Below are 144,179 nucleotides of genomic sequence, written 5' to 3' on the forward strand. Positions count from 1 at the left end.
CGGTGGTAACCAGGTTAGGTCCGAGCTCCAGTTTTACTCCCTTAGAAGGCCTTTAAGGGAACTGGCCGGACTAGCTACGACCTGAAATTACCATAGGGAAACGATTTGCTGTCTCTTCTTTCCCTACCGCAAGCGGTTGCAGTTCCATAGCATACACTTCTGTGATCCCACTTGTTTAAAAGGTCCCTGAGGGGGCCTCCTGTCTGTAATTTACACACCTCTTTCAGGGGTTGGGACCTCAGGGGTCCCGACCTTCTGTCAAGGTCAACAACCAGTATTGTAGTTATCATTTTAAAAATTATTTAAACTAGTGAAAACAGCCGATCTACAAGCACACAACACCCCGCACTGCTGTTTTCACTACTGTTGTGTGACAGCCTTGTATGATGAAGCAGGGCTTTACATTACGAAGAAACTTACAAATCTGAAACTTGGAGATACAATATTTCTTCCTGGCAGTGACGATATTTACACCCCCGTATCATGTGCCCATGGATTCTTGGGACGTGAAAAGTGTGCCCATGCAGAAAAAAGGTTGAGAATCACTGCCGTAAAGGATCGACATGTAGTCCTGTTTTGTCTCTCATCTTGTGTTTATCTTATCAAGATGTATGTGAAGTCCTTTATGTACAGTACAGTATGTCATCAGAAACACAGTATGTGTGTGTGTGTGTGTGTGTGTGTGTGTGTTGTGTGTGCGTGCGTGCGTGCGTGCGTGCGTGCGTGCGTGCGTGCGTGCGTGCGTGCGTGCGTGCGTGCGTGCGTGCATGCATGCATATGTGCAGCTCTACTCACAGCAGTGGAGAGTCTAGAGGCCAGGGTCATCTCCAGGTTTCCCTTCAGCCCCAGTACTGCAGGCACCAGAATGAAGAGCTCTGTGACCTCCTGGAACGCCTCCCAATACTTCCACACACACACACACACATACACACACACACAGATTTTTATGATTCTAGCAGTGATTCCCAACCATTTTAGTTTCAAGAACACCCAGTTTGATATGCATTAGGCCATGTACCCCCATTTATTGGTATTTATATCCCTGAGACCCTCATTTATATTGTAAAATTAATGTTAATTTAACTCAAAGAGTGTACAAATGGAACCAAACGGACCCGTCAGGTTCCATCTGTACACTCTCTCTCTGAGTTACATACCCATAAGGGTCCATTATGGGTATGTAACTCATAGTTGACAGTTGACAAATGGCAAATGACCCGTTAGGTTCCATTTGTACACTCTCTGAGTTACATACCCATGAGGGTCAATTTGTTCCTGACTATCTATCATTTCGTTGGGGACACCCTGGAACTCCCTCAAGGACCCTGAGGGTCCCCGGACCCCACTTTGAGAACCAATGAATTACAGAATTGACTGGATCAACAAGAGCAGTGTTTCATTTCAAACACTGCAAGGAACTATGTTATTTAGCTGGGGACCCCCTGGAAGCCCCTCAAGGACCACTGGAGATTCTTGGAACAGATTTTGCGTCCTGCGCTTCATATCATCCTCGTTTTCTCTCGCCGTTACCTCGTTATTGTAATCGTTGTTCTTCAGTGTGTTTGTGAACATGAAACCTGTGAGGAATTATTTTTAGGCGCCGTACAAACATTTGCGACAGCTATCGTGTCCGTGTCGTGAGGGGGGAGGGTGGGTCCAATTCATTCTCAATGAAGGTCACATGTTTTTTTGTCTCTTGCAAATCTCTTGGCCAAAAGAGCAAGAGACACGGCAACGACATGAAACCACGTGACCTACATAGAAAATGAATTGGAACCCCCCTCCCCCTTCATTCTCAAACGATACGGAGAAGATGTGTCACGCGTAGGTGTGATTGCGGCCGTAAACTTCCCAGAAGAGATGAGTAACATTTGGGTCGTAAAGTTCAATGGAAAAGGTCACAACCAAGGTCAATGTCTAAATAGAGAATGGATGGGCAGATCTTTTTGACAATTAATTGTAATTATCAGTAGACTGCCCCGAATAGATGATTAACTTTTGCGTCAAAAAGGTCAAAATGACATACCTCTCCTTTATCGATTATTTTCTCGTGTCCCTCTACATTCTCCTTATTTCTTGACCCTTTCTTTTTTAATCCATTTAATTCTGTCCAAAAAGAAGGAATGTTGACATCATTCGATGTCCCTTGTTTGCAGAAAATAAATAACGATTCAAAAAGCACTCCTGCAAAGCAAAAGTGTTAAGTTTCCCAGTGTGTGTTATTACTGACTGTCCCATGTCTCTCACCTGAACCACATCAAGCAGCATCCCGGCAGACACTGTGCCCAGCCCGGCCAGCAGGAAGGGTACCAGAATCTGCAACACCATAGAGCAGACTGTCTCAGCGGGCATGTCCCCGGAACCGTCCTGGTCCTGGACACCCAGGACGTCTGCATTCTTCCCAGATGTACCTCTACTGGACTTTGACCCCTTGCTGTCTCCATTGCGGAGCAGGGCGTCTGCCTCAGTGTATGGACACAGTTCATAAGTGGTTGGTGATCTCTCTGGCGGAGGTTGTTGTTGATGAGATGTGACCGGAAGGTTCCATCTGTTGCCTTGTCCTAACGAGTCACTTAGGGCCACGTGCTCCTTCTGTGGCCCGGCAACGACCATAGTGTGAAGTGCCAGTGGGCAGCTTCTGCCGCGCCCGACAAACAGCGTCCCCGCCTGAGCGGATCACTGACACTGGAACAGCTTGAGTAGTGAAAGTACAAGGATGAGGATGACGCCACCAAATCGGAATGAATCCACAGGACGTGATACTGCAACAGAACGAATGTGATGAACATGACAGGAAGATGATCACTTTTTACCTTAACAACATGCCCAATGCCCACACATTATATCTCCAAAGTGATGATAGTCCTTATAGGCCAACTGTTGGCCCCTCACATCCCAAATTTACCCCACTATTAATAGTCTGAGCTGTCATTTTGTATTCAGTATTTAGCAGCATATCGTCGTTGTCGGGTGAAAACCTTGTATGTCCAAAACCATTCGTTTTTTATATCATTTAAAAAAAATGAACTAAACTAGTGAAAACAGCCGATCTACAAGCACACAACGCCTCGCAGTGCGAGGCGTTGTGTGCTTGTAGATCTGCTGTTTTCACTACTTTTGTGCGACGGCCTTGCCTGATGAAGCAGGCCTTTACTTTGCGAAAAAACTTACAAATTTGAAACTTGGAGATACGAGGTTTCTACCCGACAGTGACGATATACTGCATAGTAATAAAGCAATGAACAATTGGAACATGGACAATGAAACCAAATAACTCGTACTTACAGTGCTATGGAAATTAAGCAATATTAGTCACTAATATTCCATATCATTGCAAGATTTTACATTATAAAGCTACGCAGGAAACACAATAAGTGACTTAACATTTCAAAGACCAGTACTCACATGATCACCTGCCTGCCACCTAGGCATGCAACATTACATGGGCATGGCAAAAACCTGCTTGTGGCCTCATATACTTTTGTCACGGTCATCTAATGGTACACATTGCACGCATTATCATGCTGACTACCTACATTTCCCCCAAAGTAATTCTGAGGATGCTTTGTCTGACAGAGACAATATTCCACTTCATTTTCAATTTCTCTAAAATGAGCGATTACCAATTAGTTCCTGCATGGTTGGAAAGGTCTTTTTTCTTGTCGTGTCCACAAGACAGTCAGTTACAAGGCTTGGCTAGATGTGGTTCAGCCACAACTGAACACATTGCTGTCCCTTCTCATTAAACTCTGCCAAGTCCGATGCTAACCTTTCTGTTGGAAAGGTTAGAAACAGAGTTTCATTATAGAAAGGCATACATTTTCCCAGAACCTGTACTGCTGCTATATCTGCATATTTGAGAGAGACAATTGTTGGTAAGTTTAACATGAGTGACCAATGGATCTCTGTTATTATGAATAGACTTACTGTAGTGTATATGGTCATACTGTATAAGCTAACCCCCCATAGATATAAGATAGAGACTATTATATATACAGTTTTGTAAACTTGAATATTGTGTAAAAGTTCATACAGTAATTATTTTCCGTAAGTCCGTAAAAAGATTAAATGTTCATATATTCTAGATACATTGCGCATGCAGTGAAATATTCAAAACCTTTTTTTTGTTTTAATTTAGATTTTTATGGCATGAAGCTCATGGAAATCTAAAATCCATATCTCAAAATATTACACGAGACCACTCAAAACAAGGATTTATAATAGAAAGATGTTATGATTTGGGATGCATTTGGCATCTGCTTTCAATGCTTTTTTACAAAAAAATATTATTTTTTGAAACCTGTAGAACATTATCTAAGAAAAGTGGTGAAGTAGGCTAGTGGGATATCAGTGTTGCCCACTTCAAGTTCAAGCTCACATAAACACAAGATATTTGGTGTAGAGCAGAAAAAGCAGGGTGCCACTGCCTATATCAGGGGCCTTCAACGTTTTCAGGCCAAGGACCCCTTAGTTGAGAGAGAGATGAAGCAGGGACCCCAACAACCTTTTCATAGATTCCATATAGTTTCATCGTTTGACAGCAAAATCATCAGTGTATTTTGGATCCATGTCAATTTGTGTTTTCAGATATTTAACCACTTGAGCCGTCATTACCTAATGATAAATAATAAACTTGACCTTTTACTATGTATTTAGTCTGCTCTTTTTCCCCTATACACCAAACCTCTGTCGAAAATAGCCGATACAAGCTCACTTTGGCTACAGTTCTCAGAATATGGAAGTTATGGTTCAAGTTGTTATATGAAAAGGATTGTAAGATTTGGAGGACCCCCTGTAGTAACTCTGAGGACCACCTAGGGGTCCCGGAACCCCTGCTGAAGACCTCTGGCCTCTGGTGCTAAAACTGCAGTCGAAAAGGGGCTGGCATCCCCTTTTCGACTGCAGTTTTAGCACCACACCACACCACACCACACCACACCACACCACACCACACCACACCACACCACACCACATAAAAATATCTACATTTTCCATTACACAAAAGTACCCCTATCGGTAAGAAACAAATTGACCCTTTTAACTGTGATTTATTATAATACATTTGTATTACAACTATCCTAATTATAATGCACTATAATGGATTATAACTGTGATTATAATACATTATAAAGTATTAATGTATTACTATGATAATTATAATATACTATAATAGATTATAATAGTGGTTATAACACAATAGAATCTATTATCATGTATTACAACTATATCCAGTTGGTCTAAATGAAAACCCAGTGAGTGATCAGTCATTAATGATTTGTTTGGCCCTGTGTGGCCTAGCTCAGACCTACTCTAGAGTGGATACTTTTTAGTACCCTGTTTAGTACCACTTTCACACCACTCTACCCAGGACCTTGTAGTGGAAAACCTCACACAAGTGGGTGGTGTGGTGTGGAGTGGTGTGGTGTGGAGTTGGGCCAGTGGAAAAGGGGCCTGACCCCTGAGGTACTCCAGTACCGTACAGCAGTGTTTCTCAACCACTGTGCCTGGGGACCTTTGGTGTGCCCCTGAGAAGGGTCAAGTGTGCCCCTTGAAACTGCTTGAAAGCCAACTTGTATTTATCATTTTAAAAATGATTTAAACTAGTGAAAACAGACGATCTACAAGCACACAACGCCTCGCGGTGCGAGGCGTTGTGTGCTTGTAGATCTGCTGTTTTCACTACTGTTGTGCGACAGCCTTGTATGATGAAGCAGGGCTTTACTTTGCGAAGAAACGTACACATTTGAAACTTGGAGAATGAGATACAAGGTTTCTTCCTGACAGTGACGATATTTACACCCCCGTATTATGTTGGTGTGCCCATGCATGATTCTTGGGACATGAAAAGTGTGCCCATGCAGAAAAAAGGTTGAGAAACACTGCTGTAAGTGAGTAAAGTGACTTACCCTGGCCTGGCCTGAATACTTCACAGCAGCACTCCTCTTGTGTCCAGTCTGTCTTGTAGCCTCAGTGTGACTGCATGTCTCTCTGGATGGCTCACTGGGGCTCCTCATACTCATAGAATGACAACCTCCTCCTTCCCCTGCTCATCTCTCCCACTCCCTCCTTCCTTAGAATGTAACCTCACATGCTTGCAAAGCAATGCACAGAGCTGCATACATTCAAATGAAGAGAGAGAGAACAGCCAACTTCTCTCTCTGGGTCACGCACACGCACACACACACACACACACACACACACACACACACACACACACACACACACACACACACACACACACACACGATATCTTTTACAGTCTATGACACACACACACACACACACACACACACGCGCGCACACACACACACACACACACACACACACACACACACACACACACAAAAACAAACACACACCTCTTTGACAGTGAACAAACGAATACAAAGAGCCACCTGCTTTTGGATCTAAAACCTGATGAACAGTAGCCTACATCTCTTCTTCTTCTTTCTTCTTCTTCTCTCTCTCTCACACATGCACGCGCGCGCACACTTCACACGCACACGATTCTTTCTGACAACTGAGCTGCTGAGCGACTATTTATGTATGTATGTGTACGCAGCAGAACTACATTTCCCATGACCACTAGCGACTGTTGACACAGTCATGAGATAAATCATGGGACCGCTGGGCTTCACTTTATGGCAGCTACCGTGACAACAGCGTCGGGCTCTTCTTCCAGGTGACAGGATGGCAGTCGAGACGATCGCTCCTGATTGGGAATTTGATCGTTTTGACGATGGCTCTCAGAGTAAGTAGCCTGCGTTGCTGAAACAGTGTGAGTTTAACCTGCATGGCTGCCCTGTGTTGTGGTGGTACATGCAAAGTTGTATGCTAGCACCAAAAGCTCAACGGGGAAGAAGACGCATGGGCTCAGGCTATTTGCTGAGCAAATCTTGTTGATTGATCCCCGGTAGTTAGAAAAACAAAACACGCAAGCCGTTAATTGTGTAGTTTCGCGCATTATTATGTCAAACAAGAACGTTCTTTTATAGGACTCATTAGAACACAACGGCCATGTGATAGCATTCAGTGTAGAGTAGGTCTGTTGTGACACTGTCACAGTGCCAGACTGACTCCCAGCCACCAAAAACAGCTGATCAAGTTGACAGCTATTTCAGCATTGGTTCTCAAAGTGGGGTCCAGGGGTCCTTGAGGGAGTTCAAGGGGGTCCCTAGCTAAATGACAGTTAGGAGGAGCCAGATGGACCCTTATTGGGTATGTAACTCAGAGAGTGTACACATGGAACCAAATTGGTCCATTTGGTTCCATTTGTACATTCTCAGAGTTAAATTAACATTGATTTTACAATATGAATTGGGGTCTCAGAGATAGAAATGGCATTAAATGGGGGTTCCGAAGCCTAATGCATGTCAAACTGGGGCTGAGAATAGGCTAGCTGAGAATCACTATAGAGCCGTAAAAATCTTCTCTTATGGGGGTCCCTGGATTATCTTTCGAAATGGGGGTCCATGGGCTAATATGTGTCAATTTGGTGGTCCTTGACGTGAAAAAGTTTGAGAACCACTGGCTTACAGTGGATAACACTCAGGTCAACGGACCTTAGATTTGCTGTTTGGCCCCGCTAATATACTGTAGTACTACCGGTACTTCAGTATAGCCTCATCCAAGTTACATTGATTGATTGATTGAAGAATTCATTAGAAGTTTGCAATAAAAAAAAGTAGTTTCATGACAGTACAAATCACTGGTACAAGGTCAACTAAAAGGAGATCCTAGAAAGCCGAGGCTTATTTCCACAGGAACCACACTTTAAGTATCTCATATCATTATGACAAGGTTTCTAAAAGAGAGATGGATGCAGATGACGAGATGCAATCAGCCTAAAAACAGAACTCGGCAGCAGCACCTCAGACAACTTGCTGTACATCTAAATCTAAGCCTCTCTCTCCACTCCCATCAGAGATACACACAGAGGTTCAAATGAAGAACTATGGGAAGTTTTTGGAGGAATACACTTCCCAGCTGAAAGGGATTGAAGACGCTCTGGATGATTCCATCGGGGATGTGTGGGATTTCACGCTGGATCCCATTGCTCTGAAGGTAAACAACGATTTACCAATGGGAATAATAATCAATTTGGATTTCTTTATACTGTTGTACGTTGCCCTCAAAAACAGCTAGAATTTCACAGTTCAACCTCTCAAATGGTAAATGGTGCATTTATATAGCGCTTTTTAGAGATTGTGCATTACATTCACCCATTCACGCACACATTCATACACCGGTGGCGGAGGAAACCATGCAAGGCACCAACCTACTCACCGGGAGCAATTAGGGGTTCAGAGTCTTGCCCAAGGACCCTTCGACATTAACTCAGGGGGAGCCCGGATTCGAACTGGGAAGTGACCCTTCGGGAACCCTTCGTGCTCTAATAACGGTTTCTCTACCCCTGAGCTATGCCGCCCCTCTCACTGTTTCTTTCTCATTTCTTGCAGCTTCTCCCTTATGAGCAATCTAGTTTGCTTGAATTAATCAAAACTGACAACAAGGTAAGATGAGGTGATATAAAATGTTTTGGCATACTTGTAGTTGTATTTTGTGACAATTGTGTTACATATTAATTTATGAAACAATAACGACAAACATAACATTTACCTATATATTGTGCTTTGTGTAGGTGCTGAACAAAGTCATCACAGTATATGCTGCTCTCTGCAGTGAAGTAAAGAAACTAAAATATGAGGTAGGATGAGCAAAATGTGGTGAATGCATTGCTATCAATATTGTGATATGAGACTAGATGTCTGGGGTTTTGTATACCATAATATGGCTTATTGTGTTTTTGTTTTTTTCCCTGGTGTTGATCACTTAACCCCTAATTTATACTTTCAGATTTTATACTTAAAAAAAATATCTAAAATGGTGAAAATAGCTGATGTACAACTACAAGCTACTGTAGATCTGCTAATTGCACACATTTTGAACCTTAAAAACAAAAAAACGAATTGTCACAATATCTATATTGAGGTATTTTGTCAAAAGAATTACACAATGCATGTATTTGGTTTTGTCCATATCGCCCAGCCTTGGTTTCAATGTTTCTGCATAACATTTCAATGTTTCTGCATAACATTTGTGGATCATGTAGTTATCTTTCTGTTAAATTGTGTCATAACACCAGAACCTGGGAGATTTTTATTTACTGATAATGAATACAGTATATTCCCCTCTGTAGGCAGAAACCAAGTTCTATAACGGACTGTTGTACTATGGAGAAGGAGGTGAGATTACTGTAATCCTCTTATCAGACATTTTCATCTTTTTGAGGGTGAATCTCTTGTTAAACGAAGTGTGTGTGTGTGTGTGTGTGTGTGTGTGTGTGTGTGTGTGTGTGTGTGTGTGTGTGTGTGTGTGTGTGTGTGTGTGTGTGTGTGTGTGTGTGTGTGTGTGTGTGTGTGTGTGAGTGTGTGTCATTTCAGTGTCTGAAACCAGTGTTGTTGAAGGCGAGTCCCAGATTCAAATGGGTAGATTTATATCATTCCTTCAGGTGAGAAGTGGTTGATTAAAACCTTTCATTAACAGTCAGTTTATTGGAATTCATGTTAAAAGATTATATATTTGTTTTTTTTTTCTCTTATAGGAGCTGTCCTGTTTTGTTTCAAGATGTTTTGAGGTAGTGGTCAACATTGTTCATCAGTTGGCAGCCCTATATAACAGCAACAAGTAAGGCACAATCCAATCCTATAACTATTTTGGGCATGTCATAGGTGAATATTTTCAAAAATGTTAAACATCTTTACAGCTTGGCTCCTCAGAGGCGAGCTGAAAACATGCAGCTTACAGCCCCGAGTGGCTCCTTGAGGAGCGATTGAGCATTGTTTTTGGTGGCTGCTCAGCTCAAATGAATAGTTTTTATTTATTTTCTTTTTTTCCTCATAGGGGTGCAACCAAAGTAATTGAATCATCAGGAGTCCATTTCCAAGTAAGTTGTTGTGGTCTAATTATGAGCACTTACAGTATGTACTGATGTACATGATTCACACACACACACACACACACACACACACACACACACACACACACACACACACACACGCCTATGACATGTTAGTGAATATTGTCTGTTGCGATTATGCTCCCATCCTGCAGACAGAGGCCAGCCTTTGATTAGCACCACGGACAGCTGCCAACATTCCATATTTTTCAAAGCTAAACTAACAGCTGCTCTGGCCTCAAATCACAGCCTGATTTCTCAACATTTCCGAAATGACTTTACTCAACAGTATGCCTAACACTGTTTCTTCTTTGCAGACGGTTTATGAGCATCTTGGAGAGATGTTAGTGGTACTTCTCACATTGGATGAGATTATGGAAAATCATGGCACACTGAAAGACCACTGGAAGATGTACAAAAGGTAAAGACACAAATCACTGAGGTACAGGAGATTCCCCATGGCGTAGACATACAATAGGTATTGATAATGCATTGAGATGCTGTCTGCATGCGGGAAATAGCTTACACCAATTATCTTCTACAAATGAAATTCAGTTTTTAGTAGGTTAACCTTTTCTCCCTGTTCCAGGTTGCTGAAATCAGTGCATCATAACCCTGGTAAATTTTCCATTCCTGAAGAAAAGTTGAAACCGTTTGAGAAGCTACTGTTGAAGCTGGAGGGCCAGCTACTGGATGGGATGATTCTTCAGGTAACCACATCCATTTCATGGCTAATGTATTTTTCTGTTTGTTTTACTATTTTATTTTCCCTCCTTGGAAAAGTTCAGGGTGAGTTTGACACAGTGTTTCTCAACCACTGTGCCTGGGGACCTTTGGTGTGCCCCTGAGAAGGGTCAAGTGTGCCCCTTGAAACTGCTTGAAAGCCAGTATTGTATTTATCATTTTAAAAATGATTTTAAATGATCTACAAGCACACAACGCCTTGCGGTCCGAGTCGTCGTTTTCACTACTGTTGTGCGACAGCTTTGTATGATGAAGCAGGGCTTTACTTTGCGAAGAAACGTACACATTTGAAACTTGGAGATACAATGTTTCTGCCCGACAGTGACGATATTTACACCCCTGTATTATGTTGGTGTGTCATGAAAAGTGTGCCCATTCAGAAAAAAGGTTGAGAAACACTGGTTTAACACATTGAAGCATTTACTGTCCTTAAAGGACCATACCAGATGTCTGGCACGTTTAGGCCATTGATTACGACTCATTGTAAACTTGACATCACTGCATATTCCAAAGCATGCCTTGGTTTGTTAGATGTTTTAGGAAATAAGGAAATAGGAAGTTGTGTATATTTCAATATGGTATGCAAATCAAGCTTCAGAGACTGGGACGGGTAATACTACTCTTATGACTTCTGTCAAAGTTAGGTTATCATTTTAAATCATCGATTGATTTGGAAAATCCAGGCAAAAATAGTCCCTCAAGAAAAGATTGATTTACGAGCAAAGTTCACATGACCTTGGCCTATTAACTTGATAATGATGTTCAGTCAACATTGACTCAACATTGTGCACCACTCTGAATTATTTACTTAAATTTCATAACCTTTAATAACTTTGGACAAAACGTTAAAAGAAGAAAAAAAAGCTACAAATGGCCATTATCCAAGGTAAATGGGAGGTAGGGATATCACGTGACAACAGGGATGCGCCATGTCCGGCCATGGGTGCCAGAACTCCCACCGGAAGTGTGATGAAATACGTGACAGTGAATGGAGCCGGCTAGATCAGCTGAGATCACCTCATGAACAAACCTGAAAGAAACACTATTTATGAACGACTGAGACCTTTGTCATATAATCTGTTTAGGAATATAAAATAAAATATATCAAAGGTATTTTTTCAATCACTTGCTTTTCGATGTGCACAGTATCACGAGATTTGGTTCCCAGACAGGAAACGGTGGATAGTCTCGCGTTACTGGCACCCATGGTGAGCTTCATGGCTGGACATGGCGCTTCCCCGTTGTCACGTGATATCCCTACCTCCTATTTACCTTGCCATTATCAGGGAAATGGTTTGTGCAATATACTGTAGATGGCCGGAACCTGTGAATTGGTATTGACACCAGTATGGTTCTTTAAGTTTTAAAATATAACTGTATTTGTTATTTGTGTGACTTTGTGACAGGCATGCGTGGAGCAGAGGTTTGACGATCCTAAAGAAGGAATCTCTGTCGCCAAAAACAGCGCCTTCGCTGAGGAGTTTTACTACAACATACGCACAATATTCACTAATGTTGAGTCCAAGATCGGTCAGTGTCTCCTCTTTTATATTGATTGCAACCGTCAGGTCACAGTTACCATCAAAACCTCCACCGGCTGTCCGTCCGTCGGTCAGTCTGTCAGTCACGTCACACGTCACACTTTTCCCCTACTCATATCTCCGCCACCGTTGCCCCGATCCATGCCAAACTTTGCACACACACTCCTTGGCTGCCAAACCACAACCCCCACCCGTTGTTTCTCACAGGCCCTCTTCTAGCACCATTCTTGCAAGACACATTTTTGGACACTGCTCCTACAGATTTTGCCATAAAATCACGCAAACCGGTACACAGTATCTCTACAGTCATGTTATCAACATGGATCTGTCCCATTTCCCATATTCCCTCCTGATTGGCTACCATTGCCTTCCAAAGTTTGTGTATGCGACCTGACGGTCGCTTATCTCCCGATTTAGGGAATCTTCAGCTGGTTTCATGTGTGCGTGATGAGAATTGTCTTAAATTTACGTACGTATTTGCGCTTGTGTTAGGTGAACCCTCGGAGATAGACCAGAGAGACAAGTATGCCGGTGTTTGCAGCCTCTTCGTGCTTCACTTTCACATCTTCAGGACTGTCGACAAGAAACTCTACAAATCACTTTTAGATGTCTGTAAAAAGGTAAGAGACGTATGTATACTCGTGCTTAGTTCTTTCTTAGTTGTATGACAGGGGTCTTCAACGTTTTCAGGCCAAGGACCCCTTAGTTGAGAGAGAGATGAATCGGGGACCCCCACAACCTTTTCATAGATTCCATTTCATTGTTTGACAGCACAATCAGCAGTTTATTTTGGATTCATGTCCATTTGTATTTTCAGATATTTAACCATTTGAACCGTCAATAATTAATACACTTGACCTCTCACTCTTTACTTAGACTGCTCTTTTTTCCCCTCTACACCAAAGCTCTTTGCCGAAAATAGCTGATCTACAAGCTCACAACGCCTCGCGCTGTGAGGCGTTGTGAGCCTGTAGATCTGCTATTTTTGGCTATAGTTCTCAGAATATGGACGCTTGGGTTCAAGTGGTTCATATAAAAAAGGAGAAAAGAGGTTTCTATCACACAAAGATTTGGAGGACCCCCTGTAGTAACTCTGAGGACCCCTTAGGGGTCCTGGACCCCCTGTTGAAGACCACTGTTGTATGACATTCCTCCCATTAAATCCTGGTGGTTGTTGTTCCAGGTTCCAGCTGTGACTCTGACTGCTAACATCATCTGGTTCCCTGACACCTTCCTCATTGCTAAAGTCCCTGCTGCCGCCAAGTTGATGGACAAAAAGAGTCTGCAGGGCATCAGAGCACAGAGAGACGCCTACCTGCAACAGAGAGCACAGACGCTCACCAAGTGAGTTGTAGGGCATTCACCAAATATTCGAATATCAAAGTCACTATTTGACGTTGTTCACCGAAGTCGAATATTCGCTTATTTTATTTTATTGTTTTCTCTTTAAAAAAATATATAGTTTATAAAGCTTGACTAGATAGGAAGTCATAAGAAATGAGTTGTCAATGCCCCTGGTGGATGAATTTGTTAATGCTCTATACCAGGGGTTCTCAAACCTTTTTAGGCCGTGACCCCCAAAATAAACATATTTGAACTGGGGACCCCCACCCTGACAAGCACTTGGAATTGTAGGTATTACATTTAATGTTGACAGTTTGGCCAGTCCTGTCGAATATTCGACTATTCGAATACTTTGAGGTCGAATAATTCGAATACTAAAAATCACTATTCGTGAATGCCCAAGTGAGTTGATGAGCACATCACTAACAATGTCTTTGAACAAAGCACCTGGCATTTGTTTGTCGTTTAGCCCTACTGTATGTGCTTTCTTCTGATGTAAAATTCCGTTCATGCCATGATTTGGTCATGCAAAACCGAATTGGCTGCTTCAATCTGTATCGTGTCTTAAGGGATGTTCAGTCCTACTACGTGTTTGTTACTTCATGGATGATGAAGATGGAGGCCATATTGTCCAAGGAGCAGAAAACTGAGAGGTTGTCGGAGGACCTGAGCAGCAGGTGTAATGTCTTTGTACAGGTGAGAACTGACAGTTAACATGGGAAATGTCTGTTCAAATAGCTTGGACTAGTTTTCCAACCACTGAAAGCACAATGCAGTGACTCACATTCACCAAAAAAGAGATAAATAACTAGAAGCAGTGCTCTTCCGAGCACAGGTCTCCACCAGGCCACACAAATCGGCCTGTTATAGCGCCACCATGAGGCTGATTTAAAAAATGTGGGGCAGAGGTTCTGAATTAGCATCCAGGGAGTGTGTGTGCTCAGTTTGGCAGCGATCGGGCCAACGGCGCCAGAGATTAGCTGGTAACAACCAGGCCACACAAATCGGCCTGTTATAGTGCCACCATGAGGCTGATTTGAAAAATGTGGGGCAGAGGTTCTAGATTGGCATCCAGGGAGTGTGTGTGCTCAGTTTGGCAGCGATCGGGCCAACGGTGACTGAGATTAGCTGCTCACAAACTGCGAGGACGCACGGACGCACGCACGCACGGACGGACGGACGGACGGACGCACGCACGCACGGACGGACGGACGGACGGACGGACGGACGGACGGACGGACGGACGGACGGAGGGGAAAACATACTCTCCCTCAGCCTTCGGCTGGTGGAGACAATGATTGGCTACTCTAAATTTAGCAGAAAAAGGACACTTTTGACGTGCTGACTAAAGTTCAGATTTTTAGTGTTGCCACATACACACTACACATATTACTTGCAGACAAGGCAACCTATTAGTTGTCTCCACCAGCCGAAGGCATGGGGGAGAGTATGTTTTCCCCTCCGTCCGTCCGTCCGTCCGTGTGTCCGTGCGTCCGTGCGTCCTCGCACGTTTGTGTGCAGCTAATCTCAGTCGCCGTTGGCCCGGTCGCTGCCAAAGTGAGCACACACATTCCCTGGATGCCAATCTAGAACCTCTGCCCTAAATTTTTCAAATGGGCTTTTTCTAGCGCCACCTAGTGGCTGATGTTCGCAAGACACATTTCTGTGCACTACTCTTACAGATTTTGTCCAAAAATCCTACAAATCGGTAGGCAGTATCTCGACAGTCATGTGATCAACACGGATCTGTCCGATTTTTCATATTCCATCCTGATTGGCTAAGATTGGCTTCCAAAGTTTGTAGGATTGAGCCGTTTGGAACAAAATGCCTCAAATCCCAAACGCAAAGTGCAATTATCATGAAATCGTGCACAAATGTTCCCACTAGGTCGAAGAAGAAATGCCACTTAACATTTTTGAAATCAGCCTCATGGTGGCGCTATAACAGGCCGATTTGTGGTTTTACCTATAACTCCATCGATCAGTTTCAAACTTTGTAAGCGCATTCCCTAGAGGCTAAGGATAAACCTTTGCCCTGCATTTTTCACATCAGCCTTTTATAGCGCCACCTTTGGGCCGACTTATGTAAAACACATTTTTGGATATTACTCCTTGAGATTTTATCCAAAGATCACGCAAATCGGTACACAGTATCTCTATAGTCATGTGATCAAGTCCGATCCGTCTGTATTTCATATTCCATCCTGATTGGCTAATATTGGCTTCCAAAGCTTGCAGGATTGCTCCGTTTTTGAACAAAATGCCTCAAATCATCAATGCAGCTTGCGATTACCGTGAAATTTGCCACACATATTCCCACTAGGTCAAGGAACAAATGCTACCTTTTTCACATTGGCCTGTTATAGCGCCACCAGCAGGTAGACTTTAGCAAAACTCATTTTTGGAACACAATGCTTCAAATCATGCATGCAGCATCAGATTGCCATGAAAGATCTAAGGTGAAGAACATATGCCACCCTTTTTACATTGGCCTATTATACAGTAGCACCACCAGGACGAACGGCCTGGTGGAGACCTGTGCTCGGAAGAGCACTGCTTCTAGTTGAGCCATGTTTTCAGCGCCTGCTGGTGAACAGAGCAACATTCACTTGCAGACAGACAGCCTAATGCTGCTGAACAGCAACATACACAGACAACAGCCTATTCACAGTAGTTTTGTGCTCACTTACTTTGCATTGCTCAACCAATGACATATCCAGTGTGACCTCATGCACATTATTATGTACCCAACTTTGATCTTTTACTGTGCCATGTGTGTCTCCTAGGGGATCTTGTATGCCTACAGCATCAGCACCATCATTAAGACCGTCATGAACCTCTACATGTCTATGCAGCGGCCCATGACCAAGACCTCCGTCAAAGCCCTCTGTAGACTAGTTGAACTGCTCAAGGTACAGAATCGATCGTCAGATTCATTCATACAGTAGTTGCACACCAGTGTCACTTGCAGAAAATGTGACACTGTGTGTGAGCTTGTATATTGGCTATCTTTGGTGTGTGTCACTGGTGTAGAACTAAGAACGTGTGTGGACAAATTCCAATTCTCACATTTCTGCTTCCTCGCCTCCTCCAGCATGACTGTATTATGATGAAAATGAAATATGTGACTATCTTGTGTAATTAACATAACGTCACGCAATGTCTTAAATTACTGCTGTTTCTTTATTAACAGAGTTCAACAAAGTGGTATTTAGGCAGCGTACTGTAAGACCTCAATGTGCGCAATTAGTGTGGGGATTTAAGGGGAGCTAATGCTAATTTCGTGCAATTTTGTCTTAAAGCGCAAAGTTTTGCACAGATGTAGCCCAAGGCTTGCTCTAATGATTTAGCTAGGGCGCCCGAGCCGACGACCTTCGGGGTCGCCACAGCGGCCAAATCAAGTTGGGCTCCCATCGACTTTCTATACAGGAGGAAAATACCCAGAAAAACATTTTTTTTCTGGGTATTTAAGTAGGATCTGAGGGGTCTTACTAGGGGTTTGTCATGATGCTGAATCCATTGCAGACATTTGTTTTGCATAAAAAACATTCCTTGGGCTAGAAATGAAATGAGAAAACGATGGATGTATGGGTGAGCATTCATGTTAGTCGGAGGCCTTAGGGTTTTTTTTTCTCGTGCTAATCAGTCTAAAAGTGCAAAATTTTGCACAGATGTAGCTCAGGGCATGCTCTAATGATTTAGCTAGGGCGCCCGAGTCGGCGACCTTCGGGGTCGCCACAGCTCCAGAAAACACCCACAAAACTCTGAAAAGTGATGACTCATCACTTTTCATCACTAAACCGATGGGAGCCCAACTTGATTTGGCCGCTGTGGCGACCCCGAATGTCGCAGACTCGGGCGCCCTAGCTCAATCATTAGAGCATGCCCTGGGCTACATCTGTGCAAAATTTTGCACTTTTAGACTGATTAGCGCGAGGGAAAAAAACCCTAAGGCCTCCGACTAACATGAATACTCACCCATACGTGTATTGTTTTCTGAGGCCATTTCTAGCCCACGGAATGTTTTTTGTGCAAAACAAATGCCTGCAATGGATTCAGCATCATGACAAACCCCTAGTTAGACCCCTCAGATCCTCCTTAAATACCCAGAAAATTATTTCCCAGAAGTATTTTCCTCCTGTATAGAAAGTCAATGGGAGCCCAACTTGATTTGGCCGCTGTGGCGACCCCGAAGGTCGCAGACTCGGGCGCCCTAGCTAAATCATTAGAGCAAGCCCTGGGCTACATCTGTGCAAAATTTTGCGCTTTAAGACAAAATTGCACGAAATTAGCATTAGCTCCCCTTAAATCCCCACACTAAATCTGAAGTCTACACCATAACACCGCAAGGGTGGAGGTGTGTGTTTGTGTGTGTCAAACGGGGAGTCCCTTTTTTGCAGGTCTTCCAGTCTGAGTGTATCAAAAAAGCACCTTGGTTAAGGTGGAGATGTCACGACAGAGGTGCGCCGCCTCAGGCGACCTTGAGCCACGTGAGACACCGCAGAGCGAGCGGCAGCGAGCGAGTCGCCGTGTCGAGCGTTGCGAAGGTCCCATGAGCCGACCCCAGCGCTGTTAGAAGTTGTAAACCAGGGGGCCAGAATAGTAAATATCCCCCCCCCCCTTTTGGCACCTCCGTGCAGCCAATCACAAGGTTCCGCGGGCGGGACTTGCCTTAACCGAGGTGCTTTCTTGATACACTCGGACTGAAAGACCTGCAAAAAAGGGAGTTCCAAGTCAAACGCAGCATTTAAACAACATGTGATGTCATTTCCTCTTTAGGCGGTGGAGCACACATTCCACAGACGGTCTATGGTGGTAGCAGACTCTGTGTCCCACATAAACCAGCAGCTACATTCCCAGGCCCTGAACGCCATTGCTCTTGCCAAGGTGACAACACAGCAAAAAGCAATATGTATTATTATTATTATTTAAATGCACCATTCACTATTAATATTAACACAAAGTAAAGAATCAAGAGGGTTTGTTTGTCTCTCACTCATACAGGAACAGTAAGGATTGTAATTAAATAAAGATAATGAGGAAAATAAGAAAGTAAGGAAATAAGTTTAAAAAGTACAGGCAGGGCAAAACCTGAGCAGCAAAGTGTGCAAAAAGAAGGGGACGGGGATATCATTTTGTTTCAGATTCGTCATTTTGAGATGTTTAGATCAGGGGTTTTCAAAGTGGGTGACGGGGCACCCTGGGGTGCCGCGACGGCAGTCCAGGGGTGCTGCGAGATAATTTGATAATATTTGGAATTTATTTGGACACTTGAAAAAATATTTAATATCATTTTAAACTTTAAACTTTTAAAGTTATTTTCAGTCAGTTCTAACCAAAAAGACTATTATTTCAACGTTTTCCTCGCAACATAATCACTTAAATATCGTCACTGTCGGGCAGAAACCTTGTATCTCCAAATTTCAAATGTGTACGTCTTTTGGTAAAGCAAAGCCCTGCTACATCATACAAGACTGTCTCACAAAACTAGTGAAAACAGCCGATCACACAAGGCGAGCACACAAGGCCTCGCATCGCGAGGCGTTGTGTGCTTGTAGATCTGCTGTTTTCACTAGTTTAGTACATTTTATAGATGATAAATACAAAATGGTTTTGGACATACACGGTTTCCACCAGACAACGACGATATGCTATAAATATAAGGTGTTGGGAGTGAAAATTATAATGTAGGGGTGCCTCGGATTAAAAAAATATTTATGGGGTGCCCTGAGACTAAAAAGTTTGGGAACCCCTGGTTTAGATTACATCTGTCCCTGTTGTCTTGCAATGTTGTGGTTCTTGTAGAAAAGGGTGGTATCGGACAAGAAGTACAGTGAGCAGCGGCTGGATGTGCTGTCGTCTCTGGTGATGGCAGAGAACGCCCTGAACGGACCCAGCACCAAGGAGCGCCGTCTGGTGGTGTCCCTGGCCCTCAGTGTGGGCACTCAGATGGTAACATTACCACCAAGCTAGGGTTTTACTGTGTTCTGACTGACTCGCATCATAAACAAACAGGGCTGTCATGATTACAAATTTAAGTTGACGATTAATTGTCACACAAATAATTGTAATTTAAAGGAGTAGTTCACCCTCAAATGTATTTTTTTCTATCGATTACTCATGTCATGGAGACTTGAGTTCAATAATATTTTTTTGTTTTTGTCGCATTCCGAAGCCAATAATTTGAGGAGACTCTTTGTAGGCCTATTGATTCCAGATGGAGACCCAAATACATTTGGGTCTCCATCTGGAATCAATGGGAGTACATTTATTATAATCAAATTATTGGCTTTGGAATGCGACAAAAACAAAAAAAATATTATTGAACTCAAGTCTCCATGGCATAAGTAATCAATGGCATGTTAGGGGTGAACTACTCCTTTAACGATTTAATTGTGTTTTTGTGCATTGAACATTGGAATATATGAATGAGGGGGAAAAAGTCTGTTCGCATGTTATGTAAAATGTGTGACAGGCCTACAAACAAAGTGTTGCTTTTTGATTATTCTTTGACTTGACTGAGGTTGATCTTTTCCGTCTAGAAAACGTTCAAGGACGAAGAGCTGCTTCCACTCCAGCTTGTGCTGAAGAAGCTGGATCTGATCAGTGAGGTCAGAGAGAGGTATGGGGAAGATGTTTGTTTCATTAACTAATCATTCTACCACTTTTTCTAGTCACATGTTCAAATACTGGATTCTGATTGGTTTAAAACAGTGGTAAATAGGCCAACAACCCTCGGAGTTTTAACATTTCCAAGATCAATGCGCCTCCCAAACAACCAGAGTCGGAACACCTTCCTTTACCGACCCCAGTTCCTTACCGTGAGTTGATTATTGAAAACGTAGGTGGTCCGAGGGTCCGAGGTCGTCCTACGTTTACTAACGTTACTATCGTCATTTTTCGCCGATTTATTCCATTGGATCCAATGCAATCCGCCAACTTTAAAGCCCCTTTTCTCTGAATCTATGCTTTTTTGGAAGCGACCAGCCTCTATTTGCGGCAAAATAGCCGAAAACTGTGCTTCTAACACAAGCGTTAGCCTAGCTGTAATGGAAGCTAAATCCATGCACCTCAGCAGGAGTTGGCGCCATCTGGTGGTGGCACTAAAAGGGAACTCTTTTAGCTGCAATCTGGGACTATATATGCTGTGGCGGAAGTACTGTATGTGTATTCTGAAACGATTAATGATTGTAACTAAAGATCCTTGCAAGTTACAACTGTGTTTTCTTTCATTTATATGGAAAAAGTGGTAGAAAAGCAATTTACCATTCGAGGTTGTGGGTTGTTGGCTGATTTACCACTGTTTCAGGGTTGTTTGCCACTTGCCTGCGGCTCGTGGCACAACCTCGAATGGTAAATGGCTTACTTTTGTTGCAGAAATACAGTTCCAGGGGCGCCCCCTGGCCTAGCGGTCCAGACACATACCACATAGGCTCTGATGCCTGACAGCGTATCGTGGGTTCAAATCCTGATCCCGGCGACCTTTGCGTGTCGCTCCCCATCTCTCTCTCCATGACCATGTCCTGTCAGTGTACTGAGCTAAATATTCGAATATCAAAGTCACTATTCGACGTTGTTCACCGAAGTCGAATATTCTCTTTTTTATTTTTATTTTTATTTTTTTTCTCTTTGAAAAATATATTTTATAAAGCTTGGCTAGATAGGAAGTCATAAGAATGAGTTGTCAATGCCCCTGGTGGATGAATTTGTTAATGCTCTATACCAGGGTTATAGAGGCTGTGACCCCCAAAATAAACATATTTGAACTGGGGACCCCCACCCTGATAAGCACTTGGAATTGTAGGTATTACATTTAATGCGACTCGGTTCCGCAGATACATATTGTGAAAATAGCAGATCTACATGCTTACAATGCCTCGCAACTAGAAAACTAGCAAGTTGTTGACTTGCTTGCTTTGGAACCACAGATCCCCACAATTATTGCAGAAAAAAAAAAAAAAGAAGAAACGCATCATGTATTATGTGGAACCTGAGTCTCTGTGGGTTGTTTTCCCTTCCTCTTCAGGGTCAAGATTCAGTGTGACTGTAGTTTTCTGTACTGGCACAGAGCGGTGTTTCCCATCTACCTGGATGATGTTTATGAGTACGCCGTAGATGCAGCAAGAGTACACGTAAGTACACTGGTTATGTCAGTAAACAAACACACAGGCTCATGTTAATTCAGGACCACAACATACTGTTTTTACTGGTATGGCTCCAAGCGCTCTAGAACTGTTTTTCAACCACTGTGCCAGGGGACCTTTGGTGTGCCCCTGAGAAGGGTCAAGTGTGCCCCTTGAAACTGCTTGAAAACCAGTATTGTATTTATCGTTTTAAAAATGATTTAAACTAGTGAAAACAGCCGATCTACAAGCACACAAGGCCTCGCGGTGCGAGGCGTTATGTGCTTGTAGATCTGCTGTTTTCACTACTGTTGTGCGACAGCCTTGTATGATGAAGCAGGGCTTTACTTTGCGAAGAAACGTACAAATTTTAAACTTGGAAATAAAAGGTTTCTTCCCGACAGTGACGATATTTACACCCCCGTATTATGTTGGTGTGCCCATGGATTCTTGGGACATGAAAAGTGTGCCCATGCAGAAAAAAGGTTGAGAAACACTGCTCTAGAACAGGGTCTATCAGTATTCATGTAGACCAATTACTGATCGTACACAGCATCCCTATTCTGTAACGCATCACATTGCGACGGCGTTGTGAGCTTGTAGATATTCTGTTTTTGGCGGAGATATTTAGTGTAGAGAGAGAGAACAGGAGGGTGCCCATTTTAAACCAATCCAGTGACTTTGAAAGTTGCAGGGATGGGATGGATCAAATTGTAAATACTATTATTTGTTTCACTGCACATAGTCTACATATTAAAAAATATCCTGAACCCTTAAATTCAATTGATTCTTTCAATGGACTAAACACTTGTCCATTGTTTTATTTGATGGCCTTCCTGCCTTAGCATTTGGCCTTTGTGCCCTCAAAAAATGGACAACACCAAAGGCCAAGTGGCCTTGCCCAAAAGATGACAAAATTCCAGGCCCGTTTGCCTCACTTGACATTGATTGACTATTTTTTTCTGACCTCTTTCTTCACACTCACTCTCTCTCTCTCTCTCTCTCTCTCTCTCTCTCTCACTCAAACTCACACTCACACACACTCACACTCACACACACACACTCACTCTTCAAAAGAAACAAAAGCCTGATTAACATAATGCCCCTACATTTCCCATGCACCCCTCCCACACACCCCTCCCCCAAGCATTGTTGCATTGATGATTCAATGTTTGGGGGGACGCGCTTTTAATGAGATGTGAACTTTTACATTGATGTCTGTGCTGCTGAAAAGGATTACGGAACTCTATCCCCTCCCCCTGTCCATGAAACCTCATTACCTCATGACGGAGAAATGTGCAAAAGTGCATGGGGTATTTTTTTCTCCCAAGCTTCTCGTATCAGAACAAAGTGATTTAAGTTGATCTACAAAATTCCCCTAAAGATAATATAGTCAGGAAATGCCCAGCTCTTGTGAAACTCCTTAACTCATTCTGTGCCGATCCCGAACTAGTTCGGCTTTATTTCAATCCAATACAATTTTTTTTTTATTAATTCACTTACCCCGAGCTGCTTGTAGAGTCGTGGGTGGTCCTGGCTCGCTAGCCGCTAGCCGCTAGCCAGCTAGCCATTCTACTCTGTCCGACGATATATTCCATTAAAAATGGTTTAAAATACATTTTTGAGCTCCCCAATGTTCACCCAATGTTCGGCGCCGCTTCCGATGAGTACACGAGTGTGCCGATCCCGAAGTAGTCCGGCTTTTTTTAATTAAATTAATAAAATGATAAGAGGCCTTCTGAAGCCTGGCCTGATTTTTCTAGCTACTAGCCGAAAGCTAGCAACCTCCCGGCCGGCCGTTATTTGCGAACGAAATCGCCAATCTCCGCCTAATCCAATGAAAGACCACATCTTTGAAGGCTTATATCTCTGGATTGTGTCTTTAGGGAAGCGGCGTGAGGTTTATTTACGGCGAAATCGCCCAAAAATGATCTTTTAGATGACAAAATGGGAATAGCCATTCTGTTAGCATTATCATCCGGGACATTTCCATGACGTGCATGAACGTGAGCACGTGAGGTCCTGGAAGGTGAGGTCCTGGAAGCTAAAGCGCTCGCCTATGAGAGATACCCTGGCATTCCTTGGCCCCTAGAGGGCGCTGGCACAGAATGAGTTAAGAGTGAAAGGTATATTGTAGTTGATATTGGAGTGCATGTAATAACGTCTTGTGAAGCAGTGTTTGTGAAATGTTTATAAAGGATTTACAAATAGCAAAAAAGTGCACAGCACACCATTCCTTATGAGGTGCCGGCCAACCGGACAAACACTATAAATGAAAAAAGAGTAGAGCCGCACACTCGTTGCTGCCGACGCACATTTATTAGGAGGACACAGAATAAGAAACCAACGTTTCAGACAGACAAGCTGCCTTCTTCAGGGTGCCAAAACAGTCTATATTTAAACATACATTTATTTTTAACTACTTATCATCCTTAATACATTGATACTGTTCTTGTTTGCTTTATGAGGAGGAAGATGCTTGTTCTCGCTGGCTTCTCCTGTTATTTATTTATTTGTGTTTGTGTTCCTGTTGGCCTGCGGTGGGTCCGGAGCAGTACATGTTCAGTGCCTTGAGGGACAGCGTGCCAACCATGCTGCACGCCAAACACATGGAGTCATGTGACCAGCTGCTGGAGAGCTACGACCAGGAGATCATGGGCGTGTTCAATGAGGTGAGGAACGGGGGACGTCCAAGAATGTCTGGGGCGAGGGAGAAGTGAGATGGAAAATAAATATCTTGTGCTGTTGGGCTTTTTTTTTTTGATTGATTGAAGAATTTATTAGAAGTTTGCAATAGAAAAAAAGTACAGTTTCATGACAGTACAAATCACTGGTACAAGGTCAACTAAAAGGAGATCCTAGAAAGCAGAGGCTTATTTCCACAGGAACCACACTTTAAGTATCTCATATAACATTGAAAGACAGATGGATAGAACATAGTACTTTATCTAGGATAATATCAGTTTCACTTTTTTCCTTTTTTATCAGTGCTATGGAACTCCCTTTATGTCTGTGTGTGGGTTTTACAAATATTAAACCAATGAAAAGTATTAAAATGCGCTTCTGACTAAGCCTCCTAACACCATTGGAATGGATCCTCAAAACTCCAACTCAGTTTTTTCCATCATTGATTAGAATGACAAAGTCTGACAGAGTTCTTTTTCAGTACATTGGACCATTGTTTGGTCTTCTCCTCGACGCACCTGTCGCCTTATAGGTGTGCAAAGACTTGCTTTTTAAGTATTGTGTTCTAAAAACATGTTTTTCATTTCCTAAAAAGTTGATATTTTGGACATAACTGGTTTCTGCCCAACAGCAGAGATATAAATATATAATCTATATATTTATATGAGACGGTGGATTTTATGCAGACCATCTGCTCTTTCCTTCCTCTGCATCTAATCCAAGGTTTATTATTAAAACCCATTCAGAACAGGTACACATTATTGTGTATTATTATTTTATGCTTTAACTATTGAAAAATAGCAGATCGGTGCCGCGCTGCGAGCTTGTAGATCTGCAATTTTTTAAAAATCGTGAAAATTTTAATTTTGTCCCGATTCTATTAGTGTCTTTTGATTCCTTCTAATGTTTCTATGTCAGCAATCTGGCTAGCCATCGTCAAAGAAAAGGTCCTTTTCACTTAACTGGAGCTCAGTTAGTCTGTTCTTGAGAGACTACTATGTCAGACAGTGGTTCTCATCTCTTTTTCATGTGAAGGACCCCCAAAATGATATGTATTTGGCCATGGACCCCCATCTCAAAATATTTAGTTCCAGGGACCCTCCCAGCAGCAAAATTTGAGTTACAAATGTTCGCTTAAAAAATACATATATTCAAAGATTTGCACACAGTTTTCACGACTTTTCAAAAATAGCAGATCTACAAGCTCCCAGCGCGCGCTGTGAGCGTTTATATCTGCTATTTTTCAATAGTTAAAGCATTCAATAATCCTAGGCCTAAATGGGTTAATCTGTCACTGTCCGTGCTGTTGTTTCAGCATTTGTTGGATAAATTGTGCAAGGAGATTGAGAAGGACCTGCGCCTCTCTGTTCACACACACCTAAAGTTGGACGACAGGAATCCCTTCAGGGTCGGCATGAAAGACCTGGCCCACTTCTTCTCCCTCAAACCCATCCGCTTCTTCAACCGTTTCATTCATATTAAAGGTATCTCATGCAGGCTCCGACATGACTCGTATCCCCCCCCCCCCCCCCCCCCCCGCAACTCTGGTGTTAAAAATAAATGTAAGCGTTGCGAGGCGTTGTGAGCATGTGGATCGGCTATTTTCACAGTTTCTGCCTCTAATATTTGACAATTTAGCCAACGTTAATTTAGTCATTTTAGAGGTCCTTACAGTTTCGCTTTAGAAATGTGCAGAAACCCCTCTATACACTTAAACGTTATGTCAGTTTGTATGCTGTTGAGTGAAAACAATGTTACACATTAAGTTAATCATCTGGGGACCCTCCCAAAATAATTTGGGGACCCACAGGTTGAGAACCACTGATGTGGCGTGTTGTTGCTAACAGTTTTTTTGTTTTTGTTTGCTGCAGCCTATGTCACCCACTACTTGGATAAGACCTTCTACAACCTGACCACTGTGGCTCTACATGACTGGGCCACGTACAGCGAGATGAGGAACCTGGCCACTCAGCGCTACGGCCTCACCATGACAGAACCTCACCTGCCCAGCCAGACCCTGGAGCAGGTAACCTCCCACCACCAGACTTTCCACCTCGGAGAAATGCTGGTATTCCTTCTAAACCAGGGGTCTTCAACGTTTTCAGGCCAAGGACCCCTTAGTTGAGAGAGATGAAGCAGGGACCTTATCATAGATTCCATATACCGGTAGTTTCATTGTTTGACAGCACGATCATCAGTATATTTTGGATTCATGTTAACACATCTGGTACCAACCCCGAGTTTCCCGAGTTTGTATTGATACCAACGCTGTGCCAACCCCGAGTTTCCCGAGTTTGGGCCGTTTTTGAAAAAAAAAAAAAAAAAAAAAAATCAATTTTTCAAAAATTTTTTTTGGACCTCCAGAAATGTATTAGGCATGATCGCGATCGCGAAATTGCATGTTTAACCCCCATACCAACCCATTATTTCAAACATGGCAGCCATGTTTGTTTACATCTGAAGAAAACATAATGGCCCATAAATCATGAATGCCTGAACGGATTTCCAAGCGGATTTTTTTGTTTGAAAGCTGTGAACAGCATCTACACACGTGGTGCATCATCTAGGCATGGGCGTGCACTTTTTACACAATTGCACAATTACATGGAAGTCTATGGTAACCATGGCAACGCGAGACATTGAAGAGAAAAAATCATTGCAACATAAGTGTTAATGTGGTTTTCAGCTATTTAACCACTTGAACCGTCAATACTTAATAAACTTGACCTTTCACTGTACTTGGCATGCTCTTTTCCCCCTCCAAAACTCTTTGCCAAAAATAGCCGATCTACAAGCTCACAACGCCTCGCGGCGTGAGGCGTTGTGAGCTTGTAGATCTGCTATTTTGGCTTAAGTTCTCAGAATATGTACGCTAGGGTTCAAGTGGTTAATATAAAAAAGGGGGACAAACAAGTTTCTATCACACTGATTAGGAGGACCCCCTGTAGTAACTCTGAGGACCCCCTAGGGGTCCAGGACCCCCTGTTGAAGACCCCTGTTCTAAAACGAGCTGTGTGATATGGTTTAAAATAAAAGGGTTGGTTTCCGGTTGGCATCACATTGTTTTTGTTCTCCACACTTTTTATAAAACGAATCTACTAAATCGATTAGTCTGATTAACCACCACATTTAACACTTTTTTCTTCGATTAGCTCAGCATTGTGAACATCCCACGCAGTTCCCATATTTTTGCCAAATATTAATCACATTTTGCCAGAGTTTAGTGTGAAATGCCCAGAATGCTAGGGTTCATGTGCTAACAAACGTCAGACGAAAGACTTGTTTCCCAGTTTTTGTCAAATATGAGATATGATCCATAAAATCATAGTCAATATTGTTTCCCAGAAGCTGTCAATGACAGCTGGTGATTCCACACCATCTGTCAATGATTTGATTAACCACTTATTCCCTGTGTGTATGATCAACAGGGTTTGGATGTCTTGGAGATCATGAGGAACATCCACATGTTTGTCTCACGCTACCTCTACAACCTCAACAACCAGGTAAGAGCTCTCTGCACTCCTCTGTCTCTGTCTCTCCTTCTTTTAGATGTGTCTATATTTCTGGTGTGATTTGTGCACTGTCTACAAGTTTACAGCGCTCTGATTGTTTTGGTGACAGATCTTCATAGAGAAGGCCAGCAACAACAAGCACTTGAACACCATCAACATCCGTCACATTGCCAACTCCATCCGCACCCATGGAACAGGCATCATGAACACCACGGTGAGACACTGTGTGTGTGTGTATGCTCGTGCGAGTGTGATTATTCCCTTAATAATTTCACAGTGCTTTCACACCAGTCACCTCCCTGCTCCGTCTGTGTCTCTGCCAGGTGAACTTCACCTACCAGTTCCTGCGTAAGAAGTTCTACATCTTCAGTCAGTTCATGTATGACGAACACATCAAATCCAGACTCATCAAGGACATCCGCTTCTTCAGAGAGACAAAAGACCAGTCTGATCAGAAGGTGAGAAGAACGGTGGAACCGTTCATGTATTTCATCAGCAGTATAGTTAATATATACACAGTGTAGTGTTTTGTTTCACACTTATGCTGCCATTGAAATGTCAGCTCGTCATTGAAAGGGTGCCGTTGACATCTCGTCAGCTCGTCAATTATTATATTATTATAATTGTTTTGTATTTAAGACAAACAATTGATTATAGTAAATTTACCCCCATTGATTCCGGATGGGCACCTAAATTCATTTGGGTCCCCATCCGGAATGAATGGGGGTAAATTTACTATAATCAATTGTTGTCTTAGGAATGCGACAAAAAACAAAAAAAGAAAATATTGAATTCAAGTCTCCATGGCGTGAGTAATCAATAGAAAAAAAGTCATTTTGGGGGTGAACTACACCTTTAAGTGCTTGAATTGTTTTTGATTTCCAACCTTTGAAATCAGTCCAGCAGAGATGAGTGTTCCCAACACTAATCTGTGTTCTTTCATGTTGATGGTGTTTATTTTTTAGTACCCGTTTGAGCGTGCAGAGAAGTTTAACCGTGGCATCAGAAAGCTGGGAATCACGCCCGAGGGACAGAGCTACCTGGACCAGTTCAGACAGCTCATCAGTCAGATCGGTGAGGCCTTCTCACAAATCTACTACAATTCTACTTTGTCCCTTTTGCTGCCAAGATGCTTTTAAATGCACAATTTTTATCTTTGTTTATTTTCTCGTTGCTCTTTTTAAGAAGAGCATGTGTTTCAGCCACAACAGAATAACATGATGGCGCTTGAATACTTTTACTTTTATGGCAGACATGTTGCACTATGGTTGTTTTTAGTTTAACAAGATAACAATAGCACCCTCTAGTGGATAGAAGTTAAATGTTGGCTATGAGTGTGAGATTGGCAGTCACTAGCTTGGAGGTGAGTGAATCCTAGGCTGAGAGAGGGCGAGATCATTTAGCGACCTACAACTGGGTTGCAACCTGGTCGGTAGTTTTCACCGACTGGGTTGCTAAATCTACCGACTGGGTTGCTAAATCTACCGACTGGGTCGCTAAATATACCGACTGGGTTGCTAAATCTACCGACTGGGTCGCTAAATTTACCGTCTGGGTCGCTAAATCTACCGACTGGGTCGCTAAATGTACCGACTGGGTCGGTAAATCTACCGACTGGGTCGCTAAATCTACCGACTGGGTCGCTAAATCTACCGACTGGGTCGCTTAATTTACCGACTGGGTCGCTAAATCTACCGACTGGGTCGCTAAATTTACCGACTGGGTCGCTAAATCTACCGACTGGGTCGCTAAATCTACCGACTGGGTCGCTAAATCTACCGACTGGGTCGCTAAATCTACCGACAGGGTCTCTTATCCACCGACCGGGCTCCTAACCCTAACCCAAACCCTAACCCTAACCCTAACCCTAACCCAAACCCTAACCCTAACCGTCGGTAGATTTAGCGACCCAGTCGGTAGATTTAGCAACCCAGTCGGTGATTTAGCGACCCAGTCGGCCCAGTCGGTAGATTTAGCAACCCAGTCGGTAGATTTAGCAACCCAGTCGGTGATTTAGCAACCCAGTCGGTAGATTTAGCAACCCAGTCGGTGATATATTAACCCGACCCAGTCGGTAGATTTAGCAACCCAGTCGGTGATTTAGCGACCCAGTCGGTAGATTTAGCAACCCAGTCGGTAGATTTAGCAACCCAGTCGGTGATTTAGCAACCCAGTCGGTAGATTTAGCAACCCAGTCGGTAGATTTAGCAACCCAGTCTGTGATTTAGCAACCCAGTCGGTAGATTTAGCGACCTGGTCGGTATTAACGACCAGTCGGTAGATTTAGCAACCCAGTCGGTGATTTAGCAACCCAGTCGGTAGATTTAGCGACCCAGTCGGTAGATTTAGCAACCCAGTCGGTAGATTTACCGACCCAGTCGGTAGATTTAGCAACCCAGTCGGTGGATTTAGCGACCCAGTCGGTAGATTTAGCAACCCAATCGGTGGATTTAGCGACCCAGTCGGTAGATTTAGCAACCCAGTCGGTAGATTTAGCAACCCAGTCGGTGAAAACTACCGACCAGGTTGCAACCCAGTTGTAGGTCGCTAAATGATCTCGCTCCTACTGCCTAGGCTGTCACACACTCATAGCTACGATGCAAATACAGTTTTATTACAGAAGATGACTGTTTAGGCTTAGCCAGGAGTCTTTGCCTCATGGCTGTGAGTGTGCGACTGCTATTACTTCACATCTGATTCCTCGCGGTGGTCGATAACTCCTCAGTGCTGGTGTGCATTGTCCTGAATGCTTTTTTCAGGAAACCTTAAGCAAAAACCACTGCTTTCCCATGTTCCCCAGGTAATGCCATGGGCTATGTGAGGATGATCCGTTCCGGTGGACTACATTGCTGCAGCAGTGCTATCAGGTACACCGTACACGTGTAGTAGTGTTCAGATGCTGGTATCGAGGGCAAAGTCGCATTGACGATTTTGAAAGCCAATCCCAATCACATCTTCTATCATGTTCCCATGTGGGAAACATCCAGAGCTGATTTGTAGACGATAATAGTTTGTTGTCTCCCTGCCCTTTGGGAATTTCTGTTGGTTAAAGCAATACTACTTTGCAAGTTTTAAGTGCGGATCAATAGCGACGCTTAGTGGCCACAAGCAGCACTTACTCTGGGGCTTCAGTCAGTTTTTAATCTGCCATGATGTTAGCAATATATAACATGAGTTACTTACTGTTATTTGAATGGCCACTTCCAGAGATGCAAACTTTCAGCAACAGGTTTAAGAATGTTATTATGAAAAATATAAAAAACAAAATAAACATTGAGTCATAAAAAAAAAAAAAAAAAGAATTGGGAAGTACACTTGATGGCCAAATTTGAGCCTCAAGCGAGACTTGATTGGGAGACCCCAAAAACTAATCTCTAGCCTAAACCTAAACATTTGTGGAAGGCGACAGTGGTTGCAGTTTGTTCTGTACAATTATAAAAATGTATTTAAATCATGTCTTTACCAGAGAATGTCTAACCAGTAAGATATTACTGTGTTCTGATCTCTAGGTTTGTCCCTGACTTGGAGGACATTGTAAACTTCGAGGAGCTGGTGAAGGAGGAGGGTCTGTCAGAAGAGACCCAGAAAGCTGCCAGGTATGACTGTGGCATTTATGACTCAGGGGTCTGACCCCCAGTTTGGTACGCATTAGGCCACGGACCCACATAACTGTGAAAGTGTACAAATGGAACCAAATGGACCCATAATGTATATAAGATATGTATTGACCCCAGTATGGTCCTTTTTTAAGGGCGGAGTAAGGGTCGATTCATACTCCACTTTTAGAGCCTAATTTATTTCGGTTCGGCTCTGTCTAAACTATGATATGGCGTCATTCAGAGCCGAATTAATGACATTACCCGCCACCCCCAATCCTCTGAATTGCGCCATATCATAGTTTAGACAGAGCCGAACCGAAATAAATTAGGCTCTTAAAGTGGAGTATGAATCGACCCTAAGGGTTAAAAAGTTGGTTAGCCAGCATTTAGCCAATGTATGTACGCTGTTTGTTCATTGTTATTATTCTGAAACTGACCCTGCATCTCTTCCTACCAGTGTCCTGGACTCAGTACTTGGGGATTTGACCAGCAACTCTGCTGAAGGGACAGAATACTTTAAAATGCTGGTGGACGTGTTCGCGCCGGAATTTCGCAGTGCCAAGAACATGCACTTGAGGAACTTTTACATGATTGTACCCCCGCTGGTCAGTGTCTCACACGCGCACACACACACACACACACACACACACACACACACACACACACACACACACACACACACACACATTATTTCCTTCTTGCTCATTTGATTTTACGCTATTGTTCTCCATGTTCCTCGCCCCTTTCTGAACCACCTAAGCCCTATAGACTTCATACTTCGTCGTATCACAAATAGCAAGTTTCTACCTATAGTGACAACAATACAGACACCAGCATTAAAATGCTTCATGTGTCCCTGAGCAAGACACTTAAACCTTAACTGCTCCCAGGGTGCTGTGTTAATGGCGCACACTGCTCCTGATAGTTAGAATAGGTACATGCAGAGGGCACATTTCTTGTATGTGCAAATATACAGTGACAAAAATACCCCATGGTAGTGGGGACTGGGGACTAAATTATTATTATAATGGATGAATTTGTTTATTTTGAACATGTATTAAAACAACATATAAAACAGAAAGAACAAGCATAGTAACAAGAATGTTCGAAAAGAAATATGAAGTGTAAACGTATAAATTCCTACCCCGTTTTTGCCAATGCAAACTCTATTCATTGATAATTATCACAATTTAAAAAAAATAAGATACACAACCCAAACATCTGCAAAATAAAACAATACAAATAACCGCCGTAATAACAGAAATAAATGAATAAAACCAATCGGTTGATACTCAACACTTGAACTGAAAACAGCCACAGGCTGGGCTATACCGCAACTCTTCACAGGTCTGCAGATCCTCCTCTCCCCACCCAGCACCAGTCCCAGAACAGGGATGACTTGACTCAATACTCAATACTGTAGGTCAGCACAGCCCCTCCTCATCCAAAAACCTCTTAAATATGATCTTTTTATATGCCTTCTTAAAGTTATTCATATTTGGACTTCGTTGTACCTCCACACTCAGTCCATTCCACAGATTCACTCCATAAAGTGAAATGCATCACCTGCAGTGTGCTCTACCCAGATTCTTCGCCTCAATAAATACTTAGTCCCCCTATTTCATTCCTTCGTGCACCATGAACCTTTTTTCTTTTTCTTTTTTCAGACAGTAAACTTTGTGGAGCATTCCATCAACTGCAAAGAGAAACTCAACAAGAAGAATAAGGGCGGAGCAGCATTCACGGACGATGGCTTTGCCATGGGTGAGTGGGCAGCTGTGACAAATCCCACTCTTATTTTGAGTGGCTTCACAAACACGGATGTACTTAGTAAAGCACTCATGCTCTTCCTTCCCTTTCATCACGTTTTAACCCATTGAGGCCTAGAATTATTGAATGCTTTAACTATTGAAAAATAGCAGATATACAAGCTTGCAGCACGGCACCGAGTGCCGCGCTGCAAGCTTGTAGATCTGCTATTTTTGAAAAAGTCATGAAAATGTGTGCAAATCTTTGAATATATGTATTTTTAAAGCAAATGTTTGTAACTCAAATTTTGCTTCTGGGTGGTCCCTGGAACTAAATATTTTGAGATGGGGGGCCCGTGGACAAATTCATATCATTTTGGGGGTCCTTCACATGAAAAAGTTTGAGAACCACTGACATAGTAGTCTCTCAAGAACAGACTAATTGAGCTCCAGTTAAGTGAAAAGGACCTTTTCTTTGACGACGGCTAGCCAGATTGCTGACACAAAAAACCTTAGAAGGATTCAAAAGACACTTATAGAATCAGGTCAAAATTCTAATTTTCACGATTTTTCTAAAATAGCTGATCTACAGGCTCGCAGCGCGGCACTCGGTGCCGCGCTGTGAGCTTGTATATCTGCTATTTTTCAATAGCATAAAATAATGATACACAATTCCCCCTCCCTCCCGTCAGGCGTGGCGTACATCCTGAAGCTGCTGGACCAGTACCTGGAGTTTGACTCGCTGCACTGGTTCCAGGCCGTCAGGGACAAGTACATGAAGGAGATGAACGCTGTGGCCAAGGAGCAGAACGTCCAGTCCACCAACCAGGACGAGAAGCTGCTGCAGACCATGAACCTCACGCAGAAGAGACTAGACATCTACCTGCAGGTGCTGTCACCTCTAAAGGCATTTGGCTCACCAGAGCGAGATCAGAGTAACCAATGGTCAACAAAACAAAATGACTGACTGGGTAAATAGTCACATAAGTCGAGTGAAAAGAGAACAATGTACAGGGTTCCCACAAATTTTTACCAATTAATTTCCAAAACATTTCCAGAATATTTAACCCAATTTCCAGGACTATATAACAATAATTCAGCTCAATAACAAGTCGCTTACTCCTATGCGCAATGCCCAAACACGGGTAGTGTATGCCAGTGGTTCTCAACCTTTTCAGGCTGTGACGCCCGAAATAATCATATTTTAACTGGGGACACTCCACCCTGATTGGCCAATGTTTAATTTGTCATTTCAGAGGTATTAACAAAATCAATAACCAAAGACAATGCTTAGCTATTTTTTCCAGGACCTTTCAGGACCCTTGATCAATTCCAAAACTTTTCCAGTACTGGAAAAATATTTTTCTAATTTCAAAATATTTCCAGGAATTTCATGACCGTGGGAACCCTGAATCTAGTGCATCAGAGAAACTAAGATACCTAGTAGGATAACAAAATCTATTCTTAGCAGCTGCATAGTAAACTATTATTATATACCCTACCAGTCAAAAGTTTGGACACAGTTTCTATTCAATGTGTGTGAGGAGCTGTGTCTAAACTTTTGACTGGTAAGGTCCATTAACAACTGAATCCCTATTTTAAACAATGGTTTTGCACGCCAAAACACAAAGGTTTTAGGGATATAATGACATACACAAAGCAGGGACACTATGTTGAAAGTGATCAGGTAACGGGCAACCTTTTACACTCTGATGAGTTGAATTACCACTGCTGTTCTGCTGTGTAATATGGAAGGTATCTTATCATATTGCGTGCCATTGAACCTGTCCTCCCTCCACCCTGCAGGAGTTTGAGCTGCTGCACTTCTCCCTGAGCAGCGCTCGCATCTTCTTCAGAGCAGACAAGACAGCAGCTGAGGAGATACAGGAGAAGAAGGATAAAGGTAAAATGGTTTCCTATTTTGGGCATAACATTGTAGGCAAAAATCATAAAACATGCGACATGTTTGTAGAATTCTTGCATGACTCTGTTGCTCGACAAAGTATAAAATACACACAGGCGCCTACAAAGTTTGATTTGTTATGTCATTTTAATTTTTACAAAACAAATGCTTCTCAATTATTATATTAGTCAACAATATAATCTATATTTTAAGAAGATAATCGACAGTTGCAGCCCTACACAGTATTGGAGAATAATAATATATGTTTTGGGGCTTAACTGCAGTTGAAACTAGAACTGCACTCTGTCGAGGTGCCATGTATGGCCTACTTGTGTGCCAGCAGAGCGCATCATGAGGTGCGCTCACCACTGGCATCACCCGGAATGCTGGTCCCTCATTGGCTGTTAATGATGACGTTGCCAGAAATGCTGGTCCCTGATTGGGCTACGGGCTTAAACACACACAGCTACCTATCTACCTACGAAGCCGAACGCAGTACTTGCGCGGCACTCTGCTGGTCCAAGTAATGACAGGAAACAGGGGGAGAGAGAAGGGGAGAGACATGCAGCAAAGGTCGTCGGGCTCTGGAATGGAACCCATGGCGTGCGATCAGGCTACATTAGAGCCGATGTGTGCTATGAACCTTTTACCACCAGGCTATTGGTGACCCATTATAGAGACACACGGGCGCCTACAATCCTTACCCCACTTCGGGTAAGGATGAACGGTGAACTGCAGCTCCCAATGCAATCCCAATGAGAGGCATCGTGAAATAAAATAATTTCAGTGGTTGACTACTGAGGCCGTAGCGATTTTTTTTTGTGTGTTCTAATAAAGTGTCCCATGAGTTTAATTTGGCCTTTTTAAAGTGGCATATCTGTCATCTTGATACACTACCTACAACATACTTTAATATACTTCATCAGTGAGTCAAAAGTGCTAGCATTGGAAAATCTAAGTTTAAAGGAGCTATAGTCAACTTTTTCATTGTAGGTGTACATCCTAGTCTACAGACTAGGATGTAAACAAAGTACGGGCCCTGTAAATGTAAACAAAGGGCCAAAATGATTATTTTATCATTATTTTACGCTTTTTGTGGTCATTTTTTAATTGAAACACATATATGAAGCTTATTTTTTTATAAAATATTTTCGAAACATTATTTTTATTTTAGCATCCGTTTTTCAAGAAAAAGTTGACTATAGCTCCTTTAAGTGGTCGCATGGTACACACGTCATGGACGCATCCCTTGAGGTTTTCAATACCCAGATATGCTCGTCTCTCATGTATAATTAGGCTATTTATTTGGGGACATAGTGGCATCTTGCTTCTTCCAAACAGAGTCTTGCATGTTATTTTTTGGTTAATACTAACCTGGAGAATTCACTCTGTAGTTGAAAAAGTCGGGATCTTCAAAGTCGGCACTCTTTTTCTGCTGTTTCCACTCTGCTCTGTTAACATTATGGGTAACTCATTCAAGTGGCAAATTAAATGTGACACGCATCATGTATTTAGAAAACAAGAAGATATGTTGGCAGAGTCAGTCCATACATTTGGAAACATATTTTTATTTAAATCAATATAGTCTTCAGTTTGTGTAGGATTATTTTAATATTAGGCTAACCACAGTTGAATTGCAATGACTTTCTATGGGCTGGCTTGCAGTACACTGTTCTCCCTTACCCGAAGTGGGGCCGCTGTTTCAATTGTGGGCGTGAATTTGTAGGCGCCCGTGTGTCTCTATAGCAGAATGAATGTTTCAACCATTCTTTTCTCCCCCAGAAGAGGCTGCCAAAGTGGAGGGTTCTTCGGATGGCTCCAACCCCGGCGAACCTGCCTCAAAGTGACCACTGGAGACGCACTGACATTTATGTAGCAGCACTGAACAGAAATGGACAGAGGAAACCACCTGGAACGAACAGAGAGGAGAGGTGGAGACCAGTCCTGGTCTGGTGGGGAAGAAAAAAAGAGAGACCGACATCTGCATAGCATCAACACGAAGGACGTTTGTTTGCGCAGCGTAAAAAGCGTATCTACAAGCTCACTACGTGCTGTGCTGCGACACGTTATGAGCATGTATTTATGCTATTTTTGATGCATGAGTAACTAAGTTTTAACTCAGGCTTAACTAGGGGTGGGCGATATGGTGATAATTATCGTTGAGACGATACAATGTCTCCACGATATGCCTTTTCAGAGGTATTGTATATATCGTGATACATTTGAGGGAGCCTGTTTAATCGTTACGATTCCTTAATACAGAGATTCATTGCAGAGTTCAGTTTAAACCTGCATTTTGGTCTAAATCAGTAGTTCTCAAACTTTAAAATGTCAAGGTCTCCACTTAACTCTGACAGTATACAAATTACGGGTCCATTTGGTTTCATTTGTATACTGTCAGAGTTACATACTTGTAAAGTTCAATTCGGACCTTCCAAAAGGAACCCAGAGAGTCTAGTTTATCAAGTAACTTGAAAAATAAACATAAAAACCAACGTGAAAAAGAATCGTGATAAGATCGTGTATCGTGATACAGCTTGGGAAAATATCGTGATATTATATTTTTCCATATCACCCACCCCTAGGCTTAACATAAAGCAGTCATCTTGCTTAGTGGCAGAATGTGTGTGCTGAGAACATTGTCACAGAAATGTTCTGATCCTTCCCTCCTCCCAGCTTCACATAAAACACGCTCTCAGACTTCGTTGCATTTATATGAACCGTGCTTCTTTCAGTACAAAACATAATCTGCTACACGTATGAGGATGGTAAAGGATAAATCCTTTGTGTCACATATGTAGATTGATAGAGAGCCTTCCAAATGGACTGTTTACCTTCACTCTGAACAGAGTAAACCCACTGGGTATTTTTTGTGAGCTCTCAGTTACATGTATCTGTGTATATTCTGATGGAGAAATTATGCAAAATGATACAATTTGGTTTAATTCTGAAGTGTTTTAGTCACATTTTACTGCAGGATAATGAGCATTTCTCTTGTTTCTTTGTTGCGCACTGAAATTTGTGTATGTCTTCAACTGTGTCTGAGTTCATCACTATTTGATTGTTCATAAAAAGATTTTTATGGCAGCTTGGATTTGAAGCAACACCTCACTCGAGGTGTGTAGGTGTTTGGTATGACTTTGTGAATGTTTTCAAGGTGTGAATGTTTTCAAGGTGCATAATCATCTTAATGTCGAAGTGCCATATTTGTGTACCCTAGAAATATCAATTTTCTGTTGATATTTTAAAACAAATTTCCATTTGTTCTAAGGCATGTGTGCCTTTTGATTTGTTGATCGTTGTGTACTGTTTCAATGATCAGCATTTATATCTGCCATCCAGAATGCAAAAGAAACTAGACACATTAACCACTTTAACATCCCTATTTGGGCATGTCATTATAGGTGATAATTCAAAATGTTTCTATCATTTCAAAACTTAACAATATGGCAAAAATGGCCGATCTACAAACTCAATATTGTGAGAGGCTATTTTCGCTTTTAAAATGGCATTATATGCTATTTGTGATTAAGATGTATGTGGGGTTTGGATATCTGCTTTTCCTCTTCAAATGTATTTTTCAGCACCCTCTGGTGGAGAACATTGCAGACAGAAATGAAATGGTTTTGCATCACTATTAATAACGAATTGCATTGTCAAAATGTGTGTCAAACAATAATTAATACATCTTCAATATTTCTCTTTAGCTTTTTTTTCCATTTGTCAATGGTACATCTTGAAACCTAAATTTTATCATTTTCCTATCTGTCAATTTGCTTTTCTGTAAAAAGCACTTTGTAAACATTAAAAGACCAATAAAACATGCACTTTCAATGTAACATGCACTTTCAATGTAGAATGTCCCATCCCAGTGTTCAAAATGTACAAAAATGTGAAGTGAGTGGATCTGGAAGCAAGCTTATAGATTTTCAAAAAGCCAAAGTAAGTATGTATAGTTAATGTAGTGTATGTTTTGTAATCAAAATCTAATTGTGGTAAAAGCACAATATTTGCCCCTGAGATGTAGTGGAGTAGAAGTAAAAGTATTAATTTGAAATACTCCAGTAAAGTAAATGTACTAAGTTACTTTCCACCACTCCAAGCCAACCCAGAGGCCGCTGATGTCGCTCGTTTCTAGACTAACACATTTGCAGTTAACTTGCCATTACTAAAGGTCTTTTTCACATTAAGAGTCACATGGTATGTTTTACACTATTTGTGTAACATAACGGTGTCACCATATTAAATCATAATTATCATTGACACGTGCACTTAACATTAAGATATGAGACAGATTCAGGAAAGCCTTTTCTGCTTTAATACAAAGAAAAGCTTTTAACTTCAGAAAATACAAGATTGGTCTGGATTCCTTTTTTTTCTTCTTCTCCAAATTATTCACTTTTCCTATGAAACACAGCTGTTTAAACAGCTTAGATTGCAATATGTCCATCGACATGTCCACTTTGGACTCTTTGAGGGATGATGTCCTTGGTTGTTGCTGAGAATCAGGCTTTTCCTTGCTTGGCCTTTGTTTTCAAATTATTGTGTTTATAAGTGCCCACATCACTGAGTGACACCCTGTCCAGCAGATCCAGAAATGTCCCATTATATCCATATTGCATCCATGCTCACCCCCTAAAAACGAGGTACAAGGCAGGGCAAAATTTCCTCCAAAATAGATGTCATATATATATACACACATACATATATATATATATATATATGTAGCAATCATATATACACATTCGTACATACATATATTCATTCATGTGATGCCAAGAAACTAAAAAAAATGTACACATTTATTACAAAATTGTAACAAAGACTGGAAAGTGTTTTGCTTGCTCTGGAGCAATTGAAAACGTGGTAAAGAACCTCTCGTAAGGCCTTGTCCACACATTGTGGCAACTAAAAGTCTCTGATCTACACCCACATTTGTCACAGAAATCAGAGTGTAGAAAGAGGATGTGAAGATTCATAAAGATTGTGGAACTAAAAAAAAAACAAAAGAAAAAAAAAACAGGTGAGATGAAATAGGATGCATGTGGATAGGCTGTCGTAGTTCCAAAGTAATAGGGAGTGTTGACATGAAAAAACACAAACACATTTTGTGTTCTTTTATTACTAAATATAGTGCAACAATAAACATCGCATTTTCGTATGCCCTTTCACTCATTTGCCTCTGAGGATGGTACGTTGCCAGCATAGAATTTTTCTGTTCCTAACACCTTTTGGAAAAACAGGCGTAAACCCTTCAAGTGTTTCACATTGTCAAGTCCTTCTGCCTGGGACATTACAGGCTTCAGATTTCAAGAGACGTAAACAAAACACAGACCCTGCTTGAAACGATAACAAAAAAATGAGGAAAACAAGGAATAAAAACAGAACAAGTGTTTGTGTTTTTGGGCAGCACGCAATTTAGAAAAAGGCAGGGCAATTTCGTTCTCTTGTATGGCGGCAAAGCCCCCACCCTGCAGTCAATTAAACAAATCCTGAAGGAATAAAACCCAAGATGTTTAGACCGCCCTCCCTGGGGCCAGGGCCATTTTCCTGGGACAGCTGTAGTTCTCGGGGACAGGTCTGGGCCTTAGAAGGCCTGCTGGGCTGGGTTGTAGTTGAATGTTGTCGGCACATGAGGCCTCTCTTCCAGCTTGTCGTATTCCAGGTGAAATTCCTGTTCATGGAACGGAGAAGAAGAACTTCAGTTAGCTTGAGCTCAAACATGTAAGAACATGAAAACATTTCCTACTGGTTCAGCTATTGAAGTGGGACTTGGCGTTAAGCTTGTTCGATATATTGTTCCATAGTCACAATTTCAGTAAGACAAATAGTTTTATGATATTGTCCAAAATGTAAATTGTAAAAAAATGATAAAAACAGCCACTGAGTGGCGCAATTGAGTTTCTTTAACCAATAACTGATCTAGAAGACACTAGTGTGCAATCAAGTATAAATCAGGCTATAACCTGAAAACCGAATGAGCCTAGAGCTGCTCCAGCAATCAACAACACAAGCCCACACTCAGTAGCAGACAGACAGCAGCAGCGGCGCTGCAGCACACAGGAAAAGGCAACTCAATCGCACAGGGATAAAAAAAATGCATGCATTTAGTAGTGTAACATAATTGATAACGGGGATAATGTCATTAGATATCGTGGGCATCTCATTATCATCATCCATCGTAACGGCAATATCGTAGGTTTCTGTTGCAAATTAAATGCCTAGTCATTCCCTATTCATTTTGATAGCTTGCAATGCCAAAGTCTGACAAACAAATCTCTACCTTGGCCACCTTCCTCCAGTTAAGACAATCGAAGAAGTAGTAAGTTCCCCTCTCGTATGCATTGGTCTTTAGCGTCGGCTCCATGCCGGGTGCCCTTGTGATCCAAACCCGCTCCTCCTTGTGGTACCGCCAGTCCCGGTTAAAGCTAGAAAACAAAAGGAGGCAGATGAAAAGGGCAGAGAGAAAGCAAAAAGAAAGGGACCCAATTTGACTTGCCATTCGAAAGTGACTTGAATATGCAAAGCATGGACTAACAATTCTTTTTTTTTTTTTTGCATCGTACAGTAATTTGCAGTTTTTGCTTCTCATCTCTTTTGACGCGTTCCTTTTTTCTTTTGTACTCTATTGTATAGCCCTTTGGGGTGCATTTTCATGCATGAAAAGTGCTATGAAAGTGTATTATTATTATTACTACTACTACTGTCTCACACAAACTTACAGCTCTACTGCAGACAGAAGCTGTAGCAGGTCTCCACCATTCATGTAGTACAGGTAGAATAGCAGGTCTTCACCATATCGAGCTAGTTTGATTGCAGCCAACTTAAGACAAGACAGGATAGGAGATGAATATAGAGAATTAACGATATTGATCAATTGACAACTATATATATGCTACACAAATATTACAGCTTAATTGTGACACTGTTCAGATGGTTCAACATACCTTGTCCCTTATGTGAATGTTTGTTAAATACTCTGAAGGAACATGGAAGTCTGAAAGACAAGAGGAAGACCAGCAGACAATTAAGTTATGAGTCCTGAAAATACTGTAGTTTTCTGTAAAAGGTTCTGTAAACCTTTGGTATTCTGTGGCTTTCATTAAAGGTAGTGCAAGTGATTATTTTATGGTTAAAACAAACGGTTGTTTTGTTTTGTTTTTTTGTAAAAAGGTTAAAGCTATATGTTCAGAAAGCAATCGCTGCTATAGCAATATCATGTCTCTCCTGCTCTTTAAAAGCACTCATATTACAAGATGATCTTTGCATCCGATCCATGCCAGTGAGTGCCTGACACAGCATGATAGTGTTTAAATTAGGGCTGCCATATCCAGGCTAAAAGTGGAATAAAATACACTCGTCCACATAGTTCCAGTTGATGTCTTACCAATATCTTGAGGTCGACAAGGTGCTGATGCCCAAGGAGAAGCAAACTTGGGGTACAAATTTCTGTTAGGAAAGAGTCATATTCTTTTTATACATCTGCATAATCTACAGTGCAAAGAAAAATAGATATCTACAAAACAAATAATGTCAGAAAGGATCACATAGAAAGTCAAGTGGAGTGATATTAAATGGTCCACCTGGTTTTAAACTAGATTGGAAAGGGATTGTTGTTCAACTCTTGTTTATCCAAGGTTAATGTTAAACTGACTGACCCAGCATTTTCCCCCCCTTTGTTGGGGAATGGCAGCTGCAAAGCGCACAGACTATGACTCATAATGGAAGAACTACTCTTCATGTTTGAAAAGACAGAAAAGGGGGATGTGTAGCAACACACATCATGTTCAGTATTAGTTTCTGACTTAGTTTCATGTAGGCCTAGCATATTTATGATAATGGATCATACGGTAAGTGTGGAGACGGATATTCTGATGTTTAAGCTGCAATCACCAAGTTTCATATCCTACACGAGAAAAAGCGCCTCCCAGACAAAATTCGACCACTCTTCCCAGGAATCCTAGCTTGGCCATGGGATATATGGAGCTTATGCAGTTCAGGCAGTACTACTTGTCAGCCAGTAGGTGTCCTACTACTACTTGATCTAAATTTCTCAGCAGGTAGAAAACCTCCAAGGAGAAATGTATTGGATTGATATTGATATGCTTGTTTCTTATAGAGTTTAAATAACTCACCAAGGGGTGGATGAGATATTTTCATGTATCATTCATAACACTCGCACACAAAGAGCCCCGAGAGGTCACAAGAAAATGAAAACCTTTAAGGAGGGTTCAGACATTTCATACTGTATCTGGGCCTGGGGCCCTAAATCTGATCAATGTACCACTGACATGACTGATTACGGCCTTCACAATTTTTTTTTAGGCCAGTTAACTTACTCAGGTGAGTTGAGGTTCAGTCCCAGTGTTGTAAGGTCACTTCCCAGTGCCAAATGGACCATTCCAGGATCCGTCTCTGCCGCCCGAATGAATGTCAGCAATCCAATCATCCCAAACTGGTCCGTCACCATTCCCAAAGGAATGTTCGTCACCCGACCTACAGGTATGAGATACATTTTAGACTTCACAATAATGAGAAAGCGTTTGAAATCTGGCTATAGGCGTGTACTGGCGGGGACATCCTTACTTAATGTATGGACTCGTCTAAGAGTCTACAGCGGAACTGAAACTCAAAAGATCAGCAAACCTTGACTCGGATACGATGTTAAAAGATAATAGAAAATATTTATTTTACAGCACTATAACAGTCACACAACGTACAAATCACATCCTACACCAGCAAAGCACACAGACAGACTGCCTCCCTCTCCCTGACGGTCTGCTTATACTTGCTAAACAAAAACAATAAAACATTTGATATCCTCTACTAAGCTGTGTGAATCGTAAAACAAAGGCCCAGTCTTCTGCTGGCAGCTGTGTGACCTTCAACCTTTAGCTACTCCCTACATTCTAACCTCATCTACAACTTGTTCTCAGTGTTCAAACTCAATCTGGCAACACAAAGTATTCACTGCTACATCATAATATAATTCACTTCAGTACACATCAAAGAAAGAAAGAATGGTACATGCACAAACCTATTTTGGAGTCATATTCTGTATCATTCAGGGTCTATTAATCATATATAGAGCATATTATTTTAGTAACCTTACTGGAACTAATGCAATGTACGTATATACATATACCCTCCTTCTCCGCCCCCAAAAGGAAGCATAGACCTGGGTCGACGAGATCTCACCATCAGGTAACACCTGGATCCCTTTCTTCAAGTTGTTGTTCTGTGCTGAAATTGTCTTGTCCCCAGGGAACTTGGGCCCATCTGCATTGGATGTGCTCTTGCCAGTGGAATTTAGGTTCTGAAAGAGACCAGACGAAGAGTCAAATCAGCATATTTACTATCAAGAGCCATTACATTAGCCCCTCCATACATTACTATGCCTGTCACAATAATTACATAATGGTCTATCGCAATTATTTTACATAATCGCAATTATTTTGTCATAATCGTCATAATCGTTTCCATGTTGAAAGATTTTCATTTTTCAAACATTTCAAAATAGTGGAAATAGCAGGTCTACAAGCTCACAACGCGACGCGACACGTTGTGAGCTTGTAGATCGGCTATTTCCACTATCAATGTTCTTTTTTAAGTATAAAGTTGTCAAATACGCAAGTAATTTCTTTGTATATTTAGCATACGTGTCATATCTGCCATGTGCAACTTCAAAGCCAAACAGAAATGTAATTGTCAACGACAAAAACGTAATAATAATCGTGACAGCCCTACACAAGACATTGTCAATAGAGGTAATAATGGCAATCTTACGGTTTTACTGTCATCGTTGTTCAACGAAGGGTCCTTGTAGTTGGGGCCAGGCAGTGCAGGGAAATCCTCGTTGTGGATGGAGAAATCCTGTGTCTGTTCATTTGAGGGTTTGGTCACCATGCCAACTAATGAAAAAGGTTAAGATGAGATTTTACAAAGTGTGATGAGAAACCTTTTTTCTTGTCTTCCCCTGAATCGTTTTAGTATCATTCCAATTTGTGGCTAACTATCCAATCACCATCATCCCTAGATTGGACCTGACTAACGGCTGACTACAATAAATAATACAGGACACACAGCAAATCATACAGCCGATTGTGGGCCATGGACTGTCAATAGTGGCCAGACAACACTAAATCAGAATGGCGTGTCAGGTAGTCTAATGGTGGTAAGCTGCCTGGCAGTAAATAAGCTGAATTCCAAATGAATATAAGGAAAACAAAAGTACCTTGTACATGTCTGAAAAAAGTTGATTTGCACAACATTATGGTGAAATATGGGCATTTTCCGCTTACAGACATTGTTTGTCTTTAGAAGATTATGCACGAGCTGTTAGTGGAGTTATTAAATAGTATGTTTTGCTCTTTGGTAACTGTAAGGGACTGGTCATTCTTGGCTTTAATAGTTTTGGACAAAGTTAAGAGTTGTGCTAGCAAACAAAGAAAATAGGCGTGCATTTCTTTGAACTTTGAACTACCCTAACAACTTACCGTATGGAGCCCTTCCAGCTAGTGGGTTGAGCAGTGGTGTTGGGTTTCCGCTCCCTTCTCTCCGACTCCTGTCCGCTAATGCAGGGAAGTCCGACAAATCCAGTCCCGTTACATTTTCACTTCCATCTGTAAGGATTGAAAAGCTTGTAATAAGAACATGCCAGAGTTTTCATGTTGTTGCTGCTAAGAAAATAGTGATATTTTTTGGAGCTCCATAAAAACACTAACAGAGTGCTGTGCAGAACAAAGCAATCACATAAGTCATACCACATAATTGACATGTTAACGATTAGTAACTAAATGAAAGTACGTAACCAGACAAAACAAATGAGGCTGTAATAGAAATTAATATAAAAACCTGTGCCATTGAAGATGTTGCTCGATATAGAGTTGTTCATCCCAAAAGCCTGATTGCGGTTCATTCCAAACCCTGACATGCTGCAGATGGTGGGAAAAACCCAAATTTAACAACAACAAAAAACAGCACATTAGCTTGTGCTGTTTTGTTCTCTAGCCTTGCCAAGAGATACCATAATTATAGATCAGCAGCAGCAGCCCGGGCCTGAGTGAGAACGACAAACCAATACCACGGTAATCATTTGTTTCTCCCATTATTTAGTCACAAAGATGAAAAAAAAAATTTTTATTTGATCAAAACAGAAACCGCGGTGACTATGTTTGTTTTTGTTAAGGTCCCTCACAGATAGTTCGCTGTGCAGTGGCATTTAGTTTTGATTATTGGTCTGCTATGGCCAAGCAGGTGATCATATCAAATATTGCAAAATGTGTTACCTTATGCAATATTTTTCACAGTATGAAATTATTATGGGTGAAGCCAAAGCCTATGACTTGCTCTTTAGATTTTACAGATCTGGGTTGAAAGTGCATTTTCTAACTGTAATAATTGTTTTTATGTTTCACCATGGAATTTATTTGTAGATAATGTTGCATAAGTATTATTTTATTGTGTTGTGATTTGTGATGTCATGTGATGTGTTTTAAATTGGCTGACACCATGGCCACTTGACCAGGTCTTGCTTATAAAATAAATGTTTCATCTCAGTCAGAAAAATATCAAATATGATCATTTCCAGACTAGTTTTGAAATGGAATGATCAAATCAGAGTTTTGTAATAACAATAATAGTGATGATAATAATAATACAAAATCCCCTCCTGAATGGTGTATTTTAGATTGACAGAGTTCAGTACTGAGTACTGACACAAAAGTATGTGTATTCATGTACACGAGGACGAGTCTACCTGTTTTAGGGCTGTCACGATTATGACATTTTACATGACGATTAACTATTTAATTGAGTATTTGTCGTTGACAATTACATTTCTGTATGGCTTATTGGCTTTGAAGTTGCACATGGTAGACATGACACATGACACATAACCTAAATATACAAAGAAATTACTGACATATTTGACAACTTTAAACTATTGTGACACGCCTACCTGTTTATGGTGAAGGGCTGGCGTGCTGGTTGTTGCTTGGGCATACAGATGATGCTGGGTGAGCTGCGGTTGGGGCTTCCCAGCCCAGAGCTCCCCATGCTGTTGGTCCTGCTGCCACCCATCCCAATGCTTTGGCCAACCTGCGAGTGGTTTAGCATGTTCCTCGTGTTCATGGGCAACGCCCCCCTATTGAAGCATGGTCTTATTCAGTAGGTTGAATTCGTTTTTTCCCCCCATTATAGCATGTCTAAATGCCAGTCCATACTCTCTCCAACACTGAACTCTTCGTCGGAAAGGTCCGGTTCAACTACAAAATGACGTCACTCGCAACTTCTGAAAAGCATTAACCTGAATTAAGAGTTCGGAAAGCTGCACGTCGGAAAGTCAAGACTTTCTGACGAAAAGTTCGGTTTCAGAGAGAATATGGACTGGCCTTAACAATGAAAACCAAAATGGTCTCCCCAAAACACAGTCGCCCCGAGGGGCAAATCCGTCCGGTATTCACCTGGTATTCGTAAACCTAACATCAGTAAAACTGTGCCAAAACCTAACCTTGTTCCTAAACTTAAACCGCTGTAAAACCTAAAAAATAAATAATACAAGAATACAAGAACCGCTGATCAGCAAAGAAATGGGGGCAAGCGTGCTTTGGGGTGAGCCCTCAAGTTACCCTAACAGCTGTTAACTGTCATACAATGTTGTTTGTGCGTGTATGTATTCAGCACTTGTATACATGCCAGCATGAAATGCAAAACCCTAACACACACCTGCTTGGCGATGGAGGGGTATGGAGGGACATGGTGGGCACACCCGTTGTGGGAGTGATATGACTTGGTAATTGGCTGCCTTGCGTCAAATTGCGGTTTAACTGAGGCGTACTGTTGCCCATGCCCCGTATCGAGAAGCCAAGTGCACCTGAGAAGAGAGGACAGACAGGAGGAGAGGGATGAGGGAGAAATGGAGGCGAGAGAAGAGAAGTTGTGTGACCACTGCCATATCTGCATCAACCACATCAGGAAAATATATATCAAACACATTATAGTATGATCAATCCATATCCGTCAAGATGGAAATAGGGTCTAAACTTTGCTTACTTTGTGGGCCACCGTACAAGCTTGCACCAAGCTGTGACAGTTGCCCTGACGACGATGGTGATGGAGATGACAACATCTGTTAAGTCAACAGAGAGAGAGAAAGAGAGAGTGAGTGAGTGAGTGAGTGAGTGAGGGACCACAGGGAATACCCCCTCCTGTTGTGAATGCCGAACATTGATGCAAAAGAACAAAAACTCACGTCTTTGTCCGACCGATGTGTGAACATCGACGGCTGGCTGTAGTACATGCTTTCATCAGGAAAGTCGTTATCGACTACCTCGACAAACTCTACAAACTTCTTTCTAGAACCGAACATGCCTTTTGTCACCTGGAAAAGACAACATCAAAAGAACAGCACAAATAGTCAAATTAAACTCAGTGATGCAACTCTCTCAAATGGATTTGCACGTTAAATGAACACCCAATTGTTTTACAGCGTAGACTAGAGCATACACTCCTCTGCAAGTGGACTATCCCACCAGCCATGTGTGCCAAATATAACTCCAAGCAGCTTTCAAACTAATCAACTCTTTGTGCAACTTAAGGCGAATGTAACTAAACGACTGACACATCATGTAGACAAGCTGGTCCAAATAGCCATATTTATGACACAAACTGTCAAGACAGTCAATTCAATTCAATGTACTACAACTCTCTCTGCTACCAAGCTAACATTATTAGCAGTTAGGCTAAACAGATGAAGGGGGAGCTCCTGTCTTTTAGCCCAGCAGCAGCAGCAGCAGCAGCTAGCCCTAATATTAGCTGCAGCCGAGCCCAGGGCTCCCTCCCTTCCTCGGTGCAGGAGCATTTGTTGCTCCTGCGATATATATATTTTAAAAGAAAATAGGTTCCGTACCGTGCCTATGCTATGGTAACTAGTTTAAGACAGCCCCCCACACACACAGAGAGCCTTGGAGCGGGGTTGCTACGTGCTACTGCAGGCAGTGCTAACACAACTAGCGCCGGTGGTGGTGGGTCCGATAAAAGTTCGGTGGGGGCCTCCAGCAGAGGCGTCAATTTTGGTATGGCACGGTATGGCAGCTGCCATACCTTAACAGGGGGAAAATGTACTTCTTAAGATAAATTCATCATGCCTGTTGCTAAGGTATGGCAACATGACTGGTGTCTTGCACGCGCGCCCAAGACACCAGTCATGTTGCCATACCTTAGCTTTTTCTGAACTGACGCCACCGGGCCCTCCGTGTGAACCACCGCGTCGACGGCTCGGCTAAACTAAAACACCGGGTTTTTGAGTCTCGCGCTCGGCGTTGCTTTGCAGAGCGGAGCCCGGAGAGAAGCAGGAGGAGGGGGCTGGTGTTTAGTTTAGATAGGGCTCGAGATCCAACCAACCATGCATTGCATTGCAGCCAGAGAGAGAGAGAGAGAGCCCTGTTGGCTGCAATGCATTGCATGGTGGAGCGATCATCATCATCCGCTCCTCCTGCATCTTCAAAGTAAAGATCCCCCCGCCCCCCCTCCCTCCATGAGACCCAGATTTGTTTTTTTAATGTTGTTATATGAGTTTATAGATAATAAGCCCCCCTCACCGCATCAATTTACACTCTTCTCTCGTCTGTTTAGATCCAAGATGGCTGAGATGTGTGTGTTTCAGCAATGGGAAAAGGAGTATAGCCTTTACCCTCTGACCTTCCAACCTGCTGCTGTGACCATTTCCGTATGCAAAATGTAAACAACGCGTAGTATGAGCTGTGAAAAATGAAAAAAATCCTGAGTGCTCGTGTATCCATGGGTGACTGACTGGTGTACAAAAAACTGAACACCCTCGGAGTTAAATGAGCACTCTGGATTTTAATTTAAATGTATTTTTTAGCCTAAAACTGTTTTTCTCAAACTTTCTCATTTCAGGGACCCCCAAATTGACACTTATTACAGGCCCCCATAAGCCCATTTCAAAACACATGCCAGGGACCCCCATCCGAGAAGATTTTTACAGCTCTAGCTGTGGGACCCCCAGTTTGACATGCATTATTAGACTATGCAGACCCCCATTTAATGGCATTTCTATCTCTGGGACCCCAATTTTATTTGTAAAATAAATGTTAATTTAACTCTGAGAATGTACAAATGGACCCATGTAGGCCTACACTCTCTGAGTTACAGACCCATAAGGAGAACCTATGCTTTACAGCAGTGGTTCTCAACCTGTGGGTCCCCAGAGGATTAACTTAATATGCATCATTGTTTTCTCTCTCAAAAATAAACACACCAACACAAAGTTTAAGTGTATAGAGGGTATATGCACATTTCTAGTGTCAATTTAAATACCTCTAAAATGACAAATTAAACATTAGCCAAATTGTCAAATATTAGAGGCAGAACTTGAAAATAGAAGATCTACAGTTGCAAGGCGTTGTGAACATGTAGATCTGCTATGTTCACAATAGAACCATGTTATACAAAATGTAATGCCACAACTCTTAGTGCTCGTCAGGATGGGGGGGTCTCCAGTTAAAATATGATTATTTCGGGGGTCGCTGCCTGAAAAGGTTGATCAGAGAGTAACTAGGCCTATATAGCACTCAATCAAAATGCTTTGTTAAGCAAATCATGACTACGAATCCAACTTCTGTAAACAACTGTCTGTTACTCATATGTGTTTGTGTTTGGTAGAAGCATTATAGACAAGAATACATCCTGTAGCCTGTGCGTGTGTGTGTGTGTGTGTGTGTGTGTGTGTGTGTGTGTGTGTGTGTGTGCGTGCGTGCGTGCGTGTGAGTGTGCATGTGCGTGCGTGCGTGCGTGCGTGTGTGTGTGTGTGTGTGTGCGTGTGAGTGCGTGTGTGTGCGCGTGTGTTTTGTGTTATTCCATAAGCCACAATTAAAAACTATTGGCAGTATTAGGCTAATTAATCCCTTAGCAAATGATCAATGTTTTGTAAATCCTTCATGATCATTTGACCATTTCTTAAAGGAAACATTTAGTTTCAGCCTATATACGTAACATTACAGAAAAGTATGTTATGAAGATATACTCCAGAGGTCATGCTCCTGACCTATCTTGGGACCCATGGCTTGTTGTTTCCCAAGGCTACTTAATATGATTCATGGAGCTGTGAGTATGTGGACGAGCCTATGGCTTTACAAAACTTAATTTTAACGATTATTGCCCCTACAGTTCTCCCAACGGAGTCTGCCAGCATTCCAATCCCTACTTCATAGGCATAGGGCATTAATTCATTCAAAGTAAAGCTCAAGTAGATGTAGGAATCAGTATATTCCATATAGGCAAGGCTCCAAATAGCTCTATAAATAAAATAAAATCTGCTGAGATTTTACAGTACAGTTTTTCCCCCCCTGAAATGCATAATCTGTTTTTTACTCTGGTTGATCATCATAAGCCTCCATTTAGAGCACCAGAGATTAACAATATTTAGCATCTTCCGCAGATTATCTTCTGACTCTGCTAGGAGGATAATATCATCCACATAAAGTAAGTGGATGATTTGAAACAGGCAGGTACATTGTGTTCAACCACAGTTGACAGGGAGACAGAGTTCACAACTGCCTTTCATGGACACTTATGGTCCCACCATCTCCCTTGAAGTGAACACTTCAACCAGTCAACCATAGCCACAAATGTTTTAAAGAATGGGATAAAGTATATGGTCATTATGTTCATGATGGCATCATCAATATGGCACTTTCTATGCTCATCTTTGAACACTCTTGTCACAATTCAGAGGGCTCCAAGCAGTAAGTGGACGAGCAGGAGGGTGTGTGCTAAAAAAAGACCATCAGTGAATAGAAACAGAGTAGGGGAGGCAAGCCAGTGCCCCCTCCGATAAGAAAAATGAAATTCCTGCCTAGTTTTATCTGGTTAGAAAATAGCTCTAATGAAGGCACACAAGATAGCATAGTTAAATCACACCTCTGAGTGAACTAACTATAGAGGAGTGATATGACAGTACTGTTAGTTCTGGAATATATCATCCACCAAAAATAATCAGAAAATAGAATTCAAATTTAGGAGACATGTCTCTGTACTACTGTATGTAGACTATGTGACATTCTTCCACAACTAAATGTTTTGAATGACAGGGTATTATGTTAGACTAGTGTTAAAATCCACAATTCACCTCAACTATAAAGCATCACATTTTCCCCTTGAAGATCAGTCATTTTTGTTGAGCAACACAGTTACACAGAGGAGTATAATTCAGATTACATGTGAGAACCTCAGACAAGTTGACCTCAGAAGTGTTGCTGCTGACAAAACCCAGGCATACCCTGGCATGTACCCATCCCACTGATATGCCCCTTTACTTTTTTGAGAGACTACTTTTTGAGTTTCCACTCATTGCAACAAACATTTAAAAGCAATTTATGTCCTACTTGTTCGGAAGGCACACTTACAAAGCAACCGTCTAATGCTTGACAAAGCACTAAGGAGGACACTTGCAATATGACCAGTGACAAATATTGAAAGTTGTTTGAGACTGGAGGTCTCCATATGTGGCTCTGATAAAGGCACTAGAGCTGTATGAGGGGAATGTAGATGACCCTCTCCCTGCTCTTTCATCACAAAGCACCTCTTATGCTGATCCATGGCACTCTCCACTCTCCGCAACCCACGCCCAACCCCTCCCTGTCTCCCTCGTCCACCTCTATCGTGTTTGAGAAGTAGGGGCAAAGTCATTAGGCACAAATGGGGAGGAGAGAGCAGCTTGTGGTTGTTATCACTCGAGAGTCAGAGCAAATCTCAGTGAGATAGGGAGATGACTGCACAGGGAATATATAACAACGTCCCACTATGTGTACAGACCTCATTAAATTAAATAAACAAATGGGATACTTTGGGAGAAGCTGACAATCACTGCTGAACCTGGAATGAAGGCAAGTATTATTCAATTTTCAATTCAATTTAATTCAAATGAGCTTTATTAGCATGAGAAAACATATGTTTACATTGCCAAAGAAAGTGTCAAAATATACGGTAATACAAACGTGTAAAAAACACTCATTATACAATTATATTTCAGTTATTTCATTGGTGATGCTATTATACTAAACCTCTTATGTGACTTATTTTAAGTGCTTTGAGAAAGTCATGGTGTAAAGCATTTTACTTGCCACACTGTTATTGTTTCAGTTGCAATGTTACACTTTTTAAAATATGTTTGTGTTTATCCTTCCTGATGACCTCAAAAGGGTGTTGAAGGCTACCATTTTAATTGTTTTAACTCGTCCCAACAGTTTCACTCAGCACTCCCTTATTCTGACGACGTTAACTTGTGGAGGTGACCAGTGGAGCATCTATGAACGAGCAGGATGGGGAATGTGTTGAGAGGTGTCATTGCCTTCATCCCCTCAGAACGACTCCACCTGTTTTTAGCGGGGGACTTGAAGGAAATGCCTTTAGATCGTACGCTGGACCTGAGCAAGCTACAGCTGCGTCGGCTGCCAATTGCTGCCTGTGCCTTTGATGAGCTGGTGAAGCTCTACCTGAGCAACAACAATCTTAGCAGTTTACCAGCTGAACTTCAGGGCCTACGGAAACTGCAGCTGCTTGCCCTTGACTTCAACTGCTTTGAGAAGCTTCCTCCAGCAGTTTGCAGACTACCACAACTCAATATCCTTTACCTAGGTAACAACAGACTGTACAGCCTCCCAAGAGAATTGAGAGAGCTTACAGAACTTAATACTTTGTGGCTAGAGACTAACTGCTTCACTGAGTTCCCTCATGTTGTTTGTTCACTGCCCAATCTCAAGACCCTTCACTTGGGATATAACCAGATACGTAGTTTGCCAAGGGAACTTGGAGTGCTAGAGGAGCTACGGAGTATTTGGCTTGCTGGCAACCAGCTAAGTGAGTTCCCAGCAGTGTTGCTGGAAATGCACCTTCTAGCTGTAATTGATGTAGACCGTAACAAAATTTGCCAATTTCCAGTGTTGTCCCACTTGCAGGGGCTGAAACTTGTCATATATGACCATAACCCCTGCGTTAATGCTCCGGTGGTTGGTGAAGGAGTTAGAAGGGTTGGGCGGTGGGCAAGCACCTCAGATGATGAAGAGGACGATGATGGATCAAAGCCAGTGAGTGAGACTTCTGCTGAGGTCAAGGATCTTCCCACTGAGGAGGAATAGAACATATGTACTGACTGACCTGCCAGAACAGGATGACACTCAAGAAGCACACTTAACAGCAAGCTGTTATTAGTCAAAGCATGTTACACAAGCAGCCTTGACGGTTGGTATTTGGTTCCAAATATGGTAACCCCAAAAGACACGGAGTTGAAAGATTAAAAACAAAGTATTAATCAGCTATAATAGATTATCAAATTATTATTTGCAGCAAAGCTGACTTTATTTTATTAGTAAGCTATGGTACAATATGTCAGTAGGGGCTGACTTGATACTTCCTAACCGATTAACAAACATATTAATCATTTATTTGAGAAATATTGTTACATATCACATTCACAACACTGGTAAATAGCTGGCAACCTTCCTCCCTTTTTCTTTTCTTAATAAAGTAAAATAAAGGGAAGATAATTAATTACAATGATTAAATTATGCCTAACCTAACCCTAACCCTCAGAGATATATATCTACCTGCCAAGGCTAAGTACTTAATAATACACATGATGAATAGTTGTAGTCAAGCAGTGCACTCCATATCCAGACCAATGCATAATTTATCTGATAGACTGGGCTTATGGCTTTGAATATGAACCCCTAATATGCTAGAATAGCTTTGCTATTTAATAGTTAGGACCTAAAATCAGATTGGACAATATAAATTCTAATAAGACGCCTCAGGGCCTAAAGGACGGGGTCGTGCCATGTTTGGCCATCTGACCAGTGATGTATATCGGACCAGTTATCCATATATAGAGACCCCTGGTACCCATATATGGAGATAATTTATGCTGTGAGAGCCCAAACATGTTTACTCAATTATTCACTACTAGCCCTTACCCGTTCAAAGATATGAGCTCCGAAATGATGTGCAGTGTGTGGATTATGGGATGTGAGCATCAATGTAAATACCCGTTCCATTTAACGGCTACAGAGATACTGTGTACCGATCTGCATGATTTTGGACAACATCTGTAACAGGGCCAGAACCCCCCCCGCCCACCTGCCCGCCTGCACACCCCCCCCCCCCCCCCCCCTGTGTGTGTGTGTGTGTGTGTGTGTGTGTGTGTGTGTGTGTGTGTGTGTGTGTATGTGTGTGTGTGGGTTTGTGTGTGATTGTGCATGGCCTGAACAACAGCGCCCCTCCCTTAACATGGTGTGGTCACAAAAGGTACTGTAGGCTAAATAGATATAGATACACCATAAAAATGCTATTATACAGCATACGATTCGTGAAAGTGACAAACGGGCTTCACAGTTATGTCAGGTGTGTTCATATGCTGATGGTGATGCGATTTCAGATCAATTGCTCCAGCCACCGAGGAGAAACGCTGAGACAGACAGACACTCACTCAGACAGACACTCAGACATTCGCTAAATTATAGTATAGATATGAAAGTCCTATGATGTCTATGACATCTGACATCATACCCTTTTATGCCCATACATGGAGATCCCTGTCTGTAGAATACTGTTTCTGTTAGTGTGGTATGTGGTCGATTTGGTCCCCATACTATATATGGGCATTCCCATATGAAGTCCTGTTAGATATGGGCTTAATATTGATGACATCAGGGAACTCCATATATGGGCATAAAAGGGATTCTGTTAGTGTGACATCACAGTGAAGCCAGAGCGTGACGTCAGAGCGGCAAACCCATAGAACCACAGTGTCAGACGCTATAGACAGAGATACATACATACATAGGAACAAGCTGTGACCGTTCATATTAAACGGGGACCTACGGTCGCAATGAACAATATGTTTTACATTGTCAGATACTAATAACACTGATACATATAGGCCTACTTGCATCTCTATTTACCATAACTTACATACTATAGTCTATAGATACATTCAATTTAAAGGCCAGACCGCACCAATGCAACTAGTCACAACTCCTTTCAACAAAACAGTTTTAAGGCCAGCTCACACCAATGCAACTCCTTGCAACTGCCATTGAGGATAATTGTTGCAAGTAGGCTAGTTGCAATAGTTGCACGTTGCAAGGCGTTGTATTGGTGTGGCCTGGCCTTAAGTCTGGCTAGGGTTAAGCTTAGATGCATATTGCATACCAAAGAGTATGCTTTCTTTTACCACTTTTACACTAACCACAATTTAATTGAATTGGCTCGGTACTAGGCCTGCTCTTGTTTCCTTCTACAATCTACACCAAATAAGCTATTTCTGGTTTTTAAGTCACGTCATTTTCAGCAACCATAAGCAGCTGTCTTTCATAAAGACATTTTGAATAAGAATGAATAAGTCCCTTTACTAATTAATGAGCTGGGTGAAGAATGGGTAATGCTATTTATATTGTTACAGTGACTATTCATGATATACTTATACAGATTTCATCATGCACAACCTAAACTGTTTTAGAATGTATTTATTTTTAAATACTGACAATTACATGTTTATTTTATTTTTACATTTCTGTTGGGGTTTAAGATCTATTGAATACACTTTTAGACATGCCTGTATTGGTATGAGGGTTCCGAGTTTGAATATTTGCTTTCCAAAATTATACTTTGGCAAGTGTGTGTTGAATTATTGATATTTAAAGCATGCATGAGACATATATTCCTCTAAATACAGTGATCTTCACTTTTTGAATAAACCTTGGTTTGTCTCACGAGGCATCTGGTTTGTGTTGCTTGTTGTTCTAATGAAAAGGAACAATTAAAGGACAACTTTGTTTTTTTACAACAAGGGATCATATTTTGGATTGTAATTAGAGAACAGAAAAGATGAGCGTTAAAATGTTTTCATTTACTGCTTTCTATTCTTTTAGTGATTTTAGTTTTTTGATTTTGGTTCAAATCTAAATATAGTGGCTAAATATGCCTTTTTAGACACAATAAGCTGTTGACGGTAGCGGATGTGTCCGAGGCTGAGAATCAGGGTTAGAAAGAATAGTCAATGATAGAAAGAAGTAAATGAAAACATTCTAACACTCATCTTTTCTTTTCTCTAATGACTAACTAAAATATAAAAAAACAAAGTTGTCCTTTAACTCTATCACCGAATATGAGAGCTTTTTAACCCACAATAAAAATGACGACAACAGTTCAGGTTACTGTGTTATGAAGCATATAGTGTGTATTGCAAACAAAGACAATATAATATAAGACAATATTTTACAGCAACAAAAACAATACTTTGCAAAAAAGTGGATTTAACAATGTCTCACAATGTCTTTGGCATGGAATGTTTCACCTAAAAGGTTTGCATGTTAAGCCCCGTTTCTGCACCTTTTCTACATGACCAACTTAACTTGCTTTTCATAGGCTGAACACAATCTTAATTTAACACTTAGTTAAATAAACAGTAACTGCTAAAATACACGATAACGTAACACAAGAGCAACACATCGAACAATAGAGACTAAATTGTAACAAAAGAAAGACCCTAAGGAATAGAATCAGGGTTCCACATTTCTCTAAATTCTCTTATGGGTGTCCCTGGCACAAAATCTATAGTATATAGTGGTTTTAGTGGTTTGCGTACAAATAAACTTGTGGTCCTTCACATGACATTTTTTGAGTACCAATGTAAAGTTGCTGTGGCAGTAAATCATCAGATTAAACTGAGGCTAAAGTTATCAGAAAAAAAGAAAAAACTAGATGAGGTCACAGAGTAAATGCTACACATTTCGTGTATTTTAACACAAGGCTACCCTGTCTAACACATCTTCTAAAAACAATTGCTCCAAAAAGGCCTATGAAAGAAAAGTATGCATCTTCAGCCACATCCGCCCACATACCCACCATATGTTCTAAAGTTTAGAACATAGAATCTAAACAGAATTAAAAGAGCTTTAATGAGGATATAAAACAAAATGTTGCACCAAGTTCAGCAGTGTCTTAAAAAACACTGATCAAACACACACAATGGTTGATATGATTTCAATGCAGGGAATAATGGTATTCTTTTTAATGGAAAAGCTTGAAGAACTGTGGGACAACCACTTAAACCTAATCTAAGGAAATGTTGAAATTAGTGAATGTGGAATACTTTCATCAGATGCAACACAACACAACATGACCAAAAAAGGAGTGTCAACTTGTTCACTGATAAAAGGCCCCAATGCCAATTGCCAGTGTACTGTATTTTGACTGTGTTATATCTCTATCTGAGTGATGGAATGTGCCTAATGTCAACATAATAACTCAGATCAGATGGCTCAAATTTTCTTTTTTCAGGTAATCTGTCAGCAGGAAACTGTTCAATAATATAAACCCCTAAGTGGAAAAAAGCACAGGGCTGAGGTCAACATTTACATGTTAAAATGAGGTAAACATGATATCAAGACTAAAGGACAATAAACAATAACAACAGGTTAATAGTTTGTAAAACAATAGGCTTCAGGAAATACTTTGACATGCACCAGTGTTAGTGCAGCTTCATCACTGGTTTGCATGAACCTATCAATGTGACTCTGAAAGAAACAGATATTTTGTGACCGATTTCCATACAAATGTAAGTTCACGGCAGGTCACTGGTTCACAGGCTCATCCAGGGTCCAGGTCGCTGTCGAAGAACAGTTTCAGCCGAGTTAGGCTTCTGAGATGTCTCTGACACTCCTTCAGTCACTGTAGAATCAGGAGGCTTTTCCTGGCTTACAGTTTCACCACCAATCCCTTCTTGAGGCTCTGGGACCACTGACGGCTCCTCTGTTGAGGATTCCACTACGGTGTCGTTAGATGGCTCATTCAGAGAACCAATTACACGAGGCGTCTGAAGATCTCTCATCGAGGTGACCCTCTCCATCCGCTTCCGAGCCTCCTCTTTCCTCTGTTGGAAGCGAGTGTTTTCTCCCACCACAACTCTCACGTTATCCGGGGGCCAGAGCCCACCCCATACACACTGCAGGTAGCTGAAAAGCACAATCACAGCGAGGAAGGCAAAATTACTGGCCACACCGACCACTGCAGACGTTAAGGGGAAGTTGTACAGGACATATCTTATGCCAGTGAAGTAAGCATGGATTCGAAGCTGAGCTGAGTATAACTGCACTCGCTTAGAATGGATCACGATGACGGCACCGAATGTAGGTTGATAGGCAAAGGACTTGTAGTCTGGGTACAGCTCCACTTCTATGAGTTGCTTCTGCTCTATCATCCCGGTCAGCAGAAGAGGAGCGTAAAACAGGGTGCTCAGGATCTGTAGAAGGGCAGAGCGGTAATGCAGCATCGCAGAACGCCCCACAGACGACACTATCTCTCCCCCCTTGGTATAACAAGACACCTGGATCATAAACATGCCTAGCTGTTCGTTCACCGGAGACTCTGGCATTTCTAATTCCAACGATATCCTATATGGCAGACCATGAGCCATCACCTGGTCTCGCCCATTCTTCAGTAACGAGATGTTGGCTGTGGGGAACGAACATAGCACTGACTCGGGGGCTTCGCAGTCAGACCTGTAGTAGTAGTGCACGGGCGTGGAGAAGCTGACGGTGGGCATGTAGGAATAGTAGAAGCTCCCGTACAGGAAGATGGACACCCACATCAGCAGGCAGAAGACACAGAACAGGATGGCAGCCTGGAGCAGGGTCCTACGGGCTTTGTGGAAGGTGACAGCCAACACGTCCTGCAGCCACAGCAGAGGCTGCCCTGAAGTGCCCCCCATGGCTGTCTATCAGTTCAGTTCAGTAGAGTAGACTCTCAGACCAACCCAGTCAGCCAGTCACTCTGGTCCAGTCAGTGTGGAGCTGGAAGTACAGTACAGACAGCTGCCTACAGCTCTCACTCCCAGTCTCCCAGGCAGGCTGATATAGGCAGCTCTGCTTAGAAGTCCTCGCTGAGGAGGAACTGTAGGAGGATGAGGAGGCTCCTATCCTTTATGAGTAGGGGCTGCTCCAGTCTCCAGACCAGAAAGCTTACAGATTGGATTTCTTGCCCTTTCTTTAGCTCCGATCACCTGGCCGTCTGCTTTCACAGCGAATATCATCACAACGTAGGTTACACTGCATGAAGTAGGGAGCTGCCAAGAGATTATGAATATATCAACATCCTTCCGCACCTTTTGAACCGGATGTACATCATGTAGCTTCTGCTGCAAGCTTTTTGCTGTACTCTGTGCTGCACCCAGACGTGACGTCGTCAGTAGTCAGCCCCCCCCCCACACACGCATCATCGGCTAGTACTACTAGGGATTCGGGATGATGGGGAAGAAAACTCGCCTCCCAGGACTCGGGACGGTCGGACGGAGGACCATTCTGCAGCTCTCTCCGCCCGGACTTCGCAGCGGGGCGGCAGCCGGCGGCCGGGAAGAGTCCGGCTCGGGCTCCGAAGGTGAGAGGATTGCGTTGTTTATAGGGAAGGACGTGGACGTGGACGGGCCTTTGAATTCGGCTAGCCGTTAGCACGGTGGCCACTGGCCAGTGGCGTCAGTTCAGCAAAAGCTAAGGTATGGCAAGTTGGCAACATGACTGGCGCGCGTGCAAGACACCAGTCATCATGTTGCCATACCTTAGCAACAGGCACGATGAAAAGTACATTTTATTATTTCCCCCTGTAGCCAAGGTATGGCAGCTGCCATAGCTTGCCATACCCAATTGACGCCTCTGACGGTGGCTAACATGCTAGGCAACTATTAGCCGGCTAGCTAAGCTAGCATGTCGGCTAATGGCTAGCAGAACGGGTTTGAATTGATTTTTGTACTTTATTAACAAACGAAACTAAAATATATTTGCAAAAGGTTACAGTGGTACCGAGTTAAACACAAGGTGTTAAAGGATAACCCATGCAGCCCAATGGGCGTGTTGACTACGACGGAGATTGTTGTTAGCGAGCTAATGAAACGTGCTAATTGGCTAGAGCTAACCAGCAAATATTTATAGAACTAGTTTCGTTTTAGTGGCGTTTTTTCTGACAGCAGCGCCTGTTAAAAGTTCTCTCGGGTTTCCTTAGAGCAGGGGTCTTCAACGTTTTCAGGCCAAGGACCCCTTAGTTGAGAGAGAGATGAAGCAGGGACCCCTCAACCTTCTCATAGATTCCATATAGTTTCATTGTTTGACAGCACAATTATCAGTGTATCTTGGATTCATGTCAATTTGTGTTTTCAGATATTTAATCACTTGAACCGCCAATACTTACCTAACCCTCGCAGCGCGAGGCGTTGTAGATCTAAATAAATCTGCAATTTTTGGCTAAGTTCTAAGAATATGGACACTAGGGTTCAAGTGGTTAATATACAAAACAGGAGGAAAAAAAGTTTCTCTCACTCAAAGATTTTGGAGGACCCCCTAGGGGCCCCGGACCCCCTGTTGAAGACCCCTGATTTATAGTTGAAGTGTTGAAGTTGAAGTAAAATGTGCCGGGTTTCAACATCCACCGAAATCGTTGGTTGGTTTTGACCACAATAATACCTATAATTGTCATAATAATTATACAATACTTTTTCTCGGCGATTGATTGATTGATTGAGCACTTTATCAGAAGTTTGCATAGGAAAAGGTACAGTTTTATGACGGTACAGTTCACTGGTACATGGTCAACTAAAAGGATAAACACAGTAAGAAAGCCCCCTGGCTTGTCTCAATTTGTATTAAAAACACTTGTTAAAAAGTAAAAACCATGTTTTTTTTCAGTTCTGCCCACTCTTTAACTAACCAACAATGACTAATGAGCAACTATATAGAATGGTAGGTCCACACATCCAAGGAAACGCCCATGTTGCATGTGGACGATAAAAAAATAAATAAATGGTAACCCCAAACCACCTGTGTGTGGTGGTGTTGATGCCATAGTGTGTGATTTGCATTATTAAATGTTTATCTGGGGTCTGTTTGCAGACGAACAGGACGGCGACGCGCACAGATTTGTGAGAGAAAGAAACACTGACATGAAGCCCCGACCAGTGATTGCCAAAGGTGAGGTTTATACTTTGACCAAACTCCTATATGCTGTAAAAATCCCCCTGGTCCACTTGGTTCCATTTGTGCTCTCCGAGTTAACCATATGAACCCTGTTCTGGGCTATTTTCAGCTAGGATATTGACTCTGGTCAATGCAGTTATAGAGTTTCAGTAGTCAAGGGGTTAAACCCTCTATACTTAGCAAACCAGTTGACCCCCCCTCCCCCCCCCCCCCCCCCCCCCCCACACACACACACACACACACACACACACACACACACACACACACACACACACACATGGGGTCAACTCTGTACTTGGTCTGCTGTCTACACCAAACCTCTTTGCTGAAAATAGCTGATCTTCAAGCTCAGAGTCAAGACGTGTTGCGAGTTGCAGGTCGTTTGGAGCTTTGAGATAGGCTATTTTTCAGTGAATGTTCCCTCCAGAATAGGGATGCTAGGGCTAAACGAACGCTCTGGATTTACAGTGTTTGCAGTAATGGCATTGGCTATCATTGATGTTTTTATGACAAGAATGCATATACTTGGAAAATGCATTTATACATCTATTTGGGGGGTAGCAGAGATATGCAGAGAAAGGAAATAAAATATTATGTAACAAATGATTGTATTTGTGTAAGAGTAAAAATGAGTGCCTTGTTTGGTGTCCATCTTTAGAAGGGGCCGGGGGGTTGTTCCTTCTCGGTGCCTATGATGACAGTGATGAAGAGGATAGCGGGGAGGCCCAGTCTCCTGCTGTGAAGACTCAACACAACCAGTCGGCTGACATTGACAGCACACTGGCCAACTTCATGGCTGTACGTATTATATGATTTGAAACCTCCTTTAGAGCAGTGGTTCTCAACCTTTTCAGGCTGCGACCCCCACAATAATCATATTTGAACTGGGGACTCCCTCACCCTGATGAGCACTAAGAGTTGAGGCATTACATTTTGTATAACACGGTTCTATTGGGGAAAATAGCAGATCTAAATGCTCACAACGCCTCGCAACGTGAGACATTCGTCTAATTAGATCGACTAATTTCACAATTTCTGCCTCGGAATATTTGACAATTTGGCCAATGTTTAATTTGTCATTTTAGAGGTATTAAGTCCTTAAATTTCCACTTTATAAAATGTGCATATACCCTCTATACACTTAAACTGTATGTTGGTTTGTTTCCTGCTGAGTGAGAAAACAATGTTGCACATTAAGTTAATCATCTAGCGACCCCCAAAATAATTTGGGGACCCCCCTAGGGGTCCCGACCCACAGGTTGAGAACCACTGCTCTAGAGATACCGCAAATGTACCCAATGGTTGAGGACCTCCGAAGGAGATAATATTCCAGCCATAATGTTCTGCTTTCCTTGCACAGGAAATCGATGCAATCACCACTCAGCCAAGTTCAGAGGACCCCACGTCTTCAGAAGCAGCCGACGTCACACCCAAACCAGAACCTGCCACACAGCAACCAGTCCCTGTTGATGCGGGAGAGAGTCAGGAAAGCACCGGGGATGAATTCCAGTACAACACTGAAAACTCACTAGCTGGAGGTAATTAGTTGTCCTTCCTGTGTTTGAAATTAAGTGTGCCTATTTTTCAACAGAGAACACATTTTTATTTTATTTGAGCTGTTATGTTTATCTGTTAATTTCAGTTGGTGGTTTGAATATGGGAGATTGGCAAGAGGTGTGGGAGGAGAGCTCTGGATGCTATTATTACTGGAACACAATGACCAACGAGGTGGCCTGGGAGCTTCCTCACTACCTGGCTGACCAGATGCAGGACCTGCAGCAATGTGCCAACACGTAAGTGTCCATTGCTCATTATCGTGGCAGATAGAAAAGCCTTATGTGCAAGGTTGTATGGTCTTTATTAATACCCCTTCAGTTCTAGAGTATAGTGACTTGCATCTCATTGAATATAAAATGATTAAATTGAGTGTTTTCCTTTTGCAGCTCTGCCGTTAATGGCAACGGCACAACGCATCCAGCTTACTACGCTGATCAAAATGTTGCACCCGCTACACCACCTCCGTCAAAGCACGAGGCAAAACCTAAGGCAAGTTCCGCTTTGCATCAAATAGTGCACATTAAAATCATCATTATTCTTTTAGAGTAAATTAACTTGAATGAAACTTTGATCCATTTATTGTTGTTTTTGTCTCCTATTTAGGAGGTGATTGAGAGTGTGGTTGCCCTCACAAGCGAAGAGGAGGAGCGGCGTGGAGTGGCCGCGTTGCTCCTTGGCCCTCTCATCCCCTCTGAAGTGAAGGAGGCAGAAGAGAAGTGGAGGAAAAGGTTAATCGGAGGCTTGGACGAGAAGGAGAACAGCCTGGACTCTGACGGAGGGGGCAGCGGCATTCCCGGGTCCCCCTTGACCACCCTGCAGGACTCGGACTCTGCCCCCGTGGGCCAGAAAGATCCCCATAGCGGTATTCCGTCAGAGGTGAACTCTGATGTTGAGCAGGAGACAGAAGAAGACACTATGGAGCTAGAGTTGGCCCTGGAGAGGAAAAAGGTGGGCTTAAATGCTGAGCGGAATTGGAGCAGAGGACGGTCCTTGATTGCTCCAAGCTGTTCTGACGCATTTTAAAACTACTTATTAACGGTCACTATTAACCGTCACCAGTGTTTACCGGTAACCTATGTCGTATTCTGATTTCTTATTGGCTTGGCTATGCCTACTACTGTGACATTCTGAATAGGCCACCTATCACGTTCTGATAATAATTTTTCGTGTAAAAAAAACTGAACCGATTAATTTAGAACTTCAATTGCCAATGTAACGAACGAACGTTCGAACCGCCGAACGTTCCCTTGCAGCCCTAGTGTAAAGGTGCAGGTAATGGCCCAGACTGCCGGGAACCTAGGCTTCTAAGCTGCCTGACAGTGCATCGGGGGTTCGAGTCTCGTTCTGCATCTCTCTCTCTCCCTGTTTCCTGTCCATCTCTACTACAACTATAAATAAAGGTTTAAAAAGCCCCCCAAAAATATCTTGCAAAAAAAGATGCAGGCACTTTTCGATAGTAGTCTTACAGTATCTCTTAAATCACAAAATATTTTCATATCTTAATCCAGGCACGTTTTCAAAAAGTTATCTGATCTATAATTAGGCCTGTTAATGTTACATAGCAATTATAGTCATTTGTGTAATTGTTGAAATCGTTTCCGCTTATCTGTATAAATATCTGTGGAAAAATAGCAGAAATGGGTGATCTACAATCTCAGCCTGTACATCGGCTATTTTTGCAGATTTTGAATATTATACAATTATTAAAAGTATGCCTGTTTTGGCCATAATGATGAAGGTATATTATTTATTTAGATCATTGTGAGTAATTTCTTTGTTATAACTGCCTTGTACAATTTTCGCTTGCAAAGCTTAAAAAGCAAACTGGGCTAAATATGTTAAAGGTCAACTTTTTTTCTTTTCTTTTTTTTTTTTACAACTAGGGTTCATATTTTAGATTGTAATTAGAAAAAAGAAAAGATGAGTGTTGAAATCTTTTCATTTTCTGCTTTCTATCGTTTTAGGGATTTAAACTCATTTAATTTCAGTTGGTGGGGCATGCGTACAAGTGGCTAAATATGTCTTTTTAGACGACACAAGCCCATTCCCAAGATGCACCACAATTTTTCATGGGAGATGACCTATGGGGGCTAGTAGTATTACTGTAAATAGTAATAAAGAAATCGCCGGCTTATTATGTCTAAAAATACATATTTAGCCAATTGTACGCATGCCCCCAACAACTGAAATCGCTAAAACGATAGAAAGCAGTAAATGAAAACATTTTAACACTCATATTTTATTTTCTCTAATTACAATCTAAATAAAAGATGAACCCTTGTTTTTAAAAAACAAAGTTTCCTTTAATGTTTAAAGCCAAATAATTGGATAATTAATTGCAATTATATGCATGACAATCATAAACGAATATTTTCATGATTGTGACCATTGACTGGCCCCCAGGCTGAGCTGCGGGCTCTGGAGGAAGGTGATGGGAGTGCAGGAGGTTCCAGTCCTTGTTCTGAGACGAGCCAGGATGCTGCTGGGCCTCATGGCCTTCCGAAGAAGGGCCGATGGAAGACTGCCTTCCTCCGTGCAGCCAGCCCTGACTCCACCAGCAGAAGCTCTTACACACAGGAGAACACCGACACGGGTAAGCGTGGATTCACGTTCTGTCATCATGATCGATGTCCGTCATTTGTATGGAGGCATTTTATAGACCCGTTTCTTGTTTACAAACATTGAGACTAAATGCACAGGTGACTGTATCATGTAATCAATTCCACCAATCCCCAAACCTGTTGTTTTGGGGAGCGCTGGTTTCATTGGCTCATTTGGTACCGACCTGCGCGCGCATCTAGGTTTTTATCAGTGTAACGTGGACCAGAAATGCATACTGTATATGAGATCATTGTAGATCCAGCAAAAAAAGCATAATGGTCAGGCTGCTAATCTACAAACCATACTGTTTATTATGAACGCCACTTAGCCCTGCTCTAATGCAGTGGTTCTCAAACTTTCAAGGGAGGTCCCCAGATGATTAACTTAATGTGCAACATTGCTTTCTCACACAACAGTAAACAAACCAACAAAGTTTATAGAGGGTATCTGCACATTTCTAATAAGTGACAATTAAGGACTTTTAATACCTCTAAAATTACAAATTAAACATTGGCCAATTTGTCAAATATTAGAGGCAGAAATTTTGAAAATAGCCGATCTACATGCTCACAATGCCTCGCAATCTGCTGTTTTCACAATAGAACCGTGTTATACAAAATGTGATGCGTTATGCCTCAACTCTTAGTGCTCGTCGGGGTGGGGAGTCCCCAGTTAAAATATGATTATTTGGGGGGTTGCAGCCTTAAAGCTTTAGTCCATTAGACCACTGCTCTAATGGATAAACTTGGACCTAAGGTCCCCATATAAATATTTTTCAATACCTATCATATGAATGGTGGGCGGCGTGACATAATCTGAAGAGAAAACCAGAACTCTTGTACGTATTTGCACTGAAGAACAGCATGAGTTTGTCCTTGACTTGAAGTAGCCAGACGAGGTATGGAGACTAGTCACAAAATCCTAAAGCCCTTGTCTACATGTGTGTTCTGTAGCAGATCCTAAAGTCCCAGAAAAGGCTGCTGCACCAGCAGTTGAGGAGAAGGAACCGGAGGAAACTGAGGATAAAACGGCATTAAAAAGTTTGGGAAAAGAGGAGGTGGAAACGCCTGAGCTCAAGGTAACTTCAGCAACGATAACAGAAGAAATTTGAATCTTGATGAAGTAGAAGTAATTCATGAATGAACTAACAACGTATCAATGTGCTTCTTTTTTAGTTTCAGATCGGAGAATTAGCCAACACTTTAACCAGCAAGCTGGAGTTCCTAGGGATAAAAGAGAAGGCAATCTCAAACTTTCAGCTGCTTCTGATACAAACCGAGGTGAGATTTATGTTCCAGATAGGCTGCTTTCTCGTTGTGTCTGTCTGATCTCTAAAATATTTAATATGCACATTTTGTGCGCTGCCACATAGCAGTATTAAATATTTAAAAGCTTCATTATAATCCATCACAAGGTATCTATGTGGAAGCTTCCTGTAATTATTCTTTTGCATTACTCATGTCTTCTATTTTGGTCTTCTCTCCTTTCTGTCTCCTCCATCTCAACTTCTACTACCCCCCCTCTCTCCCCTGTATCTTTCAGACACGAATTGCAGACTGGAGGGAGGGCGCTCTGGACGGGGTATATCTCCGCCGCAGGCTGCAGGAGGCTGCCGAACACATAAAACATTACGAACTTAACGCCACCCCTAAAGGCTGGTCCTGCCACTGGGACAGGTACGCGCTCCTAACTTTTCACATCTCTAAACTCCCCACCTCCCCTCAAAACTTACCGTGTGACTATATACCCCTCAGTGTCGGGGGTTTGCAGACTTTTAACATGATTTGGAGAAGTGGATCATAATACATTACCAGAAACAGACTTCTCCATGTTTCGGTGATGCGATCCTGGCACTCTGCCTTGCCTGTGTTGATAAGAGAGCATCCACTCTGGGCCAGCCTGGTCCCTTCCTAATAATGCCTGCCTCAGAGAGCGAGGACTCCTGGTCCCAATAGCACAGACTCTTTGGCTAGACTGATCCTGAGGTGAAGTCAGGGGAAAGCGGGTGGGGGTATTGGTAGGAAGGTGGTACCGTGGGAACAGCTTTGCACTTTGCAGGACTACAGCCCCCAGAATGCAACACTTGACACAGAACGATGCCCCGGAAACGAGGAGTGTCACAAGCGTCAAATAAAAGTGAAGACGGACCGTTGAAGGGGATCCAGCAGGTCAGACCACTTTATTTCATATCATGTTTCCTGTTTCTTTATTTCTTGACTGATTGAACATTCTTAGATAGATATTTCCTATGTAAAGAGTTGACTGTGTGCTTGTTGTAACTTCATTTAATTCTGTTGATGGTGCTTTCTGATTGGCATCTTCGTGTGTTTTTGGAGGGAAATGGGTTGTCTAAAGCCGAACATATCTGACAACCGTGAACCTCTGAATTTTGAACAATCTTTCAGGACCAAAGGATGATTGTTTTTCACCTTTTTTGTTAATTTGTCTTTGAGATCAAGGTGGGTTCAACCTATCTATGTCCGCAATCACATTCCAATTTGGTGTCTGCCCTTGGATGGCTAAAGTTGCTGTCCAGACCAACATTACTGCCTCCACCGTGTGGCAGCTTTGTCCACTCCCTTAACCCCGCAGTCCCCAGGTTGTCATGGCATGCAGCTAGTTGCAAGGATGGTCGTTGAGACTTGTGCCTTCTATCTCTGTTGTCCTACTCTCTAGAGAGCACAGGCGGTATTTCTATGTGAACGACCGGACCAGTGCCTCCCAGTGGGATTTCCCAGATGAAGAGGAGAACCAGGAAGACACGAAGTGTAGCCAGGTGCCCCAAAATCAAACAGCCAGTCAAGGAGACACCAAGACCTGTGTATCCACTGCTGTGATTGCAGGTCAGTAAAAAAGACAATCTCTGCAGAGGAATGACAGTAACCGTTGCTTTATCTTCGCTGGATTTTAGTAATCCATTTCATATGATATGAATGATGTATACTTTGATCCTCCAGAATTTGGTTACCAATTGAGTATTCACAGAAAACATAAAAACCGAATACACCTCAACCAAAACAACAAGCTTGTTTTCACTTAGTGATGTCAAGGCTTACGACGAGGGAGAGCTTTTCATTCACTAATGTTACATTTAGTGAGGCTCTTAACTCATTCCCTGCTAGGCCCGATAGTCCTGAGAATATTTCAATGTCTCTACCTGCCATGGCCGATAGTCCTGAGAATATCCCGTTTTTGAAGAAAAAGAAATGTAGTAGGCATGATGGCAATCGTGAAATTTCATGTTTAACCCCCATAGCAACCCCATCTTTCAAACATGGCAGCCATCCTTGTTTACATTTTAGGAAAACATAATGGCTGCTATCTCATGAATGCCTGAACAGATTTCCATTCAGATCTTTTTTGTTTGAAAGCTGTGAGCAATGTGGACACACGTGTGGTGCATGATCTAGGCATGGGTGTGCATGATCCGTGCACTAAGAATTACATGGAAGTCTATGGAGACAAATGGCAAATGGGAGTACGAAGGTATTCTTAAAAGACGGGGAATGTGTTAATTAGCATTCAGTTTGTTGTCACACCGCTTGAGGAGTTGTGTACCCTGTGTTAAACCTGTTTTTAGTGAATGCTTGTGTCTGAAAAACTGATTCTAGTAGTAAAACTCTACATCAAAGCCCAAGAGAGCCCATTCATTGAATGTGCTGAAACTAAGCAGTGAAATAACTGCGTCGCAGAACCAACGCAAAGACATTTGGGCAGTCGTTAGTATCAGATCGGTCTCAGGATTGCTTTTCAAAGCAGAAGGTGTAGTTTTTTTTTTGGTGCTCGTTTTCTCTCCGGTCCAATTCAAGTAATTTAGACAGAAAATAATCTATATAGGCTAATAAACGAATTAAAAAAAAATCTCACAAGACCAATGCCTTTGTGACAGCGGAATCATCTAGTCGTGTCTCCGTTTCCCCGACAGCGCCCTCTCCGCCCAGCACAGCTCCATTCTGGTCTGGATCTCAGCCCCCACTTCCTGACGGACCGCCGCCGCCGCCACCACCTTCAGACTACCCCCCGCCTCCCCCTCCTCCCCCATGCTCACCACCTCCGCCCCCTCCCCCTCCGGACAGCGATGGAGAGATCATGGAGGTGGAAATGGAGATGGACGACGACGAAGGGGACCCCCCGCCCCCGGGAACAGAGGAGGACGGCAGCGGGCGTCCTCCGCTACCTCCCGGCACCATAAGCAACAGGGTATTGGGAGTTCTAACCTCTTGTTACGTTGTGTAAATTGCCGCGTCCAAATGTTTAAATTAAAAATGTATAGGCACGCTATCCAGTGTTGATTTTGTCGACTAAAACTATGACAAAAAATGTGTGTCGACTGCGTTTTTTTCACTGACAAAAACTAAATAAAAACTGAGCTGTGATGACTAAAACTAAGACTAAATATATTGACATTTACGTCAACAAAATAAAAACTAGACAAAAACGTTAGGGAGGGACTAGTGGAGAAGAGTCATTTTCTTCTAGATCTGCTATCTCATGATATTTAGTCGACTAAAATTAGACTACAACTAAAACTTTTCAGGTGACTAAATTATGACTAAAAAAACTAAATTACATTTTATTCAAAAGACTGACTAAAACTAAATAAAAGTTTGCTGTCAAAAACAATACTGACACCATCTTCATGCTGTGTATTTTCTTCGACAGGTTGTGGAGTCTACAGCCACGCAAGCCAAGGGTCATAAACGCAAAGCTGGTCAGTTGACCAAGGCCATCACCATTGGAAGTTGCCCCATTATCTATACCCAGCCTGCTGCCATTGCAGGTAACCAACACGTCATTACACGATTCTACCTAACTGTGATTACAATAATATATAGGGCTGACGGCTGTCCCTTTCAAAGTTTTAAAAACAATATTTTGATCCCAATTAGCAATACTTGTCCTTATAATAGTTATTTGGGTTTTTGATCGGTGCTAACCACTCCTACATCTGGCTTTGTCTGTATGTTTGTATCTGTCCTTGTCTGTATGTTTGTATCTGTCCGTCCATCCCGCATTGGCCAAGCTTTGCGGAGTCTGCACGATGCGTAATGAAATTAACTAATAAAAGGCACCGCTCACTTCATACTGTGTAAAATGGTGCTGAAAGTCATTTTAGGAAATGAATGGATGGACGGACGGACGGTAAACCGGGAATTGCATATTTACTATTAGAAAGCAGCTTATAGCAGGGGTTCCCAAACTTTTTTGTCTCAGGGCACCCCATAAATATTTTTTTTAATCCGAGGCACCTTATATTTATAGCATATCGTCGTTGTCGGGGAAACCTTGTATGTCCAAAACCGTCCAAAACCGTTTTGTATTTATCATCTATAAAATGCACTAAACTAGTGAAAACAGCAGATCTAACCGTTGTGTGCTTGTAGATCGGCTGTTTTCACTAGTTTTGTGCGACAGTCACTCTTGTATGATGAAGCAGGGCTTTGCTTTACCAAAAGACGTACACATTTGAAACTTGGAGATACAAGGTTTCTGCCCGACAGTGACAATATTTTAGTGATTATGTTGCGAGGAAAATGTTGAGATAACAGCCATTTTGGTTAGAACTGACTGAAAATAACTTTGTACTTCAGGTTTAAAATGATACTAAATATTTTTTCAAGTGTCCAAATAAATTCCAAATATTATCAAATTATCTCCCGTCACCCACTTTGAAAACCCCTGCTCTTATTACATTTATATTGATCTAGTTTGTTTCTCTGTATCTGCAGCCCCTGTAATACCAGTACCAAGTACCTATTGGGGTGTGCCTCCAGTCCCTGCCACTTCCATGCCTGTTGAAACCACTGTTCCACCAGTCCCACTGTTCGCCATTCAACCACCACTGCCTCCACCCCAGCCACCCTGCGAGCCTCCAGGAGCCAAAACTCTACCTGTAGTAGACAAGACCAAAAAACTGAAAAAGGACAAGGTTGGTAATAAAACTTCTACTTCAAATTGAGTGCCATAATGATAACCTACCTCAAACAAGGCAACCTAGAGAGTGTGCACTGCATAGTTAGGCCATGTGTGTGTAGTTGAGCTGCTTTGCGTGCCTCAAATATTGAACCTTATTTAAAATTATTTATTGTGGGCTCGCTTTAGCGAGCACTCACTAGTTGTCCCCAATGTTTGTGTGATCGCTTTAGCTCACAAAAATATTAGTTGTCCCCAATATGTTCCAATAGGGCATCCCTGCTTGGCCTGGGGAGATGATGTGCTATGAGCTTAATGTAGGATAGTTGTCAGCAATGGGTGTGGTACCTGAACACAGGATCCAAGTTTCTCAATAGAAGAGCAGGAAGACTACCTCTAACCACAACAAGGTTTTAGTTATATTGTATTAACTCACTCTGTGAACGGCGCCTACCACACCATTTGAGTTATTCTTCATACATAAACGCAATTCTCATACCATTCCTTTGTTTCCTCTAAAGTCAAAAAAGAAAGAATCCAAAACGAAGATGCCGTCGCTGGTGAAGAAGTGGCAGACCATCCAGAAAGAGCTGGATGAGGAGGAGAAGAGCAGCTCCAGTGATGAAGATCGAGATCTGCTCAACAAGAAGAGCATCGAGGAGTGGAAGCAGCAGCAGCTTCTGACGTAAGATTCGAAAAGAGTTCCTGTGCATGGCTTAAACGTATTTTATGCCTAATATAGACTTAGCCATTTAGAACGGGTACACATTATAGTGTATCATTATTTTATGCTTTAACTATTGAAAAATAGCAGATATACAAGCTCACAGCGCGGCACCGAGTGCTGCGCTGCAAGTTTGTAGATCTGCTATTTTTTAAAAGTTGTGAAAATTTGAATTTTGACCCGATTCTATAAGTGTCTTTTGAATCATTCTAAGGTTTTTTGAAAAAAACGCTGTTTCTATGTCAGCAATCTTGCTAGCCATCGTCAAAGAAAAGGTAATTTTCACTTAACTGGAGCTCAGTTAGTGTGAAGGACCCCCAAAATGATATGTATTTGGCCACAGACCCGCATCTCAAAATATTTAGTTCCAGGGACCCCCCAGAAGCAAAATCTGAGTTACAAATGTTCGCTTTGAAAATACACATATTCAAAGATTTGCACACATTTTCACGACTTTTTCAATAGTTAAAGCATCCAATAATTTTAGGCCTAAATGGGTTTTAAATATCATGTACAATAGTCATGTTTTGCATGAGGAATTTTATTTTCAATCATATTATTTCTTCTCTACCTCAGGGGAAAAGCTGGAAAGAACGCTAACTTCGAGGCACTCCCTATAGACTGGCGGGAAAGAGTGAAGAAGAGGAAGATGATGAATAGCACATAACATTTACCCTGTGACACAGCCTGCCCCTGCACACAGTTTCACAAATCTCATTTATCCTTCCCTTCCCCAGACCGAATGCTGGACAAATATGGGTGTGAATCTTCACCATTTCTCTGTGTAGGGTGGTGGTTATGAATGGATTTCTGGATCCCTGTGGGGGGTTGAATGTTGCATTTCTTTTTACAGACTGTAAAACCATACCCAGTGTTGGCATTTGTCCCCTGTATAGATTATGGTTTCCTATTTTGTCTCCAATTTGATGGTAAAATGGCAAGCTCTTATGCATTTGGCTAAGGCTCTACTTTATTTTGGTTGTAACTTTTTTTCTTTTCTTTTTTTTAATACATTACATTCACATCTGTGAAAGTATGTTGAATAGTTATTTAAAATGTTCCCCATACACTCTGTATCTGAAGAGTAAACTTTTGGTATTCTATTTATTTGTTCACAGAAGCACACAACTTAATGTTATGTTGGTGGAACAGATATATCATCACCATGCCAAGAGTGTTATGGTCTGTCTGTGGCTGAGCCACTAGGCATACCACCGTGACAACTTGCATACATTTGATAATGGATCCCCCCTCCTCCTAAAACCAAGTAGCCTACACTGTCCTATTTTAGCTTGCCTTAAAATAATTTGATGATATCCACTCATGACTAGTTTCTATCAAAAATGACTAGTTCGTATCAGAAATGCTTAAGGTAAAGTCAACAAAATGTGCCATATGTGCTGATGGTTTGATTGTAAATATTCCACCTGTTTTGTAGATCCAGTGAAGATTACCATGAGAATTCATTTTGTTGGCAGGACTGGTCGTTTTACTGAGCATTTTTACAGTTGTGTACATAGCATAATGTCTTAAGCAAATAAGATATGCCCCGATTTTGGGATTGGAAGGGAATGTCACGAAATGTATATTTTGTAAAAAGGTATTAAACAGTTTTTCTGATGCCACTTTTTTATTTGACTCTGAATTGCTGCATCTTCATTGTAGACTGAAAATATGGACCAGAGCTCAATGAAAAAAAGTGTTTGAAAAATATTTTCAGATGGGGAGGGGGTGCTGTAGCCAAATGGCCTAGCTACCAAATGGCCCAAAGCATTTTGTGTCCTGTTTTTCAACTGTTTGAGAACCGCTCTCACAAACACCCCAAAGAAAAATGTGGCATTTGCCCAGGACGCAAAATCGCGGTTTACTTCTTAAACATTTGTTTTCTAATTTATGGAACTTCTTTGATTTTTCTTTTATTTCTTCATGAAATTACTGAAAACATAATTTTATTAGACCCCCCCCCCCACACACACACACACATTTTTAGCTTTTTTGGGGAATGTTTTTTTAAAGGGTTTTGAAATAACTAAGAACTAAATGTAGGAAACAAACCATTATAAAGGGACCCATAAAAATGTGTCCGCGACCCACAAATGGGTCCCGAACCAGTGTTTGGGAACCAGTGCAGTGCCCCACCCACATCACCCAACTCCACGTCCATGGTAACATTCTTGTTGAGTGTATCGGTTGCTGGGCAACGTAGTAGTTGACCAAAGATTATTTTTGCTAGCCTGTGTTGTTGCCCCCATTTAGTTTAAATCTAAGTTAACTGCGCCGAAATGTTTTCTTCCTTTTATTAAAATATGATTAAAACGTGAACGAGGTAAGTTCCCGTTTTAATGTCGCCGTTAACGTTGCGTGCGGTGAAGAGGCTTGTGTGTTAAGCACGTGTATGGGTCGTTCATTATTAATTAATGTGAACAACAAGATAAAACATGCCTAATGATGCGTTCACGTGAGCTATTTATAGGTCTACACGTTACACGACATATTCTTCTTGCAGACCCACTGAGGAGGAAAGTATGTGTCCAGTACTGAAGACAAATATTCTGGTCAGTATCTTACTATCTTAACTTGTTACAGTGAGTTTTGTTGACATAATTAGAATTTAATTATGCTCGCCTATGCTGGTACAAAACTTGAGATATTTGTTCATGCATATGATGATCTAACTGTAGGCCTAACCAACTGACCAGTGGTACATTTACTTAAGGGATATTTCACTTTCAGAAAAGCTTGTGGTCATTTTATCTGTCTAATCAGGCTTTTATGAACACCTGGACAGTTTAATTTGCTTGATTCGATATTTGATGTAAACGAATATCAGGCCCTCCTCCTGCAGGACGCCCCCCCCCCCCCCCATACACACCCATTTTAACTAACTCAATTTTAACCTCACGATAGATTCATTAAAAATGCCACCCTCCTACATATTCTACATACTACCCTCCTAATATGTGAGCAGGCCATGTTTTTTTTTTAATAACCTTTTTCATTTTTAATCATTCTTGGGAAAATGGAAAATAAATACAATGAAAAAAATATTAAAAATAAATGAATCTATCATGGTTAAAATGCTCAAGTACATTTTGAATTCCAGACTTCTACTTGTACATTGCAGTATTGATACTTTTACAAGAATCCATTTTTAAATCCACATTTTAAAAGAATGTGAGTAGGTCTACCTTTTTCAACCCACTGACAGTAACAACGTTTTATTTTTAGAGGGCAACCGAGGAGGAGAGCTTCTTCTCGCACCATTTTCAAGACCATGGACTCGGCATGCACATGTAAGTTGATCATCCTTTCATCCTAATCATCAACTTCATAATCCTAGTAGGCTAAGAATAAATTACTATTAAAATGGACTCTAGTATGTTGATTCTCAAAGTGGATTCTAGGGCAGGGTCAGGGACTGTGGGATCTTTTAGAGGGGTCTAAATTATTGACCCATACAAGTCTGTAACTCTATTAGAAGGCTCTGATACACCAGGCACTTTTTTCTGCAACATCAACAGACAACATCAACGAGCAACATGATGAGACACAGGGCAACTGGTCTTTTGGGCAACAGCTCCCATTAAGATGCATTGTTCTGATTAAAAAATTGCTATGTGTATCAGGGGCTTAACAGTATACAAATGGAACCAAATGAAGTGTAACAGGTCTATTTGGTTCCATTTGTATACTGTAAGAGTTAAGGGGAGAACTTGAAATTTGAAAGTTTGAGAAACACTAGAATATGTTCATACAATACAGGCACTATAGTCTGATACTGGTATGTGATGTTGGTGTGTGTGTGTGTGTGTGTGTGTGTGTGTGTGTGTGTGTGTGTGTGTGTGTGAGCTTGAACTTTCACATCACTTTGTGTGTGTGTGTGTGTGTGTGTGTGTGTGTGTGTGTGTGTGTGTGTGTGCGTGTGCGTGCGTGTGCGTGACCTATGATGATCAACAGGAATTGGAAGGATGCTGCTCGAATGCACGACGACAGTGACTCCAACATAGAGAATGAGGAACATGATTTAGCAGCAAGGAGAAAATGTAAAGTAGATAATGATGTTCAACTTGGATGTGTAGGCTCTGAGTTATGTATTGATGTTGTTATGCTGCCTTGCATCTTTAGTGTGTTGTGTCCCTGGGCAGGCGCACACGGAAGGACCTGTCCCTCACTGGTTGTTAAGGATGGTTTGTGATCTAACCCAGTGTTTCTCAACCTATTTTCTGCATGGGCACACTTTTCATGTCCCAAGAATCCGTGGGCACACGAACATAACACGGGGGTGTAAATATCGTCACTGTCGGTGAAGAAACCTTGTATTTCCAAGTTTCAAATTTGTACGTTTCTTTGCAAAGTAAAGCCCTGCTTCATCATACAAGGCTGTCGCACAACAGTAGTGAAAACAGCAGATCTACAAGCACACAGCGCCTCGCACCGCGAGGCGTTGTGTGCTTGTGATAGGCTGTTTTCACTAGTTTAAAACATTTTTAAAATGATAAATACAATACTGGGTTTCAAGCAGTTTCAAGGGGCACACTTAACCCTTCTCAGAGGCCCACCAAAGGTCCCCAGGCACAGTGGTTGAGAAACACTGATCTAACCAACCATTGTTAATGGAGACACGAAACCACACAGTTGTCAATTGTAAATTTGGCCTTCTGCAATTGATACATTACTGAAACTCATTCAAATATGAATTTAAACTATAGCAATCCTTGAGGCTTAAGTGATAATTTAAAGAACACATTTGCTTGTAATCAAGTTAATTAATGTGATCAGCTTTACTGTAATACCTTTGATGAATAGACACTGTTGTAATTTGAAACAAGGTGAGGGGATTAATTAAGGAAACAATGACCTGGCCCTCGCCAATTTGGTAGGGCCAACTAATGTGTCCCATGTTCCCATGCAGTGTCCATACACGTGGGCCATGTTATGAGGTCCACACAGCTGGTGGTAGACTTCGATGGCGAGCGGCCCGTGCCCAGGCTCAGGGAGCCGCTGAACCTGTTCAACTTCCCCTCCGCCTCCTGCCCATTCCAGGGAGTCCGTTGGCCCATAGAGTTTGAGGTGATCAAAGATGTCATCCATCACATAGGTGTGTTCTCTTTTAAATCACTTTTAAAAACACACTTGTCGCACAAAACCAGTGAAAACAGCCGATCTACAAGCACACAACGCCTCACGATGCGAGGCGTTGTGTGCTTGTAGATCTGCTGTTTTCACTAGTTTAGTACATTTTAAAGATGATAAATACAAAACGAACGGTTTTGGACATGCAAGGTTTCCACCCGACAACGACGATATGCTATAAATATAAGGTGCTAGGAGTGAAAATTATAATGTAGGGGTGCCTCGGATTAAAAAAATATTTATGGGGTGCCCTGAGGCAAAACTACTGAGCCCTGGAGTGGACTTTCAGGGGTAAAAAAAAAATTGCTTTTTTTTTTTAACCCCTGAATGTCCACTCCAGGGCTCCGTACAAAACGGTTTGGGAACCCCTGCACAACATAGTAGTGTGCTCTGTAACTCTGTTTTAAAAAGCGCTATATAAAATAGTTTATTATCATTATCATTACTTGTCTTATGCACAGGGCATAGTGACTAACCTTAACTACTTGCAGCCCAGTAGGCCTATCCCAATTCCCTATCCCTATATAGTTTTCTGAGATTGGTGCAGTTTTGATTATATGGTGCATGGAAAAAGAAAGGGGCACTTAGTTCCATTGTGATTGTGTCCCAGAATGGGAGCCACCAGGTCCTGAGTCATTTTACCAGTTAACAGGACATGAGAGGACGCCCCTACCAGTGGGAGAGGAGAAGGGGAAGGTGGTATACTGCATTGACCCAAGTAAGCCTGTTATATGTTCAGTATAACCCTGCTACCCTATATAGAGATGCCCATAATAGAGATGCCAGGTTGAAAGTGGTTAACTATTGCAGCCATATTGGACATCATGGTCCATTTTTATACTATGCAATTAATCAATATTTTTTGCTTAAATCGATTAGTTTGATTAACTGTTGTACACCTAACTTCACTAACTAAATTCATCCCTTTTCTTTCTCTGTCACTCATTAAGCCACCAAGACCCCCTATTTCACCCGCTCTCGTGTTGGCGGAAGCAGAAGGCCAATTAAGAGCGTCATCTCTTGTGCCATACGTCAGGGGGAACCCACGCTAGAATTTGAGTCACGATTTGAGAGTGGAAACCTGCAGAAGGCCACGCAAGTGTGAGTCTGTAGAGCCTTAACTCCCCTGATGTTTGCTGTTTCAGCTCCTGAGCTATCTTGTTTGTTCTTTGATTCTTTGACTCATAAAAAAAAAAGAAAAATCAGTGTGAATTAGGGCATTCACCAATTATTCGAATATTCGAATATCAAAGTCACTATTCGACGTTGTCCACCGAAGTCGAATATTCTTTATTTTCTTTTTTTTTTGTCAATGTCCCTGGTGGATGAATTTGTTAATGCTTTATACCAGGGGTTCTCAAAACCTTTTAGGCTGTGACCCCCAAAATAAACATATATGAACTGGGGACCCCCACCCTGACAAGCACTTGGAATTGTAGATATTACATTTAATGTGACTCGATTCCACAGATAAATATTGTGAAAATGGCAGATCTACATGCTCACAACGCCACGCGTTTGCGAGGCATTGTGAGCATGTAGATTGGCTATTTTCACAATGTCCGCCTCTTGCTTACTTAATATTTGACAGTTTGGCCAGTCCTGTCGAATATTCGACTATTCGAATACTTTGAGGTCGAATAATTCGAATACTAAAAATCACCATTCGTGAATGCCCTAGTGTGAACTGACAATAAAGTGCTATATCATATCATTATCATATCACTGCCCAGTAATTCATCCTCATCTCACCCCTTCCCAGTGGCGTCCATGACTACGAGCTCACTCTGCGCACGGATACGTACACCAACAAGCACACGCAGTGGTTTTACTTCAGGGTCAGGAACATGAAGGCTGACACGACATATCGCTTCACCATCATCAACCTGATGAAGTGTCACAGCCTGTACTCTTTGGGTTTGAAACCACTCCTCTATTCCGAGAGGGCTGGCAAGGAGAGAGGTGTCGGGTGGCACCGGATCGGATCTAATATCAGATATTATCGAAACTGTAGCCAGGTGGGTATGTATAATGAGCATGTCAAGTCTCAAGTGGACACTTAGCTTGAATGTTCAAAAGTAGAGTAGTTACTTGACTTACCTTTACGATTTAGCTAGATTGAGAGTTGAGTGCGCACTCAAATTTCACCCGGTCTTCTGACAGATTTCCAGAAATGGACTAAAAGTCTTTCTAAAAAGCAATAAGCTTCGAGTGATATTGTTGGATTACAAGAGTGAAATATTTGTTTGCTGTTGTTTGATTGAATGCAGATTTTAACCAGAAACACATATGACTGTAATACGTATTTACGGTTCAAATCTGCTGCTGAGTCAATCAAATCAAGCTATGGATAAATTAACTGGAACAGGAAACAGGTATGCCACCTTCTGTAAGGAAACCCAGGACTACAGTTATGCACACTTTCACAGAGCCTATTGGCAGTTATTGTGGATTGTGCGTCTGTGTCAAGACTTGACATGTGAAGGTGAAGATGGACTTGGGAATGTTATAGCTGGTGCTAAGTGCACATAAACCAAGTCATCAGATGGTTGGGTGAAAGTGTGCAGTAGGATAAAGCGATAAAATGCCACAATGATTGAATGCAAATAAACACGACTTTGAAAACAATATCGTGAAGAATACATGTAGCAGAATGACAGAATGACAAGATGACTGTGTGTGCAAAATCAGGAGTGAATACAATATTACATACTGTAGGTCACATGTTCCACTCAGTCTGTCATTTCTCCTTTCAGGGTAAAGAAGACAACAATACCCTGTATTCACTGACGTGGACTTGCCACTTCCCTTATGACTCTGACACCTGCTATCTGGCTCACTGCTATCCTTACACCTACTCGCGGCTGCAGTGCTACCTCAGCCGCGTCACAGCCGACCGGGCCGTCGCAGCCTACTGCAAAGTGCGGGTGCTGTGCCGCAGCCTGGCGGGCAACATGGTGTATGTGCTGACGGTGACATCCCCTGGGGGTAGGCCTGTCACAATTATTACATAATCGTCTAATTGCAATTATTTGAGGTAATCACAATTATTTTGTCATAATCGTCATCGTCCATGTTGAGAAATGTTCATATAGTTTAAAATGTTTTTCAAAAAGAAGTGGAAATAGCAGATCTACAAGCGACGTGTTGTGAGCTTGTAGATCGGCTATTTCCACTATGAAAGTTATTTTTAAAGTATAAAGTTGTCAAATATTTCTTTGTATATTTATATATGTGTGTCATATCTGCCATGTACAACTTTGTTGCCTAAAAGCTAAACAGAAATGCAATTGTCAACCGCAAAAACACAATTAAATCGTCAATCACAATTATTTGTGTGACAATTAATCGTCACATAAAATGTCATTGTCGTGACAGGCCTACCTGGGGGTGGTGCTGGCAGCAGGGCAGAGAGCAGGAGGAAGAAGGCTGTGGTGGTGACGGCCAGGGTGCACCCGGGAGAAACCAACAGCTCCTGGATAATGGAGGGATTCTTGGATTTCCTGCTCGGGGACTCGGACGACGCTCAGCTCCTCAGGGACACTTTTGTTTTTAAGGTGACGATGAGGAGGGCTCATCGTCACCTTACTGTCATGAGTAGGGCTGCAACTATATGTTATTTTGACAGCTGAGGGCCCAAACCCAAAGTTACCTCCCCGTGGGTTCCCTTCAGATATTTTCAGTGTAACTTTTGCATTGGGGTTTAAGTATTACATTTTGCTCTGTTCCAAAACACGTTTTTGTTTATAAAAACAAAAATTAAATGTTGAGATATTACATGTATATATATGCATATCATTTATGTTATAGTGCTAAAAGTGGAAGTCTTCTAGACTTATGTTAACTACAGACTACATTTTCTGCATAGATTGAAAATCCTATGGGGAAAAACTTATTGAAATGTGCAAGTTAAGTCAGATTTTGAGGCTGACTTAACTTGCAGATATCAATACTTATTTAAAGTCTAAATGCTTCGCTCAAATAGAGACTGGTGACAATCTCCCAGCTTTCGTTGCTAAAACTGTGAGGAAGAAATTAGCGATTGCACTGTTGAACCAATCCAATGTTCTTCATATTGAGGTGGTGATATTATTGGTTTGTTTCCAAAGAAAGCAGCATGTGTAGGTTTGTTAGCGACTGTTCACTTTGCTACTTTAGCAATTACCTTGGATTTTGAACTCACCAGACATAGTTTGGCAAAGATCTCTGGCAACCCAAGACTCGCGTCCTGCTGTTCTCATGCTTTCTTTGTCTACAAAGTCTACAAACTGTAGCACACCAAACTAGGCTAGCGTCAACAACTTCTTTTTTTTTTTTTTTTTTTTTTTTAACTTTCTGCTTTTTCTTGATGTGATGCAGGTTGTACCGATGTTGAACCCAGACGGTGTGGTGGTGGGGAACTATCGATGCTCTCTGGCTGGCAGGGACCTCAACAGGAACTACAGGACAATGCTCAGGGAATCCTTTCCCTGTGTCTGGCACATGAGGAGCATGGTGAAAAGGTAAGACAGAATGTGTCCACATGCAACTACACAGACACACACACACACACACACATACTAGGGCATTAACGAAAAAGTCGACAAGTCGACTCAGTCGACTTCATTACACAAGTCGACTTCCACCAGAGAAAGTCGAAACTTTCTATTGTGAAAATAGCAGATCTACATGCTCACAACGCCTCGCGATGCGAGGCGTTGTGAGCATGTAGATCTGCTATTTTCAAAATTTCTGCCTCTAAATATTTGACAATTTGGACAATGTTTAATTTGCCATTTTAGAGGTATTAAAAGTCCTTAAATTGGCACTTTAGAAATGTGAAGATACCCTCTATACACTTAAACTTTATGTGGTTTGTTTACAGTTGAGTAAGAAAACAATGTTGCACATTAAGTTAATCATCTGGGGACCCCCCAAAATAATTGGGGGGTCGTGTGTGATGTGATGACGTCATCAAATGATAAAGTCGACTTCAACTCAACTTTTTACTGAGTCGAGTCGACTTGCAAAAATCACAAGTCGTTAATGCCCTAACACACACACACACACGCTCTGTGTCTATTTCACTTCACACACGTACTGTACACTACCACATGTCACATCTCCTGAACATTGGGAGTGGGATATTGAGCAACTGTGAACAAAACTCAACCGCACAAGAGTGACTCGCGTCCTGCTGTTCTCATGCTTTCTTTCAGACTGATGGCTGAGAGGGAAGTGGCCCTTTACTGTGACTTCCATGGTCACAGCCGCAAAAATAATGTATTCATGTATGGCTGCAACAACCGTGACGATGCCACGCCGCAGCTCCACGAGAGAGTGTTCCCGCTAATGATGAGCAAGAATGCCAACGACAAGGTAGACATGATGAGGGATTCTTATAGTCATATTTATAGGACCATGCGTGCAGTGGTGGAAAGTAACTACCCGTATTGTCCGGACTATAAGGCGCACTTAAAAGCCTTTAATTTTCTCAAAAAACTACAGTGCGCCTTATAGTCCAGTGCGCCTTATATATGGATCATTCATTGACATTCCCTTTAGCACAGCTCCTTCTGTTGGATGCATAACGCAACGGTAGCGTCTATTATGTGCGCCCTATAGTCCGGTGCGCCTTATATATGAAAACAGTTCAAAAATAGACCATTCATTGACAGTGCGCCTTATAGTCCGGTGTGCCTTATAGTCCGGAAAATACTGTAAGTACATTGCTGTACTTAGGTTAAATGTTGAGGTATTTGTACTTTACTTGAGTATTTTAAATTTACAAATACTTTTACGTCTACTCCACTACATCTCGGAACCAAATATTGTACTTCTAAAGTTATTTGAAAACTTTTGTTACTAGTTACTTTGTAGATTTGGATTATCATTTCAAAACATACGTGAACCACTTCAGCCCTATACATTTCAGCCATTTGAAAATAGCTGAATCTAGAAGCTCACAATGTGTCACTATGCGATGCATTGTGAGCTTGTCGACCTGCTATTTTCAAAAGATTTTTGTACATTTGAAAACTCGAAATGGGACATTCTGCACAATGAGCACTTTTACTTTTGGTACTTTAAGTGCATTTTGATACCAATAATCAATATATTTGAATACAAGACTTCTACTTGTAACAGAGTATTTCTACATTGCAGTATTTATACATTTATTTAAAGCTATACTGTGTAAGATTCTCAACTAGTGGTCAGTAGCCCTATAGCAAACCGCGGTCGCGTTCGCGTCTTTCGCCCGTTTTTCGTACCTTCACACCCCCGCGTCTGCCTCCACAACGCCGAGAGCTATCTTTGGAGGGGTCCCTGGTTCCTGTGCGTTCAGGCATTCCAGAGAAACGGACTACTTCACCCTGCCTGGTAGGCGAGATTACCTTTTGAGTAAAGAGACACACGGGCGACTACAAATATGGCGACCCCACTTCAAGATGCGCTGTGATTGGCCGGTAGTGTACCATGTGTGCATGATCGGCGATGTGATTGGGCAACGTATACACAACGTATACAGATGATGCAGATTACGTCAATTTTGCGCGAAATCCGGTCCACGGCCAGGATCATAGAAAACATATAAAGAGAAGGCTTCAGAAGCTGAAAATAACGGAGTGGGTGTTCTAAAACTTTAGCGATTTAACAGCTAGGACAATTTTAAGATTTGTTTTATAAAAAAAGTTACATGGTACAACTTTAAGAAAAGAATGTAAGTACTTTTTCCACCACTGCATGCATGACATAATGTTAACGACTAGCTTAGTGGCCTTGTGGTTATAGTGTCCACCCTGAGAGGCAGGGCCAGTTCCCATCAGAGTCATAACAAAAGACTATAGAAATTGTACCCTATGCCTCCCTGCTTGGCCCTCAGCATCAAGCGTTGGATTGTCTCAGTGAACATAATAGCATTATAGCTTGTATTTCACAATCGTATCATTACACCCAGCTTCTTTATTGATTCGTATACAGTGCTGCATATTACAGATATCAAATATCACGTGTCCCTCCTCAGTTCTCATTCAGGAGCTGCAAATTCAGAGTGCAGAAGAGCAAAGAGGGGACGGGGCGCATCGTCATGTGGCGTCTGGGCATCAGAAACAGCTACACTATGGAGTCCACCTTTGGAGGCTCCACTCTGGGTGTGTTTGAGCTCTGACTGTGACATGCTGTGCCTATGTGAGAGTGTGCGTTTAGCGATTTCATCAACCTAATGCAGGGGTCTTTAACGTTTTCGGGCCAAGGACCCCTTAGTTGAGAGAGAGATGAAGCAGGGACCCCCGCAACCTGTTCATACATTGCATATAGTTTGTTTTCAGATATTTAACCACTTGAACCGCCAATACTTAATAAACTTGAACTTTTCACTCTGTACTTAGTCTGCTCTTTTTCCCCTCTACACCAAACTCTTTGCCGAAAATAGCCGATCTACAAGCTCACAACGCCTCGCAGCGCGAGGCGTTGTGAGCTTGTAGATCTGCTATTTTTGGCTAAAGTTCTCAGAATATGGACACTCTGGTTCAAGTGGTTAATATAAAAAAGGAGGAAAAAAGTTTCAATCATACAAAGATTTGGAGGACCCCCTGTAGTAACTCTGAGGACCCCCTAGGGGTCCCGGACCCCCTGTTGAAGACCCCTGACCTAATGCAATCATCGACCTTGATGTATTTGTATCTCCAGGTAATAGGAACGGAACTCATTTCACAACACAAGACCTTAAGTCCCTGGGCTACTATTTCTGTGACACTCTGCTGGACTACTGCGACCCCGATCCCACAAAGGTGATAAAACTCTTAAACCCTATAGACTTAGTTGACCGGAGTCCCCCAGGGTGCTTCTGTATACCAGCTCCCTACTTTATTCCTCAACAGTATATAGATATCTTTGGCACAAATAGCAGATCTACAAACTCACAGTGCATCGCGTTGCGAGCTTGTACACCTGCTATTTTTGCCGAATGTTCATCCCCAGAATAGGGACGCTAGGGTCTGATCTGGTTTCAAATGTATTATTTGCAGCCACCATCATTATTATAATATTATTAATTCATATTATACAATATTATTATAACGTGGCCCAATACATACCTGTTTCTCTTTTTGCTGACTTTAGAGCAAATACATTTATTTGAGTACTGTCATTTTTGTAATTGTATTATTATATGCTTGTTTATCACTTTTCTCTTTCTCCGTATGTTTGTGTTTGTGTTAGACTGCATACTGTCTGACTGAGTTGTCAGCGTTGCTGAAACAGGAGGTCAAAAAGAGGCTTGGCAAAGATCTGGGCGCTGACTGCAACATCTCTATCTCTGATCTGGAGTCCAGGTCTTTACCTTTTTAATGCCTTTTATCATGTGACACAACACTTTCACCTCTGGTATGTAGTTTACCACGCAACACACAACATTCGCGGCGAGGCACCAAGGATGGCTATGTCAGTCCATTTAACACTCCCAATAAACACTATAAAATTACAGGATTGATTGCCATGGATTCTTCTGTGCACGTTAATGCACCTTAATGTCATTCACCTTAAATGTGATTCCCCCCCTCCCCTGTCTTTACAGCACCAGTGGTTCAAACAGTACAGATTCTGATGGACTGCCAGTACATTTACTGAACCAAGCAAATGCTATCCATACACAGGTATGGCCTTTGGACCAGACTCGTGTGGAATCCGTCAGATGTCAATATATGAGCAGTTTATCATTCTACACCAGATAAATATTCCTTTTGGATTAATAAGTGGTCATTGAAATACAAAAGCATTAAGCTTCAAGACACGTATTCTTTCTACAAGTTCATTCAATACTGCTGGTGGGGTTCCCCTCATGCTGCTGTTCCTCTCTCCAGAGAAGTCCCATTAAAAAGAAGAAACACCTGAGAACTCGTAAAGAGAGGAACCGACTGCGACAGGAGCGGATCGAGAACAACACAGAGCCCACTGTCCAGCACAGTAGCATCAGAAACATTGTAAGACGCTCCAAAAACACCACGCACACTTTGAAGCATTTTATTTTTGTGATCTGAAAAGAGGTTATCGTTGTTTTGGTCTTTGCAGGAGCCCATTCTGCTCAGCGAAGACGAGATTGTTAAAATGAGGATCCAAAAGACATTACTGAAAAATAGGAAGAGAAAGAAGGTATGACATTAACCCTATAAGCAAACAAATAAATATAAAATACACATAAAGTGAACTTTATTTAACCGCCGTATTAAAAAATACCAGTCTACAAGCTCACGATATGTCATAATATGACACATCATGAGCTTGTAGATCTGCTATTTTTTAATATTTTATTTCCACTTTATGCTCCCTGCAAGGTCCCCTGCAGTGCAAAGGTGGACAGTCTGATGAGAAAACCTGAGCTTCCTCTTCCTCGTTCAGCCTCTGGCCCCAGACTCATCAGCCATGTGACCCTGAGGCAGGACCAGGAGCCTGTTAAGGTTAAAGAATCATCTCTGCATCCTTTCACATCGGGGGTAGGGTCTCTAATTAAGATATTATTGAAACAAACGAAAGTGTTCACACACAGTAAAATCAGGAGTGCTCATTTCATTTGTGTAAAAATGGACACATGTACAGTTCATACCCGCTGTAGTCATTCTGTTATTCAGTGATTTTAAAAGCATGTGCTGTCCTTTTTTTTACCCTTGGTTGCTTTAGGAGTTATACATAGTTGAGTGCCGGTGTGTGGTGTATTGAAAATATAACTCAAGCTTTGCACTTACTCTGTTTTAGAATAAATGCCTGGAAGCTATGAGGGCTTCATACCGGCATCACAGGACCAAAGCGTACCCTCAACTCAGACTGTCCCTGACCAAGCTCTCCCAGCCAGGTAAAAGTAGAACAGAGTCAGTATAAAACACTCATTCTGTGCCATTGACGTCTTTTGAGTTTTTTGTATAAAAAAAATAATAATAATTTTTTTTCATTTTTTTTTTAAAGATGTCAAAATGATCTGGGATCAGAGAGATGCTTTTCTCTGTTTGTGTGTTGGCTCCCTCGTTTAGCTGATTGAGAAAATGTGTGTTCATTCTAGTGGATGGACACTTTTTTTCATTCAAACAGCTCTATCTCTGGAACCATTTGTCTGATTGACAAAATTCTTTTTGCCACTGAATCACAACAGCTGTGTCTGTTTCTGTGGGGGGAAATAAATATATAAAAAAAAAACTTTTTTTTTGATTGCGCAATAAAGAAAAACATACAAAACCGTGGCACAGCTACCTTGGAGCCATTTGGGCATTTAGCACAGAATGATTAATAGTGTCTAAATGTGGTCTTTACCAGAGCCCTGCCGATATCATATTTTTGGAGAGTCCTACACCACCAACTACCAATGTTTTTCAAAAATAGAAAGTGAATGAATAGCAGACTTTGGAACATTTTCATCTATAATGACATGCCCAAAATAGGGACACCATGTTGAAAGTAGTTAAAAATCTGGACACATCGGCAGCATATAATGGGTGACACTGATGTTGTTAGAAAATGTCAAATAATGGCTCATACGGTATCTCTACAATCACTTACTTTGTCATGTTTCTGTGCCTGTGTATAATTGTGAGGAAGCTTAAAGTGTAAGACGTTCACTATTGTACCGTACAGTACGTTCATGTGACAATAAACACCGGCAGGGACTGGTATATACAATGACAGAGCTTGAGTATGCACTACATTGGTCATAATTTAGGACTCTTGATAATAGGGGAAAGTCAGTCAGTTTCAGTTTGCCTGCATTTGGTCTTCACAGAGGAAACAGAGGAGGAGAGAGGAAGGTGTAAATATTCTACTCAGCTGCTGCATCTGCATGCCCTGCTTCCACCTCCAACAGGGGCCTTCTATCCTCTCCCAGTTGTCTGTCACAAAGGCTTGAGAGGTCAGTGCCAACAACACATTGGGATTTTCTTGTTTTCCTCGTTGAAGACCCAATATTTATATTGCCTCGTAGCTGTCTGATCTTCAAACTCCTCTCCCCATTTCAGGAAGGTTAACGGATTCGCCGCTCATCACTGCATACAGGTAATCATCATAATGTAGCATTCCATTGAAAGATGACACGGCTTAACTCGGGTGAATCGTTCAACAAGTTGTATATTTCTGATCATAGGTCTCCCCCAGGCTTGCAGTACAAGGTAGTTCCAGAGATTGTTCCATCAAGGGTATTGGAACCCAGCATAGCATCAACCTGCCCTGCCAAGTGTAGCCCTGAGCAGCCTCATGTAGACAGAAATGCTGCTTGGGTCTCTGACACCTCCCAGACAAACTCCATCAAGTACAGGCAGATGATACAGGAAAAAGATGGAATTGGAGGTGACACTGACATTTCTAACATATAACAAATTAAACAATAGCTTAACTGTGTACTTTTACTATGTAACACATCTAACCTACTCTTTAATTAATTTCTATGTTTATTTAGTTGGTGTGTCACTGTTGGACAATATTCCCATTAGTGGATGGGACCAGAGAGCACCTGTCCTTAAGAACCCACTTTACAAAAGTGAACCTGATGGAAATGCATACTCGCACAGACTGAGGAGCACAGATATCAGAGGGAAAAGGTGTGTGGGAAATAATACATCTCTGACTTGGTTTGTAACTCAATGTTCCTATATCATGTCACTATTGAGCTTTCTCTGTTGCTCAATCATGGTTCAAGAGAAGCCCTGTTCAAAGACTGCGAGTGACAGGATTGATTTTAAAGATCTCTGACATGGGCTAATTAGGCTAGTTGCTGTATGGATTTTGCTTTGTTTCATGGCATTAATTAATAGTCTTCTCTGCCAACCGTTTCTATCATTTCAGATTATCCAAGGAGACCGTAAAAGAGCAAGACACATTGGAAATGGACGTTTTAACCACTTTTTCTAAGACTTCAGGCCTCTTCCAGTTGGATCGTCCTCCGTCCCAGGATGACACTTTCCATAGGCTTCAAAACCTCAGTCTGGTTGAGGGCGCGAGCTCTTCTCACACAGGGAGAGGAAACCAGAAGCTGACACCTCTGGAGGGGAGACCCTCAGGATCTGCCCCACTGCATGGCACATCCTCTTTGAGCTGAAAAGCGTCCCATAGGTTTTCTTTTTTTATTCTAATGTAGGGATGGGACGATAATCGCTATTATCGTTTATTGTGATAAAAAAACACTCACAATAATTGGATCTAGGAGATTTAAATTCATTGTGAATGTATCCTCCGTCATGCCCTGGGATCGATTCATCTTTTATTTGCTGAGCTGCATATCCAATACCATTTAAACCCTCTATAATTGGTAAAACGTACCTGTTTACAGTCTCTCTTTTCTTCTACCAAATCCCTTTCCCCAAAAACTCCACCCCAGGATAATGGATGTTGGGGATATTTTGATTATTGCGACAATATCGTAAATCGCAATTTCGTTGGTTACAATAATCGTGACATGACATTTTCATATCGTCCCATCCCTACTTCTGGATGGTAATTCAAACCATGTGCATGTTGTGCATGCTACATGCTAGAGAACAGACTTATTTTGGCAGGGAATATCCACTGTGAGTGTGGAACAGCATATACTGTCGGCCTAATGCACAGTGCAATGTCACATAGTGCCATGGGACCATCTATTTTGCACTGATGATTTTGTGATTTATTTATTTCATGGACCTGAAGATGAAACTAGTTTTTGTAACTCGATGTTCGTTAATTTTTGCTCAACTTCGATATTACAGCCAAACCATCCTCTTTAATTTATCACACGTTTACACATGCTATGTACATTTTATTTATTCACAACTGTAGAAAAACACAAACGTTATAAAAGTTTAAAAAACAAAACTGTGCAAAGTTTTACAGCTCATTGTGGTAAATATTACTTGGATTTAGTACAAATGACATGTTGGTTATGGAAAGCTTTGCTGTCAGCGGGATGAAATTATGGGGAAATCTCGCTTTTGCGAACGCCCATCATTTCGACCGGAGGGTTAGCGACTCACTCCACGGAGGTTAAGGTGAGGGTTAGAGTCGGGTGTCGAACAGATGACATGTAGTAACAGCGACACGCTCCTGAAATTATTAGTTTAACCGTTATTTTATGCTTTAACCATTGAAAAATAGCAGATATACAAGCTCACAGTGCGGAGTGCTGCGAGCTTGTAGATCTGCTATTTTTTAAACATCTTGAACATTTGCGCAAGTCTTTGAATATTTTTGACACGATTCTATAAATGTCTTCTAAATGCTTCTAAGGTTTTAGAAAAACACATTTTCTACATCAGTGGTTCTCACACCGTTTCATGTCAACCCCCATCTCAAATATTATGTATCAGGGACCCCCCCCAGAAGCAAATATTTGAGTTACAAATGTTCACATTAAAAAAGATTTGCACAAATGATTCATGATTTTTCAAAAATAGCAGATCTACAAGCTCGCAGCGCAGCACTCAGTGCCGCACTGTGGGCTTGTATATCTGCTATTTTTGATATAGTAGCATGAAATAATGGTTAAAGTGGTTAAAATCTAACATGACACAATTCCAGGTCTTAATTGGTTAGTGTATCAGTGAAGTGAAGACTGGGCCAAGGGTGTCAGCTCAACCGGGAAGTCCAGGGCTCAGAGCTTAGTCAAACTGTCTTAGATGAAATTGGCTTTCTGTTTGTCTGACCATCTCTCGCAACGCCACAAAGCCAAAGAGGGCCTGGGGGAACGGGAGAACACAATTATAACATTATCTAAATTCCCAAACAAAAAGATAGAGACGATAACATTTAACTAAAGCCTAATTTACACAAAAGAGCATTATTTTTTCCCACGCACACCATTACGTCGTTGTGGGATGGAGCTTAAATTAGACTAGGGGGTGTATTTCATGTGTTATATTGTGTTATATAATTCACCTCTGTGAGTATGAACAGGGCAAGAACGATGTGCACGCCTCTCTCCAGGGGCTGGACGAGGATGGCCTCGTTGAAAAGCTGGAACAGGATCAATGGAAACTGCAGCAGAAGAGTCAGCAGCCAGAAACCTGCTAGCTCTGGGACCTTCAATCAATACAAACACATTAAGATTAGATACCAACATAAAACCCTCATGTAAGCTTTACATGCTCTGCCCACTCAGATTCTGAGTGTTAGGTTGACCAATATCACAACAGAAAGGTAAAAGCAGAGAACTCTGTGTCCATACTGATACTGCATGTGTATATCATCCAACCTTTTCTTGCAAATTCCCAGCATAACCAAGGTAGAGTCTGATGGCCTCGATCAGGGTCATTAGGATGAGAACAGTAACAAGGATGAACTTGTAGTAGTCTGGCAGGGCAGGATACTGGAGGAAATTAGCACAATTATTCATAACTGAAACATAATAGCTGCAAAGCATGTAGGAAATGAGCACAGTGTCTGCACTTTAAATATACACATTATTTAGCGAGTTGGGATTACAAATCCTACTTAATCCACTATGTACTGCCTGTTAACTAAATGGGTTTCCAGATTACCTTTGTCATGTCTCTTCAATATTTTGACAGATCGAAATAACAAAGGGTTGTCCTGAAGCTTATTTGATAACAAGGAACAGTTGGCAGAAGGTTTCCATTCTCTGGCATTATAATATCAACATACTGAACCAACTCCTACAAAGTTTTCAGGCCTCGTAGGGTGGGGCTACAACATGTTTTATTTTATTTCAAACATACAGTTAAGTACATGTAAAAGGTACAGCGAGCAGGGTGGCCATACCACTACCATTTCTAAACATACCACTTAGTAACTGAGAACCAATATCAATACTATCAACAATCTGTCAATTGCACAGTAATCATGTATACAAGCTATTCAAAATAGACAGAATCATGATCCCAGGGCATATAAAAAAAAGTTTAATCAAGAAATTATTTCGCGTACCCCCTGTTGAAGACCTCTGTCTGTCTTATCTCTCTCACCTTGAGATGCAGCATTACAATTTCACTGACCCACCACAAGGGGAAGAACCATGTGTTGAAGTACAGCGACATCTGGAGTGGTAAACTGGACACAACTGGGCACAAAAAAAGAATACATTTATATAAGCCTGGATAGTTAGCCATTACACTGGAAACGAATTATCACAAAAGAAATCAAACGGGTGAAACGTGCAATCAGTACATGCTGGTTAAGAATAGTAGTAACAAATAGCGTCACAGTTTGTGCTCGGCAGCTGTTCTCCCATACAGAAACGAGTTAGCAATAGCTTGTAGCAGCACTGAATTTGAACTCACTGCAGCCCAGGTATTTGGCGTGGTCTTCTGGACTAAGTTCCTTGCGACTCTGATCAACAAACACATTTCGAGAGAAATCTCCAAGGCGTCTCCTGATCGGCTGCGGCAGGTCCATCATTCATGTCTGCAGAAACATCATCACGACGAGCCACGGACCTACAATGGAAAAGACAAACAACTGCCCATGGTTTCCTTGGTTACCAAAGAAATCTCGCGTTCAGCTGAAATCTCGCATGTCCACCAACATAAGAGAAAGTAGCGGAAAGCCTGGTGATGCGAGGTTAAAGAGAAAGTATAAGGACAGCAGTGTTAATAGCTCTATGCTTAATAGTACTGCAGTCTCTGACCGCAGTGATTGAATATCTGTATTTTGGACTGAAGTGTCGTAAGACATAGATAGTGTCTATTTTATAGACACTATATAATAGGGACAGTTGTTTCTGTCACTATATATTTGCATGTGTCCTTGAGTTATTTGTACAGCTTTCTGGAAGTAGCTGCCTGGGGTTTGGAGTGAATTTTTTTTTTTTTTTTTTTTTTACTATTTCATTATACTTTTGTAGCTGTCCTGAAGGCCATAAAGGAGTGTGGATCCCTAGCATCCTTTAAAATTGCCCTGAAAAAACACTTACAGGCAGGAGCCCTACCCTCCCCTGCCCTATACTGTTTGTTTAGACTTACTGTTTTCTTTTTTTTTTGTTCTTTCATTTGTTCATTATTTTTGAGCGGTGCTAACCGCTCCTATAGACCGCTTAGAAAAAATGATGTCACAAATGATGTCACAAATGATGATGACATGAGTCCGCTAGACCAATGAAACACTTCGATTCTGTTGATCTGTCCATGATGTCATAGTCACATAGGCACCCGATTGGTTAACTCTGATTTAGAACGCGTTTAGGCCGCCTAAATTACGTCATAAAAAATTATTGAGCGGTGCTAACATTGAATTTCAAAATAGTTCATTTGAATTTCTCAATTGTATGAGTCATGTATTATCTATAATACATGAAAACAAACCACACTTTTAGACAGAGCGCTTTAATCACAGGGCCCTGTCTAAAAGTGTGGTTTGTTTTCATGTATTATAGAGATATCCAGCTCAAGACAATTTTGAAATTCAAAGAATATAAATAAACAGCTTATCACAAATGATGATGACATGAGTCCACTAGACCAATGAAACACTTCGATTCTGTTGATCTGTCCATGACGTCATAGTCACATAGGCACCCGATTGGTTAACTCTGATTTAGAACGCGTTTAGGCCGCCTAAATTACGTAATAAAAAAATATTGAGCGGTGCTAACCTTGAATTTCAAAATAGTTCATTTGAATTTCTCAATTGTATGAGTCATGTATTATTATCTATAATACATGAAAACAAACCACACTTTTAGACAGAGCGCTTTAATCACAGGACCCTGTCTAAAAGTGTGGTTTGTTTTCATGTATTATAGAGATATCCAGCTCAAGACAATTTTGAAATTCAAAGAATATAAATAAACAGCTTATGATTATCATGTAGATCGAAGTACGAGCTTTACCACGCCTAACCAACCCCATATCCTGGACACTTCATGGGAGTGAAAATACAGTAGAACCTCCTTCTCCTCTTTGGATCTGCAACTACTGTTGAATTTTGTACAATCGGTCTCTCATCTTGCCGGCCTTCTGGCTAAACTGGGACAGTGATCATGAAGGTGATACCTATAATAATGTCATGTTTGGCAGATCCTTGCGGATGTCAGCACTGAGTGACAGAGAGAATGTTTGCAAGATGTCTAGAATGTCTAGAACCACTCCACAGCAGATGTGGGAAAGTCTCGACCAAACAAGTCCAGTATTTGTCTGCAACTCTACAGATCCTTTTGTCATTGTGGTTAAAGTAAAGCAATAGAAACTGTGCATGACATTCCAGCTGCTCTTCATGCTCTTTGGTCTTGGGCTTCTCAGCCATCATTTGCAAGAAGACATCAAATATCGTCCCAACAGAAATAACATTCTGCCACATGCCAGACTTGTCTTTTTGAATGACTTTGTCTTCAAAGTATCTTAACATGACCTTTCAGGGTCATTAGAATGCACTATCCTCATGTATTCTAATATTTAGGTACCGGTATGTAGACATGGCAAAGTCCAGCTTATGGTCCTTATAGTACCAGTACTCATCCAGACACAGCCCCACACAGAACACCTGGAACACAAAGAAGGGGGCGGTGGCTCTCTCCCTGAAGAGCTCAAGGAAATCAGGCACCATCAACAGTTGGGTCTCTCCTTAGGTCCTCTGTACAGGTGGGTCTCTCCTTAGGTCCTCTTCCTCAGGTGGGTCTCTCCTTAGGTCCTTAGGTCCCACTTCTCCAGGTATTCTTTGTCTTTCTTCAGGTGATGAATAACACCGGTAGGTTTCCCCCGCACAGTCCTTTCCAAAGTTTCCTCTGCCTTCTGGATGCCGAGTCTGAAGTCGGCCACATTTGGACGCAGCTTCCGTCCCCTATGGTAAACAGCCAGTGCAGACTCAAAATCCCCCATGGTGCACAGTGCCTCTGCCTTACAGTACAATCCCTTGTAAAATGTCTTGTCATGTTTAAGAGATGCCTCAGTGTCCCTTAAAGCATTTTCTGGATCCCCCATCTTCAGGAAACATTTAGATCGCTCAGCGAGGCAGTCCTTGTCTTCCACCTTGAGCATTAATCCCATGGAATAGCTTTCTATAGCTTTGACATAGTGCCCCTTTTGTTACAACTAATCTCACATTGCCAAATAACTTTGAAATGTCGGGAAGAAGGGGATGACCTTTGGTGGGACGACCTTTGGCGCTGGGGCTCCTTCCGTGTCAATCATGGTGGCGGCCATTTCAGCCTTTATGTGGTGCTCGCTGCTCGTGCGATACCAGACAATTGTGATCCGCTTTTGGAGAAATTACCTCTGTTGGTTTGACTGCTGCTTTTATATCCGTTACGCTGACGACAGATCTACCCATGCAAAAGTGGTGGCGCCCCCAGTGGAGGACCCCCTCCACTGCAGCTCACATAAAATGCCGTAACTCGGGCTAGGAGCGTCCGGGAGAGCCGGGGCCGGTACCTATTCGTCCGCCAAGGCAACGCGGAGACCCCACCCCTCATTTCTCACATGGCCCCCTTCTAGCGCCCTTCTCCCTAAATATTTCTGCACCGCTCACTTCGCACGGGTGCGATTATTCTTTACATATCTACTGCATAGTACTGTGTTCCAAGGGTTGTGCTTGGTCTCCCTCCTCTGACCCACCTTACCGAGCATCACCACGAAAGCGTGGGGTGGCTCAAAGTAGCTGACAGAGTACAGCATCTTGCAATGGGCCTGGTGTACAAGATACACTACACCTCCAAGATTCCCATGTACCTGACAAACTACTTCTTAAAGGTCAAGGATGTTCACGATCATAACACCAGAGGCAGCTCCACTAATCATCATCAGCGTAGATTTAACACTAAACAAGGCGCTAACTCGTTCTCCTGCTATACCATCAACATGTGGAACGCCCTTCCACAAGCCCTAAAGGAGAGCAAATCCCTAGCCTCCTTCAAAATTGGTATGAAAAGTCACCTTCAGACAGCAGCTACCCGTGACTTGTAAATAGACTAAGCCCCCATGCTCCCCCCCCCCCTTTTTCTTTGTATTCTGCCTTTTGTATTTGATGTTATGCTTTTGAAACTGATATTATCCTAGATAAAGTACTATGTTCTATCCGTCTGTCTTTCAATGTTATATGAGATACTTAAAGTGTGGTTCCTGTGGAAATAAGCCTCGGCTTTCTAGGATCTCCTTTTAGTTGACCTTGTACCAGTGATTTGTACTGTCATGAAACTGTACTTTTTTCTATTGCAAACTTCTAATAAATTCTTCAATCAATCAATCAATTCTATTCGTCTGTCATTCAATGTTATATGAGATACTTAAATGGTTTCCTGTGGAAATAAGCTTAGTCTTTTCTAGGATCTCCTAGTAGACCTTGTATCAGTGAACTGTACCGTCATGAAACTGTACCTTTTCCTATGCAAACTTCTAATAAAGTCTTCAATCAATCAAGTGACAAATAAAACCTTTAAACCCTGTATACATTCAACTTCAACACTTGTACACAATAGCTCTTTATTGACCCCCAGAGGTGAATTAATGTCATGGCATCAATAGCAAAGTGTATCAAGTATTTGTATTTTCATTTGCAATATCCCCTAATTGATATCCATTAGAGCAGGAGCTAGGATTACATTTCTCAAATCTGTTTATGGCTTAAGTTTAACAGTTAAAATGTACTATTTTATTGCAGGGTGTCCAAACATTTTTCAAAGGCCACATTAGAAAATATTAAACACTCAAGGGCCGACTACATCTCCTGACATAATGTAGCCTAATTTGGACCATAACAAAGTTGCATCGCATCTAAATGATTTTATTTAACTATCATCCATAATTAATATCGATGATCTTTTGTCAGGTGTCTGCTCTGAACAAAACACAAATGACCTTATTTCCTAAGCCTTATTTCTCTTTACCAAATGTAACCACAAATGCAGGGTAAAACAATACAATAACATATCCTTTCTTTGACCATTTCAGAATGAGACAACAGGGAACAAGGACTCCTAACAAATTATAGTCTGGGAAAAATATTCTTGTTTGACAGTGCTGGCCTGCCGTTTATAATACAATTTAGGTATGAAGCAGCGTAGTGGATAGGCCTGCTTATGGTCAGTCTTTGAAAGAGAAGCGGTTCAGTTAAGAACTCCTGAATAGACCATCTTTTACACCACAGTCCCCTTTACTTGTTCACAAACAGCTGATATTTGTACACTCAAAATAACTGTAGTGAAATTAAATGCAAAAGTAGAGTTTCATTTTGGTGTAGCAAAATTAAAATAGAAAAGTGTTTCATTGTGGGCTCGCTGTCCTCCAAACTATAGTGTCTCCCCAAAATGTTGCCACACTACTAGTCCTACATACGTTCACCTAGAAACTAATCATACTTCAAACACCCAATATAGGCTATGGGAAAGTCAATGTTATTTCAAGTAAAATCCCTTTATGCTTTGTTTGCAATCATGTTCATTCAGCATGCCTCAATTTACTGACTCCATTTAAAACTTTAAAAGGTTGCTCTAGTACTTTTGAAGCCAGCCATCCCAGCACATGTGGATCTCAGTCTTCCTATGTACACGCACACAAAATGGTACACTAAGCACTGCTATGCCCTCCCTGGTTTACGTGGTTAAAATGCACAGGCCTATGCTAAATTATGGCATGATAGGGTTAGGATTAAAGGACAACTTTGTTTTTTACAACAAGGGTTAATATTTTAGATTGTAATTAGAGAAAAGAAAAAGTGAGTGTTAAAATGTTTTCATTCGCTTCGTTCTATTGTTTTATCACGTTTACCATGCTAAAATGTGGGGCATGCGTACACATGGGGTCATGCGTACAAGTGGTAAATATGTCTTTTTAGACACAATAAGCCAGCAGTTTCTTTATTGCTATTTACAGTAACACTTCTAGCAAAGTCACATCCAACCATGAAAGGTTGCGTTGCATCTTGGGAATGGGCTTATTCTGTGTAAAATTACATATTTAGCCACTTGTACGCATGCCCCCAACCACTGAAATAAGAATCTCTAAAACAATAGAAAGAAGTAAATGAAATCAATTTAACACTCATCTTTTATATTCTTTAATTACAATCTAAAATATGAACCCTTGTTGTAAAAAACAGAAGTGTTTGTTAGGGCAGTGTTTGGTTTCAAGGCGAAACTCGCAGGGAGTCCTGGCATGATAACATTGAAACCAAAATACTGAATTTGAACAGATTTATTAGCCCTCAAGATAAAACAATTATGCATTGACATTACAGTGTTTTTCAAAGTGGATTCCAGGGACTGTGGGTTCCTGGAATGATCTGACTCTGACAGTGTACAATAAGGGGAGACCTTGAAATTTAAAAGTTTGAGAAACACTGGACTATTACATGTCCTCCTTGCAATAGAAGTAGAGCAAGGATTTTCATTAAAAAAAGGGCTAAACTGACCTTTACGTAATTGTAACTTGCAATGATTGTAAGTGGTAATGCATACAGAAAAAAACGAAACGCAAAAAAACCTCTGTAGCCTACTTTTAACTATAGAGTTGCATCTATACTTCTTCCATACCAAACATATTTGCCAAAAATAGCAGATCTTTAAGCTCACATGCTGTGACCCGTTGTGAGATCTGCCATTTTTTGGCGAACGTTACCCTCCCAGAATCAGAATGCAAGTGGTTAAAATACATGAATCTAATCTGTGTAATGCACACACCACAAGAGGCCTTTAATCTTGCATTGCCAGCCTATATGTCGCAAGCTGTGAGTTTCAAATAGTACCACTACTTAAATAGTTTCCCCATGATTCATTATATTGCTTCTCCCAGTGCCTCTCCCTCAACAGTTTCTGTTTCCGCTCCAGCGGCGTCTCCTCTGGGACTGGTATCTGTCTCCATCTGAGCTGGAGCTGGTGTTCTCTCTCCTGCAGCTGTACTTCTATCTGCTCCACTTCGATCTTGTTCTGCTCCATCTGTGACTCCCTCTGCTCCAACTTAGGGATGGGACAATATGAAAATGTCACGTCACGATTATTGTGACCAAAAGAAAATCACGATTTACGATATTATCACGGTAATCTAAATATCCCCAACATCTTTTATCCTGGAGCGGAAAAAAATAGCAGATCTACAAGCTCACAACACATCGCAAAACACATTGTGTTGCGAGATTTGGTAGAGAGTGGGTGAAAAAATGCACAGGTCCGTTTTATCAGTTATAGAGGGTTTAAAGGAGCTAGTCAACTTTTTCTTGAAAAACAGACGCTAAAATAAAAATTATGTTTCAAAAATATGTTATAAAATATGTTAAGCTTCATATGTGTTTCTATTAAAAAATGACCACAAAAAGCGTGAAATAATGATAAAATAATCATTTTGGCCATTGTCAGGCTGACTTTGTTTACATCCCTTATCAATCCATATAAAAGAATAGAAGAGGGATGTAAACAAAGCCAGCCTGACAATGGCCAAAATTATTATTTTTTGTGGTCATTTTTTAATTAAACACATATATGAAGCTTCATCTTTTTTATAACATATTTTCGACATTATTTTTATTTTAGTGTCCGTTTTTCAAGAAAAAGTTGACTATAGCTTCTTTAAGTCGTACTGGATATGAAGCTCAGCTAATAAAAGGTGAATTGATCCAAGTGCACGACAGAGGACATTTCATAAATGAAACCTCCACAATACGATTGTTGTGAGTGTTTTTGTCACGATAAAACGATAATAGCGATTATCGTCCCATCCATACCTGTCTCTCTCTCTGCTCCAGCTGTCTCTCTATCTGCTCCAGCTGGGTCCTCTCCTTCATCACTGCCTTGGATTGTTGTTGGCTCGCTCTGTCCGTTGCCCCAGAGGTTCCGTCCTCGGCACCCTGAAATACAAAGAAAGTGGTTACTCCATTTGAATATTTGACCTCACTAGAAAAGGGCTCTTGTCAGAGCAAGGAAGCTACAGCGGAAACAGAGTTTATATGATTGATAAGTAAGCCTTGCTGAGCCATGAGGCACATAGGGCAGGAGCGTATCTCCCGTTTCTGTAGCGTGAGGCAGCTTGATGTATAATTTTACATCCTGGACATGACGCTAGTATGTCACAGGGACTTACCCCCCAATCCAACCATTGATGCTGAGTGCCTAGCAGGGAGGCACTGGGTTTTAATTTGTCCTATGACCTTAAACAGTCTATGCCTATGACCCAGCAGGGGATCGAACCCCGACCTCCCAGTCTCAGGGCAGACACTCTAACCAAAAGCCACCGAGTTGGTTAAGTTTATATGACATAGCCCTATGAGCAGAAGCACATTTTTTTATATCCTGCCCACAACATTGCATTTTTTAATGCAATTATGTTATGGAGTATCAACCCCTGCTCGTGGCTAATTGTCACTGCATGACTCATACGAGACAAGACCATTTCCACTGAATTTGGTGGAAACAAATAGTAGCCTAGTCACATTTCTGCAACAAACAGTCTCTCAAACAGTCTCTCAAACAGTCTCTCTCACGCGCACGCACGCACGCACGCACGCACGCACGCGCGCACGCGCACACACGCACACACACACACACACACACACACACACACACACACACACACACACACACACACACACACACACACACACACACACACACACACACACACACACACACACACACACACACACACACACACACACACACACACACACACACACACAGAGAGAGAGAGTCTTGGCCTCCTGGTCTGGACAAGAAAGACAATTATAATTTGTCTACAGAACTTAGAAACTCACAACCTTTCTTTTCGCAGAACGCTTTGCTGGTGGTTTGTTTTCAGAGCCTCGGGCCTTCCGCTTTTGCCCAGGCTGCGATTCTGCTGCTGCTGCTCCCCTTCTTTTACTGTCCATGTCCACAGATTGTAGATGTCCTCTGGTCTGAATAAAACGCTTCTGGCCCTGTGTGATGCTTGCTTTGCAAGTTTGTGCTAGACTGGCAGTGTATTAGCTAATAGGCCTTAATGGGGGCGTGGTCAGTGGTGGGAGTAGCCTACATTTACTTAAAGGGGTTCTGTCACCTAATGGGGTTGAGGGGCAGATTACAATGTGACATGAGTTTCTCTGAAAACGGTCTGAAACAGTCTGAAGCTCATGTCACAGTGTAATCTGCCCCTCGCCCCCCCCAACAACAGCTGACCAGTACAGTAAGTACAGTCAGGCTGTACAGACAATTCATTTGATTGGCTTATAATTGCGCATCCCCACAATGACATCATACAAAAAATATTAACTTGTTTTTTAAGATGATTCTTAAAGTGACAGTAACCCTTTAGGTGACAGGTCCCCTTTAACCACTAGTCCTAAATGGGAATTCACCTTTGGTTGAGGGAATATTAGGTTTTCTGGTCATCAGGCAGAGGCTCTGGTTCTCTACTGCTACAGACAGACATGCCTCCAGTCCACCACATCTCCTGCCTCTGTTATCACCACCAGCACGGATGCACCACTGTAGCAGAAGCCGGGTTCAACTATTGCTTTTAAATACACACAAAGCTGTCCTGTTTGTAATTACACACCATGTTACTTGCTGACTATTATGGTACGTTTCTTAGCCCTCTCATCTTCTGTTCTCTGTTTACCAAACTTAAAAGTTGTCACACAAATCACTCAGGATATGATCACTATATGCACCTTTGAAGTAGCTCAAATTCCAAAGCATGTTTCATAATAGCTCTTTATCGCAAGTTGACAAATAATTATAATTACAAAATAATAACAATTTAAGTTTAAAACTTGTAGTCCAAGGAAGAATATTCCAGAATCCTAAATGTTCCCACTTTAGATTGTTATTGTGCCCAGGCAAAGAGGACGAGATAGCCAATGGACAGGAACGGATATCTTAATTTAAGAATGTAATATAATATATTGGATATTTTATAGGAATGTATTAAGAATGTCTATTTGTACACTGTTCATACTCAAAAGGTCTATTGTACATTGTATGTATTTCCAGACGTCCTGTGAGGATCTAGCAGGGAGTGTGTGGTACAGATGTCTTCGTGTTATGATATATTTGCTAGCGGTGAGGAAGCCAGAGGGACATATGGACCTCTCTCAGAACAGCTCATGGTATTTGTACCATAATTCCCTCTTTTCAAGTAAACTGTGTTGAAGTTATGGTCTGGGTTCAAATCTCTTGTTAAGGCCCATGTAGGCCCTTGAATTTATATTTTACAGTAGCTATTTGAACAGGTAATGCAGAAAACCCCTTGACCTATTAACATACTGCTGGTGATTAGTACGTGTTCACACACTCCACTTAACATTGTCCATGGCCTTCATCATTTTAAAGGCACCCTATTGAAGTGTCATTGAGAAAGGCATTTCACCCATCATTGTTCTTTTACTTTGAAGTTGCTCTGGATGATCATGTCATTAAAAAGATTAGATAACTTAAATGTTATGATCCAACTTCAGTTTGTCCAACTCAAGTTTTTTTGTACAGTTTTACATCAACCCACATGTGCACTATTAGCAAGGCACTGACCCATGTGGAATTTAATTAGTGTTATTGCATAGTGTTATTTAATCCTCATGGCTTTTACACAGCCTGATGTATCTGAGACCTGGGTTAATTAAAAACAAGATGTTTGTGTGTTTGTTTAGATGCCAGTCAGATGACATCACTCAGCTAAGGGACTGTCATTTGGGAGTTGAAGTTGCCTTAGGCTTCACCCTTGTTTTTCCTCACACCTCAGCCTTGTTAACAGTTTTAGTCGCTGTGACGAGCACAACCGAACATAAAATGACTGATCTCTTAAGTTCTACAGGATCTCTTCTCCACTAGTTCCTCGTGAACATTTAGTCTAGTTTAGGTTCACAAAATTGGCAGAATAGCCAATGCTGTCAGGGGTCGGCCTACTGGCCAATGTCAGAGTCTGCTCTATGTTCCCTCAGCTCAATAGGGTCTATTTTGGGCTGAGGGAACATAGGGTCTATTTTGTCATGAGGGAACATAAGGCTGAGGGAACATAGGGCTGAGGGAACATAGGGTCGAGGGAACATACCGGTAGGCATGACCCCGGTAAGGCAAGGCCAGTTTTGTTAGTGCATAAGACAACAAGATTATGAAAGGACATTTGAATATAATAAAAGTCAAAACAAGTCAAAACAAAACAGACAGTATATGACAGACATTTCAACAATAATAGCCGGGGATCCAGTCCCTCAAAATGGGAGAGGACCTGTGATGTTCTGCCGCACTTTTTATTTCTGTTTTATCTATTAGTTTGGTCATTAAGGTCCACAGAATGAGAGGCCTGCTCTGCCGGAAACATCACAAAACAAAGTTATGGCCATTTGTACACTGTCCCATTGACTCCATTACACAGGAAAGGAAATATATTATAAAAAAAATCTGCTTTAAGTAGCATGTGAGGGGTCAAACTGGAGGGTTTTCATGATTCTCAATCCATTGCAAGCATTTGTTTTGCACAAAAAAACATTCCTGGGGCTAGAAAACGGACCAGCAAAAGTGTGAAAAGTGATGAGTCATCACTTTTCACAGTCATCACAGTGATGAAAACAGAAATAAAAAGTACGGCAGAACATCACAGGTTCAACCCTATTCCTTGAGCTTTTGCAACGGCTCTTGCTGGTTGCGGGGCCAGCACTTCCAGCAGTTCCAGCAGAGAGCTCCAGACTTCCCTCTCCTGAGCAATATTAGCTTCCTCCTGGTGGATCCCGATGCATTCCCAGGCCAGTGTGGAGACGTAATCCCCCCAATCTGGCCCTTTGGTCTGCCCCGGGGTCTCCTCTCAGTGACATGCAAAAGGCAGTGGTAAATTTAAAAGAAGAGTTGCAGTGTACCTGCAGTTTTCTGGAAGTTTGTTCCCGAATGCTGCTTAGCCTGCTTCGCTACATTTAGTTCTTATTCACAGGGTTCCCACGGTCATGAAATTCCTGGAAATATATTGAAATTAGATTTCTTTTTTCCAGTACTGGAAAAGTTTTGGAATTGATCAAGGGTCCTGGAAGGTCCTGGAAAAAATAGCTATGCATTGTCTTTGGTTATTGATTTTGTTAATACCTCTGAAATGACAAATTAAACATTGGCCAAATTGTCAAATATTAGAGGCAGAAATTGTGAAAATAGCAGATCTACATGCTCACAACGCCTTGCGCTGCGAGGCGTTGTGAGCATGTAGATCGGCTATTTTCACAATAAAACCGTGTTATACAAAATTCCTCAACTATTAGTGCTCGTCAGGGGTCCGGGGTCCCCAGTTCAAATATGATTATTTCGGGGGTCACGGCCTGAAAAGGTTGAGAACCACTGGTATACACTGCCTGTCTTTGGGCATTGCGCATTGGAGTAAGCGACTCGTTATTGAGCTGAATTATTGTTATATAGTCCTGGAAATCGGATTAATATTCTGGAAACGTTTTGGGAAAGTTTTGGAAATTAATTGATAAAGATGTGTGGGAACCCTGAGAAAGCAGACCTGTCCCAGTCAGATGACCCGAGAGGTCTGGATGGTTCATGGTATAGCATAAAATGAGAAATATATTTAGGCCCTAACCATTCGATGCTAGCCATTATAAAAATGTACAACGTAGGCATTTAACACAGATGCTGTTATCCAGAGCACTTACAATAAACAAGGCAACTAATCACAAATAAAATGCAGAGTAAAGTACCACAATAAAATATATAACAGGTAAACGATTAACCTAGCATTTGTCTAAAAACAACATGCATTCTTGTGTCTATCAGATTCTTAAACTTTGTGGAGGAGTAAAACACATCCAAGAGAAACAAAAGACTTGAGAATGAGGGACCAATGTCCGATATTGCCTTTATTTTTGCAGATATACCGATATTGTCCAACTCTTAATTTCTGATACCGATATTAACCGATAATAACGGATATACAGTATGCTGTCTTTTTCACCAAAAGTCAAATAATTGTCCGGTAATATCACATATTTAATAAAATGGCTATAGTATCAATATAATATCTAATAAATCTTCCTTCGTGTAGGCCTTCATGATTTGATTTGCATGCTTGAACATTTGATATTTAAGGCGTTACTAATATGTTTACAATTGCTACAAAGCCTGTGGCTAGCCTGTCATTATGGATATAAACAAGACGTTTACATCCCACTTTCCTGTATCTGTCAGCATCAATCGAAAGAGAAGAGAGGAAGGTGGCAAGAAGGGGTACAGGCCATGGATAGTTACTATAGGTGTCTGAAGCGGTGAGTCTTCAGATTACATTGGAACATTGGGAGCGAGTCAGCAGTTCTGGCTGCAGTGAGGAGTTTATCCCACAGTTAGGAGCTACAGTAGTAGGAGGCGGCGGCACGACGGGTTTCTGTAGCCTAGTAAACTGACTCCTCCCATCTTCAATTCCTGCTCGCATTCGAATGAAGGCAGGAAGGGAGACTGGTTTACGAGGCTAGGGTTTCTGGTCTGCGTCTGGCCGTTAAGCAAGCCTGTCCCTGTTCCGGTCTGGTTCCGGTCTCCCCCAAGCCCCCTGTGATTGGCTGAACCGGACGTAGGGAGCGCTCGGTTGTAGTCACTTGGACCGCGCGAGGTGCACCAAACGTTGCGTTTATCGTGCGCTTGCCCAGGCCTTACGGCCTGGGCATAAATATAACGATTGCATTCACCACGGCTTCGTAACTCGCGCGGCGCTCCGCCGGCCGCGCGGCCCTGGCCCGCTCTTCGCGGCCACTCGCGCCTGCGGCGCTCGGGGGCGAAGAGCAGGACCAAGGTCCGCTGGCCTTCGCGCCGCTTGCAATGTCGTGGACAGTAACTGGCTGGCGTATCTAACCATAAAACGAGCGCTCCCTTCATAGACTAGATTGCGAATAGCTTCCTCGCTTCTGGTCTACGTTACACTGATAAGAAATAGATGCGTGCGCAGGGTCGGTACCAAAATTAGCCAATGAAACCAGCGCTCCCCAAAACAACAGGTTTGGGGATTGGACGGAATTGATTACATGATACAGTCAGCTGTGCATTTAGTCTCAATGTTTGTAAACAAGAAACCCGTCTATAAGATGGAGAAGAGTCTAGAACATGTGGATGTTGTCTAGGGTGTTGTAACCAGGCATTGTTGTAGGGTTGGATCTGGTTGAACTTTAATAGTTGTTTCTCCTTGGCTCCAGTTTTGTCTATACTATACCTGTAAGTCATTGTAATTCTAACCCTAACTGAAGAAAATGATGGTACATCCAATCATTGATTTGTTCAACGCATTTAATCAGTGTTTGTATTGGACTGATACGGTGGTGTAAATGTTTGTGTTGTCTGTAACTTGAAAAGTTGGTTTTCCATCATTAAAGTGAACCTGTAGTTCTGAGCTGTCACACGCACGCACGCAGATGTACGCACACACGCGTTAATGTATGTTAAGCCCTGCCCCTATACATATGTCTTTGCCATGATGGGTGTTGTGAAAGATGACGTAATGACAGATGCACAGGGGGGTGGCATAGCACTGTGTATAAAAAATAACAACTGGACCAACAACTTGGGGAAGGGGTTAGACTAGACAGGAGGGGAGTCATGAGGGCTTCTCTAGGTATACACCTGCTATCATACCTGTACTTGATTTTGTTCTCTTCCTTCTCTCCTTTGTCTTCCTCACCTTCCTCTTCTTGTGAGTTACAGGCACAGTTTAGCCTCAACAGAATTTACAAGGCTGGGGACTTTAATCTGGGTGGTTTGTTTCCAATCCATACTTTCCCTGTCTTCCCTGAGCTGTCTTTCACCTCCAAGCCACAGGAGTTCACTTGCTATGGGTGAGTATAGTACACTAGCTAGCAAGAGAACATGGAATTGTTTTGAGACATCATAGGATTAGTTGATGTTGTATTTTACAAAGATAAATACTCATGGTTACAGTGGCATTTTGTGTCTTAGATTTAACATTCTAGGATTCAGATGGGCCCAGATCATGGCTTTTGCTATTACTGAGATCAACAGAGACCCCAGCCTACTGCCCAATGTGACTCTGGGATATAGTCTCTATGATAACTGTGTCACACTTGGAGTAGCATTTCGTGCTGCGTTGTCATTGGTCAGTGGGAGAGAGGAGCAGTTTCACCTGGACAAGAGCTGTGTTGGGTCTCCTCCAGTGCTCGGTATTGTGGGCGATGCGACCTCAACCCCATCTATTGCCATCTCTAGTATACTAGGTTTGTACAGAGTTCCCATGGTAAGTGTCCGACATGAACCCACATTGTATATTATGCTTAATTTTGGTAAACAGTGCATATAGTCTTTTTTCAAGAAGCAGAGCAGAGCAGACAGATTTTGTGAAGCAGATTTTCAAAAAGTCGAAGCACAATGCATCTCTGTTAGAGATTTGATTCTCTGCCTGAACGGCCTAGAGAGAGAGAGAGAGAGAGAGAGAGAGGTGGTGTGATATTCAAAATGTCATACTTATAAGTGCAAAGAGATAAAGAGTATAAAGAGATCAGATACCTTTCATTACATTTGCTATTTTGTTAGCCCTCTCAGGGTTTAACTTGCAAGCAATGATCTTCTAATATTAAACATTGTCTTATACCTTCACCCTGCATGGAGTGGCATTTCCTCTGCTTTCTGCTCACATGCTCTGCTTTCAGGGACGCATTGAAACAAATGTACTGTAATATATTACAGATCATATGTTTCTTGCCTTTTGCAGCTTAGTTACTATGCCATGTGCTCCTGTCTGAGCGACTGGAATCAGTTCCCATCCTTCTTTAGAACTATCTCAAGTTCTGCATCCCAGGTGAACAATTACATTCCTCTATATTGTAATCAATATTACCTATCCGCCTCTCTTTTGCTTGTGTGTATTAATGCTACAAATGCTACATGCTTTGACAGTCAAAGTCAGAGTCAAAAGTGAATGATGAAAACCTTTTCCATTATGAAATCTGAGTAGGAGATTCACTGACGTACCACTATGTAAATACTCTATCCCTTCATTCTTTATCGAATCAGGTGCGAGCTATGCTCCACATTATGTGGCGGTTTGGGTGGACCTGGGCAGGACTGCTGTTCCATGATGATGACTATGGCCGCGATGCTGCGCGAATCCTCCAGGCTGACCTGGCCAAGTCTGGTTTGGGTTGTCTGGCGTATGTGGAGGTTGTGCCCTGGGACTATGACCCCGCTGAAATCCATAGGATTGTCACCGTCATGAAGAAATCCACAGCTCGCGTGGTCTTTGAAATTGTATATGGGATCCATATGATTAAACTCATGGAGGAGGTTGGGGTTATGATGATACATGTTAATTTAAGAATTCCTGATTATAAAGCATCTTAAGTGATTCATGCTGAAGTGAAGACATCCTCCTACCATTCACACACATTGTGTTATTTCATGTTATTTCAAGCATTTTTTTTTTAAACAATATGTTTATTTTTGTTTTTTTAAAGAGACATACAAAACAACATGTACAGGACAATAATATACTACATACAGATGAAACAAGCAAAAAATAAAATACAACAACATACATAGAAAAGGAAAACCCACAGAAAACCTGACACTAACACGACACATAAGAGTATTAAATAATTATTATATAAAGAGCACATGTACTATTTACACTATTTACACCCAGTCCTATGCCTTATGGCCGGACAAATGACTGCAGAGGAAATGCAGCTACCCCACACCTGGTTCCTCCATTAAATAAGAGAGATCATTGCCCTTGACATACTGGATAAAGTTTCCCCATATATAACAAGCATTTTTAAAGTGAAATGCAATTCAATCCCTTCCTTAGATTAGACGATTAATCGATCAATCTCTGCACAATAACCAAATAATCACACAATTAATACATCTCACTGCTATAACTAATTGTAATATTGTTATGGCATTGTACTGCAATATGTATATCGTGTATTAGGCACCTTTCTTTTAATACACACACGCACAAACATATTTTCACACACAATCAACAGGTGGTAAAGCAGAATGTGACAGGTCTGCAATGGATATCCGATGTGGGTTCAATGACGGCTACCGTACTCCAGACGCCTCAATTCATGCCGTACCTCAGAGGCACCCTGGGTCTTGCCATCCGTCGTGGAGAGATACCAGGTCTCAAAGACTTCTTGTTAAAAATACATCCTGACAATGACCCGGACAACAGCCATAAAAATACCCTGGTGAGTCTTTTGTTCGTTTGTCTATTCAAGCTGCAATATCAGTATGATGTCTGTACTTACATATTCACAAGGTATTATATTTCCGTTTAAGACTTCATTGTGTTTATTCAGGTGAGGCAGTTTTGGGAGCACACATTTCGGTGTAAATTTGCACCCCTTCCATCAGAGTGGGTGGATGCTGGTGGAGGGGTGTGTACTGGACAAGAGGACCTGGGAACAGCACAAACTCCCCTGTTGGATGTGTCTGACCTCAGGGTAGAGTATAACGTGTACAAGGCTGTGTATGCTCTGGCCCATGCCCTCCATGACATGTTGCAGTGTGTGCCAGGAAAGGGGCCTTTCATTGGGCACAGCTGTGCCACTTTACAGTCAATACAGCCATGGCAGGTGTAATATTAATGCACCGTTTACCTGTAAATGTTTCTTGTTGTATTCTATTTGAGAATAATAATGAATACATACACATGACATTGAGTACAAATATAGTATTAATAATAATAACAACAAATACAACAACATATAATGTTCTTACAATGATGTACAGTAATAGTTATTATTCCTGACCAGACAGTAAATGCTTATCAGTGTCCGGGGCAATACAGTTAAGGCTGCAGCAGCATACTCCCAACAGAATAAGATCTTTGTTCTGCTTTGGTAGGTCAGTATAAGAACAAAATGACATCATAAGAACTTTGGCAGTGCCTTTCTGACGTTCTGTTTGGTAGGTCTTGCACCTCCAAGATATTCTGTGTAGCTCTGGTCCATAGCATTAGAAGGAGTTCTCCTTAATGCAATGTCAGTGATGATCCGGTGCCCCGGCAGGAAAGGCTGCGCACCCTCTCTTCTCTAGTAAACATTAAAGATACAGTTTCGCTACTCACCAAAACAAAGGTGGTTGTAGTGAGGTGAAAGCGGTGTGGTTGTGTGCTCAGAGTGTTCCACCTAAGTAGAGTAGGCTTTCGACTCACTACAGCCACTTTTGTTTTGGTGAGTAGCAAAGCTGTATTTGTTATTTTTACAAAAGACGAGAGGGTGCGCAGCCTTTCCTACTGGCGCACTGGATCATCACTAACATAGTGTTAAGGAAAACTCCTTCTAATGCTATGGACCAGAGCTAGCCCATGTGGTAAAACCACTGGTTACAGCTCTGTAGTACACTAGTAAGACAGGGTGACTTGCGACCTCAGGGTGACATGTGACCTCGCCCTAAAGGGCGAGGTCGCGCTAATTCTTGGACATCTGGCCAACCACAGCGTTTCTCTGACGATTCTAGTTGTTGTCATTCTGGGGGGAGTTTGTTCATGTTTTTGTGAGGGTATCAACCCTAGGAGACACGGGGAGAACATGCAAACTCCACACAGAAAGGCCCTATCGCCAACCCCACCTAGGGTGTGGGCGCTGATGACACGGGGGAGGAACACGCCGCCCATATATGTCCTTAATATTGATAACATAATATCCTTAATAATGTCCTTAATATTGACAATATAGGAATCTCCATATATGGGCATAAAAGGTACGTAAGTAATGCCAAGCAGGGCCTTGGTGGGTTAGGGCCTTGGTTTGATGCCTGTGGATCTCCATATATGGGCATAAGGGGGTACCGTAACGTTCTCATTTTCAGCCTGGGATTTATGACATCAGAAATCTCCATGCATGGGCATAAAAGGTTTTTTCTTTTTCTGGGAATGACCATTTATGGACTTTTTATTTTATTTTATCCTTTATTAATAATAATATGTATCCATATACATACAATATGTTATGCCCATACATGGTGATGGGCATAACAAAACATACGTTAATTAGTAATGCCAAGCAGGGCCTTGATGAGTTAGGGCCTTGGTTGATGCCTGTGGAGCTCCATATATGGGCCATACTGTATATGGTACCCTAATATTCTCATTTTCAACCTGGAATTTATGACATCAGAAATCTCCATGTATGGACATAAAAGGTTTTTTTCTTTTTCTGGGAATGACCATATATGGACTTTTATACCCTGAGAAATCTCGTAGCTTGTCTGACTGTGACTCACTGACATCACACTGACATCACTTCCTGTACAGCCAGACAGCCAGACAGACAGACAGACAGACAGACAGACAGACAGACAGACAGACAGACAGACAGACAGACAGTCAGTCAGTCAGTCAGTCAGACAGACAGACAGACAGACAGACAGACAGACAGACAGACAGACAGACAGACAGACAGACAGACAGACAGACAGACAGACAGACAAGCTACGAGGTTTTTCAGGGTATAATGCGACCTTCGGTCGCAACAATGTATCAGTGGCTCAAGCGACAGAGTGAGCTGCAGTTTGCTAGGAATACTAATGAGTGAGCAGGGTCTAACATACAGAACTCCAGTGGTGGTAAAAATCTTTAAGTATCAATACTGCAATGTAGAAATGCTCTGTTACAAGTAAAAGTCAGGAATTCAAAATGTACTTTATTTAAAGTACAAAAGTAGGCTATTGGCATCAAAATGTACTTGAAGTAGCAAAAGTAATTATATGCACTCATTATGCAGAATGTCCCATTTCAAGTTTTCAAATATGTACACATATTTTGAAAATGGCTGATCTACAAGCTCACAATGAGTCACATCGCGACACATTGTGAGCTTGTAGATCAGCTAACTATTTTCAAATGGCCGAAATGTATATAGGGCTGAAGTGGTTACTGAAAGTTTTGTAATAATAATACAAATCTACAAAGTAACTAGTAACTAAAGTACTCAAATACATGTAGTGGAGTAAAAGTACAATATTTGGATCCGAGATGTATTGGAGTAGAAGTAAGTAAGTATTGGAAATTGGAAATACTCAAGTAAAGTACAAATAACTCAAAAGGGTTCTTAAGTACAGTTCTCAAGTAAATGTATTTAGTTACTTTACATCAGTGCAGAACTCAGAACACTGTTTGGGCGTTTGGAGTTGCAGCCTTAACACAGAAGCCATACTTATTACGTTGAGGTAGATGTAAACTGGGACACAGTCTGGGACACCACGCCTCTTACTCTTGGCAAATGTACTCATCACCATTTCTAGCTTGTGTATTACCTGGAAAAGATCAACTTCACCACATCATTTGGCGATCAAGTAACATTTGATGAGAATGGTGATGCTTTGCCAATCTATGATGTCATTAACTGGGTGTGGCTCCCTGATGGAAGCACAAAGTTTAACTATGTAGGTGTGTTCAAGAAGTCAGCCTCCGGAGATGAAGAACTCATCCTCGATGAAGACAGAATCTTCTGGAGCTTTGAATCCTCAAAGGTCATATGAGCTTTCTAATAATACTGCTCAATATTCCTCATGATGTGAGTGCAATTTAGTTTAAACATAAATTGATCATTGTTACTTTACCTGGCAGCCGCCTCGGTCAGTGTGCAGTGAGACCTGTTCCCCTGGAACCCGTGTGGCCAGAAGGAAAGGAGAACCTGTCTGCTGCTTTGACTGCATTGCTTGCTCTGAGGGAGAGATCAGCAATGAGACTGGTAGGTTTACATCAGTTTGTTTTTTGGGGTCGGGTCAGGTGTCTTAACACATGGGAAGCCAAGGTTTCTAACATTTCTAGCTGTTGCTGCTGCCGCCGTTCACTCACGCTTTATTTTGAAGAGCCTCGGAAGCTTCGTGCGTGTGCACGTGAGTGTCCACTGACGATTGAGGAAGAAAATCCATTTGTTTACAAACGCTCGCGAAACTAAAATCCAAACCGGGGCCGACCATTGCGGTGTGTTGCCGTGAAAACAATCAGATCTCTGCTTCCCTGGCGTTCTTTGCACCTCATTCATAGATAAAGCCCTTTTTATGTTTCAGCCTAGAATGGAAATCAATGCAGCCTAGTCGCGCCATTTTCTCTCTCTGCGAGCCACGGTGTGACGTATGGACTAGGGTCATTCACAGGGAACACAACATGCGCGCAGCACGCTGGACAGTTAACCCTTTGTTGTCTCGTTGAAGAACGAGACAACTCCTTTTGGCAGAGCGACCTCTAGTGGCCTTATCTCGTTACTGAACGAGTTTGGCCCCTTGGGTGTTAATGATGCCCCTCCCCCAACTCACTATACTGAAAAAGTAATGAACAAACCAATAGGATTTAAACAGAGAACACCTGCGTGACATTGAACACTTGGATTATTGGTAGAGGATTGAATGTTTGGGCAGCCCAGGGGGCTCCCCTCTGCCTCAGGGCTCCATGCAATTAAATGGTCTGCTTTAGTGCTAAAAATAGCCCCTGGTTTACAAATGTAGCTATGTTATATAATTGGTTATCTTAATACTCTACTTATTAAGTGTGCCTGCCATGCAATGGCAAAACACTTAATGTAATCTGCCATACTTAAGTATTTATGTCAATTTTGGCACGTAATAACTGCCACACAATATACGCCACCCCCGCAATATATACATCAAAATGTGCGGCTCAGCCGGGAATAGGTTGCTATTACTTTTCTTTCTGATCCGCATCACCATAGCGACGTAATTCGCAAAAAACGACGCCCAAAAACCCCATTGACTTTGAATGGGGGACTCAAAATAATGTAATTAATTAAGCCCCGCCCCCTCTGAATTCCTATTGGCTGGGTTTAAACAGCCATAACTCCAGTTCACAGCATGGTACCGTCTTGAAACTTGGTGTCTGGACTTAAACGGCCAATAGGATCGTATTACTTAATACGCCCCTTCTGAAGCCTCGCCCCCCCTCTTATTGGCCGAAACTTTATTTGGCTATAACTCATCAACCGTTTGTCGTACAAACTTGTGGGTGGTGTCATTTGACTCGTTTCAGAGTTCTTCACCTTAATTGGTTTAATTTCACCCCGTCCCTTCTTCTGATTGGCCGAAAATTTATTTGGCTATAACTCATCAACCGTTTGTCGTACAAACTTGTGGATGGTGTCATTTGACTTGTTTCAGAGTACTTCACTTCAATGTATTTAACTTAGCTCCGCCCCCTCCTCTGATTGGCCGAAACTTTATTTGGCTATAACTCATCAACCGTTTGTCGTTCAAGCTTGTGGGTGGTGTCATTTGACTTGTTTCAGAGTTCTTCACCTCAATTGGTTTAGCTTAGCCCCGCCCCCTCTTCTGATTGCCGAAACTTTATTTGGCTATAACTCATCAACAGTTTGTCGTACAAACTTGTGGGTGGTTTCATTCGACTCGTTTCAGAGTTCTTCACCTCAATTGGTTCTGATTGGCCAAAACTTTATTTGGCTATAACTCACCAACCGTTTGTCGTACAAACTTGTGGGTGGTGTCATTTGACTTGTTTCAGAGTTCTTCACCTTAATTGGTTTAACTAGGCCCCGCCCCTCTTAAGCCCCACCCCTGTCTTCCTATTGGCTGAGCTTTAAACGGCTATATCTCCAGTTTGCATTATGGTACCGTCTCGAAACTTGGCGTGAGTACTTAGATGGCCCATAGGGACGAGCTGTAATGATAAGCCCCGTCCCCTCTTTCTTCCTATTGGCTGGGCTTTAAACATCCATAACTCCAGTTCCCAAAATGTTTCTGTTTTCAAACTCGATGGGTGGTCCGACAGACCTAACCTAACGGCTAACCGCTAATGCTAACCGCTACTTCCGCTAATGCTAATGCTAAAAATGCTAATGCTAACGGTAAAATGCTAATGTTGAAAAATGATACTGCTAATGCACCAAATGCTAATATTAAAATGCTAATGCATACACTTAGCGAGCTGCAGGCACACTTAAAAGTTCTTAGGAATTTTCTTTTCTGGTCTGTTGATCTTGCCCTCTTTGTTAGACTCTACAGAGTGCACCGGTTGTCCAGAGGACTTCTGGTCCAGTCCCCAGCGTGACCACTGTGTCGCTAAGAGCATAGAGTTCCTCTCCTACCATGACGCCCTTGGAATCTCCTTGACAACCATCTCATTGCTAGGTACACTTATCTGCGCCATTGTCCTGGGAATCTTCATCTATCATAGAAGCACACCCATGGTACGCGCCAACAACTCAGAACTCAGCTTCCTTCTCTTGTTGTCACTCAAACTATGTTTTTTGTGTTCACTTCTGTTCATTGGCTATCCCAGGCTCTGGACTTGTCAGCTGAGACATGCAGCATTTGGGATCAGCTTTGTGATGTGTTCCTCATGTATCCTGGTAAAGACTATGGTGGTGTTGGCCGTGTTCAAGACCTCCAAGCCTGGAGGAGCAGACATTATGAAGTGGTTTGGTGCAATGCAGCAGAGAGGAACAGTTCTGGCTCTTACTGTCGTCCAGGGAATTATCTGCATAGTCTGGCTTGTGTCAGCCTCACCAACTCCTCATAAAAACACACAACATCAAAGTGATAAGATTGTCTTTGAGTGTGTGGTGGGATCAACAGTTGGTTTTGCAGTGTTGCTGGGTTATATTGGTTTACTGGCACTCCTCAGCTTCATCCTAGCATTCATGGCAAGGAATCTTCCAGACAACTTCAATGAAGCCAAGTTAATCACTTTCAGCATGTTGATCTTCTGCGCCGTGTGGATAGCCTTCATCCCAGCATATATCAGCTCTCCAGGCAAATATGCAGATGTAGTGGAAGTATTTGCTATCTTAGCATCTAGTTTTGGGATTTTGGTTGCACTGTTTGGACCAAAGTGTTATATAATCCTTTTGAAACCTGAGAGAAACACTAAGAAGTCCATCATGGCTCGAGATGCCACCAAGAAATAGACGCTTCTGCTACTAACAAGGTTATCAGCTATCAGATATCCATAAGTTCATATTCATATAGTTGATGACCTTTGATTACCTATTAACCTTGTTTTTTGTAGCTGTTGTCGAGGAAACAAGCATTATGCGTGACGTCACCTTCGACTATAAATCTCACTGCAGTAGATTCTTAGATAATCACTCAACAGTTTAGAGATTCGTAGATAATCTCTCAGTATTTCCTTATAGATTCGTATTATCTTAGATAGATTCTCTGATTCACTAATTAGATTAGTATATACCGGTACTTATAAGATTTGTATCTCATCAATTTACCTATTATTACTTTTACCTCATTTACTCAGAAGAACTACAGAACCAGATTGAAGACTTTTAGTCAATTGAATTGAAAAGGGACTTTGACCTTATCAAATAAGTTATTATAGTAATATCATACTTGTATAATGGATAATATAGAAATCAGGGACAAATTGAATAGCCTTAAAATTATTTCATAAGGTTAAAGCCCCTTTTCAATTCAAATGACTAAAAGTCTTCAATATTCTGGTTATATTCAGTTGTACTGCAGTAAGTAAAGTAAAATACAATCTTATAAATAATCTATAAATAATGTAATCTAAATGGTAAATCTAGTGAATACAGGGAGATAATACAAATATCTAAGGAAATACTGGGAGATTATCTATGAATCTCTGAGAATCTTGTGTCTTCAGTTTTCTCCCAGAAACGAAACTTTAATAAAAAGATGCAATTGGAAATGGCAAGTGTGGTTGCCGTAATGCGATTCTTTTTTTAAAAAAGGGGAAAAAAAGAAAATGTGAATTTTCCCCATTCAAGTCAATGGGGAAAATGTATTCACTAATAAAATAAGGTAATATATGGAGATCTCTGTGTCAGTCCTTGTCCCTTTTATGCCCATTTATGGAGATCCCTGATGTCATCAATATAAAGGCCCATTCCCACTGGGCCAGATAACAGATATCTGGAGATATTTCTCCAGATATTTTTCCATGTAAAGTGGATGGTAGCTACAGATAAAAAAAAAGTCTACCACAGATATTTGCCACAGATACTTTTATCTGTGGCAAATATTTTTTTTATCTGTAGCTACCATCCACTTTGCATGGAAAAATATCTGGAGAAATATCTCCAGATATCTGTTATCTGGCCCAGTGGGAATGGGCCTTTAAGCCCATATATTGGAAAGCCCATATATGGACATACTGTGTCACTCTCATGTGGTCTACAGTATAATGTCAGACATCTATGATGTCAGCCATCTCCATATTTGGGAAAGGTTGACTTTTTAACTAGAAATACTGTTCCTACGAAACAGTGTGGGCCCGCTCGTGACCATATTCTGTAGCGTGCTAACTGTCATGTGAGGCTCAACCAATACTCCAGCTAACACCACTCCCAGACATTCCGCACCTCACTGGCTAAGGGCCATGCCTTTATACTGTCTGCGACGGAACTCTCTATATAAATAATGAAGATAACATACTGGTCTCGCCTTTCAGGCGAGCCCACAAAGAAGGACACCGACATACATACCCAGCCGATTGCAGTGCAGTACTTGCACGCTCTGCTGACGCAAGTAATAAATGGCAAACAGAATTAGTAAAAAAATAAAGAAAATCACATCACGTTAAAATCAGTATTTTACAATATTATTCCCTTGGTTCATGTATCATGTCTAGCCCAAAGAAAAACAATGATTAACCGTGAAATCAAAGGACAGAGTTGATGTATATGCTTGATTGAATGTATGTATTTGTGTTTTGTTGTTGCCATTGTTATACAAAACTAGACCAGGTCAACCTGGTTGTGCCAGACCCCTTGTCTGTCATCATCATTTATGACATCATGCCTTTTGTAGGCATGTCATCATCATGTCATCATCATATATACCCTTTATATAGAAAACCCGGACCGACAGACATTTGCTTATGTAGGCCTACCCATTTCATGGGTCTGGCAAAAAGAACAATAAATACACTGTTAAAATTAGTTTTTGAGTTGTTTTATTAGTGGAAATTCTACATGTTTTTCTTTGACACCTTTTCTGGAAATTGGAACCCAGTTACAAGGAGGTATGGGACTGGGAAATTGAGTCCAGGTGGAGACAAAACTAGAAGGTGCAATTCTGGGAAATTGCAAGTGTGGTTGCCCTGACGCGAGTCACAAAGAATTCACAGGGAAATGTATTCCATTTGTCCCGTTCATGCCCATATATGGATATCTCTGTAATAGTCTGTATCTGTCAGTCCTGATCCCTATTTGAGCGGTGCTAACCTTCCCGTCCTTGTCCCCTGATGTCATCAATATTAAGTCCATATCTTGGATTGCCCATAGGCCTATATAGACATACTGTGTCAGTCTCATGTGGTCTATGACGTCATCGCCATATTTGGGAAAGGTTTGCTTTTAGCATTTTCCCATTCCAGTGAATGGAGAAAATTAATTAACAAATAAGTTAATATAAATTACTATATAACATATCTCTTTTATGTTATAAAAAAAAAAATTCAAGCAACGAGTCCCGATGAAGCCGGTTGATTTGACATAAGGCCCAAGTGCGTGCCACCATAACTGTGGGAGGAGTAGCGCTGCAAAATAAAGTTGATCCGGAAAGATGGAAAGAAAGAAATAAAGTCGGACAAGTACTACTGTTAGGGCAACCACGCCAATAAGTTATAATTTCACACATCCATTCACACATTATACCGCAGGACAGTTGACTAAAGTGTTTCCTCAGTTGTGTTTAGTTCCTACTAATTATCTTCTTTCATTATTTATTACCAAACATAAAAGTATTTGTCCTGGTCCTTAAAACGTGTATTAAAATGTTTTAACTGAAAACTCCGCTCCAGTGAGCCATGGCAGGTTTTTTTCTCTCTGTGTTCTGAGGCCTTTTGACTTGCAAAGATAATAAACCTATATTCCTGTAGGTGTCGTAGTTCAGGCACTTAACTGTTTAACAGGTGATTAATAATCATCACCTCTTTTGGAACGCAATAACCAAAGTGGTAAATGGTAAATTGTGCATTGGAACGATACAAACACAGTGGAAAGTAACAGATGATGTGGACGTTGGGAGGCCAATGAACTTTTTTGATCCTAATTATTCAAAAAACTACAGATTACAGAAAAAACACTGAATGTTGAAAGTAAACTTTTTTCGTGTAATTGAGGTCAGGAAACATGAGAAAAAAATTGAGGTAAGACCTTTAGGTCATTTTTGATGTGCAGTTCAGGAGTCACACGCGCACACACACACACACACACACACACACACACACACACACACACACACACACACACACACACACACACACACACACACACACACACACATACATACATACATACAGTATATTCCCCCCCTATAATATATATGCGGTGGGTGAATAGTTGCCAATGTATGTTTCAAATTATTTTGATATGAAACGATTGTTAATGTATGTTAAGGCCTGCCCCCACTTCTGCCTGATGGGTGTTGTGAAAGATTATGTAATGGCATACGTTGGCACAGGGGGTGGGTGGCATAGCAGGGATGGCATAGCACTGTGTATAAAATGTAACAACTGGACAAACTATTTGGGAATGGGGTTGTTGGACAGAGGAGGACAGTCATGAGGGCTTCTCTACGCATACACCTGCTTTCATACCAGTACTTGACCTTGATATGGTTCTCTCCTTTCTCTGCTTTGTCTTACTCACCTTCCTCTTCTTGTGAGTCACAGGCAAAGTTTAATCTCAACAGAATCTACAAGGCTGGGGACTTTATTCTGGGTGGTTTGTTCAATATGCACCTACACTGTGCCGACCCTGATCTGTACTTCACCTCCAAGCCACAGGATCCTGCTTGCGATACGTGAGTATCACAAATACAATTGCAAGCAAGAAAACAGGGATCATTTTTGATAGGTTGACATATATTTCTACAAAGATTTTTACCTTATTCAAGGGTGGCATTTTGTCTGTTGTTAGTTTTAACATTCCAGGTTTCAAACGGGCCCAGACCATGGCTTTTGCTATTGCTGAGATCAACAGCAACCCCCGCCTAATACCCAACGTGACTCTGGGATACAGTCTCTATGATTCCTGTCATACACTTGGTGTGGCATTTCGTGCTGCGTTGTCAATGGTCAGTGGGAGAGAGGAGCAGTTTGACCTTGATGAGAGCTGTGCTGGGTCTCCTCCAGTGCTCGGTATTGTGGGTGATGATTCTTCAACAAATTCGATTGCCATATCTAGTATACTAGGTTTATACAGAGTGCCCATGGTAAGTGTCCCACTTGAAGCAATATTCATTTTGGTTATTCTTTCAATTACAAATCTAAAAACATGCTCGAAACACGTAGAACATATTTATTTGCAGGCAGAGCATGTGAGCAGAATAGGCAGAGTTGGAATGGAGCGTGAAGGAGGGTTTCAAGGTCAGAACAGTGTATCTGTGTTAGAGTCAGAGATTAGTTACCTAATTCTGAAAAGATTAATTCAACTGTGATCCACAAAATCTGATTCACGTTCAGTTATGTATTTATCATCAGTAACTTAATTTTTCCTACTATATTTGATTGCCATGTTGCCAGATTGGGCAAAGCTCTACGTAATGCCAGATTTTTTCAATCTATCTCAGTATCTGCTATAACTATAGTCTCAGTTATGAAATGTGTTATTAGGAATAAGATTGCATAATGATTGGTGTTACAGTCATAGTAGGCCATAAGGAATTTGGGCAACAATTAAGTATAATACAGAACAGATGTTTTTGTCCCTTTACAGGTTAGTTACCATGCCATGTGCTCCTGTTTGAGTGACTGGAATAGGTTCCCATCCTTCTTTAGAACTATTCCAAATTCTGCATCCCAGGTGAACAAAAGATCTGTCGGTATCAAGTTTACAAGAAGTCTACACAATTAGAGAATGTAGAAGAATTGTTATTTTGATCAACGTTGGCTTGTTATCTCTCCTCTGTTACCACATCAATACAGCATGGAATTGTGAACAAAATCTTTATCCAATGATAACAAAATATTCTTCTTTTCAAATGGTGGCTCAAATGCCAAATAAATAATGGACCTTGATATGAAAAGGGTTGAAAAAGCTCTAGTGTCATCGATATTTCATATCACCTGTCATGTGCTTGTGTATATGTCATAGTATATTAGAGAAACAGCACATTCGAGACGCGGAGCACTCGTGGTGCGGCACGGGGCGGAGCAAGCGGTCGCCACAACAACGTACTCCAGGCGGTGCGCCGCTCTATTGTCCACGACACTGCGAGCGGCTACCGAAGCCCCCCTGTATCCACGAAGCCCAAACGAGTTACGAGGCCCCCCTGGGTCCACGAAGCCCCAAGCGGCGCGAAGGCCAGCGGACCTTGGTCCTGCTCTTCGCCCCCGAGCGCCGCAGGCGCGAGTGGCCGCGAAGAGCGGGCCAGGGCCGCGCGGCCGGCGGAGCGCCGCGCGAGTTACGAAGCCGTGGTGAATGCAATCGTTATATTTATGCCCAGGCCGTAAGGCCTGGGCAAGCGCACGTTAAACGCCCTGTCCAAGTGACTACAATGGAGCTAATGGCTAGGCTAGGCTAGGCTAGGCTAGGCTAGGCTAGTAAATAAAGAGTAAACACTTCCGGTCTGCGGCGAGTTCAAAGCGTGACGTAACTCTCTTATATACACTCTGGTGAATGGCAGAGCAGTGGCTGACGTCGCCATCTGGTGGTGATTAGTGTGTGGTGAACGTCAAAACGAGTGCTCCTTGACAACTTTTACTGGTTTCTTGAACATACTGTAACATATATACTACCTACTCATCCCTGCATTCTTCATCCAATCAGATCCGAGCTATGCTCCAGATTATGAGGCGATTTGGGTGGACCTGGGTAGGACTGCTGTTTAACGATGACGCCTATGGCCACGATGCTGCCCGAATCTTCCAGTCTGACCTGGCCCAGTCTGGTTTGGGTTGTCTGGCCTATGTGGAGGTTGTGCCCTGGGACGGTGACCCGGCTGAACTCCAAAGGATTGTCTCTGTGATGAAGAAATCCACAGCTCGCGTGGTCTTTGAAATCGTATATGGGATCCATATGATTAAACTCATGGAGGAGGTTGGTGTTATGGACGGTACATACAATAATTTAGGGATTCATAATTATAAGGAATTAAGGAATCAGATTTGGCTCAAACAAAGGGTCTAACTTCCTTTAAAACCACTCTGAAAAAACACAGCCGGCTGCCACTCGAAACTGGTAACAATAAACCTAACCTTACCCTCCCCCTGACTCTCCTATTGTAATTACCTTTTATTTTGCCTTGTTTCTTTTACAACAGTTTTTCTGATGATATCTTCTGCATAGTACTGTATCCGATGTTCTATCTGTCTGTCATTCAATGTTATATAAGTTAAAAAAGGGATCTCAATGTAAACAAGCCAAGGCTTTCCTGAGCTTATCTATTTAGTTGACCTTGTACCAATGAACTGTACTGTCATGAAACTGTACCTTTTCCAATGCAAACTTCTAATAAATACTTCAATCAATCAATCAATCAATCAATCACAAATGAGTTATACATGAGAAGACATCCATTCACATAAACATTAGGTGATTCTTTTAAGTAAAATACAATAATTAATTTGGGTTCATCAATGATCAGTAACTGTATTTTCTTTTTAAATGCCATTGATCTCAGTACACAATAAGCAAACAAATAATGATGGTTTGATTATCACAAGCTATATTATCATAGTAATGATATAAGCCTATTGCATTTGTCTCGGTATGTTATAGAACACTGGGTTATAGCTGTGCTCTTTTATCTTTAAAATGGGTATATATTCATATATTTTGTAAAAAAAAACAGGTGGTAAAGCAGAATGTTACAGGTCTGCAATGGATATCCGATGTGGGTTGGATGACGGCTAAAACACTCCAGACTCCTCACTTCATGCCTTACCTGAGAGTTCTGGGTCTTGCTGTCCATCGTGGAGAGATAGCAGGTCTCAAGGATTTCTTCTTAAACATACATCCTGATAATGACCTTGACAACAGCCATGAAAATACCTTAGTGAGTGTTTTTATTTTATTTTGTATTTAAAGTCTCTCGCCAACTTGGGTAATCCAAGGGTAACTTATAGGGAACACAAAAAGTTACAAAAATGTGACAGAAACTAGCCAGGGGTGTGGAGCACTTTTACTCAATGTCCCTGCATACTTCCTCTTTCATTTAGTGTGGCTCTGATTAGTGTGGTTGCCCTAATGGGGCATCACACTATAGTACTTATTATTTATTATTCAAGAGTGACCAAAGGTTTGGCATGGATCTCCTCCCACAGTTTTTGTGCCACACACTCGTGCCATATGTCAAATCGACCAGCTTCATCAGGAATGGTGCAGAATCATTTTCTGTAGAGAAAAGTTGTAAAAAAGTTGTCCAATTGCATCTTTCTAGCTGGTGTCTGTTGTGTGATGCCATACCTGTCTGAGTTACGTGCCCTATGTCAAACCTGTTTTCAGTGAGTGCCGGTCTGAAGACTGGATTTTAGTTGCAAAACTCTATATTACTGTTTTGGAGATATGCAGAGAACAAGGTTATACAAAGGGGCACTCCACCACTTTTCAACCTATGTTCATATAATTGATCCTCACTCAAAAATAGCTTTTCTTTTTTTCTTTTTTTTTTTTTTTTTCAGAGGAGGGCTGTGGGCAGGTCAGAAACCCATAGTCTTGTGACATCATCGATTGCCAATCCAGCTTATAGAAACTGCAGGCTTTCTATTCCTGAAAAGTTGCAATTTTAAAGTGGAAGCCATTGTTCTCGCGATAATAAAAATCTTTTTTTTTTTTTTCAAATATATTGATAAAAACATTTTTTGGGAAAATGATGATGTCACAAGACTATGGATTCTGAACTTCCCACAGCTCTCCTAGGAGACTTGGACTAAGTAGAAAAAAATTGTGATATTTTATCATGACCATTAGTGAGGACCTATTATATGAAGACAGGTTGAAAATTGGTGAACTACTCCTATACAAGGATGTTCAGGAAGACTTCAAACAGACATCAACCCAACAAAAACACAATGTTAGGAGGAATGGGTCTTAAGTTGCAATTTCACAGAGATGTATTGCGTTTCTTCAGGTGAGGCAGTTTTGGGAGCACACATTTCAGTGTAAATTTGCACCCCTTCCATCAGAGTGGGTGGATGCTGGTGGAAGGGTGTGTACTGGACAAGAGGACCTCGGAACAGCAGAAACTCCCCTGTTGGATGTGTCTGACCTCAGGACAGAGTATAATGTGTACAAGGCTGTGTATGCTGTGGCCCATGCCCTCCATGACATGTTGCAATGTGTGCCAGGAAAAGGGCCTTTCACTGGGCACAGCTGTGCCACTTTGCAGTCAATACAGCCATGGCAGGTGTAATATTAATTCACAGTTAACTGTTGATGTTTCTAGTTGGATTCTAATTGACAGTAACAATGTATATAAATATGATGCATGCAAAGTGTAAAGACCCCTCCCTTTCATGAAACACAAAAACAATAAAAATAAGCTAATACCACATGCGATAGGGCCTTTCTGTGTGGAGTTTGCATGTTCTCCCCGTGTCTCCTAGGGTTGATACCCTCACAAAAACATGCAGTAATCCTGGTCTCAATAATGCCTCCCCCTGGCCAGCCGGGGTGCTTGATGGAGGGGAAAGGAACTGGTTGGAATAACGTGTTCCTTCCACGTGCTACGTCCATCCCGGGGAAATCCCCCCTGTCAGGTGAAAAGAAACAACTTGTGTACTACTCATGCATTGAAGGAAGCATGAGGTCAGTGCGTTGTCTCCCCAGGCGCGGTAGAGGGAGAGCAGAGCCCAGGATTACATAGGCAATTGGCACTGGGTGAAAAATGGGTTGCAAAATCGTGGGATAAAAATTATAGATTAAAAAAATAATACCACATTTGACAGGTCCAATCCTTGCAAACGTCTATCAATCTTGAGTACCCTACTCCAGTGTTTCTCAACCACTGTGCCTGGGGACCTTTGTGCCCCTGAGAAGGGTCAAGTGTGCCCCTTAAAACTGCTTGAAAGCCAGTATTGTATTTATCATTCTAAAAATGCTTTAAACTAGTGAAAACAGCCGATCTACAAGTACACAACGCCTCGCAGTGCGAGGCGATGTGTGCTTGTAGATCTGCTGTTTTCACTACTGTTGTGCGACAGCTTTACTTTGCGAAGAAACGTACACATTTGAAACTTGGAGATACAAGGCTTCTTCCCGACAGTGACGATATTTACACCCCCGTATTATGTTGGTGTGCCCATGGATTCTTGGGACATGAAAAGTGTGCCCATGCAGAAAAAAGGTTGAGAAACACTGCCCTACTCCACCCCAGGAACAGAAGACTGGGGCCTGATACGGGCCTGATACGGGCCTCTACATAATTTTGCTTATTAATATTTCTAGCTTGTGTATTACCTGGAAAAGATCAACTTCACCACATCAACTGGCGATCATGTAACATTTGATGAGAATGGTGATGCTTTGCCAATCTATGATGTCATTAACTGGATGTGGCTCCCTGATGGAAGTGCAAAGGTTAACAACGTAGGTGTGTTCAAGAAGTCAGCCTCCGGAGATGAAGAACTCATCCTCGATGAAGACAAAATATTCTGGAGCTTTGAATCCAAAAAGGTCACTTTTTGTAGAATATCTAGTTTATCATGATGTGATTGTGAATGTAATTTGGTTTGGACATAAATTGATCATTGTTACGTTCCTCTGTAGCCTCCTCGGTCAGTGTGCAGTGAGAGCTGTTCCCCTGGAACCCGTCTGGCCAGAAAGAAAGGAGAACCTGTCTGCTGCTTTGACTGCATTGCTTGCTCTGGGGGAGAGATCAGCAATGAGACTGGTAGGTTTACATTATGTAGCTATGTACAATATCGTCACTGTCGGGCAGAAACCTTGTATCTCCAAGTTTCAAATTTGTACTTTGTTCACCAAGCAAAGCCCTGCTTCATCATACAAGGCTGTTGCACAAATGTAGTGAAAACAGCCGATCTACAAGCACACAACGCCTTGCGGTGCGAGGTGTTGTGTGCTTGTAGATCTGCTATTTTCACTAGTTTAGTTCATTTTTAAAATGATGAATACAAAACGAACGGTCTTGGACATACAAGGTTTCCACCCGACAACGACAATATCGTAGGTTACATTAAAGGTGATACACCATGCATTTAAAAAGTATTTATGTCATATTGTTTATGTCCCAAAAACGTTTTTCAAAAGGTTTGAGGCTAAATTACCACTCCTGAATAGAGAGCCTCTCTCATTTTTGAATGGCTCTCAGAGCATTTCAGCTGCAGTACCACCTTTGGCCTGAACTGCGCCCCCCCCCCCCCCCCCCAAATAAAAAAAAAAAAAAAAATCTTTGATTTTTTTTTGTGATGACGTCACAATCGGCAGATGACGTCACAATCGGCAGCAAATCTGGATAGCCTGTTTTGAGAACCCGTGGGATACTTTTAACCTTCGCCTTCTCAAAACCAGAGAAAGACACAACGGTCAGAAATGGGACTTTGTGAGGATAGAAGGTGCTAGTGGGACCCCAAAAAAAGGTTTTAAAATAGGAAAAGTGAAATTTCATGGTGTATCACCTTTAAGGAAAATACTGCACTTGTCTGTTCTGTTAATATCTCCCTCTTTGTTAGACTCTACAGGGTGCACCAGTTGTCCAGAGGACTTCTGGTCCAGTCCCCAGCGTGACCACTGTGTCCCTAAGAGCATAGAGTTCCTCTCCTACCACGAGGCCCTGGGAATCTCCTTGACAACCATCTCATTGCTGGGCACATTTACCTGTGCCATTGTCCTGGGAATCTTCATCTATCACCGAGACACACCCATGGTACGCGCCAACAACTCAGAACTCAGCTTCCTTCTCTTGTTGTCCCTCAAACTGTGTTTCCTGTGTTCACTGCTGTTCATTGGACAACCCAGACTCTGGACTTGTCAGCTGAGACATGCAGTGTTTGGGATCAGCTTTGTGATGTGTATCGCTTGTATCCTGGTAAAGACTATGGTGGTGTTGGCCGTGTTCAAGACCTCCAAGCCTGGAGGAGCAGACATTATGAAGTGGTTTGGTGCAATGCAGCAGAGAGGAACAGTTCTGGCTCTTACTGTCGTCCAGGGAATTATCTGCTTAGCGTGGCTTTTATCATCCTCACCAACTACTCATAAAAACAAAAAATACCACCGTAATAAGATTGTCTTTGAGTGTGTGGTGGGATCAACAGTTGGGTTTGCAGTGTTACTGGGTTATATTGGTTTACTGGCACTCCTCAGCTTCCTTCTTGCATTCATGGCAAGGAATCTTCCAGACAACTTCAATGAAGCCAAGTTAATCACTTTTAGCATGTTGATCTTCTGTGCCGTGTGGATAGCCTTCATCCCAGCATATATCAGCTCTCCAGGCAAATATGCTGATGTTGTAGAAATCTTTGCTATCTTAGCATCCAGTTATGGCCTTTTGGTGGTGTTGTTTGGACCAAAGTGTTATATAATCCTTTTGAAACCTGTGAGAAACACCAAGAAGTCCATCATGGGTCGAGATGCCACCAAGACATAGAAGCAGAATGACAATGCATTTTCTTTGTGTATTTTATTTATTTTGTGTGTATATGAATATATAATATATCATTTTGTTAGTTGTATATTCTGAACTAAGCTTAAAGTACTATTAAAATGCAAACATATGAATAAACATTGGTGAAATGGAATTAGCCTACCCTTCTTTAAAGGCAACATTTTACATGGATATGTAATCATGGCAGAAAAAGAACAACTCAGTAAATTCACGTTAGGAGTTCCAGCCAAGGAATCCATTAAAGTGTTAAAGTATAACCACATTGAATTGCAACACAGGCATGTATTTTGTAAAGGAAGCCACTTCTCATGATTATAAGAGTGCATTTATATTAAACCATCCACTTGTATTAAAACACTATTAAAAAGCTCGGCCAAAGTCACAGATAACATTTTAATTTATTTTAAAATAATCTGTTTAAATCACAATCTAAATTGTTAACTGCTAACACCAGTACAGGCTGGTAAAAAAGGCCACAGGTTCCGGTTTGAATGAGTTAAAGCTGCTTTGTTTCATGTGTTCAGAATGGTCAAATGTTCTGAAAATAATATGCAGCATCCACTATTTTTCAAACGCTTGTTTTCAACTGCTGGTCAATCTCATTTACCTGTATATCTCTCCCCTCCCGTCCCCTTGCTTCCCACTATGATGTATTCAGTGCAATAAAAGCACACGTGAGCATTCACTTTAGGTAGTAAAGTAATGTCATCAACACATTCATGGGGACACTCCTTTTCAGTGAGACAGAGCTTTGTCATTGCTAGCAGCTTAGCACAGTAACTCATCAATTGTTTTCTCCATTATTCAGGCCGGTTTAATTAGGTTTGTATTGATACATCACTTATTGCTAAGATGTTGATGTGCTGCTGTGGAGGTGAGCTCCACCGTTCTTATGAGTTCCCTGAATAACTGGTCTAATTGTTAACCCATCCTATGAAAATATTCGATCAACTGAGCAGTATTTATTTCCCTTTTCCTCTAAAGATATTGTCTATGATTCTAGTGTCAGACGAATTAACTGATGGTCATTGCTATCCTTTATGCCCTATTGCTAGCGGGGCTGTATACAAATATTCTATCACACTATAACCACAAGCAATTTTGTTTGTTAGTCATAGTATCAACAAGTAAAATTGTTTCCCTGAAACAAATCTTCAGCACCCTCGATCTTTTAATATTCTGGTCAAGTGAAAATTAAACAATACACGTTCATTGTTTGGTATGCATACAAATGATCTGAAAACTTTAGTTACTTTTCAGACATAAATTATAATATTACCAGTAAGACTCCCTAATCGGGAGATAAGCGACCGTTGGTCGCTTATCTCCATAAATAGGCCAAAAAGTAGTTTGTGCAAAATCGTCCTGATGGTGGCGCTAGATGGGACAGATGCGTTGTGATTACATGACTGTAGAGATACTGTGTACTGGTGTGCATGATTTTAGGGCAAAATCTGTAGGAGCAGGGTGACTGTAGAGATACTGTGTAGTGGTTTGTGTGATTTTAGGGCAAATTTTGGCAAGATGCAAGCTCTCCTGCTAAAAGTAGACACACCCACAGGCAGATCTTGATAGTGGACCCAGGTCTGTTTATTTAAGCATGGAGGCTCATCCTTCCTGGACTCCCTGGTGTGAAGGGGTGTGTGTGTGTGTGTGTGTGTGTGTGTGTGTGTGTGTGTGTGTGTGTGTGTGTGTGTGTGTGTGTGTGTGTGTGTGTGTGTGTGTGTGTGTGTGTGTGTGTGTGTGTGTGAGAGAGAACAGTGGCAACATTCCTTGCCACTTGGCAGGTCACACATTATGTTTGAGAGAGAGAGAGAGAGTGTGTGTGTGTGTGTGTGTGTGTGTGTGTGTGTGTGTGTGTGTGTGTGTGTGTGTGTGTGTGTGTGTGTGACACAGAGAGAGCAGCCCCGTTGGGGTGGTCATTTGGTCATTTTTGCACATTTGGTAATTTTTTACACCTGGGGGTCCCCCAGGGACCTGGGGGTCCCCGAAACTCCGGGGGTCCTTGGAGGTTGTAGTTTGGCAGGCAAGGAGTGTGTGTGCAAAATCTGGCATGGATCGGGGCAACGGTTGCAGAGATATGAGCAGGGCAAAAGTGTGACGTGTGACGTGTGACAGAGGGAGTGACGGAGTGACGGAGGGACAGCCGGTGGAGGTTTGGATAGTGTGCAAGTAACTGCGACCTACGGTCGCAATAAAACATACATAACCCACTTTAGCCCTATTGTATACTTTGGCTGTTTGAAAATAGCCGATTGACAAGCTCACAAGATCCATGCTTGTAGATCTGTGAGCTTGTAGATCGGCAATTTTCAAACATTTTGCACCTTTACTTTGAGTACTTTAAGTACATTTAGATGCCAATACTTTTTAACTTTTACTCAAGTACATTTTTAATTCTGTAGGCCTACTCTTTCCACCACTGCAGGTTTCATCCCAAGTAACCCACATGATGCAATAGACCCGAAAGACAAAGACAGGTTCCAGTGGGAACCTAGACATGAAAGAGTGGAGGATTAGGCCGTTAAAGGTGTTTTTTCTTGGCTAGTTAACATGGCTGAGGTGTGAGGGAAAACAAAGGTGAAGCCTAAGGCAACTTCAACTCCCAAATGATAGTCCCTTAGAACCTGAGTGATGTCATCTGACAGGCAGCTAAACACACACAAACATCTTGTTTTTTTTTTATTAACCCAGGTCTCTGATACATATGACTAGGCCATGTACTGTAAAAGCCACAAGGTTTAAAAAGAACCCTGTACAATAACCAGAAACCAGGTATACTATAGAAATCCTTCAGCACTTGGACTACCAGGGAATTAGTTACTTGCGCCAGCAGAACGCGCAAGTACTGCGTTCGGCTGCGTATGTCGGTATGTAAGTTGGTAGGTATGTAGGTTGTTAGGTAGCCGTGTGTGTTGTCCAAAAATCATGCAGATCGGTATACAGTAAACGAAACGGGTATTTCTTACATTGATGCTCCTACATATTATCATGCAAGCACCAGTTAAAGTTACTTTCCATCCCTCATATACTGTGTGCAGTGCACATCCCATAACCCACACACTGCACATCATTTCAGAGCTCATATCTTTGAACGGGTAAGGGCTAGTTTTAATAATACATTATTCATTATACTTCTTGCAAGAGTTTGGCTCCTATACATTTGATAGGGCTTTTTATGGTTATGCAAAGAATCTGACTTGTCCAAGGCAGCCAGGTAAGGCTGGTGGTAACACATACTTAAAGGACCATACAGTCAAGTGTTACAGTATATGATGCTATGGTATGAATGAGGGGGCCCATAGATTAATCGGGGTAGATAACATAACAGTTATGTTATCTACCCCGGTTTATCTACTACCACTACATTGTTGTAATGCGTGGACATTAGAAAATGTAATGTTGTTGTTGTTTTGATGTCTTATAGATAAACTGAGGAGCTAAACACTTACAGTATAATATGTATCATGGTGTTTTAGGAATATTTGGAGTTATTTTTTACATGAACGAATAAAATAGTGTCTGGCAAATAGCGCAACGTTAATAACAGGGACGTGGTCACACGGTGGCTCAAGCTGAGGGGCCCTCCTAGCTCAGGGGCCCCTGGGCCTGGGCCCATTGTGCCCGTTGGGTAATCCATCCCTGCCAGCATTTCTGGCAACATCATCATTAACAGCCAATGAGGGACCAGCATTCCTGGTGATGCAAGTGGTGATATCACTGGCATCGCCAGTGGTAATGCCAGTGGTGAGCGCACCTCATCGCGCGCACTGCATGCGCACAATTAGGCCATACATGGCCTACTTGTGCACAAGCCAAGGCCAAGTTGGCACCTCGACAGAGTGCAGTTCTATTTATGTCTGTGTATATGTGGCGGAGAGAGTCGCAGCCCCAGCCTGAAGCCTCAAAAGTCTAGCATCTGCTTTCGTTCCATAGGGATATCCCTTTGGAGTGATGGTTAAGATATTGGACTTTCACGCGGGAGACCCGGGTTCAAAGCCAGGTGGGGAGGTTCGGATCACCTCCGTTACATTGGTGCCGTAACCCGGATCTGGGCTTCCCCGTAGGAGGAGGTCAAAGGGGGGTGAGTGTGGCGGAGAGAGTCGCAGCCCCAGCCTGAAGCCTCAAAAGTCTAGTATCTGCTCTGGTTTCATAGGGATATCCCTTTGGAGTGATGGTTAAGATATTGGACTTTCACGCGGGAGACCCGGGTTCAAAGCCGGGTGGGGGAGGTTCGGATCACCTCCGTTACATATAGATATATAGTATGAACAGTATCAGCATAAACAATGATGTTAAATCAACTGAGAAACAAACATAAAATATAGCTGCAAGCAGCAATAAAGTGGCCAAGGCAGAGAAAGCAGGAAAGCAAAAAAGCATCAAGGGAAAGCAAAGAAGAAATCAAAGAAAAACTAGAAGCAGTGTTCTTCCGAGCAGGTCTCCGGCAGGTCAGGTGTTTTTTTTTTTTTTTTGGTGGTGGTGACTGAAAAGGGTACCACGTGTTCTTGGGCCTTTCACGGCAATCGGACGCTGCATGCGGGATTTGAGGCATTTTGTGCCAAAAATTTGTTTTGCAAAAATTTACCCGCTGGTGGTGCTATAACAGGCCAATGTGGGTGGCATCTGTTCCTTGGTCTAGTGGGAATGTGTGTGCAAAATCTCACACACATAGCAGGCTGCGTTTGAGACATTTTGTTCAAAAAAGAGCAATCCTGCAAACCTTGGAATTCAATGTTAGCCAATTAGATAGAATATGATATCTGACAAATCCGTCATGATTACATCACTGTAGAGATACTGTGTACTGATTTGTGTGATTTTCGGATGTAATCTGAAGGAGTAATATCGAAGAATGTGTTTTATATACTGTAAGTCGGCCTTCTGGTGGCGCTATAAATGGCAGATGTGAAAAATGCAGGGCACAGGTTTTTCCTTGGCCTCTGGGAAGTGTGCTTACAAAGTTTTACACTAATCGGTGGTTATAGGTAAAAGCACAAATTGGCCTCTACACAACATGTATGCAAAAGACTGTAGGCCTATATGCAACAGACATAAAAAACTGTGATACTATGCACCTGGACAGTTTGATGATGTACATCAGGGGTCCTCAAATACAAATCTTGAAGGTCCACAAATATTCTTTTGAAACAGGTCCGGGTCCGGGGAAAAAATAAAACAATTAAATATATATATATATATATATATATATATATATATATATATATATATATATATATATATATATATTTGCTTACTTGTCAGTCTGGAAAGTACTGACAGTCTGGAAATGTTCTACTTGCCCTCAGGTCATGGCCACTTGCCCTCAGTATTGTTCATCTTACATAATTAGAGATCCCTTTCTTCATTTTTTTTACATTGGCTAATGTTTTTATTTATTTTTTTCTAGTTTGTTGATGCAGTAATGGTCTTTTTCCGCTTCTTTCTTTATTAATAAAAGGGTCCTCAAATTATGACTTCACTGTCATCTGGGCTGGGGACTCCTCCAAAATCATTTGGGGGCCTTACTTGATTGAAGAGAAACAACCCATTAAAGCAGGGAGAACAGAATGTTCAAAGTGGAGCAGAGATATTTTGCGCTAGTGCTCTGGTTTCTTTTAACAAACTGGGATAATCTTCGAATAATTTATGCTTGTGTCGCAACGTGAATATCGATATGAAAACAAGGTGTCTCGTGGCTCACTCTTGTACAGAGTACTGCGTGCGGCTCGCTGTCGCTGCATATCCATGCAGAAAGAGAGGCCGCCGTCACGTCGCGACAAACTCTGGTCTCTGTAGATAAGATTACAATCCTGCAAACGTATTCACGTTGATGATGTTTGCGTGAATGAAACGCCACTGATTTATAACTAGTTGCATTGTTGGTGGCTGAAGCTACTGCTGCTGCTGCTGCTCCGTAAACTTCCGCGGTCTGTGGTGACAGTCTATCAGCGCATCGTTGTCATAGAGATGACAACCCATAATAATCTGTTGCCCGGCATCAGCCAATCAGCGTCTCTCTCTCTCACACACACACACTCTCAGCGCATGCAATGAAAGTGAATGAATCCAACGAGAAGTGGAAACAAAACGTGGAGATATTTTTCCACTTTTTACTATAATTCGTCCTGGGTCCGGTCGGCGGTGCCTCGCGGTCCAGACATGGACCGCGGTCCGCCTATTGAGGACCCCTGATGTACATAGTAAGCCTTGCTGAGCTATGAAGACCATATGAATCGGCCGAGCCATGAATCTCATAGGGCAGGAGCCTATCTCCTGTAGCGTATGGCAGCTTGATGTACAAGTACACCCCCTGGACATGACGCTAGTATGTCACAGGGACTTACCCCCAATCCAACCCTTGATGCTGAGTTTCAAGCAGGGAGGCACTGGGTCCCGTGTTTTAGAATTTTTGGTATGACACGTCCCAGGTTTGAACCCGGATCTCCCAGTCTCAGGGCAGACACTCAAACCACTAGGCTACTGAGCTGGTACATGATATCATTGTAATCCTTGGAAATTACAACATAGGTGTAGACATGACAGTTTGTATTATAATGCTTGTTTCAGGATTTATGATGCAAAATACATTATTTAGTAATGGCGGATATTAAAATACGCATCAAGGGGGGTTGGGGGACATTTTAGGAAGGCTCCATATCAGACATTGTTCAAGGAACCAAACTGTAAAGTCTACCAAATGTCATGGTTTTATGCTTATATAGACCCCAGGCGGGATTCAATCTAACGACCTTCTGCATGAAAGGCATTTGCCCTGACCACTACACTAGGCAGCCACAGGTTCTATTTACCATGTTTGTTTAAAAACAAAGTTCTATATAGGCTGAGTGCCTTGATTTTATTGATTTCTTTTTTTATATTTTGGAGGCTTGGGGTGAAATCAATCCGAGTAAATGTAATTTCTGACATTTTCGAGTGATCATATTTTCTTTCACTCAGAACAGAAAAATAACGGCCGGTAGAGAAGGGCTCATTTTAAACATGAACGTGATCTGGAGCTAGATCAGACGTGTCAACATTAAAGAGTTTGACATACGCACATTCCATGGGACGTGGGGTTTGAACTCATAACCCTCCGTATATCAGGCACAGGCACTGTCCACTACACTACGGCAGTCACACATAATGGACCTGTCATTTAAAAATAAAAATAAATAAAAAGTTTCATGTAATGTACTTGACGCCTTCTTTCAAAATGATATAGCGCCCCCCTTTGGCCAATTGGGGTAAGATTGGTTTCAGTGATATTTGGACTAACCCTCTACAGTAGTTCATCATGAAAATTTTACTTTGCATGTATGTTTTAGAGGCAGAAGAATAATTTACATAATACTTGCAATATTCATTGAATTATTAAAAAAGCATGTTTCAATTTTTAAAAAATCCGATCTGACAGATCTTTAGATATAGGTCCAAAGTTCATGTAAAAAAAGTTCTGTGCACGTGACGCGAAAGTTCCGGAATAAAAGCGGGTTTAAGTGTTTTACAAACTGCTCAAAATGGCGGAAAATCTAAGGGCGGAGCTTACTTAACAAAGACACAGATGTCTTCCGCTTGAGTCAAGGCACGCGTGTAAGCAAGTTGCATGTCTTCAAACAAAACGAGGCATGACTTATGCCCCTTTAAAGTTTGAGTTTTCAAACGCTTCATATAGCGCCCCCCTTTGGCCAATTGGAGTAAGATTGCTTTCAGTGATATTTGAACTAACCCTCTACATATTTGCCAAATGCCATGAACGTGTCACTTTGCATGTATGATTTAGAGGCAGAAGAATAATTTGCATAAAACTGCAACATTGAGTGAATTATTAAAAAATAATGTTTCGCTTTAAAGAAAATCCGCCTAACTTCTCAGACCGTATTGGTCCAAAGTTCATGTAAAAAAAGTTTCGCGCACGTTACGCGAAAATCCCAGGAGGAGATACATTTTTACTGTTTTTCATATAATTCAAAATTGTGGGAGAAGTAAAGGTCAGAGGTCAAAAGTCAGAGCGTAAAAGTTGTTCGGCATGAGGAGACGCATAAGTGTATACAGGTTTCATTGCTGTACCTGAAACAGGGCATGAGCTACACCAGTTCAAAGTTGGCATTTTTCAAAGGCTTCCTACAGCGCCACCCTTTGGCCGATTGTTGCGAGCTTCGCGTTTTAGCCGTTTGGCATAGTCCTCTGCCATACTGCCGAGTTTCGTAAAAAGCGACTGCACGGTCTAGCCGCTAGAGAAAAAGTGGCGGAAGAAAAACATGATGAAGTCCAATATCAATGAGTGGCCATTTGCCACTTCGTGGCCTTGGCCACTAATTAAGGATATCGTGTTATCAATACTAAGGACATATCTGGGAATGCCCATATTTGGTAATGCCCATATATGGGCATGTTTTGACATAACATGGTTGACTATCATGCAGGGGTCTGCAATATGAGTAACTGGTCCCATATATCCTCATCATCCTCATCCTCCTTGACCTCAGTGCCGCCTTTGACACCATCAATCACTCCATCCTCATCACCCGTCTTCTGTCCTCCCTTGGTCTCACAAGCACTGCCCTTTCCTGGATAAAATCATACCTCTCCGATCGACAACAATTCATCTCCATAAATAACTGCACCTCCTCCACTACCCCAGTCACCCAAGGTGTCCCCCAGGGTTCAGTTTTGGGTCCCCTCCTATTCATTATCTACATCCTGCCACTTGGTCAAATCCTCCGTCACCATGGTCTTCAGTTCCACTGCTACGCCGACGATACACAGCTATACCTCTCCACCAAAACCATCACAGCAACCACTCACTCCACACTCACTGCCTGCCTCACAGATGTTAAACAATGGATGCAACAAAACTTTCTCAAGCTAAACTGTAACAAATCAGAAATCATCATATTTGGTCCAGACTCCCTCACCCGCTCTACCCAGAACTTTTCACTGAACATTGACGGCTCCATTGTTACACCCTCCACCCGCGTCCGTAACCTGGGCATCATTCTCGACCCCACACTCTCATTCCTCCCCCATGTTAACCAGGTCACCAAAACTGCCTTTTTCCACCTCAAAAACATCGCCCGTCTCCGCCCCTCTCTATCATTCTCTGCAGCTGAAACACTCATCCATGCCTTCATTACATCCCGTCTTGATTATTGCAATAGTATCCTCCATGGCACCAACTCCAAAGTCCTCAATAAACTTCAGTACGTCCAAAATTCAGCTGCCCGCCTACTCACCAGCACCCGTTCCAGAGATCACATAACACCAGTCCTCCGTGACCTCCACTGGCTCCCGGTCAAACAAAGAATCCATTTCAAAGTTTTACTCAACACCTACAAGGCACTCAACAATCTTGCTCCACCCTACCTCTCCGACCTCCTCAATCACTATGTCCCCTCCCCAACCCTCTGGAATGCACTCCCCAAAACCATCAGAGATGCCCCCACCCTCCAAACCTTCAAAACCACCCTCAAAACCCACCTCTTCCATATTGCCTACCCCAGCTAACTCACTCCACTGTCCTTTTTTGATCTCTATTGTTTTTAATGGTTTTATCCTTTAGTTTTAAAGTGTTTTTCTAATAAAGTTGTTTTTACTTTTTAGTTTTCTCTTGCCCCCATGTAAAGCGTCTTTGGGTACTTAGAAAATATATATATTTATATAAATCTTATATTTATATAAATTATTATTATTACTAGAAGCTCGGGCGGCCCAGCGTCTAGTCGGCGACCTGGCCAACTCGGAACAATGTAAATAGGGAATGAATGCCCCGCCCTTTAATGCAAACCCCATTATACCTGTTTTCATAGGACCCGTTTTGACCATCTGTCTGCCTGTGTCCATTTATGCCCATATATGGAGATATCTGTATCTGTCTGTCTGTCTGTCGTCCATATGCCCATATATGGAGATATCTGTATCTGTCTGTCTGCGTCCATTTTATGCCCATATATGGAGATCTTTGACCATCTGTTTGCCTCTGTCCATTTATGTCCATATATGGAGATATCTGTATCTGTCTGTCTGCAATCCATTTTATGCCCATATATGGGGGCATTAATTTTATGCCCATATATGGAGAACGCGCGTGCCCGTGGGACGAACGCCCATATATGCCCATATATGCCCATATATGGGGGCATTCATTTTATGCCCATATATGGAGAACGCGCGTGCCCGTGGGACGAACGCCCATATATGGAGAACGCGCGTGCCCGTGGGACGAACGGTTCTCGAGATACGTGGATTACATACATACATACACACTCACAGAGATTTTTTGTTGACTCATGTGGCGTACGTGATGTCAGAGCCTTTTATGAAGTGATGTCACAATGAGTCAGAGCTTTCGCCGATTTCCTCCGGAACAGCCTGATGTCAAGAATCAACCCCGCATAAGGAGATTCCGAACGTTTCGCGCCGGTTCGGGAAAACCGCGCGTCGGGTCGGGTCGAGACCCGGCACTGCACTCCGTGCCGCGGCGGGGAACGCGCGTGCCGAATCTGAAGCCGGTGGGACGAACGGTTCTCGAGATACGCGGATTACAGACACGCAGAGACTTCTCGCATTTATAGATAGATTATTATTATTATATACATCACTGGCCAGATGGCCATGAATTGGCGCGACCTCGACCTTGGCTGGTCGAGGCTGGTCCTCAGTAGGATATCCCAATGATGAATGCCAGGTTGATAATCTTTGTTAATATTTTTATTTGTCTCTTTCATGTTTTACACAGAAAACGGTGATATCAGAATCATTCTGCTTGGAGAGACGGGTACTGGAAAAAGTGCGAGTGGAAATACAATCCTGGGAAAGCCAGCCTTCGCATCAAGAATTAGCCCAGTACCACTTACTAGAGAGTGTACGCATGAAAAAGTTGATATCGATTGTAAAAAAATTATTGTTATTGATACACCAGACTTCTTCTATGAGGAAGTAGACATGCAAACACCAAAAGAACATGTAAAGAAATGCAGAGATCTCTGTCAGTCAGGGCCTTGTGTGTACTTACTGGTGATGCAGTTAGGCAGATTCACAGATTGTGAGAGAAACGTACTGGAAAAGTTGGAAAAGGCTTTTGGAGAGAAAATTAGAGAGAAGACAATTATCCTCTTTACTCATGGTGATCGCCTAAACCACCCAGACGCCCTTTCAGCATTTGTGAATGGAAATGACCGTCTGAAGGCCGTAGTTAAGCAGTGTGGTGGCAGGTACCATATGTTTGACAACAACAGCAGTTCAGAAAACAATCAGGTGACAGACCTGATGCAGAAGGTGTATGCTCTAATCTATGGCCACAGTCCATCCATCGATTCACCCATCCACACCCGCATTATCCACTTCTTCCTGGGGACCCCAGTCCAGTATGAAGATGTAACCCCCCTATCTGGTCAATTTGAAAGCATGCACGCATGGCTGTAGGCTATTTACTTTAATGCGTGTAATCACGGGTAGAAGGGCGGGCGATGGGTCCATTTTTGGATGGGCGGGGCGTATCTGGTTTTGATTTTTATATAATCACAGGTAGTGAGTCGGTCCACAGATCTGATTAATGACGGGCAGGGCGGGCATGGGTTGTCAAAATCGGACCCGTGTGGGACTCGAGATGTCAGGCAAAATAGTTTATGTCCAGGGAGTTGTTGTCGTGATGATGTTATTAGTCAGAGCTATTATTACTGTTATTAGTCTTTGATTCCACAAGGCGCTGCCATAGTGACCAGGTTCATTCCAACAATCCCACATCACTGTTGCTTTGGTCAAATGTAACAACTCGGCCTTGTGACAAAGATGGAGCTAGAGACAGACTCACTGACTTCAGTTCTCAGATCACGCTCACCGCGCTGACCGCTCGGTGGGGCTGTACTGTACATAACTGTACAAAATTAACATTTTGAGTTATTTTTATTTTACTTTACTTGAGTATTTCAAATTTTCAATACGTTTACTTCGACTCCACTAATAGTCCAGTAAAAGGGTTGGAAAAAATTGTGTTATTTAGTTTTTCAACTGATTCTGACAGGAAATTAGGTCTACTAGCCAGGATAAAAAATCTACCATAATCTGCTCACTGCAAATACCCACAGTGGCCAAATCAAGTTGGGCTCCCATCGACTTTCTATACAGGAGGAAAATACCCAGAAAAAAAATCTGCTTTAAGTAGGATGTGAGGGGTCTAACTAGGGGTTTGTCATGATGCTGAGTCCATTGCAAGCATTTGTTTTGCACCAAAAACATTCATTGGCCCCAGAAAACGCCCACAAAACTGATGAAAAGTGATGACTCATCACTTTTCATCACTAAACCATCATTTTCTGGGGCCATTTTTAGCCCAAGGAATGTTTTTTGTGCAAAACAAATGCTTGCAATGGATTCAGCATCATGACAAACCCCTAGTTAGACCCCTCACATCCTACTTAAAGCAGATTTTTTTCTGGGTATTTTCCTCCTGTATAGAAAGTCGATGGGAGCCCAACTTGATTTGGCCACTGTGGGTATTTGCAGTGAGCAGATTATGGTAGATTTTTTATCCTGGCTAGAAACTAAATAACACAATTTTTTCCAACCTGAGTGGATTTCTTTCCTAGAATTACTAGACTAAAATCTCGGATCCAAATATTGTACTTTTATTTATTTAAAAACGTAGGTTTTAATGTTACGTTTTAACATTACGCCCAATAGATGCCCTGGGCGAACAGCCAAGCGGGCGAAAGGATTGGTATTCGAAAAGTGTAGGTCAGATGTCATGAAATATCGTCTGATGGTCAGATACGACACACAATTAATTATACATATCCGTAGAACCACACAACACACATACAGTAAACTCCCTCATCTCCTGCCTCAGTGATATAACAGACTGGATGAACACAAACATCACAAAAAAATCACTAGGACATCTAGAAGCGTGGGTTAAACCACAGGTAACCAGTCTTGGAGTCATACTGGACTCAGATCTTAATTTCACAGCACATAATCAACAAAGTAACCAAAATGTCATTCTTTCATCTCAGAAATATACTGTAGCAAAAGTACGACCATTCCTATCACAACAAGATGCAGAAAAAAACATCCATGCCTTCATCACCAGCCACCTAGATTATTGTAACGCCTTATTCACAGGACTCCCAAAACATGCCATAGATAGATTTCAAGGTCCTACTCTTAATATACAAAGCACTCAATAGCCAAGGCTCTAAGACAAGCAAACTCCACAGAGAGCTTCAAAAATGGTATAACAACGGACCTCTTCAGACCTCTTCAGATTAGACTAGCACCCTCAGCACCTTAACCCGTAAGTGCTGTTCGGGTCATTTTGACCCTTTTTACATTTTCATTTGGAAAAAAAAGGTAGAAGTTAAAAGTTTTCCACCTGAAACTCACTGGCCTTAAAGATTCTTCTGAGATGAACATGTAAAAAAAATATTTTTGCACTACACCCATAATACACCCCCCTCATATTTTTTGAACCTTTAGTGCTGTTCGGGTCATTTTGACCCGGAAGCACAGATACACAGAAATACACAGTATTATGCCAAAACACAGACACACAGTCACCCCCACTTCTAACACCCCCCTTCTGAAGCCCCATTCCGAACCCTCCCCCCCTCCCCCACACCCCCCCCCCCGCCTCCCCACAACTAACCCCCCCTCCCCTGATGCACAGAAATACAAGGAATCATGTACAAACAGATACACAATCACCCCCTAACCCCTTCCACCCCTTCCACCCCTCCCCCCTCCAACCCCACTCACCTCACCCTTACCCCCTCCCCTCTAAACCCCCCAACCCCACCTCCCTCCCACCCACCCCCCCCCCGCCACCCCAGATGCACAGAAATAAAAGAAAGCATGTATACTAACACAGACACACAGTCACCTCCTTTACATTTTTTCCTATAAGCATGAGCAATATTGCCCAGTATTAAATAAAGTCGTTTTTTACCTGAATCAGTGAAAACGCCTAGCTCTTTCAGTGTTTAATGTGATATAGCAAAGCAGAAATGCAAACATTTACCATATATATCATATGAATTGTTTGGTATTGAGTCAAAGTCAATGTATCATGATGATTTGTTAAGTTAAAATTTATATTAGTGTTGTTTTTTTTAAACCAAATATCCCCCGGGTCAAAATGACCCGAACAGAACGAAGGTGTAGTGAATCTGAACAGAACTTAAGGGTTAAATAATGTCTCCTGTCTATGGTCACAATTTAATCAATGCTACTTTTATTTTTCTACTTGTATCTGTACTGTTTAACCTGCTTTTATTAATGTTAATAATATTTATTTTACTATATTTCTTACTACTGCACTTTTCTCTGTCTTTTATTGCCTGTTATAGCCACAGCTATGTGCCGTATCGTATTGTCGAGGACCTGAGGTGCATACTGGGCCATTCTTTAATATATATTCTAATTAATATTCTCTAATTACTTTATTTACTTAATTTGCTTGGGGATTTTGTGCGATTTGATTTGTTTGCTGCTGTGTCTATTTAGATTAGAGGCCCCAGTAGGCCCTGGCTTAAGCCTCTCACCCCATAGCACTGGAAATCACATATTATGGTTATATCCACAAAAATGGCAAAGAGTATTGGTATACTATGTAAAACCCGTCATCTGATCAACTCTGAGGTAGCCACTATGTTGTATTATTCTATGATTTATCTTCTTATCAATTTAAGAAGGCTCTGAAATTGCTTCTCTTAACCACCAAGTATTTTCCATATGGTCTGCTTAATGAAGCTGGGTCTATTTTTGTGTCTTTGACTCTTTATTTATTTCTATATTTCGTTTTTCTTTATAATGTTTTCATCTGTATGACATGTTAATGGTTTATTTGTAAAGGGTACATATTCTACTCTGATGTAACTGACTTATCTGACTTTTCAATGTACAAATATTCCTGGACAATGCCACTTCTCAAGCCCCTGGAGGGTTTTTAGGCTTTCTCCATCACATTTCCTTGAATCTTTGGAACCAATGTTGTCCCAATTCCAATGTTAACTCAAGGCCTGTTGACTCACTGACTTATGTGACATCAGTTGGTAAGGGCTTGAGGGTGCATCCCCCTAGTGGTGAGCAAAATAACTTCTGGGGACTCAGCTAGAGGGTAACCTACATTTCCAAAATGAGCGGAACAGCACTTTATAGATGAGTGTTTCATTCATGACACTTTACATCACAACTCATACAGTGCCAAACGACTTTTAGATCAACTTTCTCACTATGGACTTCCCTGCCAAGCGACTTTGGGCGACTTTTACTTAGAAAAAAAAAAAAAAAAAAAAAAAAAAAATTGTTTTTGAATATATATATATATTTTTTGAAAGAAATGTTTTGGACCCCATTAAATCTAGTAAACATGATTTCAATCGCGATTTTGCATGTTCCACCCCCCATACAACCCCATCTTTCAAACATGGCAGCCATTTTTGTTTACATCTGAAGAAAACATAATGGCTATTTTCTCAAGAATGCCTGAACGGATTTCCAATCTGATTTTTTTGTTTGAAAGCTGTGAACAGCCTGCACAAACATGGTGCATGATCTGTGCATGGGCGTGCATGATCTGTGCACTATAAATTACATGGGAGTCTATGGAGATTTTCTGGCAATAATGCCACTCGAGGGCATATTTAATTGGCAGTAACTGAGTTAAAACTCTTTACTGTCCTTATTTACAGTCATTGCTTTAAAGGCTGTGATTGTTGAT

The 144,179-nt window shown here is 41.8% G+C and overlaps 10 protein-coding genes across 11 annotated transcripts in view; 6 read left to right on the forward strand and 4 right to left on the reverse strand.

Annotated features, from left to right (window-relative positions):
* Positions 1-2,361, reverse strand: part of slc41a2a (solute carrier family 41 member 2a) — a 65,346-nt gene extending 62,985 nt beyond the window's left edge. The window contains exons 1-2 of the mRNA XM_080737436.1: positions 2,248-2,361; positions 796-903 (exon numbers count right to left, since the gene is read on the reverse strand). Of these exons, the coding sequence (XP_080593562.1) occupies positions 796-903; positions 2,248-2,352 (213 nt within the window). The 5' untranslated portion in view covers positions 2,353-2,361. The remainder of the gene's footprint in view (positions 1-795; positions 904-2,247) is intronic.
* Positions 2,362-6,647: 4,286 nt separating this feature from the next.
* On the forward strand, positions 6,648-38,996 carry washc4 (WASH complex subunit 4). Of its 2 annotated transcripts, none has more exons than XM_080737431.1 (33): positions 6,648-6,751; positions 7,925-8,064; positions 8,460-8,513; positions 8,642-8,707; positions 9,200-9,245; positions 9,444-9,511; positions 9,605-9,687; positions 9,904-9,946; positions 10,276-10,379; positions 10,548-10,668; positions 12,109-12,232; positions 12,736-12,863; positions 13,427-13,587; positions 14,157-14,283; positions 16,374-16,499; positions 18,367-18,474; positions 19,393-19,539; positions 20,130-20,209; positions 21,614-21,719; positions 24,266-24,382; positions 25,711-25,879; positions 26,267-26,421; positions 27,824-27,898; positions 28,017-28,121; positions 28,231-28,365; positions 28,873-28,981; positions 30,708-30,774; positions 31,417-31,503; positions 31,964-32,111; positions 33,174-33,270; positions 33,947-34,143; positions 35,061-35,157; positions 36,940-38,996. In XM_080737431.1, exons 1-33 carry the CDS (start codon positions 6,691-6,693, stop codon positions 37,002-37,004), a joined length of 3,516 nt encoding a protein of 1,171 aa, XP_080593557.1. In that variant the 5' UTR covers positions 6,648-6,690; the 3' UTR covers positions 37,005-38,996. The 2 variants fall into 2 exon arrangements, with proteins under 2 accessions (XP_080593557.1, XP_080593558.1); XM_080737432.1 differs by having other exon boundaries at positions 36,943-38,996.
* Positions 38,997-39,534: 538 nt separating this feature from the next.
* cnot2 (CCR4-NOT transcription complex, subunit 2) lies at positions 39,535-49,807 on the reverse strand. Its single transcript, XM_080737435.1, has 15 exons — positions 49,758-49,807; positions 48,410-48,538; positions 48,211-48,286; positions 47,884-48,031; positions 47,117-47,302; positions 46,012-46,091; positions 45,654-45,779; positions 44,944-45,068; positions 44,356-44,473; positions 43,497-43,653; positions 42,545-42,606; positions 42,105-42,154; positions 41,880-41,980; positions 41,441-41,585; positions 39,535-40,831 (listed from the first exon to the last, which is right to left on the reverse strand). The coding sequence occupies exons 2-15, from the start codon at positions 48,524-48,526 to the stop codon at positions 40,745-40,747; spliced, it is 1,578 nt and encodes a 525-aa protein (XP_080593561.1). The 5' UTR covers positions 48,527-48,538; positions 49,758-49,807; the 3' UTR covers positions 39,535-40,744.
* A 3,691-nt stretch (positions 49,808-53,498) lies between these two features.
* lrrc10 (leucine rich repeat containing 10) lies at positions 53,499-54,314 on the forward strand (the record flags this gene model as incomplete). Its single annotated transcript, XM_080736988.1, has 1 exon — positions 53,499-54,314. The coding sequence occupies one exon, from the start codon at positions 53,499-53,501 to the stop codon at positions 54,312-54,314; it is 816 nt and encodes a 271-aa protein (XP_080593114.1).
* A 4,502-nt stretch (positions 54,315-58,816) lies between these two features.
* Positions 58,817-59,944, reverse strand: LOC308294262 (seipin-like; the record flags this gene model as incomplete). Its single annotated transcript, XM_080736989.1, has 1 exon — positions 58,817-59,944. One exon carries the CDS (start codon positions 59,942-59,944, stop codon positions 58,817-58,819), a length of 1,128 nt encoding a protein of 375 aa, XP_080593115.1.
* Positions 59,945-60,435: 491 nt separating this feature from the next.
* Positions 60,436-74,610, forward strand: fnbp4 (formin binding protein 4). Its single transcript, XM_080737434.1, has 17 exons — positions 60,436-60,609; positions 62,112-62,189; positions 62,854-62,993; positions 63,556-63,733; positions 63,838-63,988; positions 64,139-64,241; positions 64,356-64,700; positions 66,156-66,345; positions 67,307-67,431; positions 67,529-67,633; positions 67,896-68,029; positions 69,030-69,196; positions 70,279-70,553; positions 71,016-71,133; positions 72,083-72,282; positions 72,788-72,951; positions 73,567-74,610. The coding sequence occupies exons 1-17, from the start codon at positions 60,477-60,479 to the stop codon at positions 73,655-73,657; spliced, it is 2,697 nt and encodes an 898-aa protein (XP_080593560.1). The 5' UTR covers positions 60,436-60,476; the 3' UTR covers positions 73,658-74,610.
* A 2,326-nt stretch (positions 74,611-76,936) lies between these two features.
* On the forward strand, positions 76,937-90,189 carry agbl2 (AGBL carboxypeptidase 2; the record flags this gene model as incomplete). Its single annotated transcript, XM_080736990.1, has 19 exons — positions 76,937-77,033; positions 77,903-78,088; positions 78,734-78,841; positions 79,074-79,224; positions 79,886-80,141; positions 80,880-81,111; positions 81,502-81,680; positions 82,483-82,625; positions 83,322-83,481; positions 85,127-85,253; positions 85,792-85,892; positions 86,323-86,435; positions 86,678-86,756; positions 86,976-87,083; positions 87,172-87,252; positions 87,435-87,593; positions 87,853-87,949; positions 89,100-89,136; positions 90,093-90,189. The coding sequence occupies 19 exons, from the start codon at positions 76,937-76,939 to the stop codon at positions 90,187-90,189; spliced, it is 2,511 nt and encodes an 836-aa protein (XP_080593116.1).
* A 1,474-nt stretch (positions 90,190-91,663) lies between these two features.
* On the reverse strand, positions 91,664-93,493 carry tmem17 (transmembrane protein 17). Its single transcript, XM_080737724.1, has 5 exons — positions 93,348-93,493; positions 93,033-93,127; positions 92,303-92,416; positions 91,987-92,130; positions 91,664-91,787 (listed from the first exon to the last, which is right to left on the reverse strand). The coding sequence occupies exons 1-5, from the start codon at positions 93,463-93,465 to the stop codon at positions 91,710-91,712; spliced, it is 549 nt and encodes a 182-aa protein (XP_080593850.1). The 5' UTR covers positions 93,466-93,493; the 3' UTR covers positions 91,664-91,709.
* An 11,923-nt stretch (positions 93,494-105,416) lies between these two features.
* Positions 105,417-116,823, forward strand: LOC308294264 (extracellular calcium-sensing receptor-like; the record flags this gene model as incomplete). The annotated part of the gene is made up of 9 exons (XM_080736991.1): positions 105,417-105,468; positions 107,890-108,170; positions 108,645-108,731; positions 108,947-109,216; positions 109,921-110,127; positions 110,239-110,514; positions 113,186-113,413; positions 113,511-113,634; positions 115,910-116,823. The coding sequence occupies 9 exons, from the start codon at positions 105,417-105,419 to the stop codon at positions 116,821-116,823; spliced, it is 2,439 nt and encodes an 812-aa protein (XP_080593117.1).
* Positions 116,824-120,632: 3,809 nt separating this feature from the next.
* LOC308294265 (extracellular calcium-sensing receptor-like) lies at positions 120,633-128,443 on the forward strand (the record flags this gene model as incomplete). The annotated part of the gene is made up of 9 exons (XM_080736992.1): positions 120,633-120,700; positions 120,817-121,111; positions 121,615-121,701; positions 122,668-122,937; positions 123,692-123,895; positions 124,970-125,245; positions 126,286-126,513; positions 126,607-126,730; positions 127,530-128,443. The coding sequence occupies 9 exons, from the start codon at positions 120,633-120,635 to the stop codon at positions 128,441-128,443; spliced, it is 2,466 nt and encodes an 821-aa protein (XP_080593118.1).
* Positions 128,444-144,179: the final 15,736 nt, after the last annotated feature.

Source organism: Nannobrachium achirus, assembly GCF_963921795.1.
Source record: "Nannobrachium achirus genome assembly, chromosome: 11".
Classification (NCBI taxonomy): domain Eukaryota; kingdom Metazoa; phylum Chordata; class Actinopteri; order Myctophiformes; family Myctophidae; genus Nannobrachium; species Nannobrachium achirus.

Coding starts and splice junctions, on each gene's coding strand:
- washc4 (XM_080737431.1), top strand. CDS start 6,691: ATGGCAGTCGAGACGATCGCTCCTGATTGGGAATTTGATCGTTTTGAC. Junction 8,708..9,199: donor TAAAGAAACTAAAATATGAG/GTAGGATGAGCA, acceptor TCCCCTCTGTAG/GCAGAAACCAAGTTCTATAA. Junction 28,122..28,230: donor CAGGCATCATGAACACCACG/GTGAGACACTGT, acceptor TGTCTCTGCCAG/GTGAACTTCACCTACCAGTT.
- cnot2 (XM_080737435.1), bottom strand. CDS start 48,526: ATGTTCGGTTCTAGAAAGAAGTTTGTAGAGTTTGTCGAGGTAGTCGAT. Junction 48,287..48,409: donor CACATCGGTCGGACAAAGAC/GTGAGTTTTTGT, acceptor TTGACTTAACAG/ATGTTGTCATCTCCATCACC. Junction 42,155..42,544: donor TTGTCGACCTCAAGATATTG/GTAAGACATCAA, acceptor CTTGTCTTTCAG/ACTTCCATGTTCCTTCAGAG.
- fnbp4 (XM_080737434.1), top strand. CDS start 60,477: ATGATGGGGAAGAAAACTCGCCTCCCAGGACTCGGGACGGTCGGACGG. Junction 66,346..67,306: donor ACAGGAGAACACCGACACGG/GTAAGCGTGGAT, acceptor TGTGTTCTGTAG/CAGATCCTAAAGTCCCAGAA. Junction 67,634..67,895: donor TGCTTCTGATACAAACCGAG/GTGAGATTTATG, acceptor TGTATCTTTCAG/ACACGAATTGCAGACTGGAG.
- tmem17 (XM_080737724.1), bottom strand. CDS start 93,465: ATGATGGACCTGCCGCAGCCGATCAGGAGACGCCTTGGAGATTTCTCT. Junction 93,128..93,347: donor CGCCAAATACCTGGGCTGCA/GTGAGTTCAAAT, acceptor TTTTGTGCCCAG/TTGTGTCCAGTTTACCACTC. Junction 92,417..93,032: donor TTGTAATGCTGCATCTCAAG/GTGAGAGAGATA, acceptor AATTTCCTCCAG/TATCCTGCCCTGCCAGACTA.